Source organism: Rattus norvegicus, chromosome 17 (genome assembly GCF_036323735.1).
Source record: "Rattus norvegicus strain BN/NHsdMcwi chromosome 17, GRCr8, whole genome shotgun sequence".
NCBI classification, from domain to species: Eukaryota; Metazoa; Chordata; class Mammalia; order Rodentia; family Muridae; genus Rattus; species Rattus norvegicus.
Genome location: NC_086035.1, coordinates 3,769,073 through 3,913,251, shown reverse-complemented (window position 1 = coordinate 3,913,251; position 144,179 = coordinate 3,769,073). Strand labels below are relative to the sequence as shown.

At 40.7% G+C, this 144,179-nt stretch overlaps 5 protein-coding genes and 1 pseudogene across 8 annotated transcripts; all 6 read right to left on the bottom strand.

Annotated features, from left to right (window-relative positions):
- Positions 1–1,010: 1,010 nt before the first annotated feature.
- On the bottom strand, positions 1,011–4,044 carry Cts7l2 (cathepsin 7 like 2). Its single transcript, XM_225137.7, has 7 exons — positions 3,919–4,044; positions 3,518–3,640; positions 3,275–3,421; positions 2,866–3,090; positions 2,230–2,392; positions 1,574–1,682; positions 1,011–1,177 (listed from the first exon to the last, which is right to left on the bottom strand). Exons 1-7 carry the CDS (start codon positions 4,042–4,044, stop codon positions 1,078–1,080), a joined length of 993 nt encoding a protein of 330 aa, XP_225137.5. The 3' UTR covers positions 1,011–1,077.
- Positions 4,045–14,519: 10,475 nt separating this feature from the next.
- Positions 14,520–19,101, bottom strand: Ctsll3 (cathepsin L-like 3). The gene is made up of 8 exons (NM_001408676.1): positions 19,043–19,101; positions 17,709–17,845; positions 17,308–17,430; positions 17,065–17,211; positions 16,652–16,876; positions 15,994–16,156; positions 15,312–15,420; positions 14,520–14,863 (listed from the first exon to the last, which is right to left on the bottom strand). Exons 2-8 carry the CDS (start codon positions 17,832–17,834, stop codon positions 14,764–14,766), a joined length of 993 nt encoding a protein of 330 aa, NP_001395605.1. The 5' UTR covers positions 17,835–17,845; positions 19,043–19,101; the 3' UTR covers positions 14,520–14,763.
- A 29,155-nt stretch (positions 19,102–48,256) lies between these two features.
- On the bottom strand, positions 48,257–84,240 carry Testin (testin gene). Of its 2 annotated transcripts, none has more exons than XM_039095434.2 (8): positions 78,136–84,240; positions 57,818–57,954; positions 56,251–56,373; positions 56,014–56,160; positions 55,601–55,825; positions 49,784–49,946; positions 49,043–49,160; positions 48,257–48,626 (listed from the first exon to the last, which is right to left on the bottom strand). In XM_039095434.2, exons 2-8 carry the CDS (start codon positions 57,941–57,943, stop codon positions 48,527–48,529), a joined length of 1,002 nt encoding a protein of 333 aa, XP_038951362.1. In that variant the 5' UTR covers positions 57,944–57,954; positions 78,136–84,240; the 3' UTR covers positions 48,257–48,526.
- Tmx3-ps1 (thioredoxin-related transmembrane protein 3, pseudogene 1) lies at positions 66,920–69,199 on the bottom strand (annotated as a pseudogene).
- A 139-nt stretch (positions 84,241–84,379) lies between the features above and the next one.
- Positions 84,380–104,200, bottom strand: Ctla2a (cytotoxic T lymphocyte-associated protein 2 alpha). 3 transcript variants are annotated; one of them, XM_063276680.1, is made up of 7 exons: positions 104,182–104,200; positions 103,713–103,804; positions 103,220–103,356; positions 102,809–102,931; positions 102,585–102,707; positions 100,396–100,492; positions 84,380–85,045 (listed from the first exon to the last, which is right to left on the bottom strand). In XM_063276680.1, the coding sequence occupies exons 3-7, from the start codon at positions 103,304–103,306 to the stop codon at positions 84,909–84,911; spliced, it is 567 nt and encodes a 188-aa protein (XP_063132750.1). In that variant the 5' UTR covers positions 103,307–103,356; positions 103,713–103,804; positions 104,182–104,200; the 3' UTR covers positions 84,380–84,908. The 3 variants fall into 3 exon arrangements, with proteins under 3 accessions (XP_063132750.1, NP_001102585.1, XP_063132751.1); XM_063276681.1 differs by lacking the exons at positions 84,380–85,045; positions 100,396–100,492 and adding an exon at positions 101,913–102,280; NM_001109115.1 differs by lacking the exons at positions 84,380–85,045; positions 100,396–100,492; positions 104,182–104,200 and adding an exon at positions 101,911–102,280 and having other exon boundaries at positions 103,713–103,796.
- Positions 104,201–106,222: 2,022 nt separating this feature from the next.
- Positions 106,223–108,593, bottom strand: Tpbpa (trophoblast specific protein alpha). Its single transcript, NM_172073.1, has 5 exons — positions 108,531–108,593; positions 107,446–107,556; positions 107,035–107,157; positions 106,793–106,936; positions 106,223–106,484 (listed from the first exon to the last, which is right to left on the bottom strand). Exons 2-5 carry the CDS (start codon positions 107,542–107,544, stop codon positions 106,476–106,478), a joined length of 375 nt encoding a protein of 124 aa, NP_742070.1. The 5' UTR covers positions 107,545–107,556; positions 108,531–108,593; the 3' UTR covers positions 106,223–106,475.
- Between the last annotated feature and the right edge of the window lie 35,586 nt (positions 108,594–144,179).

The following is a 144,179-nucleotide window of genomic DNA, read 5'->3' as shown; positions in this document are numbered from 1 at the left end:
GAAATGCTAGCTGTCAATGTCTCTCTATTTTGTTGTTGTTCAGTATTATTTGAAGTGTTTTAGTGAAAAATTGCTCTAATAGTAAAACAAATGGTAAACAAAGTCATCTTGCTCATGCACTTTCACTGGTCAGGAGAGGGGTTAAAACCCCTTCATTTCATTCCTTTATTTCAGTCGCCAGCCCCTTCCTCACTGTCAGCTTCTTTCAAACCCTCCAAGAATTAATTCAGGCATCACCATGTATACAAACATCTGGAAAGGGCCCATACATATGGAGAGAACTTTTTTATGTTCTGTGTGTATGATGAGACCACATTATATATCTTCTTTGACGTTTCATTCCCCTCTTAGGGAGGAGAGAAATAATCTGAAACTGTAGTGCCCTCTTTCTTCAGACCCAACATTTCTCCTGAAATTCAAGGAAATATACATGGTAATTTCTTTGGAACAGTAAAATGTGTACACAAAATTAATGAATGAGGAGAAGTGATGAGTTTGTTCTGATGTGCTCGAACACAGTGGAAGCAGTTCACAGTGCCATCTCAGTGCCCAGAATGGCAAGGGATTTAAACTTTGAAAGTTTGCATGGATTAAATTTCAAGAGTTTTCATTTTTCATCATTCTTCCTACCATAGTTGATGGTGAGTCCATAAACTTTGGAAAGGACTCCGAGGAAGCCGGAATATTAACCTAAGTCTGAAGGAGCATCCCACCCCTCCCCTAGAACACCACCCCACTGCTCCTTCACTAAGAGAAACCCACTGCAGCAAAGACAGAAGGAGGCACCACCACCAGTCTTTTCAATGTAGGTTTTATAGAAATTCTGTACATCTTGTAAAAAAAAAAAAAAAAAAGAAGAAGAAGAAGAAAACTCAGAAGTCACTGTTACAAAACGGCTTACAGCACAGATTGGCAGGTGCATTTAACTGGAGTAAAATGTCCCAGAATCTACACCGTAGCATGGACCTTCAGCGACTCAGCCGCCATTCCCCACTGAGCAGAGGCCGGTCTGCGAAGGGGAACGTCCTCTGTGCAGGTCACCCGCAGCCCAGTCCTTCCCTCTTCTTGTCCAGCAGCTCACACAGTGGGGTAGATGGCATACGTAGCAATCCCACAGTTGTTGTTCTGGTCTTTGGCCATCTTTATGTAGCCATCCATGCCCCAGTCTTCACCCCAGCTGGAAGAAGGACATGCTCGCCATTAGGAGAAAGAACTGCAGACCCTTCGTTACACTAACCCTTCTTTGCAACACAGAGACAGAGGCTGCCTTAATGGATGGGATAAAAGAAGGCAGAGGGTCAACTATGAGATACCCCGTTGCCACACAACTGGGAATCAAAGGAAAGAGGGGACAGGGCATCTCCACCCACATTTGGCTCACAACTGGAAATGCAGTGGTTCAAATTCCATCTTAAAACTCCCCCCAAACATGTCCGACTCTTTTTGTAGTTACCCTAAAACTTCCGTATTCAAAATATGTGGGATAAATTGCTGAAACCTGTGTCCTAATACCACCTGAAAACCATACTTTCCCCTTAGTGTTTCAGACAAGAGTGCTTTTGACTATTTATACCTGTTCTTGACCAGCCAGTACTTCCCGCCGTCTGATTCTTCACCATAGCCAACCACCAGGACAGCATGATCCATTTCAGTGCTGCTACAGTCTGGCTCATAGTACATGCCTGCAAGGTGACATCCAAGCCAAGTGAGAGGCTCCCATGACCCCACATATCTGCTGTCACATCAGTAATGGAAACATTTCTAATTTCAGGGCCCAGACAGGACTGGTTCTGTGTTAGTAAGCTAGGGACATCAGCTCTTTTTTAACATAACAGAAGTGAAGGTTAGCATATGTCCTCAGGAAAACACATGCTTGGGAAGATGTAAGGAACCCCAACCTGCAGGAATCAAGAGGCTCCCCTGAAAGTGAACTAGAAATTAGAATACCTTTTTAAAATACTTAAGATCCAGCATCTGAACAAAACTCAATAAAATTAAAACACATAAAACCCGATTTTGCTGGTTAAAAAAATGCAATGGATATATGTTCACAGGAGTGTGTTTAATTAATGTTGAGTAAAAATGACTCATGTAAATGTTGCTTCTGTTAAATGTAATACGGACAACTCAAAATATTTACATATTTTATGCACCCAAAAGTCATCAAATTTACAGGCCGTGGTGGGAGCCCAACCATTATGTATGATTACTGGAAGAAGCCATACTTACCGCCACTGTAGAACCTGAAGGATTGGTGATGAGAGTCGATTCCAACTGAGACAGGCCCCACACTGGCCACGGCACTCATAAGGTCATCTTCGCTCAGTGGGACTTTCACAAAGCCTGTAACATTAGCTGCCGAGTACTTAGGATTATACCGGCATAGTCCATCCTTTGAAAGACAAAGATTAAAAAAAAAAAATCGTGGTTATTGCCATCCACCTCCTGGGGAGCACGAGTCACTCAGAACTCCACTCAGCTGACCAACCATCACACAGGTGACTCGGCATTTGCTGCTGAGGATCTCCAAGTGTACATATCTATAAAACGTCACCAAATCTGGCAGGCTGGTAGATTTCAGTGACAGAATCTAGCTCGCTTAGATAGACATTCCTATTAATAACAACTTTCCACAGTGGAGAAATCTGTACTATTTGTGGGACGGTTTGCATAAACTTCATGTGAGCAGAAGCAGGGGCAACTACACGGAAACGACGGAATCAGACCAGCATGTGAAGGCTGCCACTTTGATAGCGGCACTTGGGACTTAGGATGGATTCTACCGCAAACGTGAGTTCTGAGGACTTTGCAATTGTTCTGCTTTCTAAACCTGGCCAGGAAAAACACCTTAGGATTTGTACCTACCTGTGCTTCATATGCATAGGACTCCCCTGTGTCCAGGCCTCTGTTTTCTTTCACATACTGGAAGGCAAACTCCATTAAGCCACCATTACAACCTAGGTTTCCATATGACCAGGAGCAGTCCACTAGGTTCTGTTCACTCAGAGATACCAGTTTGCCCGTTTTCTTGAATATTTGTCCTTCTAAGGAACCAACTGCACTGAAAGCCCAACAAGAGCCACACTGACCCTAAGAAGAAAGAAAAGGCTGTCACCCACAAAAATTAATACAGGTGTTTGATAACAGTGCACATGACCCAATAATTTCACAAGGAGTGAGCTCTATAGAACTCCACTGTCAGCAAGCCAAGGTTGGTATTTCCTTCTTGGCTTCCTGGTGGACAGTGATACCTGGAATGTACCATGTGTCCTACCTGGTTTTTCACAGGAGTCACATAGCCATGCTCTCTCCAATCCAAAGACTTGGGGATATCACCCAGAAAGGGCTCCCGGAAGATGGTTGTCTCCTTGGGTCCCATGCTTTGAAAGCCAGTCATCAATTCCCTGAATTCTGTGTTGGTCTTCAAGAAAAAGTAAACAAATCATTGCAAATGGAGAGATGACTTAAGAGGAACCAGAGAGGATGGACCGTGTTCAGTGATCCCCGTCGCACTCACCAAATCACCAAAGGCATTCATCTCCAAGCTGAAGCCATGCTTCCCCTTCAGATAGTCCTCGTTGTGCAGGTTGATCATCTTCATGTTGTTCTCCCACACTGCTCTCTTCTGTCCTTCTTCGTTCTGCAAGAGATACAGTGTGTGGTCTTTCTACTTCAAGCCCAGCCTTAGTTCCCTCTGTGGACCTGCTGCTACAGCCAACAAGAACCAAGGCTGTCTGTCCATCTCTGGAAGCCATAACCCAGGGCATGTGGCAATGGGGTGGTTTGCTGTCCGTGCTCATAAAGCATGTCATGTAATCAGGCCTTGGAGGAACTGCTTCTGCAGTACAAACTCTCTAAACTTGCCACAGCAAGGACCACTGTCTGCGTGTTGCCCCTGCACATGTCCATGGCACCAACCGTGTTGTATGTTTTCCCATGTTTGGTCTTCCATTCCTCCCATACAGTATCGAAACTGGGGTCATGTGTTGGAGCAGCTGAGATCATCCCCAAGCAAAGGGTGGCCAGGAGGAAAATTGGAGTCATGCTTTCAAACCCTAGAAGTGGAGAAGAAATGAGGTTCTGGTCATGGAAATTCTTCAATAAACTCTTATTTCTACATAAGATGTTATTAAGGTCACTATGATAGAACAGGATTTTTAAACCGTCTTTCAGTGTTTGTTGACATGGCTAAGAATGGCCTTGGCTTATAGCACACCTGCAAAACACATGTCACAAGTCAAACAACAGTGAAGAGTAGTTGTGGAGGGCTCCAGGATTTAGATGGTGTGGGAACTGTGCCTGACGCTCACCACAGGTTCTGGATGTGCCTGTGATTCAGAAACGCAAAGTGACAACTTCTCAAGTATTCATAGTTTGTCCAGGTTTTATCCCATTGATATTCAGGTCTCTTAAGTTAGCCTTAATTTATGTACAATGTGATCCTCCAGTACAAAGAGACCTGCGAGATTTGGTGGGGTGGTCAGAAGACATCTTTTTCTTGGATAGTGAACACCAAGAGCCAGAATATGCCTCAGCTCTTTTTTTTTCCTGAAATCTTTCTGGACTATTCCTCTAGAAAAGTTGGAAGGACATCAGTTGGGAATCTGTCTGCTCCACAACTGGGATGTGCCTTCGGAATCCTACTTTACTGCTTCAATGAGGAGTGCATGGGACTATCTAGAAAGGGCCATGCCAAAATTGTGCCACATGCTATTCCTTGGACACCTGGGGCATGAGACCCAGGGACGGCCCCTGACCATATTTACATGAGAATGATCATCCCTTTTGGCCTCCGGAGTGGCAGCTTATATAAAGGGACAAACTGATACTTCCTGTGCCCATGGGACCAGAGGCAGTCCACTAGGGTCTGCTCACTCAGACAAACCGGTTTGTCTGATTTCACATTATTGATACTTTTTACACACCTGAACTCCTGAACAGTCTGGTGACCTCCTGGCATCCTTACCAAACGGTCTCTGCATCCCCACACCAGTTCTGCTAAGACGGATCTGGTACTCTCACTCCCGAGGGAGCTACAAAGAATCTCTCTAGGGTGCTCTTCCAGTATCAGCTCCAAATGCGTCTTAATAGAGCTACGGGGGCTCACCTGGGATGTCTCCAGCTGTGCAGGTGGCTTCACAGTCTCAGGTCTTCAGAGGTTGCTGAGATCCCAGGCGCTAACCCAGATGCATGTGGATCCAGATTTTATACTCCAAATCTATGGCTCCAGGACAGTGTCCCTGCCCAGTTGCTCCTCCCTGGAATTGGCTTAGGTGGGCAATTGGATTGCACCTCCAGGCTGTGGGGCTTCAGGCGCATACTGACACTGATTCTCACCCTGACCTGGGGCATTGGGTGTAGGCTGCCTTGGTGGGCTGTAGGGAAGGGAGCAGTGGGTCCCGGCTTAGGAAAGTAGAGTGTGTGAGTCTCATGAGAAAGGCTCTTACAGAGGCTTGGCACTTGGCTCGGGATAGAAAATTCTAGCCAACTGTGTGTGGACTTCCAACCCATCCCTGCACTTTCCTTAGAAGTAGCGATTTTTGTTAAAATGATTGCCACTGCTTCCCAGTGAGCAATCACATCCTAGCCCAGTGTTTTCTCTGTAAGTTCCTTCTTAGCTGGGTCTCCTTGAAGGTACAGACTCTGGGCCCATTCTCCCCAGTGTCAGGGAGGAGAACAAATGGGCTTCTCAGAATCTTTAGAGGCAGGCAATCTCCAAACATGGCGGAGACGGTCACAGGCACCCCAGGTTTGGACTGGGGTGGGGGTGCTCTGAGACTACAGGGCACTTGTAACTCATCTTATCCGGATTGTTCCCTCCGGGTCTTCCTTCTCCAGTATCTTCAGCTATAGCAAACACTGTGAGGAATTTGCACAAACCGAGGTGGAGAACAGGAAAAGTGACCGGGATTTTGGAAATCTGAGCTTATAGAATGTTTTCTTAATTGCTGCCTTAGGGTTGACTTTAGGGTGTTACTTTCACCATGGTCAATGGTGGGAGTGAATAGGGTTTGGACACATTTTAGGTGAGGAAAACATGCAAATCTACAATGTGTAGATAGACGCTCTTAAAATTAAAGTAATAAGGGAAATAAACCAAAATGTCCTCAACCTTCATTTTGTAGTAAGATATATTGTAGAAAGCATCTTTTAGGGAAACGTTGGTGTGATCTTTTCTGGACAACCTTTGTCAAGCATGTCCTGTGTTCGTTTATTAAATCAGTTATTGTTTTAATTTATTTATCATCTCATTGATCCTTATGACTCAACTAAAGATATAATATCAGGACTGTGACTTTTTCATTGTGGTACAGTATGCCCAAATGGGAATGACCTTCTAACAATTTCAGGTCTGCACATCAATGTTCTTGGTGCCACACTTACTGTCTTGTATCCCTGCCATAGATCTTCAGAGTTTATTCATCTGTTTTCTAAGCTGAAATTCTGCCTTAAATAATAGTCTTTTCTCTCCCAGACTCTGATCTCTCCCCTTTCCTGTGTGTGAATTCAAAGACTGCTAAGGGCACAGAACTTGTTTCTACCACAGCCCTGTTGAAAGTGAATTGCCGTTTGAGCTAGTAGGACTAGGTATTAGGTACGTTTAGGATCCTCAGTAGACACATAGACATCATATGTCCGTCTCCATGTTTTCTGAGGTTGATTGCTCCTACACATGGAGATTTCATGCTTTGTTTATCTGCTCTGCCCTTCCTGGACTGTCTTTAAACTTGCTTCCGGTCAGTCACACGGCTGCCCCACCATATGACCGACGTATTTCTACCTTCTGCTTTTAATCCTCTTGGGTACACATTCAGAAAGACAGATGATGGGTGTGTAATTCTCTGCTTTCAGTTTCCTCCATGTTTCTGCGGAGCAGGCACCACTATACTTCCCCACCAGTCATGCCCAAGTTTTCTGCTTCCCCTGACACACGGTGCCTCCTCTCTTCTCTCTTTGATGATACTTTCCCCACCTTGTGGAGTGGGGGTTCTAGCGTAGAGTCCTGAGGACCAGTGCTGGAGCCTCTTTTTTTTTAAACTTCAGTGGCTGTTCATTACTCATCACATTCAGAGGCACACCTGTTACAGGCCTTAATCCATCATAGCTGAGCTACTTTATTATTTCATTGAGTTTTAGGTGTTTTTAAACTTACATTTTTTTGTAGTTTTGCTTCATTTACAGACACCCATGTGTACCATGCCAGTCAAGTCAATTGATAAGAGATCAAGTTTTGGTAGTCAGTATGGTCCATTCCTTCCATTAGGTACATTTGGTGGCTGTTGCCTTTAACCCTGGAACTATTTTGACAGCACTCGATGCTGTTTAATTTAAATTTAAATTTTTTTATTTTCTTAAAAAATCCTGATTTAAATTAATTTTCATTCAAAAAGCTTTCGAATATCCAATTGTATAGATGAATTCTTTTATCCTGCTGATATTTTTATTTAATGAGGGGTTTGAAAATTGGTGAAATTCCACCTTGTTTAATAGCACTTTTATGTTGCACCCCCATATCATTGCAAAACACCCCATCAGCTGATGACCCCTATGTTCTGACTTAGGTGGATAAACCCACTTGCTTCTGGGAAAAAAACGATCCATTTCTTGCAGAGCCATGCATCCTAGAGGTGTTACTCTAACCACCCACCCAGCATTTTTTCCCTGAGCTTCCTCTGCAGGGCTGCTCTAAGCTGGCCTGTTAGGGAGCTGGACAGCAGACCTTCATCCCAGAGGGTTTGCCCACACCTGGGAAGAGGGAATGCTACACAGGGAGGAGAGAAGATCCTCAGCAGACACACCCCGCTGTGCTTTCCCACTGGAGCCAGAAGCTCTTGGGAAATCACATTCCAGCATGGCTGTGGATTCCTCTTCAAACCTGAGCTCACACACTGTTTCCCTGCACACCTGCACGTTTGTGTCTGAAGTTCCCCATAGCATTTCAATTTGCTTAAAAGCAAACAGATTATCTCCTGCATTTTACATATCAATCTTCCTTTCTTTCTTTTGACCTTTGTTTTATTTTTGACATTACGATTTAATTATATTTTCTCCTTTCCTTGCCTTCAACCCCCTGCAAACACCCCTCCCTGAACTTCAGTGTCATGGTCTCTTTTTTCATAAATTGTGTTTACATGCATACACCTGTATATTCCAGAAAATCCCAACCAACCTAAATGCTGAGTTATGGAGCTGAGTCCACGAGGATACATCCACAAACGACTCCCACACCTAAGACTCGAGTAACGTTTGGGAAAAGAGGCATGTAGACTATGAGAGCCAGAGGATCAAAGTCATTGCTGTGAGCTTGTTTCCCTTCACAGCACCAGGAGGTAACTCATAAAATCTTACCAAAATAACTGAATAAACCTGGGTCAATGTCACCCATGACTCCTATAACAGGGTGAAAACTATGACAACTGCCTCTACCATGCCAAACTGCTCCAAATTTTTTTTTTTTTTTTTTTTTGGTTCTTTTTTTCGGAGCTGGGGACCGAACCCAGGGCCTTGCGCTTCCTAGGCAAGCGCTCTACCACTGAGCTAAATCCCCAACCCCTCCAAATTTTAAATTACACTAGAAAACCAAGTTTTGAGGACATAGGTAAGGACATTTAAGCAGAAAATCTGAAGGTATCAATATTTCACACCAGTCACTGAAACATCTGTGTGTACAGCATCTGTGAAATGATGCTGGCCCAAATCACATCAGCCTCTTGAGTCTCGGGCTATCCCAATGGACACTTCTTTGTCACATGTATTTATGGTCAACCATCTACTTCTTTTTTTTAAGTTTTATTTATTTTATGTATACAAGTACACTGTAGCTGTCTTCAGACCAGAAGAGGGCATCGGATCCTTTTACAGATGGTTGTGAGCCACCATGTGGTTGCTGGGAATTGAACTCAGGACCTCTGGAAGAGCAGTCAACCATCTACTTCTTTAGGTTAGGGAAGTTTTCTTCCACGATTTTGTTGAAGATGCTTTCTATCTGTTTGAACTGGGAATCTTCACCTTCTTCCATTCCTAGTAGTTTTGGTCTTTTCGTTGTGTCTCAAATTTCCTGGATGTTTTGGGTTAGGAAATTTTTGCCCTTCATATTTTCTTTGACCATTGTGTCAATATCCTCTAAGGTATCTTCTATGCCTGAGATTCTCTCTTCCATCTCTTGTATTCTGTTTGTCATTCTTTCATCTGTAGTTCCTGACCTCTTTCCTAGGTTTTCCATCACCACGGTTGCCTTCATTTGTGATTTTGCTATTGTTTCTATTTTTTGGGGGGTAGGGGTGAGAGGTTGGACTGTTTTCTTCAGTTCCTTCACCTGTTTGATTGTATTTTCCTCTATTTCTTTAAGGGATTAATTTGTTTCCTCTTTAAGGGCTTCTACCTGTTTCCCTGTGTTTTCTTGTATTTCTCTAAGGGATGTATTTATATCCTCCTTAAAGGCCTCTATCATCTGCATGAGGTGGAATTTTAAGTCAGAATCTTGCTCTTCAGATGTGTTAGGGTATTCAGGACTTGCTGTGGTAGGAGAACTGGGTTTTGATGATGCCGAACCACATTGGCTTCTGTTGCTTTTGTTCTTGCACTTGCCTTTTGCCATCTGGTTACCTCTGGTGTTAACTGGTCTAGGTATTTCAGGCTGGAGAGGCCTTCTTGGAGACAGGAGAACTGTGTGACCTGGGTTAGAGCAGGCATCCTGGGGGCAGGCACTACTGTCTCTGGTTAGGGCAGAAGTCCTAAGTTTCTGGTTAGAGCAGTCCTCCTGTGTTTGTGGTTAGGGCAGACCTCCTGGGAGACAAGCTAGCTATAGGGTTTAGGGGGCAGGCAGAGCAGGACAGATCTTAAGTCTGCTGGGCTCTGTGGGGGTTGCAACTAATATGGGTATTGGAATGGGTATCTCACTTTGTCCCTGGTTAGGGTAGACCTCCTGGGAGACAGGCAGGTTGTGGAGTCTGGGGCAGGCATGCCGATTTGATTCGTCTTTTCTTTAGTCCCATGTTCTACTTCTGTTATTTTGGCCTTTTCACCTTTTGGCTCAGTATTTAAGGAGCTGTACCAGTGCACACTAAGTTTTGGGATCCTACACAGAAGTGGGAATCCTTGACATCCATATGTAGGGGGATGGAATTAGAGCCATATCTAATCCTAGTGAATGAAAATCATTTCCAAATACACAAAGAGGTGGATATGGAGCCTGCAAAGCTAAAATCCTAGATGTAAAACCAGATCCAAAACCACCTCCTCAAGATTACCCCTGCTCCTGTGTTTGTTCTAGAATTTTTTTTGTGGAATTATTACACTTCCCATCATTTTAATGCACAGAATCTTTTCTGATCCTTGGGTGCACCCCCCGCCCCCAACTATCCCAAGCACAATCAATTTCTGCTCAATAGCTTCATAAGAAGTTTCTGAAAAATTTTGTCTTGTGCCCAAGTAAGTCATTTACATATGGCATGAGATGACAAGTAGGGGGGACACTGGGAAGATATTCTGTTAGGGCCTTCACTTCTCCCATTGGGAATCTTAATCATGAGTGACAATGACTGTCCTGCTCCATGTGTGACAATGTTAGCTCAGATTCCCTCTGCTCCCTGCAGACTACAATAGGGTGTTCATCATGAGTTCTTTTCCTTTCTTATATCTTGTCATGCACCAATTGAAACATCATTCCAAGATAATTATGTTGAAGTTTAGGCCCAGCTACAGAACAGCGATTTGTTTGAAGAGTGTTTATATGATATTATTTCACCAAAAAGGTGACAAACGTTTTGGTCAAGTTTTCTTCGTCGTCGTCTTCTTCTTCTTCTTCGTCGTCGTCTTCTTCTTCTTCTTCTTCTTCTTCTTCTTCTTCTTCTTCTTCTTCTTCTTCTTCTTCTTCTTCTTCTCCTTCTCCTTCTCCTTCTCCTTCTCCTTCTCCTTCTCCTTCTCCTTCTCCTCCTCCTCCTCCTCCTCCTCCTCCCCCCTCCTCCTCCTCCTCCTCCCCCCTCCCCCCCTCCTCCTCCCCCCTCCCCCTCCCCCTCCTCCTCCTCCTCCTCCTCGTACATTCTGATTGCTGCTTTCTCCCAGAGTCCCTCTCTTTCTCCTTTAAGAGGGTGGGGAGCTCCCTTTTCCCTCGCCCTAGCTCACCAAGTCTCTGCAGGTTTAGGTGCATCGTTTCCCACTGAGGCCAGACAAGGCAGCTCAGTTGGGCAATAGATTCCACAGACAGGCAACAACTTAACAGACAGCCCCTAATCCAATTGTTGGGGGGTACATATGGAGCCTGAGTTGCACATCTGTTACATATGTGCTGTCCCATATGTGCTTTTTGTTTGGTGGCTGAATCTCTGAGAGCCCCCAAGGGTCCAGGTTAGTTGACTCTGTTGGCCTTTCAGTAGAGTTTCTATCCCCTTTAGGGCCTACAATTCTTACCCCCAAGTCTTCTGTAAGACTCCCTGAGCTCCATCCAGTGGTTGGATGTGAGTTTCTTTATGTTTCGTTCAGCTACTGGGTGGAGCCTCTCAGAGGACAGTTATTCTAGGCTCCTGTCTGAAAGCACACCAGAGTGTCATTAACAGTGTCAGTGATTGGTGCTTGCCCATCGGATGGGTCTCAATCTGGGTCAGTTATTGGTTGGCCGTTCCCTCAGTCTCTGCTCCATCTTTGCCCTGCACTTCTTTTAGCAGGACAAACTTTGGGTTGAAAGTTTTGTCGGTGGGTTGGTCTCCTTATCCCTCCACTAGGGGTCCTTGATGGCTACAAGAGGTGGCCTCTTCAGGTTCCATATCCCCACTGCTATGCATCTCACCTAAGGTCACCTGCAATGACTCTTGGGATTTTCCCCTATCCCAGGTCTCTGGAACTTCCTAGAGATTCCCCCTTCTCTGCCCTTAGTCCCCCAACTCCAGCAGCTTCAGATTTCCATTTATTCTTCTAGCTCTCTCTTCTGTTTCTCCCCACATCTGATCCTGATACCCCCACTCCCCTCCCTATACCTTCTGACAATTTCCTGAACAGAACACCAATAGTTCAGGTTCTAGGATCAACGATTACTAAATGGGACTTCATAAAACAAAAAAGCATCTGTAAGGCAAAGGACACTGTCAATAACCCAAAAGGGCAGCTTATGGGAAAAGATCTTCACTAACTCTACATCCCATAGAGGGTTAATATCCAACATATATAAAGAACTCAAGAAGTTAGACTCCAGAAAAGTGAATAACCCAATTAAAAGTTGGGCTAGAGAGCTAAAACAGAATTCTCAACAGAGGAGTCTTGAATGACTGTGAAGCACTTAAAGACATGTTCAGTGTCCTTAGCTATCAGGAAAATGCAACTCAAAATGACCCATCATAGTGGCTAAAATTAGACAAACTCACGGGACAGCACATGGTGGAGAGGATATACAGAAAGGGGAACACACTTCTGTTGCTGGTGGGACTGCAAACTTGTTCTGCCACTCTGGAAATCAATCTGGCAGAAAAACCGGGAATATTTCTACCTGAAGACACAGCTATAGCAAGCTCCTGGGCATATACCCAAGAGATGCTCCATCACACCACGAGGACACATGCTCCATTACATTCATAGGCTGTTTGTAATAGCCAGAAGCCAGAAACAACTCAAATGTCTCTCAACTGAAGAGTTAGTACAGAAAATACAGTTCATTCATACAATGCAATACTACTATTCAGCTATTAAAAACAAGGACATCATGAATTTTTCAGGCTAGAAAATATCATCCTGAGTAAGATAACAAGTGCTATCAAGGCTCATGGTTCTCCTGAACTGTGACAGGGAAGCCTAAAATGTCAGTTTGAGTTCTGACCTAAGATGTTCCTCACACCTACCTGACTCACAGGCCTGGGTTAAACCCCAAATCATCACTCAATCTGTGAGCTACTGCCCTCTCTGACCACATCCTGCATCACACAGCACCTGCACCTTCATGCCCAAGCTCTTCCTCATATAGTCACCATTCTGTCTTTCTCCTCCATGGACAAGGCTAACTGTCACTTCTTCAGGCCCATTGTGCATGCTCATCTGTCTGTCTTTTTTTCTCAGTAGCCCCTGCCTTCCATAGTCCTTCCTCTGACTGGCTGCTTCCTGACTTTAGGTTATCAGGTCCCACATCTTACCAAATGTCTCCTCGTCAGTGGGGTGATAGTATGCCTACACTCAAAACTAAATCTCATATCATACTACCTTACAGCAGTGCACAGCATGCACATCAGTGGTGGCAATCCTTTCTGTAAAGAGTCAGATATTTGATCCTACTCATCTCTGCCCTATGAGGACCTTCACTAAGAACAGGTAGGAATTAAGTTTGTAGGGAGAAACAAAGGATGAGATTTAGGTGATCCAAATCAGCTAGAACAGGATATATTTAATGCCAGAGAGGTGACATTTCAAGTTCTAGTCACATGATGATCAGGGCATATGATACAATCACTCATTGACCAACAGATCTATAATTCAAAGGGATTTGTTTTTGTTTTTGTAGCTAATGACAGGAAAGAGGGAAGAAGGTGTTATTAAGGGGTGAATGGGGGAGTTAACTGCACTCCTTAGAAAACCTGCTTTTGAATCTGCATCGTCTCTTTCTTAATTTTGCAAGCACCAACTGCCTGGATAAGGGATAAACTTCTGCAGTTTGAGACAGCTGGATCACTGCATCTCACACATATTGGTTATCATGCTAGGAGCTTATCAATGGTAACTCTTAAGACAAGTGAAAGTGAACCCGTGTCCCTGCTTCTGAGTTATGAGGCCCTGTAAACTTATGAAGGTGCCGTTTCAGCATGCCAGCATCCTGTGATGGTAGACATAGCTAGAGAGATGGCTTCTACAAGGTGACAGCAGGACACAGGGCTGATACTTCAAAAATGGTGATTAAAGCCCATGCTCCATTCAGTGGAACAACCTAAAGTGCCATCTTGCTACATAATGGCAAATGATTTAAGCTTTGTAAACATATGTGGATTAAAAATTAAGTTCTGGACTGGAGAAATGGCTTAGGAGTTAAGAGCACTGGCTGTTCTTCCAGAGGACCAGGGCTCAATCCCCAGCACCCACGTTGCAGCTCACAGCTGTTTGTAAGCCTAGTTCCAGAGGGCCTGGGACCCTCACACAGACATACTCATCGGTAAAACACCAATGTACATAAAATATTAATAGTAATCCAGGCATGGTAGTGCATGGATTATCCCAGTAATGGGGAAACAGAGGCAGGCCAATCTCTGAGTTCAAGAGAAGTCTGGTCTAGTGAGTGAGTTATACTCAAGGGTACACAGAGAAACCACTTTTCCAAAGGAAAAAAATAACAAAATAAATTCTAAAAATTTTACACATGTTTTGAGACCATGGTTGAGGGTGTGTACCTCAAAAACCTGATGAAGGTTGTCACATCATTGACCTAATGACAAAAAGAATCTAACACCCTTCCGTAGAACATCATCTTCACCTTTTCCAGATCTTCACACTCAATGACACCTATGAGTAAGAGAAGCCACCATACCCCAAACGGAAGGAAGCACCACCAGTATTTTCAATGTAGGTTTTATAGAAATTGTATACATCTTGGAAACAATTGAAATCCAAAAGCCATGGTCACAAAGCTGCTTACAGCCATAGGGTGCCAGTTCAATTTAACTGGAATAAAATGTCCCAGAATTCACACCATACATAGCGTGAAACTTCAGTGGCTTGTCGTCCATGGCCTACAGAGCTGAGGCTGGTCCAGGAAGTGGAAAGCCCTCCTCAGTCCACTCCTTGTTGTTGGGCAGCTCAAACGATAGGGTAAGAAGCATCGGAAGCAATCCCACAGTTGTTGTTCCAGTCTTTGGCCATCTTTATGTAGCCATCCATGCCCCAGTCTCGACCCCAGCTGAAAGAAGGACATACTTGTCATTTAGTGGAAACAACACAGCACGGCCCCTTCATTACACTAACTCTCCTTTGATGTGCATCTTTTTTTTTTTTTTTTTTCGGAGCTGGGGACCGAACCCAGGACCTTGCGCTTGCTAGGCAAGCGCTCTACCACTGAGCTAAATCCCCAACCCCTCTAACTCTCCTTTGAAACACAGTGACAGATGTTGAAATACACAAGGATGCTGAAAAGCCACCCATGTTCGGCTCAGTACTAGGAATGCAGTGGTTCAAGCTCAATCCAAACCCTCTCCAAAACATGTTAGATTCTTATCATGGTTACCACACCCTAAAATATCTGTATTCAAAATATGTGGGTTAAATTGCTAAAACCTGCACCCAAATACTGCCTGGAAACTTCCTTCCCCCTTAGGGTTTCAAGCATGGGTGTTTTTGGCTATTTATACCTGTTCTTGACCAGCCAGTATTTCCTGCCATCTGATTCTTCACCATAGCCAACCACCAGGACAGCATGATTCAGATTAGTGCTGCTACAGTCTGGCTCATAGTACATGCCTGCAAGGTAAAATCCAAGCCAAGTGAGAGGCTTCCATGACCCCACAGTGTCTGCTGTCACCATCAATAGTAGAAATATTTCACTTTCAGGACAAAGGCACACCCCAGACAGGACTGATTTGGTGTTCGTGAGGCTTGGGAATCAGCTCTTTTGTAACATAACGGAAGTAAAAGTTAGCATATATACTCAGGAAAACATGTGCTTGGGAGGATGTAAGAAACTCTAGTTTGCTTATAAAGTATAATGAAACAGCACGAAACACAAAAGATGGGTATCAAGAAACTCCACTGAGACTAAGCTACAGAAATAGATTATTTATTTAAAGTCTTAAAGAGTCAGCAACTTCAGAAAATTCAATAAAATTAGGCCACATAAAACCTGATCTTGCTCATTTAAAAAACTACGGTGGACACATGCTCATAAGATAGTCCTTAATGTCAAGGAGAAACGGCACATGTAAATATTGAATGCACCACCCACAAGTCAAAATATTTACATTAAACGCTGACACATTGACAAGCTGTCCTGGAGGCATAACTCTTCCTTATGATTACTGTAAAGAAAGCACTTACCACCCTTATAGAACTGGAACGACTTGTGCTTAATATCAATTCCAACTGAGATAGGCCCCACAGTAGCCACAGCCTTCATCAGGGCATTTTCACTAGGTGGGATGCTCATGAAGCCCACGACTTTAGCAGCAGAGTATTTAGGATTGTACCTACACGTTCCATTCTTTGAGAGGCAAAAGAAAGAAAAAAGAAAAGGTATTGCCATCCACTTCCTGGGGAACATGAGTCATTCAGAACTCCACTCAGCTGAGCTCTTATCCATCTAAGTGACTCAGCGTTGGCTGCTGAGCATCTTTAAGTGTATGTGTCTATAAAATGTCACTAGACCTGACAAGCTGGTAGATTTCAGTGGCTAATAGAAATTAGCCCATGTGTCTTCAGTCACAGCCCTTAGGTGTTCTTACTGATAAGAAATTTCACAGTGGAGAAACCTGTGTTATTTGTAGAATGGTTTGCCTGTGTTCCACATACACAGAAGCAGGAACAGCTACACAGAAACCATGGAATGGGACAAGCCTGCAAAGAATGTCATTAATGGTGGCACATAGGGTAATGGGATGGATTACATCATGGGAAGATGTGTTCTTAGGACAGGCAGACTGTGTGCACAATTGCTTGTAAAACCTAAGCTGGTGCAAAAGCGTAGGGTTACACTTACCAGGGCTTCATATGGATAGGACACACTGGTGTCCAGGCCTCCATTATCCTTCACATACTGGAAGGCAAAATCTGGCAAGCCACCATCGCAGCCTTTGTTGCCATGTGACCAGGAGCAGTCTACTAGGTTCTGTTCACTCAGAGGGACCAGTTTGCCTGTTTTCCGGAACACTTGTCCTTCTAGGGAACCAACTGCACTAAAAGCCCAACAAGAGCCACAAGGACCCTAGAGAAGAAAGAAAAAACTGTCATCTACAAGATTAATACAGATGTTTGGCAGCAATTCTTATGACCTAATAATTTCACAAGCAGTGAGCTAGCTCTATGGAGCTCCACAGTCAGCAAGTGAGAGATGGCATTTACTTCCCGCCTTCCTGGTGGACAGTGATACCTGGAATGTACCATGTGTCCTACCTGGTTTTTCACGGGAGTCACATAGCCATGCTTTCTCCAATCCACAGTCTTGGGGACATCACCCAGAAAGGGCTCTGGGAAGACCTTCATCATCTTGGTCTTCTGGCCTTGAAAGCCAGTCATCAATTCCCTGAATTCTGTATTTGTCTTCAAGAAAAAGTAAACAAATCATTGCAAATGGAGAGATGACTTAAGAGGAACCAGAGAGGATGGACCATGTTCAGTGATCCCCGCCGCACTCACCAAATCACCAAAGGCATTCATCTCCAAGCTGAAGCCATGCTTCCCCTTCAGATAGTCCTCGTTGTGCAGGTTGATCATCTTCATGTTGTTCTCCCACACTGCTCTCTTCTGTCCTTCTTCGTTCTGCAAGAGATACAGTGTGTGGTCTTTCTACTTCAAGCCCAGCCTTAGTTCCCTCTGTGGACCTGCTGCTACAGCCAACAAGAACCAAGGCTGTCTGTCCATCTCTGGAAGCCATAACCCAGGGCATGTGGCAATGGGGTGGTTTGCTGTCCGTGCTCATAAAGCATGTCATGTAGTCAGGCCTTGGAGGAACTGCTTCTGCAGTACAAACTCTCTAAACTTGCCATAGCAAGGGCCACTGTCTACGTGTTGCCCCTGGACATGTCTGTTGTACCAACCGTGTTGTATGTTTTCCCATGTTTGGTCTTCCATTCCTCCCATACAGTATCGAAACTGGGGTCATGTGTTGGAGCAGCTGAGATCATCCCCAAGCAAAGGGTGGCCAGGAGGAAAATTGGAGTCATGCTTTCAAACCCTAGAAGTGGAGAAGAAATGAGGTTCTGGTGACATTTCTCCCTTAGAAATTCAGGCTACTGCAGTGGAATAAAATTATTTAAATCAATCTAGATTTACTTAGATTTGTTGAAAAGCCTAAGAATGCATTTTTCTATCGCATACATAGGGATTCCTTTAGTGAAAAAAATTAAACAGATAAAGAATGAAGAGCAACTGCCCATGGGCCCAGGATTTGGAGTGTGCGCAGTGTTCCCTTAGCTTACCACAGGGTCTATATGCACCTTTTGCTTCAGAAGATTAAAGCAGCAATTGACTTAAGACATAGGTGGCTCAGGTTTTGTGCCACTGTTGTTGAGGTCTCCTAAGTTAAACGTGACTTATGCACAGTGTGATCAATAGAACATGCAAAGAGTTCTGAAAGATTTAAGGATCACCATTTATCTTTTTCTTGGTCAGTGTATACCAGGAAAGGCTATGACTTTGTTCTTACACTTTTGAAATCTTTCTGGGATTTCCTCTCTAGAGAACCTTAGCAGTGTAACTGTTAGGAGTCTGCCTGCTCCCTAGTTTTTTTTTTTTTTTTTTTTTTTCTTTTTTTCGGAGCTGGGGACCGAACCCAGGGCCTTGCGCTTCCTAGGCAAGCACTCTACCACTGAGCTAAATCCCCAACCCAATCTGCCTGCTCCCTAACTGTGATGGGCCTCCAGAATCCTGCTTCACCGTTTTAATAAGGACAGGTCACAAGGCTAAGTGCCTGGAAGGCAGATCTGTCAGTAAAATGTGGGATCAAAGGACAGACTAGTCCACAATTTCAGGCTTAAATTGTATAGTGTTTTGATGTAACGCTACGCTCCAGATAGGAATATTACAGTAGGCATGCAACATGCTCCATCTTCTGCACCTGTAGATCGGACCTATGAATTATACCTGACGGCCATGTGGATAACAATGATTGCAGCTGTTGTAGGAGCGCTTCTTATGCCCAGGCCTTGACACTCAGTTTACTTTTGGGTACCCTACCCAACTTTGGCCCCCTGAAAATTCTGGTGACTTCCTGGGACCTCCATTCACCATACCCTGCCTGCATCCCTACCACGGGTGTGCTAAGGTTGAGTTGATATTCTCATTCCTGAGGATATTATGCTGCAAGGAGTCTCTCTAGGGTGTTCCTGCAGTGTCAGCTCCAAGTCTCCCTTGATAGAGCTATGAGACTCACCTGGGATCTCCACAGCTGGCCAGGTGGGCTTCACAGGCTCAGGTCTTCACTGATTGCTGGGATCCCAGGCTCTGTCCCAGCTCCATGAGGATCCCGACTTTATATCCCAAACTGTGGCTCCAGGACAGTGTCCCTGCTCCGTTGTCCCTCTCTGCACCTCCAGGCTGTGGGGCTTCAGGCGCATACTGACACTGATTCTCACCCTGACCTGGGGCATTGGGTGTAGGCTGCCTTGGTGGGCTGTAGGGAAGGGAGCAGTGGGTCCCGGCTTAGGAAAGTAGAGTGTGTGAGTCTCATGACATAGCTGAGAAAGGCTCTTACAGAGGCTTGACACTTAGCTCAGGATAGAAAATTCTAGCTAACTATGTGTGGACTTCCAACCCATCCCTGCACTTTCCTTAGAAGTAGCGATTTTTGTTAAAATGATTGCCACTGCTTCCCAGTGAGCAATCACATCCTAGCCCAGTGTTTTCTCTGTAAGTTCCTTCTTAGCTGGGTCTCCTTGAAGGTACAGACTCTGGGCCCATTCTTCCCAGTGTCAGGGAGGAGAACAAATAGGCTTCTCAGAATCTTTAGAGGCAGGCAATCTCCAAACATGGCAGAGGTGGTCACAGGCACCCCAGGTTTGGGCTGAGGTGAGGGTGCTCTGAGACTGCAGGGCACTTGTAACTCATCCAGATTGTTCACTCTGGGTCTTCCTTCTCTAGTATCTTCAGCTATAGCAAACGCTGTGAGGAATTTGCACAAACTGAGGTGGAGAACAGGGAAAGTGACCAGGATTTTGGAATCAGCTTTGATTGGCATTTCTGACCTTACAGAATGTTTTCACAATTGCTGCCTTAGGGTTGACTTTAGGGGTGTTACTTTAACAGTGACTGATGTTGGGAATGAGGTAGGGCTTGCACACATTTTTAGGTGAAGGAAACATATAAATCTACAATGTGTACCTAGTAGATCTTACATTGAACAAATAAGGAAAAATAACCCCAAATTTATTCAACCTTCATTTTTTTTACATAAGGTATACCATATGAAACATATTTTGGGGAAATAGTAGAGTCATCTTTCTTGAACAACCTTTGTTGAGCATGTTGTGAATTCTTTTACTAAGACAGTCATTGCCTTTTTATTTATTATCTCAGTTCTTAATAGATTCAATCAATACCATATACATGTAAAAGTCAGACATGTGACTTCTTCATTGTGGTAACCATACCTAAATGGAAATTCTAACAACTGCAGACCTGTACACCAATTTCCTTAGTGCCATACTCACTGTGTTATAAATGTTCCTCCACCTTTCCCCAACTTTCCCTTCAGACTCCCTAACTCCACTCCAATGTTTGCATGTGGGTCTCATTGTTTGTTTCACTCTGCTGCTGGGTGGAAACTCTCAGAGAACAACTGTGATAGGCTGCTTTTCTGCAAGCATAGTAGAGTATCATTGATAGTGTCAGAGACTGGTGATTGCCCATGGAATGGGTTTCAGTTTCGGTCTGTTATTGGTTGACCATTCTTTTAGTCTTTGTTTTACCTTTGTCCCTGCATTTTTTTTAAGACAGTACAAATTTTGGTTGAAAGTTTTGTGGGTATGTTAGTGTCCTTATTCCTCCACTGGGGGTCCTACCTTGCTACAGGAAGTGGCCACTTCAGATTCCAAATCCCCACTGCTAGGAGTCTCAGCTAAAGTCACCCCCATAGACTCCTGGGAGCTTCCCCCAATCCAGGTCTCTAGCATATTCTAGAGATGCTGCCCCCCTCACTGGCTGCAGATTTCAATTCATTCTCTTGGCCCTCTGGCCCTCTCTCCTGTCTCTCCCCACACCTGATCCTGAACCTCCATTCCCCTCCTCATGCCCTCTCCCACCCAGTTCCCTCCCTCCATCTGATTTCTATGACTATTTTATTCCCCCTTCTAAGCACCTTCTCTTGGGTCTTCCTTCTTGTTTAGCTTGTTTGGGTCCATGGAGTGTCAAGGTCTCTATCATCTTCCTAAGATGAGATTTTAGGTCATAGTATTGTTCTTCAGGTGTATTAGGACATCCAGGGCTTTCTGTAGTAGGATAGCTCGGTTCTTTTTTTGTTTCTTGGATATTTTATGTATTTACATTTCAAATGTTTTCCCCTTTCCTCCGTCCACCTGCTTCTATGAGGATGCTCCCACTCCCACCCACTCACTCCCACCTCAACTCCCTGGCATTCCCCTACAACAAGGAAATGAGCCTTCACAGGACCAAGGGCTGTTCCTCCTATTGATGCTTGACAATGCCATCTTCTTTTACATATGCAGCTGGAGCCATGGATCCCTCCATGGTGGTTTAGTTCCCAGGCGTTCGGGGTGGGGGGTCTGGTTGGTTGATATTGTTGTTCTTCCTATGGGGTTTGAAACCCCTTCAGCACCTTCAGTCTTTTCTATAACTTCTCCACTGGGATCCCTGTGCCCAGTCCAATGGTTAGCTGTAAGCATCGTCATCTGTATCAGTAAGGCCCTAGCAGAACCTTTCAGGAGACAACCATGTCTGGCCCCTGTCAGCAAGCACTTCTTGGCATCAACAATAGTGACCTGGTTTGGTGGCTGCATATGGGATGGATCCCCAGGTGGGGCAGTGTCTGGATGACCTTTCCTTCAGTCTCTGCTCCACTCTTTGTCCCTGTATTTTCTTTCATGAGTTTTTTTGTTCTTCTATGAAGGACTGAAGCATCCACATTTTAGTCTTCCTTCTTCTTGAGCTTCATATTATCTGTGTATTTTTCCTTAGGTATTCCAAGCTTTTGAGCTAATATTCACTTATCAGTGAGTGCATACCATGTGTGTTCTTTTGTGACTGGGTTACCTGACTCAGGAAGATATTTTCTAGTTCTATCTATTTGTCTAAGAATTTCATGAAGTCATTGTTTTTAATAGCTGAGTAGTACTCCATTGTGTAAATGTACCACATCTTCTGTATCCATTCCTCTGTTGAAGGGGATCTGGGTTGTTTCCAGCTTCTGGCTATTATAAATAAGGCTGCTATGAACATAGTGGAGCACGTGTCTTTGTTATATGTTGGGGCATCTTTTGGGTGTATGCCCAGGAGTGGTATAGCTAGGTCCTCAGGTAGTACTATGTCCAATTTTCTGAGGACTCACCAGACTAAATTCCAGAATGGTTGTACCAGCTTACAATCTCACCAACAATGGAGCAGTGTTCCTAATTCTCCACATCCTTGCTAGCATCTGTTGTCACCTGAGTTTTTGATCTTAGCCATTCTGACTGGTATGAGGTGGAATCTCAGGGTTGTTTTGATTTGCATTTCTCCGATGACCAAGGATATTGAACATTTTTTTAGGTGATTCTCAGCCATTTGGTTCTTCAGCTGAGAATTCTTTGTTGTTTGATTCTCTGGAGCCTAACTTCTTGAGTTGTTTATATATATATTTGATATTAGCCCTCTATCAGATGTAGGATTGGTAAAGATCTTTTTCTAATCTTTTGGTTGCTGTTTTGTCCTTATGACAGTGTCCTTTGCCTTACAGAATTTTTTAATTTTATGAAGTCCCATTTGTCAATTCTTGATCTTAGAGCATAAGCCATTGGTGTTTTGTTCAGGAAAATTTCCCCTGTGCCTCTGTGTTCTAGGTTCTTCTCTATTTCTCTTCTATTAGTTTCCATGTATCTCGTTTTATGTGGTGGTCCTTCATCCACTTGGAGTTGATCTTTGTACAAGGTGATAAGAATAGATTGATTTGCATTCTTTTACATGCTGACTTCCAGTTGAACCAGCACCATTTGTTGAAAATGCTATCTTTCTTCCATTGGATGTCAAAGATCTACCTGCCTGTGTCTGTACCATGCAGTTTTTATCACTATTGCTTTGTAATACAGTTTGAGGTCAGAGATGGTGATTCCCACAGATGTTCTTTTATTGTTGAGGCTAGTTTTTGCTATTCTGGGTTTTTTGTTAATCCAAATGAATTTGCAAATTGCTCTTTCTAACTCTATGAAGAATTGAGTTGGAATTTTGATGGGGATTGCATCTGTAGATCGCTTTTGGCAAGACAGCCATTTTTACTATATTAATCCTTCCAATCCATGAATCTTTCCATCTTCTGAGGTTTTCTTTAATTTCTTTCTTCAGAGACTTGAAGTTCTTGTCATACAGATCTTTCACTTGCTTGGTTAGAGTCATTCTGAGGTATTTTGTATTATTTGTGGCTATTGTGAAGGGTGTCATTTCCCTAATTTCTTTCTCAGTCTGTTTATCCTTTGACTATAGGAAGGCTACTGATTTCTTTGAGTTAATTTTATATCTGTCCACTTTGCTGAAGTTGTTTATCAGCTGTAGGAATTCTCTGGTGAAATTTTTGGGGTCTCTTAAATATATTATCATATTATCTGCAAATAGTGATACTTTGACTTCTTCCTTTCCAATTTGTATTTCTTCGACCTCTTTTTGTTGTCCAATTGCTCTGGCTAGAACTTCAAATACTATATTGAATATGTAGGGAGAGAGAGAGCAGCCTTGTCTAGTCCCAGATTTTTAGTGGTATTACTTCAAATTTATCTCCGTTTAGTTTGGTGTTGGCTATTGGTTTGCTGAATATTGCTTTTACTATGTTTAGGTATGGGCCTTGAATTCCTGATCTTTCTAAGACTTTTATCGTGAATGGGTGTTGAATTTGTCAAATGCTTTCTCAGTGTCTAATGAGATGATCATGTGTTTTTTCTTTGAGTTTGTTTATATAGTGGATTACCTTGATGGATTTCTGTATATTGAGTCATCCTCGCATCCCTGGGATGAATCCTAGTTGATCATGGTGAATGATTGTTTTGATGTGTTCTTGAATTCAGTTTGCGGGAATTTTATTGAATATTTTTGCATTGATATTCATGAGAAAAATTGGTCTGAAGTTTTGTTTCTTTGTAGGGTCTTTGTGTGGTTTAAGTGTAAGCATAATCGTAGCTTCAAAGAATGAATTGGGTAGTGTTTTATCTGTTTGTATTTTGTGGAATAGTTTGAAGAGTATTGGTATTAGGTCTTCTATGAAAGTCTGATATAATTCTGCACTAAACCCATATGGTCCTGGATTTTTTTTTTGGTTGGGAGACTTTTAATGAGTGCTTCTATTTCCTTAGGTGTTATAGAATTGTTTAGATGGTTTATCTGATCCTGATTTAACTTTTACACCTGGTATTTGTCTAGAAAATTGCCCATTTCCTACAGATTGTTCAGTTTTGTTGAATATAGGCTTTTGTAGTAGGATCTGATAATTTTTTAATTTCCTCAGTTTCTGTGGTTATATTTCCCTTTTTCATTTATGATTTTGTGTTACTGTCTCTCTGTCCTCTGGTTAGTCTGGCTAACGGTTTATTTATCTTGTTTTTTTTTTTTTTTTTCAACGAACCAGTTTTGTTGATTCTTTGTATAGTTGTTTTTTTTTTTTTTTTCTACTTGGTGGAGTTCAGCTCTGAGTTTGATTATTTCCTGCCATCTACTCCACTTGGGTATATTTGCTTATTTTTGTTCTAGAGCTTTCAGGTGTGCTATCAAGCTGTTAGTGTATATTCTCTCCAGTCTCTTTTTGGAGGCTCTCAGAGTTATGAGTTTTCCTCTTAGCACTGCTTTCATTGTATCCCATAAATTTGGGTATGTTGTGCCTTTTTTTTCATTAAATTTGAAAAAGTCTTTAATTTCTTTCTTTCTTCCTCGACCAAGTTGTCATTGAATTGAGCATTGTTCAGCTTCCATGTGTATGTGGGCTTTCTGTTGTTTTTGTTGTTATTGAAGACCAGCTTTAGTCTATGGTGATCTGATAGGATGCATGGGATTATTTCACTCTTCTTGTATCTCTTGAGGCCTGTTTTATGGCCGATTATATGGTCAATTTTGGAGAAGGTACCATGAGGTGCTGAGAAGAAAGTATATTCTTTTGTTTTAGGATGAAATGTTTTATAGATGTCTGTTAAATCCATTTGGTTAATGACTTCGTTAGTTTTTCTGTGTCTCTGTTTAGTTTCTCTTTCCATGATCTGTCTATAGTGAGTGTGGTGTGTTGAAGTCTCCCACTATTTTTGTGTGAGGTGCAATGTATCCTTTGAGCTTTAGTAAAGTTTCTTTTATGAATGTGGGTGCCTTTGCATTTGGAGCACAGATGTTTAGAATTGAAAGTTCATCTTGGTATATTTTTGGATAGCTCAATTCTAATGGCACCATATTACCCTGGGTTTTGTTGATTGTGTTCTTGCACTGGCCTTTAGCTATTTGGTTGTCTCTGGTGTTGGCTGGCCTGGTAGTTCCTTATGGTAGCAGGCCTCTAGGACTGCAGGTAGAGCTGGTAGTCCCTAATGGCAGCAGGCCTCAGGTTGTCCTGGGTTGCAGTAGACTTTTAGGTTGGTAGGCAGGGTTGTGCCCCTAGGAGTGGAGTACAAATCTGGGATTTCAGATAGAGTTGTGGATATGAATGTAGAGGCAGAGTGTAAGGAGAAGACCTCATGGCTTCTGGGCTTGACAGGGTCCTAGCAGTCAGCAGATTCATGTGTGGGTGTCTCACCTGGTTGTCCTGGGAAGCAGCAGGCCTCTATGGAGGCAGGCTGAGCTGTGGCCAGGAGAGTTAAGTCTAGATCCAGGATTCACTTAATAAATATTTATACTTTGATCAAATCTAAGTTTTCTTCCTATCAACTTTATGTTACATATACAAATCAATAACAAAAATTCCTCATTAACAATGCAGTCCCTCTGTTTTGGGTTAGGGGGAAAAACAACCCCACTTGCTTCTGGGGAAGAATGATCCATTTCCTGTAAAGCCATGCATCCTAGACATGTTACTTTAACCTTTCACCCAGCATTTCTTCCCTGAGCTGCCTCTTCAGGGCTTCTCTAAGCTGGTCTGTTTGGGAGCTGGACAGCAGACCTTTATCCCAGAGGATTTGCCCACACCTGGGAAGAAGGAATGCTACACAGAGAGGAGATGCTCAGCAGGCACACCCTGCTGTGCTTTCCCACTGGAACCAGAAGCTCTTGGGAAATCACATTCCAGCGTGGCTGTGGATTCCTCTTCAAACCTGAGCTCACACCCTGTTTCCCTGCACACCTGCACGTTTGTGTCTGAAGTTCCCCATAGCATTTCAATTTGCCTGAAGAGATTATCTTGTGCCTTTCACACATCAATCTTTCTTTTTACTTTTATTTTTCATATTACAATTTAATTACGTTTCCCCCTTCTCTTCTCTCCTTCAAATCCTCACATATATCTTTCCCCATTCTTCTTCAACTTCATGGTCTCTTTATTTATAAATTATTTTTACATGCATATGTGTATTTGAGCACATATATATATATTCCAGAAAACCCTAACCAATCAAATGGCCAGTTTGTGAAGCCCAGTTGAAATGGCTACATCTACAAACCCCTCATACAGGTAAGATCCAGGAAACATTTGTGAAAGGTGGACAAAAAGATTGCAAGAACCAAAGTATCAAAATTGTTGCGTGAGCTTGAGCTTGCTATGAGATTCTCCTCATAACACCAGAAGCTAACTCATAAAAATCTTACTTTCTCCAAATAACTGAATAAACGTGGATCACTGTCAACCATGACCTTTATAACAAGGAAAAAACACTATGACAACTTCCCCTACAATACACAAAGTGCTTCAAATTGAACATTATACAAAAAAAAATTTACCAAGTTTCAGAAGGTAATTTTTTTTATCTTTATTAACTTGAGTATTTCTTATTTACATTTTGATTGTTATTCCCCTTCCCGGTTTCCGGGCCAACATCCCCCTAATTCCTCCCCCTCCCCTTCTATATGGACTTCCCCTCCCCATTACCACCCTCCCCCCAACAATCACGTTCACTAGGTGTTCAGTCTTGGCAGGACCAAGGGCTTCCCCTTCCACTGGTGCTCTTACTAGGCTATTCATTGCTACCTATGAGGTTGGAGCCCAGGGTCAGTCCATGTATAGTCTTTGGGTGGTGGCTTAGTCCCTGGAAGCTCTGGTTGGTTGCCATGGGGTCTCGAGCCCCTTCAAGCTCTTCCAGTCCTTTCTCTGATTCCTTCAACGGGGGTCCCGTTCTCAGTTCAGTGGTTTGCTGCTGGCATTCGCCTATGTATTTGCTGTATTCTGGCTGTGTCTCTTGGGAGAGATCTACATCCGGCTCCTGTCGGCCTGCACTTCTTTACTTCATCCATCTTGTCTAATTGGATGGCTGTATATGTATGGACCACATGTGGGGCAGGCTCTGAATGTGTGTTCCTTCTGCCTCTGTTCTAAACTTTGCCTCCCTATTCCCTGCCAAGGGTATTCTTGTTCCCCTTTTAAAGAAGGAGTGAAGCATTCACATTTTGGTCATCCTTCTTGAGTTTCATGTGTTCTGTGCATCTAGGGTAATTCAAGCATTTGGGCTAATAGCCACTTATCAGAAGGTAATTTAAGCAAGAGAGTTATTCATATCAGTCACTGAAACACCTGTGCATACAACATCTGTGACACGATGCTGGTCTAGATCACACCTCCATACTTCATTCACAACAAGCCCTCCTATATGTTTCCCCCGATTCCTCTGCTCTGCACTTCCTCTCAAATTCACGACCTCTTCTTTCTTTTTTAATATTATTTTTACACACACACACAGACACCAAACACACATCCTGCTGAATTTTCTTTTTTTTTTTTTTTGGTAGTATTGAACCATGTGAGAAGGTACCCTCATCAAATGGGGCAAGGATTTTTGGAAGCCTTGGTTATTCATCTCCTAGGACCTTGGGGCTCACATTCTACATCCCCTGGTGCCCTCATTCCTCCAGAGTTGAATGTGTAAAACAGATCAGGGCTGGGAGGAAGGACATAAGTGAAGACTGAAAAGGTTGGTTGTGTTTCTGATCTCTGCCTGTTCTGATTTGCATGGAAATTACTTTTTTTATTAAGAGGCAGTATAACACCATCTTCATCTCCATCTCCACCACAGTAACCACTCACACCTGTAAACTGGTTCTCTCAAGGCTGCTTATCTAAATATAAACGCTTTCTGATGTGACGTTCCCAGTTACCAGCATGGGCAGTATTGGCTACTTGCTAGAATACTGCCTTGTTGAACCCTTCCCTGGTCTACACAATCAGATACAGCATGAAACTCAGCAATCTCACTGCTTCTGGGATCTCGTGTGATTCTAACCCACTGTCTGTGAAGGACTGCCTCTGGTTCTGCAAGAATGACAGCTGGGACAGGTGTGAGGGGCTCAGAGCTGTGCCTGCAGCCTCAGGGTGGCTCATGGTGACCACAGCAGCATTCTCCTCTAGCAAAGTTTCCACTGCCAAGATTATTCTAGTTCTCAGAGGTAGGGTCATTTTTTCCTGGAATACCTAGCTCAGATATGTGTGTGCCTAGCTGTCTTCACAGGAAGATCCTAACTTTCCTTAGCATGGACCCTGATGGCATGGTTTCAATCTTGCCTTTGTATGTACTCTGTATATATTACAGTATATCTCTACACATCTGTATTCTATCTATCTATATAGATCTGTATAATCATACAGATTTATATAGATATATATGATTATACATACATCAAATGAATATATATATATATATATATATATATATATATATATATATATATAAAACTTGTGTGGGCACACTGCCCATAACATAAACTTTCTCAAAATGTTGTAGGTAAATGACCTTCACTATAGTATGCATCCATACTGGCCTTTAGATCCAGTACACTTACAGCATGTCACCAGCTGTCCCAGGGTTATTGGTCACATTTAGTATGGATTTCTCTCCTCCGTATTTCCAGAAATAACCCATAATTACCCCTTTCTCTATATGGTTATTTGCTCTATACATATCCTCCAAAATTCATAAATTATGCAGTCTTCTGTGTTTGACTGTTTTTTTCAAGGACAGGCTTTTATTTATTTATTTATTTTTTTTCGGAGCTGGGGATCGAACCCAGGGCCTTGTGCTTCCTAGGTAAGCGCTCTACCACTGAGCTAAATCCCCAGCCCCAGGACAGGCTTTTATAATCCCTCTATTCTGTAGCCAGGGTCAGTACTTCATGTGCATTCATGGCTGAACATATGAACTTTATATGAATACACATTTTGTTTATTCATTGTATAATGGACATATATTTCTTTCTTTCTTAACCGTTTGAATGTTATGAATAAAGATTGCAGAACATCTGTGCATGGGATTTTTGCATTGTCGTACATTGTTTTTTCCCATCTTTTACGTATTGGGGGAAACAAGTATGTTTATCTTTTTGAGGACCTACCCTAGATGAACACGGATTACTGTTTCACTTTACATTTTCAGACATTGATGGAAAGTAGAAAATTGGGGATGATTTTGACCTTTCTGCCTTTTTCTCCCAGGATTTTGTGAAGGATTTACCAATTATAGAAGAATCCCATGTTCTTACTGACGAGGCAGGTCCCAGACAATGTGCTGGGAGATCTTAACTCTGGCTGGGAGTTCCAGTTCTGTATGATGTCTTTATTTGTCTTTTGCTTTGTGCAAAAGCAGAACTCTTCCCTCTTTCCTATAAATATTCTGCCTGTGGTGGAAAGCAGACTTCAGAAATACTACCTTGCTGAAGATTCTGAACTTAGATACTCAAATTACAGAATATTCCAGAGTTCCTTTCTAAAACTCTATGACAGCAATGTCTGCATTGAAAAGAAAGTAAACACCACAAACGAGGAGACATGGGCAGGAACAGTCTCAGGGCACCCATGTGCTGGCTCATCTCCTGCAGTGGGGTTGGAGCATCAGCTCCTCCACTCTCGGCTGTAGAAGACCTAAAGGCTGAACAGCAGATACGACTAGGCCTCAGTTTCATCAGCTAAAAATTATAGATAGAATGCACAGCTCTGTAAGATTGAGTGGAAAACATCACCTTTTGATGTGAGCAGCCACAGCCACCATTTAGTCTTCGAAGTCGATGTATCTTTCAGAATTGGCATTGGACCCAAAGGAAGTGCACAGCAGTACCTGGTGGCTCTGAGAAAATTCGCCTTGGTTATGTTTATTTCCTGTACTTCCTCTGAGTCTGATCTCTGCAACTGTCCTCGACACAATGGGCTGAACTGGGGACTCTCGATAATAGCCTTCCAGAACAATATATTGTGAGAAATAGTTCCTCTCACCAGGAAGGGGTTCTGAGAGCTGTCTTCCACCCACTCCTTGTTTTCCTGGAAGCTGTCTTCTCCAAGGAGTCCTCAAGAACCTCTAGAAATATCTGAGATGGATTGGTGATTATAAGGATTAGTGACTGTAAAACCTATTATCTCAAGGAATTGGCCTGAATCCACAGTGATGCAAATGATGGGTCCTCAATCTTATATCCCAACCTTTAGGGAAATGTCTGGGACAGAGTCTTGTCATCATTCCTTATACAGTGATTCTATACAATGTTTCTTCTAAGGAGGAGGCACCAACAGTTGTTGGGAAGGCAAGTAGCTTAGGAGAAAGGAAACCAGTTGAGTGCAGGAGGAAATAATGGCTCCAGTTCGCATTTCCTGGAACCTTTCTGGAAGGGTCTCCTTCATGGTATTCTCTTAATGAAGTCTTAACATAAACCAAATCCTCTTCATTCCTTATACTTGGTTCACCTGCAGTCAAACAGAATGATGGGGTAAAAACAACACCCCATTTCAACATTGTGTTGGCTTTGTAAGTCTCCCCTCCCCCAGTCAATGTTGCTATTTCTCTCTTTTCGGAGTCCTTGAACAGCAATGTTTACAGGTAGTCACTTCATGTTCCTTGTAGAGATATGCTCGGTAAGGGAAGTCCTATAGTCCCAACAAGCAGCTGAAAAAGCCAGATGCAGATATTTCCATTGGACCAACGGATGGAAGCCGGGGAACCCTGTGGTTGATTTAGGGAAAAGCTGGAAGAAGCTGAGGAGGAGGGCTACCCCATAGGAAGACCAGCAGTCTCAACTAACTGGGCCCCTGTGATTGCTCAGACACTGAGCCACCAACCAGGCAGCATACACCAGAGGATATGAGGTCCCTTACACATGTACAGCAGAGGACTGTCTGGTCTGGCCTCAGTGAGAGAAGAAGCATCTAACCCTTGAGAGACTTGAGGCCCCAGGGAGTAGGGAGGTCCGGTTGGGTGGGGGTGGGGCAGGGTGGGGTGGGGACATATTCTTGGAGATGGGGGAGGAGGACTAGGAGGGAGATAATGACTGAACTGTAAAAAAAGATTAAATAAATAATAATATATAATATAATTATTATTATTAGTAGTAGTATTAGTATTAGTATTATAAAGAAAGAAAAAGAGACAGCACCTCAAAAGTCATTAAACAGGTATTCTGGGTTTCTGTATTTGTTTCAGTGACATTCTAGCTAAGGGTACCTTTGGGCCCTCATCTTGGCTGGCATGTGTTTTGCTGATTCCAGGGTTTCTGCACAAACCGGGGTCTCACAGTCACCCTAGGATTAGCATGATTATTGTTCAGATCTTAAGAAGCCAAATCAGTGCTTCCTGAGCCGCAGGATTCCACGTTGAGGAGGGAATCCTGTTCGTTTACCTATAAGGGGAATGAAATTGGGCCCATTTTATCACCCTGAACAAAAGTCACCTTCTAGTGGACAGAGACTTTGATGTGGAGCCTACAGAACAAAAGTGCTGGAACGAAACTCTGATGATACCCCCTCACACTGTGGCAGGCGTCAGTGTTTTGCATGTTACCATGGTGGAAAACATCCATTTGTATGAGAACACATTTTGTTTATCCCTCCTTTTATGGAGGGCGTGATATCTGTCTCCTGGGTAGTTTTTGTTTGTTAAGAATAGCACTCCTAGAATATGCATGGAAAGCATTTACATTGGCATACATTTTCTTTCCTCTTGGCTATAAGCACTGGGGGAGAGAGGCATGTTTATATTTTGAAGCCCCACTCAAGCCATCTCCAGATGCTATTTCGTTTTACATTTGCAGGCAAGAGGAGAAAGGAAAGGACTTTCTGAATAGGACTTTGTCCCCACAAGTATTAAGGCCAACAATGGACAAATGACATCTCATAACCATGCAGTCTCATGACCCCATTTTAAAAATATGGGCTGGATATGCACAGAGAGTTCTCAAAAGAAGAAATAAAAATTGCTAAGAAATATTTTTGAAAGTATCCTAAATACTTAGCAATTAGAGAAATGCAAATAAAAATTTTTTATGATTTCGTTTAACTCCAGTCAATGGACTGAGATGAAAAAAAAAAAAAAAAAAAAGACAAGCTTGGCATGGGAAAAAGGAGCCAGTATTCATTGCTCCTAGGGGAAAGATTTGTTAGGATAGGCTAAGGCTGGAAGGTGACCTTCTTGGAGGTGGCCCACCATTTTTGCATAATCTCTACCATGGCTGAGCTGGATGCCAAGGTTCCAAAGAGAGTTCATTTCAGGATTGCTTCTTGCAGCTGATATGCCTTCCTGTCAGTATTAAGTTAATAATCCCTAGGCATTATTAACCCACCCTACCGATCAGATTTCCTGTAGATCAACATAAGGATAAACTTTCATGAATTAACCATGTCCAGATGAATTTGATTCTATAGAATTTCTGATTTGATTCAAGTAATTTCAGGAGGAAAGTTTTAAGAGATGATCTTAGCTGCATTGCTAGAAAGATGTAACAAAATTAAAATCAAGACTAGAAAGCGCCCACTCCTCAGAATAGCAAGTAAAGGTTGCATAGTAAGAAATAAAATGAGTTTTCGTAACTACACTAAAAAGAGAAATAGAGTTGGGACAAATTTGTGTTCAAGGGAAAACATTTAGGTACAAGGGTCTAGCCACAGGAGTGCACTGTGATAAGGCTAGGCCATGTGAAAACTGTTGCTTTGAACTTATAATGAGCATACTATAATGAAACAGTGCTTTGAACTTAATGTCAACATCCTTGTGTAACCCACATTTTGTATAACATTTTATCTCTGAGGTATTTTTAAAGAACTTTTTGTCTAAGGAGGTATAAAAGAACAGAGAAAAGAAATAAAGTTGTTGGTTGAATGGTTTGGCTTGGGGAGCTCGGCCCCATCCATCCATCCATCCATCCATCCATCATCTATCCATCTATCCATCCATCCAACCATCCATCCATCTATCCAAATGTGTATGTATATTTGTCTGTACGTACATGTGTAGATATATGTGTGTGTGTGTGTACATATGCATGAGTACTTGTGGAGTGTATGAGACAGGTGGTTGGGTCCAACAAAAATGTGAATGAATGTGATAATGTGTAAATGAGAATCTGAATGAAAATGTAGATGTGTATGTAAATGTATGTGTCTGTACATATTTGCCTGTATAAAGCATCTTAATTCTTTTCCTTTCCTTCTTCTCTGGTTCACAAAGAGTTAACCAGCCAGGCAAATGAAGGACTTCTGGTCAGAGAAGGGAGTGATAGCAATAACATTTTTCACTTAATTCCCCACAGCTAGGCATCAGGTGTTAATCCCCCAAGCCAGTGATTTTTTAAATCATAGAATAAGCAAGAAAGTGTTTGGGAGATTTTAGAAGCCATTAGCAAGCATTCCGTACATTTAGAGAGTAGAAGGCCAGAGATCACAGTCTTTAAAGCTATCTCCACCTTCAACGTTGTGTCCTGCTTCTAACCGTTTCAGACCTGGCTGGCTCCTGGCAAAGATGGGTGCAGCCAGCCTGAAAAATCACTGTGGAGAATTCTTAAAAACCAGAAAGAAGATTCACCATGTGACCTGGCTGTTCCCTGCCTCAGCACATGCCCCAAAGGCTCAATATCCTAATCCACAAATGTTTTCTAAGACATGTTTTGGCCTCTCTATACACAATAGATAGAAAATGGACACGACCTTATTAAATTTTATCTGACTAAGGGATGATGAATGTGTTGTACAATGGAATTATAATCGGCTGTAAATAAAAGTGAAGCTGTGAACTTTGCAAAAGCAAAAGACACACTGCATGAGATCGCCGAGATCCTGAAAACCACGTGCTGTAGCTCTCTCCTAATTGGGCATCTTGGAACTCTGAGGTGTAAACTTGTAACCTGGAGTAACTGGGGGAAAGTGGGAAAATAAAAAGATACATGGTGGAGGAAGAGAGTGCTCTAGAGAGGGGTCTAGTGGAGCATAGGTGCTGTGACGGGGAGGATGATAAAAAATGGACACAGGTAATTTAATTAGGAGGATATGACATAGATTACAATCCTCACGTATGAAATTCTCAACAACCAATCACTGGACCGTATAGCTTCCCAGAGTTTGATAGCACCTGTGGGTTGTTTGTGTGAGGACACGGTGCCTACATATTGAGAGGATGCGGGGTAGGATGCATCCTGGGAAGACAAGCTTGGCGTGGGGGGCGTGGTCTCTGGAGGAGCCCTCCTTGCTTTTCAAATCCTGGAGGGCAGCACACTCAGCACAGCACATGCGCAATGGGGTCCCTGAAGGGTCTTCTAGAAGCTTGCATGTGTTCCTCAGCCACTGGCTGGGCATTGAGCAGCGATCATCAGGACCTTGTTATTCATGTCTTCTTTCTCCTTTGCCTGGGTCCTGTGAGAAACACCAGGATAAGGAGGTTCTGGAGTGCAGGAGGCAACTGTGGGGGAAAATGGCCTTGATTCAACTTCAATTTCCAATTGAGATGTCTAGGTGTATTAACTAAAACCTATCACAAAGCCACCTCCCTCAGATAACTCCTGCTGTATGTGTGTTCCGGAATTCCCTTGTGGGACTATCACAGTCCCCATTGTTTTAACGCATGGGTTCTTTTCTGCTCTGTGGGAATCCCCTAACTCTTCTAAGTATGATCAATGTCTGCTCAGTGATCTTTTAAGTAGTTTCTGAAAATTTCGGTTCTGTGTCCAAATAACTCTTCTAAATATAACTTCTGATGACACGGAAGTGGGGTTTGGGGGAAACATTCCGTTTGGTTCTTCATTTCATGCACAAGGAAGCTGCACTGTAGTGCCAATGAACTGACTCTACCTATGACCCAGCCTGTCCTGGAGCCGCAGGTGCAGACTTTGAGGTGAGGCAAGGAAGGTTATCAGTCAAATTCCTTTTATTCATTATCTTCCGAAGGTACCAGAGGCAGTGTTGTTTCATGGATGGTGCTACTGCAAACATTAACCGAACGTGTTCAAGATAAGCATGGAGACAAATGGGCCTTATCACAGACAGGTCATTTGTTTGAAGAGTGCAAGCTGTTGCTTCACAAAAATACATTTAACACATCAGGTGACAGAGCTGCCACTAACAGTAGCCAATTTTATTGGCAGTGGAGCCAAAAGGAGGAAAGATAACGAAATCCAGGATGACCGTAAAATTAGTAGGCACAGTGGAGGTGGACATTTAATGTCAGCACCCAAGAAGCAGAGACAGGAGCATGTCTGTGACTCCCAGACCTGTCAGGGCTTCATAGTGAGAGACTGTCTCAAAATAAAAATAAATGTAAATAAGTAAAAGACTAATCAAGCAGGAACTCAGCGTTAACTTCTGTAGTGACTCTTGGCGGGGGGGGGGGGGGTGAGCATGCATCCAGCTGAGTTTCGTATCAAACGGAAGGTAGAATCTGATCTGCATTTGGAAGTTATTTTTATATTAAATAGGCAGCAGAGTTCTGCCTGTTTGTATGTCTGTGTGAGGCTTCCAGATCCCCTGGAACTAGAATCACACACAGTTGTTAGCTGCCCTGGACTCTGGGAATTGGCCCAGGATCCCCTGGAAGAGCAACCAATGCTTTTAACCTCCGAACCATCTCTTCAGCCCACATCTGATCTTTTAACCTGTGTTCTGACATAAATAAGGAGTAAAGGGTTCTCTGTTAAGCCACTGTAATGACAGTGTCCACCTTTATAGCGCATCCTCTAAATTCAGAGTAATGGTCTCTTCCCCTAAGCCTGTGTAGTTGACTCCCTGAGATGTCCTTTCTCACCCCTGTGGTGTGTGCTTTTTTCAGGGAGAATGCTCAGTTCTCAGTGCTTTGCAGCGCAGGCATGAGGATCTGACTTCCATTTACAGTACTCAGATAATATCTGGGTGTGGTGCCATAGACCTGTAACGCTGGAGCTGGGAGTGAGAGGAGGGCCTGGCACTTCCTTGCACCAATCTGACCAGCTGGCCTAGCTGTGTTTGCTAGCTCTAGGTCCAGTGAGACACCCTGTCTCAGAAAAGTGGAGAGAAACTGAGGGGGATACTTTGGTCTACACATGTGAGTGTGCACAAATGTGCACATGTACACATATACATGCTCATGCACACATATGCTACATACATGTATGAACATACCTGAGTTTGTATGTGTAGACACACAAAGTGGTACCATATCTTTTCCTTGTCTCCTCACTGACTTCAGCCTCTGGTAGTGGCAAGAATCTGGAAACACCAGCTAGACGTGTCATTGTCCTCTGTTTCTGAGACCCCATGACCTTCAAGTTGGGCCAGTCACTGTACCTTCTGGGCAATTCATGAAATTGAGTAAAACACTGAATGCTTTAGAAGAGGTGACCCTTCGGATGACTGTTAATCTTGACACCATTCGTTGTTAGGTTCACATAACTGACATATAGTCATCGGGAAGTATTAGCAAGGGCACCCACAAATTGATTTCCAGAGTGGTGTACATGTTTTCATTCCCAAGAGCAATGTAGGAGTGTTCCCCTTGCTCTACAACATTGCCAGCATGTGCTGACTCTTGAGTTTTAATCTTAGCCATTCTTATGGGTGTGAGGTAGCATCTCAGAGTTGTTTTGATTTTCATTCCTCCGATGACTAAGGATGTTAAACATTGCTTCAAGTGTTTCTGGGCCATTAGAGATTCTTCTGTTGAGAACTGTTTACCTCTGTACCACATGTTAAGATTTGGTTTGGTGGAGTCTAACTTCTTGAGTTCTTTATACATTTTGGATATTAGCCCTCTGCCAGATGTAGGGTTGGTTCTCAATCTGTAGGCTGTCATTTTGTCCTGTTGATCTATAGAAGCCTGACAACCAGTGTTTGTCATGGTGTTGCTCACAATAGCCCTTATAGAATCAGTCATGGGAGCCATGAACAGGAACAATGATCAGAAAGTGTGCTCTATGTACAACCAGACTTATCCAGCCACAAAGACAAAGGTCACACGTATTCATTCCTGTGTAGAACCTTAACGTGGGAGAAGGGGTTGAATGGAGAAGGAGGGTTACTATATATTTGGAAGGAGGCTAGTGGGTGGTAGGAAGGACAATAAGGAGTAAATAGAGAAGATGGACTTGATCGTGATAAACAGGAATGGCAATGTCACCATGTGCAAGGATGTGATGTTAATTAAAGATGAACACCTGGATCTCGTTTGCCTTCACTGTCTTCATTTATTTCTTCCAACTGCAGAAACACCGCAGACCATCACATTTTCCATAGAGGATGCACACAGTTTCATCTGTGAAATTTAAAAGAGAAAGGTAAAAACAAAACATTTAACCTCTAACCCAGGAGACAGGAATGTAGTTGTATTCTGAAAAACTTAAGGACTCAGTGAGAACAACACAGTTGCAGAGACACTCTTCTGCCTATGGCCGTACTACTCACAGAGCTAAAAATATAGACTGAACCTATTTATCAACTAAGGAATACGTAAAGAAAATGTGTTATATCTACACCATGTAATGGCATTCTTTTTTCTTTAAAAAACAAGATCTGGTCATTACCAGTATCAGCAACAGGCCTGGAGGACCCTGAGTTAAGGCATAGAAAGGCAAATACCACAGAACCACACCTAGGTGTGGAATCTAAAAACTGAGTTTGGGTGTGCAGAGTTGTAGTGGGTACTGGAGGAGGGTAGAAAGTGTCTCATCTCAGATTAGTACCTGGAGACTCGAAACTTAGGGTGGGAAGAATTAAGGAGGAAGAGAAAGAGAAGAGGAAGAGGAAAAGGAGGAGGAGGGGTAGAGGGAAGAGGAGAGGGAGGGGTAGAGGGAGGAGAAGGAAAGAGCAATGGGGATGACAGATATTTGATAAACCCATCCTTTAATGAATAAAATGGGGCGGATGTGTGAAAATGTCCTGTGGGACTGGGGTGTGGATCCCTTGTCTCTAGGGAGGCACTAGCTCGGTATCAGTACAGTGCCCTGTGGTGACCTCTCCTGGCAGCTGTGCTGTGGGAGCTAGAGAGACAGTCACTCACTTCAGTTGTGTGCCAAATGGCCCGTCTACCAGGCTCCAAAACAAAACAAACGGGCACAGATCTGGGAAAAAAAAAATAACAAAGTCTCCTGACAGTGCACAAATTACTGTGGGTAGAACTGTAAGCTAGTTCAGCTAGTAAAGAAGCTAATAGAGAAATAAGTGCAAAAAAGAAAAAAAGAAGAAAAGAAGAAAAAAAAAAAGAAGACTGGACATGCTTGAAGGACTCAAGGCAATTCTCAGCTATTCGCACAGCAGCTGTCATTTCAGTGTTGTTCCCGAAAGCTAAGTTATGGAGCCAGCCCGGCTAAAGAATAGATAAAAGCATGGATGGGATAATTTTAGCCATAAAATAAAATTATGCTATCTGTAGGGAATAGAGATTGTCTTTTTGATACTAGCTTTCATGAACTGTAGTATCAGAAAGATAATCTCCTCCACTTTCCCTCATTCCTCACAAATTTTACACAGACACATAAAAATGTGTCTTTTCCCGTGACCGGAAAGTGGAGGTGAAATTGTCTTAGGCAACAAGGTAGACTACACGAAGAACAAAGAAAATTCTGGGATAGGAGGGCTTGTAGAGAAATGTCTTTTCATGTGTATGCACACAGTACCATATAGATGACACGCAATGAAAATTAACAGCAATGACAAAAACACAGACCAGTTTTTATCCCAAATATGTTAGTGCAACAAAAAACCTAGGTCACAAAGACGGACAGCAACAGGAAAGAATAAATGATACCAAAATATCTTCGGAAAACACGAACAGAGCAGGAATAAATATTACCTACAGTAAAATGTTTGAATGTAAAAGAATGCACAGTCAGAGGATATTGAGTGCTTGAACAAATAATTACTACGATCAAAAAAAATTATAAAGGAACTCACTTCACATGTAAAAACCAATATGAGATCTGGAAGTGAAGGACTAGTGAGCCTCACGTAAATGGAACCCAAACCCAAGCAAGGCAAATTGAGCAAGTATGATGGTTAATCATGGTTGTCAACTTGACTGGATCTGGAGTCAACAAAAGCCACTAGGGACTCCCAGGAGCGGAAGACTCATCCTAAATGGAGATAGCGCCCCTCTGTGGCAATGGAGGTATTAAAAAAGGTGGAGGAAAACTTGACTTTTAACCACCTTGCTTTAGCGCAGTTGTTCTCAAACTGTGGGTCATGACTCCGTTGGGGGTCAAACGATCCTTTCACAGGGGTCCCATATCACGTATCCTGCATATCAGATATTTACATTTCGATTCATAACAGTAGCATAGCTGCAGTCAATTAATAGCAATGAAAATAATTTTGTGATTGAGGGTCACTACAACATAAGGAAATATATCAAAGTGAGGTGGCATTCGGAAACTTGAGAATTGCCTCTTTAGCTCTTGCTGGCAAATTCATCTATCCTGTTGTTGCTGCACACCTTTGCCGGCGTTAGAGTTAGCTTTTCCAGGCGGATCCAAAGCAGACTGAAGACTAGTAGTTCTCTAGAAACCCTCTAAGCTTCTGGTGCCAGATCGTGTTTGCTGAGATTTCTAGCCCAATGGGCTGAGTGACCATTGGCTTCTCATTCTCTCTGGCATGAGACAGCCATTGACAGACTCCTCAGATTGTATCACATAAGCCAACCTAATAAGTTCCCATTTAAATGTATTCATTCTCTCTGTGCTGTTTCTCTAGGAAACCCTGACTAATAAAGCGAGAAAATGAAAAGTAATGAAACAAAATTTGAATACTGATGAAACCACATAAAGCGAAATTGGACAGAGAGCCTACGCTCACCGACTGGAAATATGAATAGTATTAAAATATATTATCTGAAAGAAGCCACAGTTTCAACCAATTTTCCTGAAATTGTTTCAGTTTTCTCAAAACTGAAAAAGGAAGAAAAACAATAACAAAATTCACATGCTACCGTCAAACACCCACCACAGGGAACCCATTCTTGAATGGAAGAATCAAACTGGACCATCACAAGAATCAATATAAAAAATAAAACAGACTTACAATGTGGAAATGGTCTGGACCTGTCATAAGCACACAGGCACACACACGCAACAGGAATGGGACAGGCATTAATCTGTGTGTTTAGATATAATTTAATTTTTTGTTTTTAAATACATATTTTAATTTGTATGTTAGGGGGATGAATACACTCTGGATCGGGGGTATGTTATAATCAATCTAAAACCGGGGCTTGTGTATTTTTTATTTTATTTCTATATTTTTAATGAAAATAGATGTTTTTATATAATATATGCAGATAACAATTTCCCCTCTCTATGCCTCTTGTTTCTCTCCACCTCCTTTCCTATCCAGATATATCCCTTTCCTGTCTTTCATTAGAAAACAAAGCAGCGTGTAAGGAATGTGTATAATATAACATGTAAGATGTACATGAAATATAATATTTAAGATAATATAATACGTTAAAACAAGAGAAAACACAAAATGAAATAAAACAATGTGAAAAGTGCCCAAGGAAAGACACAAGAAACAGACACACATACAGAGACCCACTTGTTCACACACCAAGGAATCCCATAAAAACACAAAACCAGAAGCCATCGTATGTAACATGCAAAGCACCTGTAGGGTTCATTAATTAGGTGATTAATTTAAATTTAAAACACTGAAAAAACTAGCCAGGTGGTGGCGATACAAGCCTTTAATCCCAGCGCTCTGGAGTCAGAGGCAGGTGGATCTCAGTTCGAGGCCAGCCCAGTTTACAGAGTGGGTTTGAAGCCAGTCACAGCTACACAGAGAGACCATCTCAGATATAAAAGCCAAGCCAACCAGCAACAACGACAAAATAAAATATTAAAAACCACTTTAAAAAGATAAAACTGAAAGAAAGAGGGAAGCAGAAAGAGCCCTGACCCCACACGGTGAGACATGGAGCCTCTAAAGATCTGCCGATTTCCTTTTCAGCGGGTGGTCTACTGCTGAGCAAGCAGCCCACTCTTAAGGTCGGCTTGTTTCCCAGTAAGATTCCCTTGGAGAAAACTAAACTTTCATTTGCAAGTGGCCATCCCTGGAGACAACTTCCGGCTTAGGGAGGAAGGCTCATGTCCACTTTTCCTTTCAACGCTAGGATCACGTTCGGTTCGGTGCAGAGTCGTGGAGAGCGTGCTGCTTCAGTCTCTGTCAATTTACATATGTTCTGGTCCTGCTGTGTCTTGCTTCTTCGGTGTGAGAACCATCACTTCTGGTTCTTACAATTGTTTGCTTCCTCTTCTGTGGGATTCCCCTAGCCTTGACCAGGCATCTGATGGAGAGACATCCTGTTCAGGGCTGGTGGTTCCAAGGTCTCTCACTCTCTGCCCATTGTCTGGCTATACGTCTTTGTATTGATCCCCACTTGACCCAGGGGGAAACTTCTTTAAGGATGGTTGAGCAAGGCGTTAATTTTTGGAATAGAAAAATGTCATTAGGGGTCATTTTATTGCTATACGTCTTTAGTAAAACAGTAGTGTTTAGTTACCCCCAGGCCCTTGGGCTATCTCGTCTCAAGTTCTTGGTTACTCAAGCAGAGTTGGGTATGGGTGCCCTTAAGCAAAATTAGATATTGGTTGATTACCCTCACAATGTTTGTGCCACCTTTGCAGTAGCATATCTTGCAAGCAGGACATCGTTGTAGATCAAAGGGTTTGTAGCTGGGTTGGTGTTTACGTGTCTCTTTTGTTAGCATGCAGAGCATTTTCTGGTAACAAGAACATTAGTTTTAGGGGTGAAGGTTCTAGGTAGCACTGGAATCTTAGCACTGGAAGCTTCATTTGGTGACAGGTGGTGTCCAGTTGAGACTCTGTCCCTTAAATTATCTGGCAATTTTATTTAGATCACCTTCATGTATGTATTGTGTATATTTTAGAAAGCTTTTACTGAATTAGGTTTCCATTCTATCCCTCAGAAGACCCTCAATTTCAGCTGTCTCTCAGTCTTATTTTCCTTTCCCTGCTTGACCCTCCCCTTCAGTACTCCACCCCACCCCACTCCCATCTATCCATAACTGTCTATTCCAGTGTTTCTCAACCTACCCAATGCTATCACCCTTTAATACAGCTCCTCACAGTATGGTGTTCCCCAAACCACAAAATTATTTAGTTGCTATTTCCTATATTTTTGCTACTGTTATGAATCATAATATAAATACCTGATATACAGGATATCTGATATGTGACCCCCCAAAGGTATTACGACTCATAATCTGAGAACTGCTGATAATCCTATTCCCCTTTCATGGGGAGATCTATCTATCCCTCCAGCCCCTTACTCTATACCTACCCTGTGTGGTTGTATGGGCTGTAGCTTGGTTATCATTGACTTAACAGTTAATATGTATGTATAAATGTACACACACCATATTTGTCTTTTTGTGGATACTTCACTCAAGATGATTTTTTTCTAGGTCCACCCATTTGCTTGCAAATTTCATGGCATCTTTTTTAAACAGCTGAATAATACTGCATTGCGCAAATGCACCACATTTTCTTTATTAACTCTTCTATTGAGGGACACCTGGGCTGTTTCTAAAGTTTGATATAATGCATAGAGCAGCAATAAACATAGTTGAACAACTGTGACTGTGGTGGGATGAAGCATCCTTTGGTAAGTGACCAAGAGAAGGGTAGCTAGATATTGCGGTAGATAGATTCCCCTCTTTCTGAGGAACCGCCTCATTTATTTCCATAGTGGCTGCATGAGTTTGCACTCCCACCAGCTGTGAATTAGTGTTTCTCTTACCCTACATCCTCACCTGCACGAGCTGCCACTTGTTTGTTTTATTGATCTTAGCTATTCCGACAGATGAACTATCTAAGTAGTTTTGATTTGCATTTCCCTGAAGGATGTTTCACATCTTTTTTCAGTGTTTCTCTGCTATTGGAGTTTCCTCTATTGAGAATCTTCTTTCTAAAAATTTACTTCCTTTTAAAATTGGCTTATTTGCTTTTTGATGTCTAGATTTTGAGTTATTTATATATTTTGGATATTAGTGCTCAATAAGATGTATAGTTAGTAAAAAGAAAAAAAAAACAAACCAATTTTTTTCTCATTCTGTTGCTTTGCCTTAATAAAAGTATCCTTTTCTATGAAGACGTTTCTCAGTTTCATGAGGAACCGTGAATTAGTTGTTGATGTTAGTGTCTGTACTAATGGGGTTCTGTTCGGAGTTCTGTATCAATGAGTTTAAGGATGTTCCCCATTTCCTCCTCTGTCAGGTTTGTTGTATCTGATTTTATGTTGATGTCTTTGACCCATTTGGAGTTGAGTTTTGTGCAGGGTGTTAAGTATGGATCTATTTAGATTCTTCTACAGGTTAACCATCCAGTTTGACTAGCACCATTTGTTTAAGATGTGATGACTTTTTTTTTCCAGTGTGTATTTCTGGATTTTTTATAAAAAAGGTCAGGCGTCCATGGGTATGTGACACATTTCATTGATCAACATACCTCTTTTTGTGCCAATACAGTTTTGTGCCAGAACTACCATAATGTTTTTGCCACTATACTTTCGTAGTACAGTTTGAAGCTGGGAATGGTAATGCGTCCAGTGGCTCTTTTATTATTCAGGGTTTGTTTTAGTTATCCTGTTTAATTGTTTGTTTGTGTTATTTATTTACTTGCATGTGCGTGTTTCCATACAAAGCTGAACACTGTTCTTGCATGATCTGTGAAGAATTGTGTTGGAATTATGATGGGGATCGCAGTGCATCTGAAGATCGCTTTTGGTAGGATGTCCCTTTCTACCATGTCAATCTTACAAATCATGAGCATGCGTGATCTTTCCATCTTCTGATATCTTCTTCATAAGACTTGAAGGTTTTTTTTTAATCATACAAGTATTTCTATTTGCTTTGTTAGGGTTACAAATAATCTACCTTTGAGGCTATTGTGAAAGGTTTTATTTCCTTACTTCTTTCTCACACCATTTTGCAATTTGTATAGAGGAGGGCTACTGATTTTTGTGAGTTGATTTTCCATCTAGCTACTTTCTTGAATGTATTTATCAGGTGTAGGAGTTTTCTGGTTCTATCTCTCTCTCTCTCTCTCTCTCTCTCTCTCTCACACACACACACACACACACACATTATTGTATAGTCTACAAATAAAGACACTTCTTCCTTTCTTCCTTACCAATTTGTATTCCTTTGATTCCCTTCACTTGTCTTATTGCTCTAGCCAAGACTTCAGGTACCATATTGGATAAGGATGGAGAAAGTGAACAACTTTGTCTTGCTCCTGATTTTAGTGGAATTGCTTTGAGTTTCCATTTGAGATAATATGGGTGGTGGGTTCACTGTAAACTTCCCTCTTTTGATGTATTCTTGAATTCAGTTTGTGAGCATTTTGTTGGATATTTTGTCATCTATGGTCATAAGGAAAGCTGCCCTGTAATTCTCTTTCTTTGTTGGGTCTTTATGTGACTTAGGTATCAAGGTCACTGTGGTCTCATAAAATGAATTGGACAATGTTTCTTCTGAGTTGATTTTGTGGAATAATTTAAGAACTATTATTGACTTTGATTTTTCTTTGAAAATGTGGTAGAACTCTGCACTAAAAGTATTGAGCTGCAGGCTTTTATTGACTGCCAGGCTTTTAGTCTTCTACTTTTTTAGTGTTTAAATTGTTAATCTAATATTCATTTAACTTTGGTAATGGTAGATATCAAGAAAAATTTCCATTTCTTTTAGATTTTCCAAATCAGTGGAGTAAAGGCTTTTAAATTCCAATTTTTCTGTATTTTCTCAGTGTCCCTTGTTATGTTCCCCCCTTCATCTCTAATTTTATTAATTTGTATCTTATTTTTATTTTTCAATAGACAGTTCTGACCCATAACTCTTCCTGTCTGAAAGAAATGCAGGGATGGAAATGGATAAAAGCCTGAGGAAAAGAAGGTTCAGCGACAGGTCCAAAGTGGGTTCTAGCTCAAGGGGAGGTCCTAAGACCTGACACCATTACTGAAGCTATGGGGCATTCACAAAAAGGGATCTACCATGACTGCTCTCCAAAAGACCCAAAAAGCAGCTGAAAGAGTCAGATGCAGATATGTGCACTGAACCAATGAACAGAAGCTGCTGACCCCTCTGGTAGAATTAGGGAAACGCTGCAGGAAGTTGAGGAGGAGGGCAAACCTGTAGGAGGACCAGCAGTCTCAATTAACTTGGATCACTGAGACCTCTCAGACACTGGATCATCAACCAGCAGCATACACCAGCTGAGGTGAGGCCTCCAACACATATACAGCAGAGGACTCCCGGGTCTGGGTTCAGTCAGAGAAGATGCACCTAACCCTCAAGAGATTGAAGGGCCCCAGAAGTTTAGAGGTCTGGAGGGGTGGGTGTGGTAGGAACATCCTTGTGGAGACAGGGTTGGGAGGTATGTGGGGGAAGCAGGGAGGAGGTATGGGATCTGGATGCAAAAATAAAAAGAGAGGGAGGGAGGGAGGGAGGGAGGGAGGGAGGGAGGGAGAGAGAGAGAGAGAGACATAGTAGTTGGAAAAGGGTTCTCAGGCTAAAGAAAGAGGAAAGGAGGCCACACGTAACGCTCTCCTGCCACTGTGTCTAGCATCTTCTGTCATCTTCCTGGTGTATTCATCTTTGTTACACCATGAGTTGTTGGTCTTGGTTGAGAGGGGCCACTTAATCTTTAGTTTGGGGAGTATAAGGCAGGAGTATATTTCTCAGAGACTGACTGAAGACACCATCATCTCCAGGGACAAAGAGAGGAACATGTGATCTTTCTCACTTATAAGGAAGACTAATATCATCTTGCAGGAAGAGCTCCTTCCCCACCCCTGAGAACACTAAAGAGTCAAAACCACATTGCACATGCCTCAGTTGTCTAGTGGAGAGTCTCTGAAATCTCCCCTTAACTGGTAGCAAGTGGGTGGTTGATTTCAAGTGGGTGGAAGATCAGGGAATGGAGGGTCCACAAACCTCTTCCTCAAAAGAGCAGTTTTCATTAGGCCAAAGGTCTGCTTTTGTGGACAGCAGCACAGCGTCCACCCATGCTTTCTTTTCCCAGGCCTCCTCAAGAAGAGGCCTGCCCTGAGGTGACCCTAGTTCTCTTCCTCTGGTTAGTCAGGCAGGAGCTTCTCATAGGGGAACTAGTGAGATGGAGTAATAGCTACTCAAATTTTGTCAGCAGTTTTCTCAGTGTGCGCCCGCTAGGTTTTTTGGTGTGACTGGGATGCATATAAGGCTGGGGGCCTCACAAGAGTGGATGGAAATCTGGCGAAAAAGAGAACACAGCTCCCAACACCAAGGGATGCGGGAGAATTGTGAGCTAGAGCTCCAAGGCCACTGTGAAGGTGGATGTGGAGGACATGCTGTGCTCCCTTGTTGGAGAGCTTTCATCACTTGCTTTAGAACCTGTAGAACCTGGACTGTCAGTTTCCACTTGTTTACTTCAGGAGGCTTGCAGAGTAGAAGATAAATCCTTCGCAGCCCTGGCAAAGCCCAGCACATTCTGTCTGGCTGTCCATGACTCCTGATAGCAGGGCTTCTCCTCCTCTGGACCCTGACTCTGAAGCTGGAGGGGTCTGAGAGAGAGAGAGAGAAAGAGAGAGAGAGAGAGAGAGAGAGAGAGAGCGAGAGAGCGCTAAATCTAAGACAAGCCTTGTATTTGACCACCTCACTGGCCTCGACCAAACAGACCCCACCACTGGCCTGTGAGCTGTGCTTGCCTCTCTGACCACACCCCATAGCACTCAGCACTTGCACCTCCATGCCCAAGCTCTGGTCCTGGCACAGTCGTTGTTCTGCTTTTCTCTTTCATGGACAAGGGTCACTGTCACCTCTTCAGGCCCATTGCATATGCTCATCTGTCTTCCTTTCTAAGTCCTCCTTCTGCCTTCCATAGTCCTCCCTCTCTCCCTCTGACTAGCTGCTCCCTGACCTTCAAGTATCAGGTTTTGCATCTCACCACAGGTACCTCCTTGTCGATGCAATGATAATGGGCCCACACTGAAAACTGAATCTTGCATCGGGCTACTGTAGTGTACAACATGTGCACCAGTGGCTAGAAATCCTTCCTTCAAGCCAGATGTTTCACTCTAGCAGGCTACAGATGGTGTCCCTTATCATGAAGGATGCTCAGGTATCGACATGACCCCTTCTTAGAGAGCTAGAACACTCAATCCAAGAACAACATCCTCAGAGTTTCTGTATGGACACGTTGATTTCTTTTCTCCCCTCTGCATCATTTTTATTTAATTTTAATTATTTTTTACTTCCATCTTCCGATAGATGTTCAATTTAGGCTGTCATAATTACGTACACACCTCTTGAACATTGCACTATCCATGCTGGACACAGGTTGAGTGAGTGTCCTTATCCAAAATTAGAGGGCACAAGTATTCTAGTATTCACTTTTTAAAAACTTTTTTCTATTGATTCTTGGTGAATTTCATATCATGCACCCAAATCCCACTTAACTCTCTGCCCCTTCATATATGCCTTCCACACTTGTACCCTCTTCCACAGAAAAACAAACAAACCCAAAAGTAAACAAAGCAAAACAAAAACCATCTTGCTATAGAAGCAGCAATGTGCGTGGGTCACACAGTACACCCTTTTGTACAAACATCTTTACTTGCAAATGTTCATTGCAATGACTCATTGGTCTGGTTTGAAGTCTGGCTTCTGCTGCACTGTCAATACTGGGTCCTCACCAGAACTCCTCTCAGATATCCTGCTATTGCCTTGTGTCCTGGAGATCTTACAGCTTTGGATCTGCAGGACCAACTCCTTCAAGTTCTCTAGTAGTTCATAGATGGGGTAGATGTTGGGGTGGACCTTAATTCCAGAACTTGGGAGGCAGTGGCAAGTGGATTACTTGAGTTCGAGGCCAGACTTGTCTGTAGAGTGAATGCCAGGACTACATAGAGAAACCCTATCTCAAAAAACCAACATCCTTAAAGAAACTTCTGCATCATTCTCTCTCTCTCTCTCTCTCTCTCTCTCTCTCTCTCTCTCTCTCTCTCACACACACACACACACACACACACACACAATTATATCCTCATGTTCAGTTGAGTAGTGAACTAAAAAGGAAGTTCTACTACCGTTGTGAAATTAAGCTTTATTTTGAATATGTAAATTTGTACAGCATTTTAAACTGAAAATTCATTTTTTTTTTATATGAGAGTCTCTCCTACAAAGCTGTTAATGGCACTAATGTTTATGAGTTTAATTCTCATCAGGTGTGGATCCTCAGTGACTCAGCTGTCACTACCCCTGTCCCCTTTGCCCCACAGCAGAGGCTGGTCTGTGGAAGGAGAAAACTGCTCAGTACATTCCAGTCCACTCCTTCCTTGTCACTGTGCAGTAGCTCATACAATGGGGTATGTGGAATATGTAGCAATCCCGCAGTGGTTGCTCCAGTCTTTGGCAAGCTTCATGTAGCCCTTCATGCCCCATTCCTCACCCCAGCTGAAAGAAGAGCATGTTCTCCATTAAATAGAAAGAATGCAGTGCAGCAGCTTCGCCACAATAAATTCACTTAAGCCCCAAGCCGGAAAACACACTTAAAAGAAAGATTCAGAAAAGATAGTGGTTTGTCTCCTGGACACTAATAGTTGAATCATACAGGACTCTGAAAAACACCACAGAGATAGGACAGGATGTCTTTTATCTACATGTAGTACAGAACTAGAATGTGTCAGGATTGACAAATAACTATATTAACTCTTGCTCCAAACCACGACAGCATCATTATGCTATTATCACACACCAGAACTTCTGCATTCAACCTCTACGGGATGTAGATTGTCGGTGTATATATCTGAACACTGTGTACAGTAATTTACTTTTGAATTTTAAATATAAATATACTCTGAAATTTATACCTGTTCTTGACGAGCCAAAAACTGTTGCCATCTGATTCTTCTCCTTCAAAGCCATAGCCGACCACTAGAACAGCATGATTTAGGTGAACCCTTTTACACTGTGGCTCATAATAGATGCCTAAAACATAAAACCAAAACTGAGGTGAGAGGCTCTGGTGACCTCCCCGTGACCATGTCACCAACAGGGAGAGAGGCATTTCTTCAGTTCACTGGAGTGACATACACAAAGGTAAGACTAAACAAGAGTTTTCATTGTTCTCAGGGCTAAGAGTATAAGCTCTCAGATAAATACATCAGACATAAAATTTAGCATAAATCATCTGGTAAAACAGTTGCTTGGTTACACACAAGAAATCTTATTGACTTACTTGTAGGCTAGCCCAAGCAAACCCCACAGAAAACAAAAAATAATGCAATGAAGAAGTCTTTTACAAGAATTATGTACATAAATGAAATATCTGATTAAAATATTAAAGATCAAACAACTGGAGAAAATACAAGTAAATTGTACCACATGGGACATAAGGCTAATTAAAAAATACATTAAGGACTTGGACTCATGGAATTATATTTAAGTGATGTAAAGTAGAAAATAATTGTATAGCATTCGTCATATAGAATATAAAACCCACAAAGAGGAACATTTGCATCAAATACTATATAACAAAGAAATTACAAAATAAATTTGTCATGGCAGTGGTACAATGTTTATGCATAGATTACTAGAAGGAAGACGCTTACCACTACCGTAGAACTGGAAGGAACCATGGCTGGCATCAACTGCAACAGAGATGGGCCCCACTTTAGCCACTGCCTTCATAAGGGCTTCCTCGCTTCCTGGGATTTGCACAAAATCTCTGACATTAGCCGCAGAATTCTCAGCGTGGTACCTGCACTCTCTACCCTTTTAAAGTTAAGGGGAAAGATGTTCATTCATTGCTGTCTACCTCCTGGAGAACAAGAGGCAGGATCACACAACCCAACACGCTGCACATGAGGATCCTCAACTCTGTTCTTCTAAAACATTCCAAGAAGAGACGTTCTACTGGGAGATTTGGAGCTGAAGATTAGTTTACTTGTGTTCAGTGATCCTCATAGGTCTTCCGTCCATGAAAATATTCACAGTGGTTAGATGTGTCCTGGGTGGAGTGGTTTTCCTATTCTCTGGGTTCATAGCAGCAAGAAGGGGTCCCTCAAACAACCATACAAAGGCTGGTACTGTCAGTGACAGCAATGATGGTCGATAGACAGGTTCTACTACCTTAATGGGAATTTCCTTTATTTTTGCTGAAATGCTTTGATATTGACTGTGGGCTTGTAGCACACTGACTTTATTATGTTGAGCTGTGTCCCCTGTATCCATACAGTCTCATGAAGCAACGTTGGATCTTGTTAAATGTATTTAATGAGATGATCCTGTAGTTTTTCTCTTTCAGTGTATGTGGTGAATTATAATTATTAATTTAAATATATCTACAAACCCTGCATGAAGATGGGATGAAGCTGACTTGATTGTGGTATATGATCATCTGGACGTATTCTCGAATTTAGTTAGCCAGGATCGTGCTAAAGATATTTGCTACCAAGTTGATTAGAGAGATTAGCCTATAAACCTCTTTTCTGGTTTAACCTTCATTAGGTTTTGGTATTGGGGTACCACTGGCTTCATTTAATAATCTGGAAATGTTCCTTCCTTTATAGTTTATGGAGAAATTTGAGGCAAATTAGTGTTAGCTTTCTGTGGAAGGAATGGTAAAATTCTATGCTGAATTCATCTGGTCCTGGGCTTCTTTATAGCTAAGAGGTTTTAGTTACAGAATCTATGTCAGTTATATGTTCATATAGATTATTTACTTCATCTTGATTTAATTTTTATAGGTCACATATATCTAGATACCTACCCACTTTTTATATATTTTCCAGTATAGGGGAATATAAAATTTTAATGAATAACCCCTGACCTGTTGAATTTCCCCTATGTCTGTTGTAATTTCCCCACTTTCATTCCTAATTTTAATAATTTTGGTCTTTCATTTTCTCTTTGTTAATTTGGTTAAAGAATTTTCTTACTGACTTTAAGGGATTCATATGGTTCATGGTTAAGAAATAGGTGCCAATTTATCACCCTGCACAAAACTCAAGTCCAAGTGGATCAAAGACCTCAATATAAAACTAAATACACTAAATCTAATAGAAGAGAAACTCATTGGTACAGGAGACAACATCCTGAATAGAACACCCATGGCTCAGGCACTAATATCAACTTAATAAGTGGGACCTCATGAAACTGAAAAATCTCCTTTAACAGGACAAACAACAGCCACATCCATACTGGCAAGCAGGTGGGGCGAGGGGAACACCCCTCCATTGTTGGTGGGAGTGAAAACTTCTATAACCATTCCGAAGAGGAATTTGACAGTTTCTCAGAAAACTGATAGTAGTTCTACCTCCAGACCCATCTATACCACTCCTGGGCAGATGCCCGAAAGATGTTCTACCATCCCAAAAGGACACTTGCTCAGCTATGCTCATAGCAGCTTTATTCACAACTGTTAGTAACTGGAAACAATGTAGGTGGCCCTCAACTGAAGAATGGATAAAGAAAACGTTCATTCACACAATGGAATGCTACTCAGCCATTAAAAACAAGAACATCATGAATTTTACAGGCAAATGGATGGAACTAGAAAGTATCCTGAGTGAGGTCACTCAGACCCCGAAGAACATGTATGCATATTCTCACTAATAAGTGGATAGTAGCCACAAAGTACAGGATAACAGGATAACCACACTACATTTCACAGACCCAAAGAACTCAATGACAAGGAGGGCCAAAGGCTGGCTGAATCTTTCTCAGAGAGGGAAATAAAAAGGATATCAGAGATGGATGGAGAGAGGGATTTGGGTGGGAGAGGGAATGAGGATGGGAGTGGGAAGGGGGATCAGATGTAGGAATAACAGGAGAGAACTCAAATTGGGGGGAGGAGCATCTCTAGGACATGCCAGAGACCTGGGATGGGGGGAGGTCCCAGAATGGTTATGGCGGTCGCTCTAGCTGAAACTCCTAGTAGAGTGAAGGATATGGAGCCTCAAGTGTCCACTTTCTCTTGTCAGGCAGGGATCCCAGTGGAGGGATAAGGACCGCAACTCACCCACAAAACCTCTGATCTATAACATGTTCTGCTTACAAGATGTGCAGGGACAAAGATAGAACAGAGATAGAGGGAATGGACTACCAATGACTGGCCCAAGCTGAGATTCGCCCTATGGACAAGAACCACTCCCTGACACTGTTAGTGATATTCTACTACGCTTGCAGACAGGATCTTAGCATAACTCTCCTCTGAGACACTCTGTCCAACAGCTGAGTGAAACAGATGCAGAGACCCAGAACCAGATATGAGATGGAGCTTAAGGAGTATTGAGTAAGTGTGGGAGGAAAGGTTTGAGGGTCCCAAAAGGGATAGGTCCATAGGAAAACCAGCAGAATCAACTAACATGGATTTTGTGTCCCCAAAGACTGAATCACCAACAAAGGGTGAGCATGGACTGTACCTACGCCACCCTGAACATATGTAGCAGACATGCAACTTCCCCAACAACTGGAGCAGAGCTCTCCCTGAATTTACTGCCTGCCTTTGGATTCTGTTCCCCTAACTGGGCCGCCTGGTCTAGCCTCAGTGAGAGAGGATGTACCTAGTCCTGCAGAGACTGATGTGCTGGGTGTGGGGTGTGGGGTTTGGGGTGATGGGGATTGGGAGGATGATGTGTGGAGGCACGCCATTCTCAGAGGAGAATGGGAGGGACAATGGGAGGAGGAGAGGAAGGGGGGATGGGAAGAGATGGGAGCTGATATTGGGATGTAAAGTGAATAAATAAATTAATTAATTAAAAAGATACTATGTAATCATTAAACTGTGTTTACAGGGAATAAAAGGTTTTGTTAATAGATCATCGGGGGTTGGAGGGGGGGGGACAAGGAAATGTGGGTAGAAAAACATAAGAGAGCAACAATGGAAAAAAGCTCATACCTCTTAAGAAATAGCATTCCTAGACCTTTGAAGTGGAAATGGCTGTTATACAGACCATTTCCCTTTGTTTTTAGTGTGCCAAGGTTCAGGGAGCTCCTAGACACAGGATGTGTTTCTTTCTCAGACAATGCTGTTGGTAACAAACTCAAGCAGAGAGGGTTGTGTTAGTTCACAGCCTGCCTGGTCTGTGGAATAAGCTCATGGCCTACCTTGGCTGCATAGTAAGATGTGATCTCAGAACCGAACCAAACAAAAAGCATTTTAGAAACTGGTGAAGAAAAGAGTAAACATGGAGAGACCCATGGCTCCAGCTGCATTTATAGCAGAGGATGGCCTTGTTGGGCACCAATGGGAGGAGAAGCCCTTGGTCCTGGCAAGGCTGGACACTCCCCCAACCCCCAGTGTAGGGGAATTTCAGGGTGGGTGGTTGGGGAAGGGAACACCCTCATAGAAGAAGATGGAGGGGGATGGGATAGGGGGTTTATGGTTCGGGAAAAGAGCATAACATTTGAAATGTAAATAAAAAATATTCAATAAAAATATTTTTTTAAAAAAGAAGAAACTGGTGAAGTATCTTGTTAAATGCATGGGATTATCAATTACTATCTTGAAGGACAATGGAGGACATTTTTAATAAACTTTACATGAAGAAAAAGTAGAGATGCTAGGGGAGAGTCAAAACTAATGTGGGAAAATGTCTAATTGTGTTTCCAGTGTGTTCCAGAAAACTCACTCTTATGCCCTGTGCTTTGGAAATAATAATGGCCTCCGAGTTTCCTTATCCTAGTTAAAAAAAAGTAATGTTTTCCTCCTATGCTTGTAATCTTCATTTTTTTTACATAATATCACATCTATATCTTTAAGGTTTTAAACCTCTGTTTAATTGGAGTTTATCTTAAATAAAACAGGTCTTTTTTTTTAAGAACAATTTTACATGGAAATTAGATGAATAAATGTGGTCTAGCATCTCTACAGAGAACAGTAATGGGCACACATAGGACCTCAGGAAACTAATAAACCCTTGAATATAGCAACAGAACCACCATCCAAACAAAGAGATATCTTGCAGAATGGTGGTTTTTTTGTTTGTTATTTGTTTGTTTGTTTGTTTTACCAGCTCTATGTCTGACAAATGATTACTATCCAGAACACGCAAAGATTAAAAAACAAAACCAATACAAAAACAAACCAACATCAAGAAAACAAATACCCAATTAAATTTTTTTGGGGGGGGGCAGTTTAGAATTAATCTGAGTTCTCAAAAGAAGGAATTAGATACCCAAGAAATACTTTTTAAGCTGTTCAACATCCTTAACCATCAAGTAAATACAACTTAAAAATTGCTTTGAAGGGGCTGGGGATTTAGCTCAGTGGTAGAGCGCTTGCCTAGGAAGCGCAAGGCCCTGGGTTCAGTCCCCATCTCTGAAAAAAAAGAACAACAACAAAAAAAAATTGCTTTGAAATTTCATCTTACTCTGACCAGAATAGCTAAGATAATAAACAGATGACTAAAATCAGCTGGTATAAGTGTGGATAAAGGGGGATACTTACCGCTGTTGGTGGAAGTTTGGAAATCAGAGTACAATTTCCTCAAAAAGTCAGGGATAGATCAGCTATGATTCAGCTAACAACACTTGTGGGAATATAACCATGGGATCTAGGTCCTAGCACCAGGGTATTTGCTCATCCACGCTCATTGCTACTTTATCCTTAAGGGCCAGAAAACAGAAGCAGCCTAGATGCTTATCAACTAGTAAATGAAGACTTTGTACATATACACAATGGACTATATACAATTATTAAAAATGAAACTATGAAGTTCATAGGTTAGTGGGTGCAACTGGAAATAATTCTGAGTGAGGTAACTCATACCTAGAGAGACAACAATACCAGGTTCCCCCTCATATGTGGTTGCTATCTTAGGCTTAGGTATCATTTCATAAGGAGGCAGTGGTAGTAGTGTACAAAAGATTGTAAAAGAGATAGTGAGCATGGGTAATAAAAATTATGTGTTGAGACATGAGAGGGGTATTGCACATATGAAATCAGAGTTATGATTTTAAACACATGATCTTCACAAGATCCAATCTGCCAAAATATCAACATGGACAGTGGGGAGGATCATGAAGTCCCACCCCTGGTTGTAATGCTATTGGCAGTTGGTAGTTCCTTCAGGAGAAGAGTAAGTTTTCTTTATTGATATGGCCCCAGAGAACTTACTTATGCTTTGGTCAATGGTCGTATACTCATGTATACACATGCAGTATTATGTGAGCTTAGCGGGTTTAATTATAATAAAAAAGGAAAGCAGGAAGATGGGAAGAAAAGGTGTTTTGGGGAGACAGAGGAGGAAACGGAGACAAAGGAATGGTGTAAATTTGGCCACAACATATTATATGTGTGCATGAAGTCCTCTAAGAGTTAAATCAATCAGAAGGTGAGTTTGCAGAGAGCAGGTAGATTGTCTCTGCAGTTGTGCTTTCTAAAGCTTGAGCTGGAATGGCAACAGCACAGGAGCTCTACTTACTTGTCCTCTGTAAGGATAGGATTCCTCAGTTGCAAGGCCGCCATTGTCTTTCACGTATTGGAAGGCATACTGCATGAAGCCACCGCTGCAACCATGGGTAACATTAGATCCCATGCAGTCCAGTAGGTTCTGCTCACTCAGAGGGATCAGTCTTTCTGTTTTCCTGAACATTTGTCCTTCTAGGGACCCAGTTGCACTAAAAGCCCAACTAGAGGCACAATGACCCTAAGGGATGAAGAAAAAGCTGTGAGTCATTACAAGGCTAATAACAGGTATTTGTGGACAATTCACACTTCCGAATATGTTTTATAAAACTGAACTGCATGCTGCTCCATACTCAGAGAAAGCAAAGATAACATTTCTTTCATGGCTCTCTGTGAGTGGTGTAAGTTGGGACTGACACATTACTATACCTGATTCTTCACAGGAGTCACATAGCCAAGTTGTCTCCAATCCACACGTTTTGGGACATAAAGAAACTGATGATCCTGGAATATGTGCGTCTTCTTGATCTTCTGCCTTTGAAAGCCTGTCATCATTTTCACAAATTCTATATTGGTCTTCAAGAAAAGTCAACATATCATTGAAGATATTTATAAAGAACTGAAGAGAGTTACTATGCTGTGTAATTTATGTCACGTTGCACTCACCAAGTCACCAAAGGCATTCATTGCCATGGTGAAGTCATGCCTCCCCTCAAGGTATTCCCAATTATGCAGTTCAATCATTTTAAAATTCTTTTCCCACACAGCTCTCTTCAGTCTTTCTTCATTCTGGAAAAAATACAAGTTGTGATCTTCCCTTCTATTTCAAGACCAACCCGAGTTCACTCACGGACCCACTGGGGAAGAGGAACCATGGCAAAGGATGGCTGCACTCTTCTGAAAGCCATTATCCACATCTGGTAACAATAGAAATTTTTGTCACATAATATACACAGTATGTGTCTTCAGATTAAGCCTTGAACTAGATTCTGGAATTCATGGTATGACCATAATACAAACATACATAATTACACAGTACTATTGTCTGAAGTGGAAACTTCTAGCATCTTCGGAAACTCAATTATGTCAAATGATATTTTGATGGGGCACACAGGTGAAAGGATGTCTTGCTAAAGCATACAAAGGAAAGAATGTTTTCCTGAAGCAGACACAGGTGAAAGGATGTTTTGATGTAGCAGACACATGAAAGGAAACTTGATGAAGGAAGATAAATATGACCCCACAGACAGTGGGAGAGGAGCACTGAGCATTGGTTTGGTTTGCTCTGCCTTGCTATTCTTCTCTACCAAAATTGAGCATTGGTTTGGTTTGCCTTACACAGTGCTGAGCTCAACTTGTGATAATGCTGCCGTTGAGAAATACTCACCCAAGAACTGCTCTTGAAGTCCCTGAGGCAGCTTGCTGCCCCCACAGCCTTACCTCAGCCTGGCTGGATAGTCTTGTGGTTACAGCTGCTGGTTTTTGCCTGGTGTCTGCCTACCTAGAGAGCTGGCCTGTAGCTGCTGAGTCATATTTGGTGTTTGCTACGGGACTGAACTGCTGCCAAAGAACTATTGCTGATTGTTTTCAACTGAGAACCCCTTTTCCCAGATGACTCCAGGTTTGTGTCAAGTTGACAGCTGGAGCTAAGTAGAATATTAGCATAATGTTTCCAAGTTCATCTATGCTGTACTGGGGACCAGTGCTTCACCATCTATTACTAAGTAATACTACACTGTGTGGCTGTATCTCGCTTTATCAGTTGAAGGGTCTTGGATCATTTTACCTTGTTGGTTTTTATGAACAATGTTTCCTCTTAATCCATTTCCTTAAGATTTTTCCTCTCATAGTTTTTTTTTTTTAGTCGTCTTTCTTTTAGTCTCCTCTCCTCTTTCTCTCACATATATACATTTAAATATAGGTTTTATGCATGAGAGAAAACACTGTGTTGGGCTGAGTTTGGCTTATTTTTCTTTACATAATGATTTCTAGTCCCATCCACTTTCCTTCAAATATTATGCTTTCATTTTTCCTTACAGCTGAATAAAATGTAATTGTGTAAAAAAAAAAAAAACTATTGCTGAACAGGACCATTTTCCCCATGTCCTAGTAACTTTTCTCTTCTACTACTTCTGGTGGGTAATGGGCTATAGGAGAGGTGGAACTATTATTAAAAGTAGGTTGCAAAAAATTTATGCCTACAATTGTCTATGGGAATTTTCATGTTACTAACCATGTTGTATGTTTTCCCATGTTTTGTCCTCCATTCATTCCACTCAACATCCAAACTGGGATCTGGTGTTGGAGCAGTTGAGTCAACTTCCAAGCAGAGAATCGCTAGGAAGAGAACAGCAATCATGTCTCATACACCTATGGAAGAAGACATACATACTGATTACATTAATGATTCAGAAAAACTTTCTTATCTGTACCTAGAAATTAATACCCTAATGGTTCAATAAAATGATTTAAACTGCTCTAGAGAATGTAGTGTGGAAAAAGTTAAAGATCTGCTTGTCTTAAAGCAGATGCACAGAGGAATTCTGTTTATCCACTAAAGTGAATAGTAACTGGCTTAGCTCATCACAGGCTGTGGATGCATCCTGCAGTTCAGAAATTTAAAACAAAGGCATAGGATTGGTGCCATTGGTACTGAGGTCACATGAACAAAATATCACTGTACAAAATATAATCCCAAGTAGAGAGAAACACAATGCCAAGAGTTGGGGGTCACGAGATATCATTGTCTTGGCCTAGAGGTATATCAGCTCATTTCCCTTCAGAAATCTTGCTGGAACATTATCAGTAGATAATCAGAGAAAGACAACATGCATTAGTTCCTATTTTCTTTACTTTGGAATGTGTCTGAAAAATCCAGTTCTCTGCCTCAGTGAGTTGTCGTGTTTGAGATCCTGGATGCCAGAGCCGCCACTGCAGTGGAGGTCACAAGAGCCAGTCGATCTCACAGTTCTAGGCACAGTTTTGAAACCACATATATACGAGCAACATGAAATGGGCTGAGCAGGTTATACTTACATACTTATGCAATGTATGTAAGCATAATAATAAACAGGAAGGGTCTATGAATTCGAGAGAAAGTAAGGGGAACATTTGGAGGGAAAGGACATAGGAGAAGAAAAGGGAGGAAAAGAAATTGTATAATTATATTAATTTTTAAAAATGGGGGAATAAGGAATCTCTTTAGAGAGAGAGAAAAGTAACAGTAAGTGGGTGAAAGAGTTGTGGTGATAAGGACATAAAAACGAGGTTGTATTTCCTTGAAAGAGCAGAGTGAAAAGGAAAAAAAGATCATGTTTTAGAAAAGAATGGATTTTGTACAATAAAAGAATTTTTGCTTAGAACTATCTGCTATGAGAGGAATACCAAGAAAGCTTAAAGGCAGGTTGGAAAAGGTCTGAGTAAATGTGGCAGGTGTCACTGAGTCCAAGTGGCAGATGAGACTCAGGGATGACAGAGAATTGATGATTAAAGGTTATTAAATTTCCTAAGGTCAAAGTTCCATGCACCGATACAAAGCTTTTAATTAAATAAATGGAATTCTCTTAAAATATCACTTTGTTAACATTTACAAAAATTTGACTTAGAAATAAAACTGTATATGTAATCAACATAATTACTTGTGATTTTGCCAATTTTGTTAGGCTTTAACTATCTGAGTAAACACTCTTAGCAAAATCAGGATTTATTTAAAATCATTGAGTTTTTTCTCATTACATATATTACATTAATATATTATATATATCACATTAATCTGTGAATGCCTACATTTCTAAACATCCAAGAGCAAAGTATAACCAGGGATATAAGATATTTCTGCTAGCTTTGGCCAATTCGAACACCAAAAAAATTAATACTCCTTATCTACGATTAAATATTCTTTTCTAGAAGACACTCAAAATGAGAAATAGGAACCATCTACTGAAACAATAAGTCAGTTGAGGGTTCACATTCTCTTTTCAAAAGGGACTCTATGCTTAAGTTCAGATAAGTACCTGTGTTCACCAGGCAGAAATCATCCTTAAGCACCATCTACCTCTTTAAACAGAAATCAGCTTTGCCTCTCCCGTTGGTCAACAACTTGCCTGTGCATCATCATACTCTTCATTGATCTTACTATCTTAATTTTTTTTGTTTCCTTGGTCTTTGTTCATTGTGTGAGTGCTGTGAACTTTCGTAACCAGAATAGATTGATGTCACTTGTGGTTCAGAATTTTAAAGTTTGAAGTAAGTACTTAGGTTGTATTTAGCTTAATATTTGAACCAGAAGTACTGAGGTCACCTAAATAATTGTCTACTGAAACAATTAGTCAGTTGAGGATTCACATTCTCTTTTCAAAAGGGACTCTGTGCTTAAGTTCAGTTAAGTACCTGTGCCCACCAGGCAAAAACCTTCCTTACAATTGTTTCTAGCATGACATTTGACCCAAAGTACACAGAAAGGGGAGTCCAGGAGTTTGGGCACACATAATACATCCTTCCAGACTAACGTAGATCGGGAGATACACTGTGTCTTTGAGCTTCCCTGGAATTAAAACTTCCTGGTATAGCCTCCATGAGGAAGGGCAACCAACATTCACTAGTTCTTCTGTCCTATGCTTGGGACAGCACTGGAAACTTTACACTCGCTTTTTAAATATGGAAAAAGTTCACCTGGCCAAGAATCCAGAAGCCAGAAACACCAGTGTAAGTGAGGCACAGGCACAAGACACTCACTCTCAAGAGCACACTCAGAACACTCCAGGAAGGGCCGGGCCAGGGGTGTGGCAAGGGCAACTGACACAAGGAGTAAAAGACACAGTTCTTGTGAACAGGGGATGCCCTGAATTTTCCTTTGATCAGGTCCAGATTTTCTCACTGGGAACTAGTACAGAGTTGAGACCTTGGGGGACCTGTTTATCCTTTAACCGTTTCTTTTCCTAACCTCTCCTGTTCCCCTACACTGGGGCTACAAAGGTTGAAGAGATGTGAAAGAACTGCCTGTTTTCTCAAGAGAATCTGTCCAGGTCTGTCCTCAACTGTAAGTTCCCCATCTACCTTCACTGGCCTAGTGGGCTCACCTGGGATGTCTGCTGCTCCTCAGATGATCTCCTCAGACTTGAGTTTCAGAGAATCTTGGGTTCTACAGATCTGTTTCAGCTGTATCTCCCTTAGACCTTAACATCTGAGTCTTTGCCTGGGGAACCCCACCCCTGAGTCCCGTCCTATTGGGACTGGATGTGTCAGAGAGTAAACTGGCCCTGTAGACCTTGACATTCCAGGAATGTAGTCACAACTGATCCCATCTTGTCATAGAGTGGGGCAATTTGTAGGCTGTTACTGACGGGCAATGTGACTATTCATCCTTGAGACCTTGAGTCCTGACATTGTGTTTGGAGGGTTTATCAAGAAAAAAAAATGTTTCCAGATAATTCTGTGTTTAATTTTAGCCCAGCGCCACTTTTACTTTAGAGAAAGTAGTTTTGATTAAAATATCCTGGAGTGGCTGAGTCATTACACTCTAGTGCAAAGCTCAGCTTGGATCCTGTGTGTGCACAGATGCTTCAGATCATCGACTTCAGCATCGGGTAGGGCACAGATGTCATAAGAGTCGTAACAGAAGACCATCTCCAATCAGGAATGACAAGGAGAAGGTCATCCCAGATGGAAAAGGAACAGATAGGGTACCAGACCCCCTGATGCTGCTTGGCACTCGGAATGTCCCTTTCCTGTCCCCTCACTCAGGAATAATTTCTCCTCCCTCTCTTTATCAATTAAGTCATGAAATATGAATCATTTGCAAACAGTCATGGGTAAATGGAGAAAAGTGAAAGACGTTTGAAAAATGGTTTCCATTTCTTTCTCTGCATTTTATTTTTTTCTTTTTTCCTTTTCCCAATATTCACTCTGGGACTGGAGAGGTGGCTCAGCAGCTAATAGCAATGACTGGTCTTCCAGAGGTTCTGAGTTCAATTCCCAGCAACCTCATGGTGGATCACAACCATCTGTAATGAGATCTGATGCCCTCTTCTGGTGTGTCTGAAGACAGAGACAGTGTGTACTTACATCAAACAAATACATCTAAAAAAATTTCATTTTGAAATTTAATTCTAGAAAACTTATCTTCATGAGCCTTAATATCAGAATTTAAGACAAAGAGAACTGAATATGTTTTAGACAGAAAAAAATGGTAATAGATAAAAGAATGCATGCAAATTTTAGCTTCTACAAGTCAAATCTAATAGTTTGTCATTTTCCTACTATTATAAATATAATTAGATAACTATATTAATATAATTAATATAATTATAATATAATTAATTATATAACTACATAATCATAAGAGAGATTGTTTAATTAGTTCATCGTGTGATTTCATGAGGTTTTTAAGCACATTTTGACTTGCTTGACAACCGGGGAATCAAGGTGCATTTGCATTTATGTGCTAACCTCTGCTTGAAGTTAAACTAATCCCCATCTAGAAGCAGCAATCTGAACTATCACTCTCTTCATGTGGCATAATATTTTTAAGATAAAAGTTCTCATATAATTCACAGAATTACTCAGTTCAGTGGCAGTAGGGACAGTCACACTGATGTGTAAACACCATCGTATGTCTCAAGGGAATTAATTAATGTCCTCATTTCACAGCAATCCCCCACTTTATTCTCTCAAGCCTGCCATCCACCATGTCATACTTGGTTTGCTTGAACATTCACCTCTTTCTAGGGGTTAAGCGTTTGTCTCCTACCACAGCCATGTTGAAATGTAATTGCTCTTATAACATCATAAAAACATAGAAGCATTAAGTGATCAAGTGGGCTCCAAAGCATGTGCCGCTATTTACCCGATGGGTAAGGTTATTAGTGTTCTATTCCATGGCAACAGCATGTTTTCCTCATCTGTTTATTGCTTTGTAACATTTGCTTTTCTTCCTCTGTGTCTTGAGAAGATAGATTTGGTACCTGTCTCCCCCATACTAACCAATGTACACAAAATCGAAAGATATACCAAGAAACTTATACGTGCCACAAAAAACAGTAAAAGAAGCTTAAGTCAGGGAGTAACCCATTACCTGTCTGTATGTCACTGAAACTACTTTACAAAATTGATAGTGGTCAGAGTATCTCAATTCAGACCTCTAAGTGTAAATTCTGACCTTCCGCTTCCTTGTATCATGCCATTTGAGCCTGACAAACCAGTTCAGCAGGAACTACAGCTATCTTATCGCCTTTCATACTTGATTAAAATCTTCCTTCAACAGCCCCCCCCAAGGGGGGGGACAGGTAAGCTCTGATCACCTGGCTTGTCTGCACCAAGATCCTGAAGGACACAACTAAATCCTTCTCAACAAGACTTATTTCAATTTTTATAAGTATGTTCATTCAGTAGCGACAATTCATTTAAAATTACAGCACAGAGTGTTGTACGATGCCATGGAGTCTGCACATTAGAAATGTGTTGGAGAATATAGAAGAAGGAGGAAAAGGAGAAGTAGGAGGAAGAAGAGGAGGAAGAGGAGGAGTTAGAAGAGGGGGTGGAAGAGAGGGAAGAGGAAAGGAGGAAGAGGAGAAGGAAGTGGAGGAGGAGGTGGAAGAGGAGGTGAAAGAGAAAGAAGAGGAGGTGGAAGAAAAGAGGAGGAGGAGGAAGAAGAGGAAGAGGAGGAGGAAGAGAAGGAAGAGGAGAAGGTAGAAGAGGAGGTGGAAGGCGGGGAAGAGGATAAAAGGAAGAGGAGAAGGAGGGAGAAGAGAAGGAGGGGGGTGAAGAAAGAGGAGGAAGAAGAGAAAGAAGAAGAGGAGGAAGAAAAGGAGGAGGAAGAGGAAGAGGAGGAGGAGGTAACAACTGAAAATACAACTTTCATCTGGGTAGAGGTTTCAGCAGAAAGCCCATGCTGCTTTCTAAACAGTGAATGGCCCCATGTTAACAACACAGGAACTGCGTGCTAACTGGGGTGTCAGTGTTTCTTTTTTATCTTGCAGAAAGTTTGACTGTGGTTCTGATTCCTGTGATGTCCTTCAAGAACCATACATGGGATCCTGTCAGTCATGTGGTCTTTCTAGCCTTCCTCCCTGGGGTACAAAGAGTACAGAGGCGTGGAAACATTTTGGAATCAGAATGACGAGGAGGAGCATGGACTTGCTCTGACTCATGTTCACTTAAAATCTCAAAACAACTGCATAGTTATTTATCTAACATAAGTGCATTCTTTCTTTATGGAAAACTCACAATTTCTCATGTGTCAACCCCATGCCTATTTTCTGTTTTCCGCCAATTTCCCAAATCATTTTTATACTCATGTTTTTGATACTTTCATTTCTTATCCACTCTTCTGCCCACCCTGATCCTCCTGTGTCCTGACTCTCTTTCAAATTCATGACTTCTTATTTAGTGTTTGTCATGTGTCCAAAGTGTGTCTCTCTTTCATGCTTTGGGAGTCAGCCAAGGAAAATGAAAGTAGCCTATATCGTCTTCTTTCATTGTCCTGATGGTTCATTTTTACTTTCTGGCACTCTCCATTATATACTTACATCCAAAGATTCAGAGTTAAATCCACAAAGAGAAGAGAAACAGGTGCCAATATCTCATTCTTCTTGTAATAGTATTTCCCTTCAGGTAACTGCAAATTTCATGATTTGATTTTTTTCTTTTATTTATTGGAGAGATTATATATATATATGAAAAGAGAATTCAAATGTGTATATGTAACACATTTGCACTTATCCATTTTATCAGTTGAAGGGCATTTAGTTGTTTCTGTTTCCTAGGTATTGCGAATAGAGTGGTAGTGAGCATGGCAAAGAGAGTGAGAATGTGGAGTAGGATTTTTGAATCCTTTGGGTATAAGCCAAGGACTGGTATATCTGGTTGATATGGTAGATCTATGTACTTTTACCTTTTTGAGACTTCTCCGCACTGATTTTCATTGTGGCTGTACCAGCTTGCACTCCCACCAAGAATGAGTGGGGCTTCCTCTTCCTCTGCATCCTCACCAGCATTCAGTGTCAGCTCTTCTCCCTACCTTATTATCCATTCAGACTGGGGAAAGATGAAATCTTGGAGTTTTCATTTGCATATCTCTGATTGCTAAAGAAGGACGTTGAATGGCATTTTAAAGGGCATTCTTAGCCAGTTTGAATTTCATATTTTGAGAACTCTGGCCTCAATTTCCAGTGGGGCTGTTTGTCTTCCTGATGCTTTGTTTTTTGAGTTCTTTGTGTATTCTAAACATTAATCCTCTTTCAGGTGTTTGACTGGCAAGGCTTCTCTCTGATGCTGTGGGCTTCCTTTCACTTGACTGATCACTGCCTTTGCTATACAGAATCAGTTTAGTTTTCTGAGGTCTTATTTGTTAATGGTTGGCCTTAATTCCTGAGTGGATGGAGTCACATTTACAAAGTCCTTTCTTACATCTTTTTCAATTCCCCAAAGGCCTGCAAGTTTATCATTGGACAAGAAAATCATAAAAGTACTTTAGGAGTTTGGTTTGTCATCAATAAAGGACCTCCAAAGTCTTTACTGTGGGACAATGAAGAGCCTGGAAATCTCCTTTTTCATATTTTATATTTGTATATGAATATAAAACACATAACTTCTTCTATGTTTTCATAACAATTGATCGATTGGAAACTCCCTGGTGAATGTCCATTAGTTTATTCTTCCAGGTGTGACTTATATTCAAAGGCCTTTGCTTTCTGTTTCTTATATTATTTAGTTTTCTTTACTTGTAGTCTTGTTTAACTCTCTTATTTTCTGTCAAGAAACAAACACACTGTGATTCCCTTGCTTAGTGCTATTTGGTGGTAAATACGAGTGTGTTGTTGACAAAAGGCTCCAGATCACAGATCAGCCATTTGATTCACAGCTGTAGAAGTGTTGCAATGTCATCTCCCCTGAGATAGTCATTCCTACTTCATTAGGGGACATTCTGTTCATTAATGGTAGCCACAATTTCTACTCACAGCACGAATAGTTTTTCTGAAGAAGACCATTGATATAGAGCGATCCTGTAGAGTGGGTGTTCATGTGATGTATACAGCTACCTTCATTCAAGATTCACCCAAGCTGACCAAGACCCCACAGCAGCTGACAAGCAATGGGGAAAGGTATAAGGATGCATTGAGCCCAGACACACAGGAAAAAGGTATGTGGATGCCTTTCTGACTTGTGAATCCCTCATTGAGCTGTATAATACATTTCAGTAGACAGAAAGCATTTCTTCTTTCAGTGCTTTTAATTACCTTACTTTAGAAAAGTCAAGGTTTCCAATTGGTGCCACAAGACAAAGCAGCACAGTTCAATACGTTAGTAGAAGCACAGAGCTTCAAGCACGTTTATAGCTTAGTCCAATCTACAAAATTATTATTATTTTGTCTCATTCTTAGGACTCAGACACATTCATCAAAATATACATATTTGTAAAAATAAAATGGCAAATTCAGTTCTGCTACTTAAGTCTTAACATCTCATGCTGGCTTAACAATTTGTACATAAGAATAGCAGTGATTTTCTGATCATCATAAAACACGGATGAAGATATTATTACCTTAAAATCAAAAGCTGCCAAGTCAAAACGTTAGGAACACCATAGGCAATAAAATTGACTAAAGAGAAACACCAGACACGATTGCTTCATCTCTTTAAGAGACATTCACATTCCTTTTCCTCATTTGGCATCTGTTACAGTATTTCTAAACCCCTTGCCAGAAGTTCTTTGAGTGAAGAAGGAAACAAAACCTATATATCTAAAAAATCTCCAATGAGCTTCAAGTGATAGAAGCTACAGGAATATTGATGTGCACAGTGAAGAGGGATTTCAGGACAGAGCTGCTGAGGATGCTGGACTAAACGTGTACGTTCTCTGAAATACTTTTCTTTTAACGTATCTTTAATCTTTGTTTTTTACAGTCCAGTCATTATCCCCTTCCCTGTCTGCCCTGTGACAGCTCCTCATTCCATTCCTCCTCCCCTGTCTCCAAGAGGATGTCCCTCCCCACCCACCAGGCCTCCTCCTCACTCCACACTTAAATGTTGCTTAAGCATTAATGAGCTATGGTTTTGTATTTCAGAAATCAGAACTTTACGCATGAAAGAAAGGCGGAACTGCAACTTCTTGAAGGATTCTGTTTTTGGTATTTAATCCTGGGACTTAAAACTGAATTAGAGGATCAAGATTTTTCTAGATTATGACAAGAGCTGCCTTGATTCTGATGTATCTTCTCCTGAGAAGCAAACAGTATTCAGAATGATGATAACACACTAAAGGGAAAAACATGTGAGCAAATGAATTTTAAATTTTGTTATGGGAGCAACATGACATGCAAATAAAAGTATCCTGAAGAAGAGATAAGTGAAAGGTAAAAGTTTAATACAAAAAAAAATAATAAAACTAGTCATGTACAACCCACTTACACATTTTGTTTTCCCACTAAACAAATTTTAAAAAGTGCAAATAGAATAATAGGTTTGGCATAAAGTTGTTTCACAACAGATAATCAAAACACTTGTTCATAAAGAAACGTGTTGCAGAGTACAGAGAACCACCTTGGCACAAAAGCCAGGTGTATTAAGAGAATCTCTACAGTGTGCTCTGCTGGACAGCACAGGACAGAGGCTGGAGCCAGCATCCCCCGCATAACCTCGTCATTCTTTAAAGGTCATTTACAATATTCTTCTCCCTCTTCATGAGACCATATGCCAACCTCACAATAATGCAATTGAGTATAAGTCTTAATATATCTTTTTCTGTTAAAAACTACTAATAAAATAAAATTACTATGTTGTATAAAAACCTCTTCATTTAAAAACTCAGAATCTTAAACCTGATACACAGAAAAAGTTACTATTTCCTCTTAAGATGTCTAAATTTTAAAGACCTAATTTGTTTATATTAATTTTACCCAAAATATAGGAGAATTGATATAGTAGGTGAAAGTACTATTTTTTTCTCTGCAAAATACACATCTTCCACCTCAATGGTTAGGTTAACATTTTGTCCAAATTTCTTGACTTTGTCAGAGAACATGCACACAGAGGACTGTGCACAGAATGGACACCTGTAAGGTAATCCATTTTATTTTTGGAAAAACTCTTCATTGTGTTGCTCCAAACATCTTCCCACTTATGGGAAAATTATTTTAATTAATGTAGGTGTTATTAGCAAAATACAAAGGATGTGTTCTCTTCTTTAAATAGATCATGAATAAATCTCTAAATTCAATAAACATTCTTCAGTACCTTGAAATCCTATCAATTTTTTTTTATCTGTGAAGTTCCTCTTCTAGACTAATACATCCTTGGGCTCTTGCAGAGTAGGCTCTAGTAATCCTCCTCTGCTTGACTCCTGCTCTATGCTCTCTTCTATCTGTTCCTGGTTTTCCATTTCACTTTTGGACACCTATTGCTCGCTATGTAGCCTGTCACCTGTGTAGATTCTGTAGCCCATGATACTGGTAAGACCCAGGGGCCAGCAGAAGAGAAAATAGCCCGTATATGGAGAGCTGTAGAATGCAAACACAACTGTAGATTTGACATCAAATACTGTTCTTTTCAATCTTTGTAAAATGCTAACACCATCTTTGGGTGGTACTGTATCATCCAAAGTGCTGCTAGTAAACTGGATCATATTTCTGGTATCCTTCATATGTCTATCTAACAGAAAGTACTGTTAGATACTAGAGTTGTACTGAATACTTCAACTTTAAGTATTTCAGTAAAGTATTCAGTACAACTCTAGTTAGGACTGTTGATTCATCCTTTGGCAAGGTGTATAAATAGTTATTTACATCCATATGGCCAAGCCGAAAATCTCACTGGGAGAGGTCTCTGAACGCTCTAATGACTCCCTGAATAGTTGACTTTAACCTGGTATTCTCAAGTGATGTGTTTTTAGCATCAATAACTGTAATGGCTCTAAGCTTTCTCTTGTCTTCAAGCTTATACAAAAGGAAGCCATTCACAGTAAGGTGGTTCTGAAACCTCTCCCTGCTGATCCACATAGACATATCACCATCTTCATAGCATCATAAACAAAATTAGTGTCTTCTTTGAAAATAAGCACAGCAGGCGTCTCTTTCAATGTCACACACCTAGGGGACTACACCTTCGGAGGCAGAAGAAGAGTATGTACATACAATTAATTCTGAAGCAGTATCCGTGTATTTCTCTTTCAAGGGTGATTCTCCACCAGTATAAACAAAAAATATACAGTGCCTCTTCTGTACATGGTCAAACAGTTGATGACTTGGAAGTGGCCAAATCAGAGCCCCAGACAATCTGTAAGCAAGCTCACTTATATCATATTTAGTTAGTAGTAGTCCCCTGTAATTATATGCCAAGTCCCCTTCCTAATAGCATACTTGTTGGATAACCTTGAACTCTAAACTGTGGAGTAATGCTAGAATGAAGAGTAGCATCCACCTTTCCAATGTTAACTAGAGAACCAACGCTTTTCATTTCAAGCTCAACTTCATTCCAAATCTGTTCCAGTTCTTACAATGGCTGCACCAGGGAGCATGAAAGCAACAATCCAAACGCCATCTGGTCAGTTGTCTCTAAATGACTCATGTAGATTTACAAATCTTTTACAGGGCATCTGGCTAAGTAAAATAGTGGCAGCACAGAGTCAGAGGAATGACTGCCCAGCTCTTCCTCTTGAAAGCCCTTGTCTTGAAGCTTGGTTTAGATCCAGAGATGAGCAATGGGAATATAGAGGCAGAAATGCTGGTTCCAGGCTTCCACCTGCCCAGAAAGGGGTGAGAGGATGATCTCAGGAATATTATTTCTAAAGAGTCACAGTGTTTTTCCTTTGCCCCCAGGTACTGGCCTGTGACCAGCATCCTCTTGAACCAGCTCACAATTTTGGTTTCTCGATTGGGCATTTCATTTTCCATGCTGCAAAAGTCCCTTTAAAGGAGCCGAGATGCAAACACCCTCATTAAGTTCGCGCTTTCCATAATCCCCTTTAATTAATTAAAACACTAACTTCTTAATTGAAAATCAAGTCTTGAAATATACTCTGGTCATAATTGGATTGCGTGGGTCTTTACCTATCAGTTTGTGCTCACGCTAGTTTCTGTTTGTGTGTAGCTGTTGATCTGTGGTTTTGTGTAATGCTTTGCCTGTGTCTACAATGATTAGCTTCACAGAGGCTAGAAAATCTGAGGGATGCAGTAATGATTGTATTGCGTCCTTTAAGGCCCTTGGGGTCAGAGAGTAGAAAGAAGGGCTTCACTGTGTACCAGCATCATCAATTCTGTGGACTCGGGTCTTCACAGGACGATTGTGGGGAGATATAAAACCCAAAGAGTCCATGGGCTCACAGAGCATCCATCACAGGATGCAACCTGCTTGTGGGTTATGATAAACTCAGACATCTCCTTTGCAAAGTACACCAAGGAAGTGCTCATGCTATCCCTGGGCTAATTTGTCTGGTTTGTTGGTGTTGGGGCTCCCTGACACATGTAGAGGCATACAGACTCCACAGAAAACTGTTAAAAAAAAAACAGAGACAAAACCCTCCATTAAACCTAAACACTAGACCTAAATCCTTTGCTATCCATGAGTGTTGTTTCAGCTCCCAAGATAGGCTTATAACATGATAAGGTAGAAAACAGAGTCAAACAACATAGGGATGATTTTTGTTTTCAAAAGTTTGGGGCCCACCGTGTGCAAGAGTAAGATGAATTTATTGTGGTGAGTTACTCATTCTGTGTTTATGAGTATGTGTTTGCATCTCTAACCACAATCTAGAGGTTTTGGCCTCTGTACATCTGTTGCTGGTTTTTATCTAGTCTTACTCTATCTCTATTATGGAAACTAGTCCCCAAATACTATTATCTACCATCAGATTTTTCTGAATTGAGACTGCAGTCAAGAATTAATCATACGAAATCCGCAGAGAGAATATGGAGCCTGACATTAAGATTTCTCTCTGTACATTTACAGGTTGTTATGAATATTCTTAAGGGATGGATGTGTATAGGGCTTTATGTGTCTAGGTGGGCAATTATATCTTATCAATTGGATCAGAGGTTATTGTGTTGTGTGTTCTTTCATGTAGCGATTTAAGTTTAAGAGAGTGTGTAGTAGCTAGAGACGCTGGGCCGCCACAGAATTGGGACGTGTGTTTCTGGCAAGATATCTACCAGATATCTTGGGGCACTGTGGTGCTGGATCTAGTGAGGGTAAAAGACAGTATTCAATTTTTCATAATTTTACGACAGATGGTGAGCCAACATGCTAGGCAAGAATTCACTAGTAATCCTAAGAGTTGAGAGAAAGTTTTAATTTGTAAGTAAGAGGAGGACAGTGCTGTGTTGATTCACGTGATATCTCAAACATGGGAATTTAAACAAAGAAACAGAAACAGACCAGGCTGGCAGGCTGTAGGTGCCCTGTTGTGTGATAAGTAGTTACAGCTCAGAGAGTTAGAGATAAAAGCTGCTTTTTAAAGAAAATCTTTCAAGATATTCATATTCCTTCTAACGTGGGCTCCACGGAAAGTTTGGGTTGAAATCCTAGTTAGACAAGCTACTTGTTAATGACAGGTATTATTAAAAGGTGATTTAAGTTTGTTTTTAAGAAGAGAGTACAGAGAGTACCTGAATCATGTAGGAATTTTCACCCACGGTTCAGAACTTAGGGAGAATTAGTCACTGACTCCAAGTAGAGAATTGTGATATTTACAAGTTATTAAGGTTAAATAAAAATCTGTGGCTCCAGGTAGAGAGCTTAACAGATCAATATATTTTGGGCTAAAGTCCTGGCTTAATAAGTTGATTATTGGTATTGGAATTGATAGAAGGTGTTTAGTTTGTTTTATGAATTACCCTGCTAAAGGCCATATGGCTTGTTGATGCCAGCTAGTGAGGGTTTGTGGTTATTTTTGATATTTACCACAACAGGAAGCTCAGATTCTCTTAACGTGGGCTCCACGGGAATTTTGGGTTAATTTCCTGATATGACAGAGTACAAAAGCCTATCAGGCTCATACACTATTGTTTAGCTTGCTTCCTTTTAAAAAATTGTTTAATATTCACAATGGGTGTGACTTTGAGTTTTATGATTATATTATTACTCTGGGAGAGAGTGCAAGATCCAAACTTTTCTCATTACAGACTAAGGATCACAGTATTCTGGGGAAAAGGTTTTGTTTTTGTGTTTTTAAAAAGTGTGATTAGGCTCTGGAAACCTCACAGAGTCATACCGATCAGACTTGAGAGAGAGAGAGAGAGAGAGAGAGAGAGAGAGAGAGAGAGAGAGAGAGAGACAACCTGAAAAACTAGATTCAAGAGAATCAAACAAAAAGATATCTCGATTCTAAACTTTTGTCTTGAGAGTTGTATTTTGCAGAGTGTGCCTACTTGGATTCCTGGTCTCAAGGACTTTCAGCTGGGTCCAGGCAGGACACATCTGGCTACAACATTTTCTTCATTCTTCCTACCCCCTACCCCCAAGGATACCTCAATGCCCATGTACAGCTTGAAGAAGTTGTAGAAGAGTCATCGCCCCAATTCCCTGGACTTTTGGGAGGCTGAAAGTGGTTATTCTAAAGTTGTTTTTATGAAAAATATAGAAATGGTTGTAATTTAACAGGGAGGAATTAGCTAGATTGAGTTGTACAGTCATAATCCCATTTGGTAACTAAGCCACAATCATATATTTGCTTTGATATAGAATTTATTTGTCAAAAAAGTTTAAAAGTACAAAGTTTAGAACCAGTCCTTCTATTGATGCCATTATAAACTTCTGAGTTGATTACACATGTGAGTTATGGGCCAAATAACAAATTTATGGCTCTGAGTTTGTGAGAGTACTTTCAAGATAATATTTAAGATATAAAAACAACAGTCCAGATTACTTTATATAGATAGATGTTTTTCAAAAACATCAGAAATTCACAAAATATGAGATTTAAAGTTATTTATCTTTTGTTGAGACATATCCTAACAGTTCCCCTTTGGTGGATTTAATGAAGAAATTGAACATCTCTACCTCCAGGTGAGGCAATACTTTGTGACTAGGCAGCCACTGGGCAGAAACTGCCTGTTTCATCTGCAGACTAATACTGCCCAAAAGGGACACCTTATGCAGAATAGTTGACTGATAATTTTGCCAAGCCAGAATTATCAACTCTTCAAGATTTCTGCATTTCATGAGTCTGTCAGTTGATTTTGGGCCAGAAGACTGAAGACTTGTGCTCACACGTTGATAACAGAGGATTGTGCTTGTGGAGATTTGTCCTTTTCTTCCTCTTCTTCCTCCTCCTCTTCCTCTTTTGTGGGAGGGTCAAGCCCACAGTTGGCAGTGCCATATCTTGTCTTAGTAAAAACAGGAGCCATGACAGACATCATCCCCAATCTGAGAGGAGGTATTTTGGTAGTATTTATTTTCCTTGTAGGTGCCCTGAACACTGACCATGTTGGGTTTAGAACTGATAAAAGTGAAGTAGCATGGTTTGGCATAGGCAAGGGTGCCCAAGAAGATAGTGACGTTGGATTGTTAGCCATTGGTGAGGGTGACAGAAATAACCTGGTTTCAATATGTGCTTGACTTTGAAATTGGTTTTGGTCATTTCACATCCAGAAAAGTTTTAAAGTTAACAAATTCCTCATACCATATTCAGTCATGCAATGCTCTCGAAACTTGAGTTTGAGACCCACATTTATCTTTGGAGAAAATGATAGTGTTGTGCCAGGGAAATGTTAGTGATCCTCCAAAAAAACGGACAGGAGCTGATCTGATGCAACTCACAGCAGGGTCTTTATTCTATTTGAGCTAGCTCACCCCCCTCCAAAATGCACTGCCATTACATTGTGGTGGGGGAGCTCTGAATCTGGGCAAGGCTTTATAGTAAGCAGCAAGCAGGGAGTACACATGCAAGTATCTAATTGGAAAGCTACCATGGCCTTTAACATAGTTGGCTGGTGCTGGGAGTCATATCATAAACTTACTTTCTGTTCTCCTCTGCATTGGTGGTTGTTAAGCAGGGGGTGAGCTTGTAACTTGGGGTGCAGGTTTGTTGGGGGAATAACCTGGAGATACTGGTCTTGTTGAGGGTGTAACCTGGAAACCCTGGTCTTTTTGGAGATTAGCCTAAAGACTGGAGCTAGGCTCATGTTTTGTTGGCGGACAACCTAAACTTATGTTAGGTACCAGCCTGTTAGTTTGCCGGAGTTCAAACTTAGGTTTGGTTCTCTAAAATGGAGTCTGAACTTAGAAGATTTGGCATCTCAACAGACTGGTGGTTGCTTCTTTGACAGACAGTGAAGGAGCATAAGGCAGAGTACAGCATCAGTGGCAGACACCCATGTGCAGAGCAAGGACTCTTGGACATCTCCCAAATGTGTGCAGTGATGAAGGGCTTGTAAGTGCTTTTCATCTTTCTCCAAATTAATTTCTTCTTACTTTGAAACTTATCGTTGATTTCTGCTTTGGTTTTGATTATTTTTTCATGTCTATTGGTTCTTGTTCAGTTTGTTCTTACTTTTCTAAGCCTTTGAAATACATCATTAACATATTTAATAGCTTTCTGACATGACTATTTTCATTGCATTTGGAGGTTTACATGCATTGTATTTCCATTATTATTTAATTCAATGGATATTTTCCTTGTTAATTTCCTCACTGACTTATACTATCCAAAGGTCTGTTGTTCTGGCTCCCTTGCTGTACATATTTTCTGCAGTTTCTTTTGTTATTTATTTCAAATTTTATTCCATTGTGATCTGACAAAATAAATGGAGCGATCTCAATTTTTCTGAGTTTGTTGATATTTGCTTTGTGTCCCCTTATGTGACTTGCTTTGTGTCCCCTTATGTGATTCATTTTAGAGAAGCTTTCATTGGCTCCTAAGTAGAACATGTATTCTGAATTGTTTGGATTGAACAATCGGTTCACCTATTTTATTTAAACATCTATTAAGTTCATTTAGTCTATGATGTATTTAGGGTCAACTATTTCTATGATTAGTCTTTTGTCTAGATGACATATCTGTTGGTAAAAGTTGGGTATTGAAGTCATCAGTATTATGTTTGACTTTTGTATCTTAATGACTAATGGGGTGTGTGTGTGTGTGTGTGTGTGTGTGTGTGTGTGTGTGTGTGTGTGAATTTATACATACACATGACCTATATCAATAACCATGTTCCTTAATAAAGTTCTCCTGCTGTATTTTAATGAGAATCATGAACTAATGATTTTCCCTATAATGGCAGCTCACCTATCTCTTTTCTTTCTTTTTTCTGTGGATAGTTAACTTTGCCAAATGCTGATATTGTTACTTACTGACAGGCCTTGAAGCATGAGATTCCATGGCATTAGAAATCATGGTCTCCTAGTTCTGGTGACCTAGTTATACTATGTGTAATGCAAATAATGGAGATTAGATGAGATGATGAGGTGGAGAGTTTATAAAATTCAGCTTTCACGTCTGAGGTTTGCAGCATGATGTGTGACTTGTCCCGAGGAGGATGAAGAAATGTCTGTTGTATGTGAGGGGTCTTACACTCTCAAGTCTGGATGGTTAACTCATGAGTCATAGAGACTCAGACGGAGGGGTTAGTTACAGGAGCATGGGTCACTCAAAGGCAGATGCATCACTGCAAAGACCATCCTAGCATGTGTGGAGACTCATGACAGCTGGTTCCCTGGGGACCTCTAGATTATTTAGATATAAAGAAATTGCAAGTTCCCAAAGCATTTGAGTCACTTTTTCGATTCCCACTCCCAGGGTTATAAAAGCTATGAACAACTCTGGTTGTAAGATTAAACTACAATGATCTGGTCTCAATTTCAAAGAGTATTGCGATTGCAGTTGAACTGCAAGATCTGCACACAGTGAACCTCTGGCTGATGTTGGGAATAAAGATGGCTACTCCATTAGAGAGAATAGGATTTCATGTCTACCACCAAGGTGGAGGCAAAGATCTATGACCTTAGGTGACATCAGATCATGCAAATGCTTTTATTTCAGATTCTATTTTGTTCTGTGGAAGGTTTTTTTTTCCCCTATAAGTTCACATGGTTGGTGCTGCCTGTGCCCTGGACTGCCCACTACATGATCCTACTTGTCCTTAGGGGTTGAAGATGTGGTGCAGAATCAAAGGCACGGAATCCGGGAGCATGTGAGAATGCTGCTGCAAGCTCCTTTGGGGGTGCCCTTTATACCCTCCGTCTGTGCCCCATTGGTTCCAAGCAAGCATCTCTTCCCAGCAGCAATTCCTGATTGGCTGACATTCTCTGAGTCAGCAGTCCTTCTCTCTCAGGCAAATTCAATTGCTTACAGTTCAATAAATATTGATTGTGAATTGCAATCAAACCTGCCTCTTCAGGGTGAGCATGCTTGAGCCTGTGCTTTTAGAAAAGGTCCCAAGAAGTGAAAAAGCACTGGGATATCTGAAACTAGAAATTACAAGTCTTCAGAGACAAGTCATAGGTCTTCCGTCCATAAAAATGTTCATGGAGAAATCTATCCTGCATGGAATATTCATATTCATATTCATATTCTTGATGTTTACAGAGACAATAGATCCATGGAAACCATATTCATATGATAACCAGACAGACTAGTACATGACAGCATTGATGATTTACAGAGGTTCCACCAGTGAAGTGTGAATCCTGATTTTAGTGGAAGTGCTATGAGTGTTTCTTCACTCATGAAGTTGACTATGGGCTCATTGTATGTTGCTTTTGTTATAAAGACTTATGATTCCTGCCTTCCCAGATTCTCCAGGATCTTTATTACCATATATAATGCAATGTTGGGTTTTGTCCAAGGTATTTTCTGTATCTAATGAAATGATCACATGTCTTCTGTCTTTGATCCTATTTAAGAAGATTACATTTGTTGATTTAGATATGCTAAATCCATTTTGCATTTCTGGAAGACAGTTGATTTGGTAGTGGTAGATAATCATTTGGATGTCCTACAGAACTCAGTTTGCCAAGATTTTATTGAGAATTCTTGAGTCTATGCTGATCAGCGACATTAGCCAATAATCTGGGTTTTTTTTTTGGGGGGGGAGCTCTTTGTCTGCTTTTAGTATCAGAGTAATATTGACGTCATAAAATAATTTGAAAATGTTCCTTTGCATTTTATGGAGTGATTTAAGGAGTATTTGAATTAGTTCTGTTTATAAGAACTGATAGAATTCTGCACTAAATCTGTCTGACACTGGGCTCTTTAGTTAGGGGACTTTAAAATACCACCTCTTTATCTGTTATTGGAATTTTTAAATTCCTTCCTTCATCCTAGTTTAATATTGATGGGTCATATGAATCTAGAAACACAATTTCTTTTACATTTTCTGAATCAGTGGAATATAAAAATTTTAATATATCTCTATGATTCTCTATTTACCCAGTGTTTATTATATCTCCTTATCTATATGTAGTTTTATTAATTTGGATAATCTCTCACTTTTAAAACTTAGTTTGATTAAAAGATTTTCAATGTAGTTAATCTTTTCACATACCCGCTCTTTCTTGAAGCCTAAACAATAAGAAAGTACAAGGAGATAAAGATGCAAATGGGCAAGAAAAAGAAAAGGCTCTGTTACTTTCAAATGTTATAAATCTATATACAAAGGACTCCATCAGATGCTGACTTAGTATTCAGAGGGTCCTGGGGTAAGCCCTCTGTACTACTACAATCTTCTCACAAAATGTAGGACCAGGACAAAAAGAGCACTAAGTGTCATCAATTACTTCTTTTCTGATGAAGTCATTCTCAACTCCTTCAGATCTCTCTCTCTCTCTCTCTCTCTCTCTCTCTCTCTTTCACACACACACACACACACACACACACACACACACACACACACACACACACACGAGACAGAGAGAGAGAGAGAAATAGAAGTTTTTTGTATTTCAATAAATTTATACCATGTATGTAGCAGTAGCACTAAGTAAATTTATTGAGTTGTTTTAAAGGAACATAAAAAGTTGTTGGAAAGGATAGAGGAGGAATTGAAAGGGAAAATGTGCATAAATTTGATATATAGTTATCAAATTTAGTTATAAGCATACATGCCTTGAAATTCTCAATAAAACAATTTAATTAAAAATGTGAAGGGAAAAGCTGGAAGAAGCTGAGGAGGAGGACAACCTTCTAGGAAGTCTTGCAGTCTCAACTAACCTGGACCCCTGAGATTGCTCAGACACTGAGCCACCAACCAGGCAGCATACACCAGTGGATATGAGGTCCCCAATACATATACAGAAGAGGACTGCCAGGTCTTGACTCCGTGAAAGAAGATGCACCTAACCCTCGAGAGACTTGAGGCCTCAGGGAGTGAGGAGGTCTGGTGGGATGGGGGTGAGGGGTTGTGGGGGTGGGAACATCCTCTTGGAGATGGGGTTGGGGGAGGGGGTATGACATGTGGTACAGTCAGAGGGAGGACTGGGAGGGAGATAAAGACTGGACTGTAAAAAGTTTAAAGAATAAAAGTAAGAGAGAGAGAGAGAAAGTGAGTTTAACGCAATCATCTCTGTAATTGTTCTGCTTTCTATAACCTGAGCTAGGATATAGGAGTTCTGTATTGTACACACCTGTTCTTCAAATGGATAGGACTCCTCAGTAGCCAGGCCTTCATTGTTCTTCACATACTGGAATGCATACTGCATGAAGCCACCATTACACCCTTGGTTGTCACGATGCAGGGAGCAGTCCACTAGGTTTTGCTCACTCAGAGGGACCAGCTCACCTATTTCCCTGAACATTTGTCTTCCTAAGGAACAAGTTGTACTAAAAGCCCAACTACAGCCACAGTGACCCTAAAGAAGAAAGAAAAAGCTGTTATCTACAAAACTAATAGCACAGAGAGTTGAGAATTTATAGACTAAAATTCCTTAGAAAGCAGCGAGCTGCATCCTGCTGCATAGACAGTGAGAGCAAGTGTGACATTTCCTTCTTGAATTCCTTGTGGGTGGTGGAACTCAGGAAAGCCCCACTGTCATACCTGGTCCTTTACAGGAGTCACATAGCCTTGTTCTTTCCAATCTACAGTCTGAGGGATATCATGCAAAAGATACTTACTGAATGCTTTCAACCTCTTGAGTCCCTGGATTTGAAAGCCAGTCATCTCTTCCCTGAATTCTAAATTTGTCTGGAAAGAAGTTTTAAAAAATCATTGAGAAGCAAGAACTAATTATAAGGAACTGAAGCGAAGCATCACCTTCAAGTCACACATGCCATACTCACAAAGTCGCCAAAGGCATTCATTCTCATGGTGAAGTTGTGTGTCCCCTTAAGGTATTCCCAGTTGTGCAGTCTAATAATTTTCATATTTTTCCCACACCATTCTCCTCGTTTTTTCTTCATCCTAAGATACATACTCTCTGTGGTCTTTCTTTTTACTGTATGACCCACCCAAGTTCACTCAGTGGATCTGCTGCCACAAGTGAAGAGAGACCTTGTCCAAGGATGACTATGCTTCCAAAACCACTATCCATCCTCAGCAACAAGAGGGATGCTTGCCGGAGTGCTCATAATGAATGTCACCAGGTTAAACCTTGGGAAGAGCTTGCTTCCAGAATCTCCACTCGAACCATATGCTCTTGTGTTGGTTGGGTTTACGTTGTTTGTTTTTGTCTACTTGGTACAAGCTGGAGTCATTTGAGAAGAGGGGATCTCATTTGAGAAAATGCCCACATAAGATTGATCCATAGGTAAACCATTGGGGAATTTTCTTAATTAGTGATTGACTAGGTTGTGGAAGGGCTTAGCTCATTGTGGGCAGTATGTTCTCTGAGCAAAGTGGTCCTGAGGTATATAAGAAGACCAACTGAACAAGGCAGAAGGAACAAGCCAGAAAGCAGCTTTACTTCAGTTCCTGCCATGGCTTCCCACCATGACTTATCTTCAAGATGAACTACAACCATAAGCTCAAACAAATTTTTTCCTCCCAAGTTTCTTTTGGTAGTTATATTTATCACAGCAATAGAAGCCTAACTAAGAGAGCTCCAAAAAGCAAGGTCCATTCTCTCTGGGGTTCATCTAGAAGTTTTATGTTACCAACCGTTCTGTATGTCTTACTGTATTTTGTCTTCCATTCATGCTATTCAAAATCTAAACTGAGATCAAGTTCATGAGCAGTTGAGGCCACTCCCATACAAACAGTAGCCAGCAATAAGATAGGAGTCCTGCTTCAAAAACTAGAGAAGGGAAGAAATGAGACACTTAATTACATTGGTGCTTCAATAAACATACCATTTTTCTAGTCTAGAAATCAGGGCATCATGGTTAAATAAAATTATTTTAACTATTATTATAGGTGTTTATGAAAATGCCAAGGAAAAGGCTTAAATCAGACACAGAGAGGAATTTTTTTTTATTCATTAAAATGAAAAGCAACTGGCCAGGCCTCAGGAACTGGACTGTGTACATTGTGAACTTATCTCATCCCAGAGTGGGTGTGCCTTGTGGTAAAGAACTTTAAAGTGAAAACTGAAGACCTAAGACAAGTTGCCCCAGGTTTTATATCATTGGTACATGAAGAAAACGTCACTAGTGCAGAATATAACCTAAGTGCAAAGATTTCCCTAGGTATAAGGGCCATGAGACATCCTTTCCTTGGTCGGTATCAGCTAGAGATGGGCTATGTCTGACTCTTTCATTCAGAAGCCTTTCTGGAACAACTCATCTAGACAGTCTGGAAAGGACAATGGCTACCAGTCTTCTTGTCTACACCTGGGAATGTGACTTAAACAATTAACTCATTGTCTCAAGAAGAAAGGATCTTATACCCAAGACACTAGACTTCAGTGCCAGCAGTACAGGAGAGGCACAATAGCAGACCACTTCCAAGTTTCTAGGCTCACATTTTGCAAGACCTTCATTAAGCAGTCCAGATAATTACTAACTAGGAGCATGCCACTTGCCAAGTTTGCCCAGACCAGATAAGTCCAGAAGATTGACCTTGTGGTTATGTGCACAAAGGATTGTCCCTGTTGGTGTTGAAGTAGGTGTAGAAAGAAAACAGCAATTACTTTTTGTTCCTGGGCCCAGAATTGTACTTAAAGTGACCCTGTATAACCCTAATCCTCTGAGAGGTGTTGTTACCTTCTGAAATGCCCTACCCATAATCCCTGGTTTTCTATACCAGAACTTCTAATTACATGAGGTACATGCCCAGGGTACCCCTCCAGTGTCAATTTAAACAGCCCTTGTAGGGCTGAGGGGCTGATACAAGATGGCACCCTACATTGCAAATGAACTCCACAACTCAGGTCTTCAGGGGCCACTGGGTTGCTGTCATCTATCTAAGCTGCACAAGAACCCAAGCATTAAATCCCAAGTCTATATATAGCTCTGTGTCACAATGTCTGCCTACTTGCAATTGGCCGTGTAGGCAACTGGCCTTGATCTCCAGCCCACTGGCACATCCGCACTCACTGATGCTGAATCCCACCCAATCCCATGAGTTTTGGTGTGAGCTGTTATGACAGCATGGAGAGGGGAGCAGGTATACCTTCTAAAGAGAAGCAGAGAGATGGGTCTAGATGCGTTAGATAAGTAAAGGCAGAGTGCTAGCCAGTTAGGGCTGGAAACAAGAAGGTTCTAGCTAACCCTGTGTGGATTTTTTGTCCTAGCATGCTTTTCTTAAAGCAAGAAGTTTTAAATTAAAATAATCTAGTGTTGCCTTGTGAATAACTATACTTTAGTCCTGTGCTTTCTCTTTGATTCATAGTTAAGGTGAGAGCACATTGGAGTACAGATCCCGGGATGCATTCTATCATAGTAACATTTACAAAAATGGGCTTACAAAAACAAAACAAACATCTTATTGCAGTGATTCTCAACCTTCCTAGTCCTATGACCTGATGCTTTAAGGTATATACTTCCTTATGTTGAGTGTGACACATAGCTATAAAATTATTTTTGTTTCTAACCCATAACTGTAATTTTGCTATTCTCATGAATTATAATGTAAATATATGGCATACAAAATATTTGATGTATGGACGACCCCTGTGAACAAAGTTTTTGACCCCCAAAGGGGTCATGATCCACAGATCAATAACCAGTGTCTTATTGAGACAATTACTTGTGATTTTGATAAATTTGTTAGGTTTTAACTATTTGGATAAATAACCTTACCCAAAACAAGATTTATGTAAAAATGGCTGAGTGTTTTTTTTCATCAATATTTCTCTAGATATAGCAGAATTTACAGCCAATGCTTTTAAAGCTGTCATTCTTGGTGTGAAACTTTAAAGTTTAGGGACCTACACCAACAACAGGTAGGACCTGACCCACCATTGAGATGATAGAGCTGTTGGAAAATAAAACTAAGGATCCAGATGGGTCTTCTTGATTCATGAAGGGCAGCCCATTAGGAGTCCCAGTTGACTTTAAAACTAAATCAAGGAGTTAATCTGTAGCCACTTACATGCTTTTGAACACCCAACAGCAAATTGTAACTAAACCTATAAGACAAGTCTACCAGCTTCAGACAAATTAAATGGAGAGTCTTTCAGACACCAAAATAAGTAGATAGGGAGATAGACAGATAGATATAGATAGATAAAGCTTGTCTACAATTAAATAATTTTCCAGAATACACTCAAAGTAAGAAACAATACTCACCAACTAGAAAGATATTTCAGTTGAGGATTCACACACTCTCTTCAAAAGGGGCTTTTTCAGATTAAATACCTGTGTTCTACAGACACAGCCTTAAGCCCTTCCTGTTTCCCTAAATAGCTAATCAACTTTGTCTCTTTCAGCATTCAGAAAACTGTTCCTGCAGTATCAAACCACACGCTGGAGCTTGTTGTCTTTATTTTGCTCTTTTTCCTTCCGTCTGTGTTCAGTGTGAGAGCACAGTGAAATTAGGCCATCAAATAGAGGCCTAATTGTGGCTCAGAAGATTAAAGCTTCAACTAATAATTTAGGATATAGTTAGCTTAAGATAAAACAAATACCAGTGAGGTCACCCACACAAACATTTTTCTAGTTTAATGTCTGATCCTAAGTTCCGAAAAAGAGTGTCCAAAGATTTGGCCTGTTTGGTGCGCTCTTCCTGCATAACACGTGGCAGGAAATGGTCTGTGTCCTGGAGCTTCTATTCTGGAATGAACTTTGACTCAGATGTCCTTCTACAGAACCCGGAAAGGACTGCATCTAATAGTCCCACACTTTTCTGTCCCACGTTTGAAGCTGTTTCTCCAAACTACCACCCGATTCTAAAATACAAAGCAGAGTCACATGGGCAAGGCATTGGAAACCCAAAACACCAGTGTCTATGAGGCGTAAGAACAGGCTACTCTCACGACCAAGTTCTCAACACTCGAGTTAAGGCCACACCAGGGCGATAGCACAGGTAATTCCCCTCTGGACATGCTAGATGAGACCAGAGCATGTTTATTGATAATATATGCAATGATACCATTTGGCACAGGAACTGAAGGACATAGTACTGACGAGATACCCAGAATGTCTCCGTGGACGCGCCCAGACTTTTTCTCACTGGGTCCCGACACAGAACTGGGTCCCCGAGGGGTTCAATTATCTTTTAACCTCCTTTAACTCTTACCCTTGCTCCAATCCATCAGGGCTGTGGATGTCGGAGACATGCCATTCTGGAGGGAATCTGCCTAGGGGTCTTTCCAGTGTCTTCCTCTGGCGCGAATTTTTAATCTCCCTTCATGGGCTTAGTGGTCTCACCTGTGATGTGGACTGCTCCTCGGGCGAGCTCCACAGACCTAGGTTTTCAGAGGTCTTTGAAGTCCCAGGATGTCTTTATTACATAGTCGTCAGACACTAAATCCCTAGTTTCTGGGGGAAGCCCCAGCCCCTAATCCTCTTCTTGTGCTTCCCGGTGTTCATGAGTAGGCTGGGATTCCAGGCCCTGGAACTCTAGGCATGTACTGATCTTAGTCCATGCTGCCCTTAGGGTGAGGCTGTGGGCTTCCACAGACACTGCTAATCACCATTAGCAGGGTGGTCTTGTCAGGGGAGGTAGCAAACCAGACATAAAGTTCTGACATTATATTTATTGAATGGCTCAAGAAGAAACAGTTTTCAGGCGACTTTGTGTTGAATTTTAGCCCAACTCTTGTTTTCATATTAGAAAGAGTGGTTTTGCTTAACATGTCTTGGAGTGCACTGAGACACTATATTCTACTCCAGCATTTCAGGTTTCACCCACAGCTCAGCTGAGCTCAGGGATACTGGGCCTGGCCAGAAAACAGAATGGAGTGAAAGGATTGAATCCAAAACAACAGACCAAGAGGGATGTGAAAGTGGGAACTTGTAGCCTAAATTTCAGCATCAGCAATAACCAACTCGATCTTGTTTAAAGAAAAATAGACACTGAACTTCTGACCTATACGATGCTCTGAAAGTTTTGTTGGGATCTGGATTGTGATGGAATTGAATGCTTTAAACTGCTTTTTGCAGAATTGTCGTTTCCAGAATATAAACACTAAAAACTGGAGAGCATGAAAAGTCCCTCTGTCTTCTATATTCCTCAGTCTCTTTCTCTAGACATCTGCTCTATGTCTTTGACCTGGATTTCACTTCTTTTATTTCCCTAACAAAAGATTTGCTCTCACCGCCGCGATTCACAGTTCCTGTATTCTCCTTCCATGTGTTTAAAAAAGGTCATAGTCTCTGCTAGAGTGATCCAGTTTCTTTACTTTATCTTCAGTTCAGAAATATTTCTTTCTTTTCCTCAGCTTGTAAGGCTTTCTCTTGAATTTTCTAATTGGCTTGTTGAGGTTTTTCAATTCTATTTTCATTTCACCTACAGTTTTCTTCAATACCTCTTTTTTTTTTAACTAAGATCAATTTTCAATTTCTGAATTGTCTTTTTCATTTCATTCAGTCACACATTTCTGTTTTCTTGTGCATCACTTGAACATTTATTTCTATCTTTTACATGTCTTCTTTAAACACCTTGAATTCCTTTATCATGCTTATGGTTACTCTTCTAAATTCTTTTTTTTTTTTTTTGGTTCTTTTTTTCGGAGCTGGGGACCGAACCCAGGGCCTTGCGCTTCCTAGGTAAGCGCTCTACCACTGAGCTAAATCCCCAGCCCCTTTCTAAATTCTTCAAGATGTGTTTCTTCTTGGTAATTTTCATTGAAGAGCACTGCACAAAACTGGTGGTATTTAAGGGAGGCCTCTGGTACTGTTCATGCTTTTGTGATGTCGCCTTACAGTCTTCCTTTTTTTTGTGGGTCTGACATGAGATTCTAGACCTCAGGCTGAGCCAGTACAGGAGTTGTGTGAACAGAACTAGGCCTAGAAGTGTGGAGATGGCACCAATGGGCAAGGTTCTATAGAACATACCCAGCAAATCTTCTGTGTGAGCTTCTTATTGGATGATGAATATGCGATGATGTTGGTGGGCAAGATTCAGACAGCTCACCCGGCAGATACTCTGAATGAACTGCATGTTATGAGCAATGTCTGGGTGCATGGAGATTGCACCAGCAGGCTGGGTAAGTGACCCTGCAATAACAATACAAGAACTGCATGAGAAAATAGGTCATCAGAAATGGAGTGTCACAGAAAGTCTGACCATGCTTCTCTCACACACTGTTCTTCAAGCAGCTATAGGTAAAGTTTTGTCTCTTGTGTCTTCTTTCTATTTAAACTCAACCTCAGTAAGATGTAAATGACATACAGTGGTAAGGAGCCATGCAGAAACATGCTGATAATAATGGAGCAAAATGGCCTTGGTAGCCGTCTAAAATCTTTATTACTCAAAACAATTGCTAATCTAAGATAAAAGCGTTGCTTATAAAACACTCAAACATTTCTCTTTATTAGCTTCATGTAATCTCTCCTGGAGTCTTTCATTTCCCCAAATCTTCAAGGAACTGAAGATTACTTACTGAATATGGTCATCATAAAATACTTTATGGAGTTTGGGTATGTGACCAGTAAAATCCCTTCCAAGTCTTTCAGCTTTCAAATCCTGAATTGTCTTTATCGTTTCATTCAGCTACATATTTCTGTTTTCTTTTATATCTCGTGAGTATTTATTTCTAGCTCTAAACTCATCAAGCTAGTTGCTTTTACATGTCTTCCTTAAACACCTTGGATTCCTCTATAATCCTCCTTCCAAGTCTTTAGTGTGGTACCCTAAAAACAGTTTTCCTCATTTTTTTATTGGGAGACCATGTGCTTTCTTCTGTTTTTTTTTTAAAATATTCATATTTATATATTTTTTTTAGAATAAATAGCCATTGGAAAATCCATGATGTGTGTCATAGAGGTTATTCTACCCTGTGTGACACAAGTAGGCTTTCACTGACAACAGGCATTGGTTCTATACCACACACACACACACACACACACACACACACACACACGTAGTATCATTAGACTTTATTGGTAGAGTTTAGACTTTATCAGTAAAACTTTATGGCTTCCTTGTAGTCTGTGAAATAAAAAGTTCCCTTTCCATGCTCTTTGTTCTGAAAACATTAATATGGGTGACTATGACAATGATGTTGACTAATAGCCCCAGAGAACAGATAGTCATGGTTGATGACTCAGGTACAATAATCATATGATGTGTTTGCTCTGAAGAAATTACACCTCACACTTCATCGGAGGACTCTCTGCTTATCAGGGCTATACACTATTTCCAGGAAGAACCTTAGTGGCTCTTCTAAGGAGCTCACAACCAGTGATCTTGTATGCTGACCATTTATGGAGTAGGCCTGGGCATTTCGTGGTTCTGTGTAGAAAGAATATCCTGTGTACTGTTTGGATGCATCACCTGTCAATTAAAAAGACTACGATCTATGGCTTAGGCAAGAAATAGGAGGTGGGACATCCAGGAAGCAGAAAGAATTCTGGGATAGAGCCAAGCATGGGAAGATGTGAGGAGACAGACACATGGTACCTGCGCACAGGTAACCATCCACATGGCAGAATATAGGTTAAAATAAATGGGATTTTTAAAGTTATATCTAGTCAGAAAAAAGTCTATGTATATGACCAAGATATTTATAAATATATTTTGAGTATGTGCTTTATTTCTTGGATCATGGGGCTGGGAGGAAGAACCATACCCAACTTCTACATCTCCAGTATCAGCGAACTGAATTAAATCCTACAGCAGCCAGCAATGAAAGAAACAAAATATAAAAAAGAAGCCTCGGGTTGGGGATTTAGCTCAGTGGTAGAGCGCTTGCCTAGGAAGCGCAAGGCCCTGGGTTAGGTCCCCAGCTCCGGAAAAAAAGAACCAAAAAAAAAAAAAAAAAAAAAAGCCTCAATCACTGAAGAAAAACAAATGCATTCTTAAAAGAAGGTTAGCACATCAATGGGGGTGTTTGTCCTGAAGTAATAACTGACAGAAAAACAGGAAGGGAAAAAACAATAAAATCTAAAACCTCAAATCCAGAAGGAACGTAAAGGCAGGGATTTGTGATCTAGATACCGTATACTATTTCATGTGATATCAGTAATAGTCAAATCTTCCGAATGTACATGAAGATAGAGTATAGGCTAAGATTTTCTGAACAGAACCACAATAGCACAGGAAATAATCCCAATCATCAGGAAATAGATTACAAATTAATTTACTAGGTACACATAAGGTACCACCCTTGGATCACAAAGATTCAAGAAATGTAAATAATGATGACTAATGTGAATGAATCAATGAAAAGTTTCAAACAAAGCAGAATCAGAGAAACAGACTCAGCCTGGTTATACATCCTCATTCATTTGCAGTCCCTTCCCCTTAACCCTTCCCAAAAGGCTTGTCTCCCCCCGACCTCCCAGTTACTCTTACCTTTCCATTGTTAGGACATGATTCTTCTCTTCTATTTACCAGTTTTTTAAAAAAAAGACTCTTCTCTATTAATTTATGAAAACCTAAGTCATGCCCAAACATGTCTAACTACAACAGAGATCCTCTAGGCTGGACACTTCCACATTTTCCTGATGCACTTCAATCAGGAGAAACTCACATTACATTCATTCACTCATAGCTTTGAAAATATAACTCAGAAGTCTATACTTTGATCAGAATGGGCTTGAAAGACAGGAAGAAAAAAGTAACAATAGCTATACTCTGAATATCTTTCTCACCAATTTCTTAAATCATTATCCTTCTTACATCTTTGATGTTGGATGGCATCATGCTGTTGTGAATAGTGATACCATCCTGTTCCTTAGCTTCAGGGAGCACTGAGGTTAGTACAATGACCTGCCTTGTCAGTATCTGCTCATATTTTATGTTGCAACTTTTGCATGTTGAAGCACAGTACACTTTAGTACAAACATATTTCTACTATGAATTTGTTGTAGTTTAATTATGGATTTCTGCCAATCTTATATCATTGTGCATGCATGTTCTTATCAATAGAGTGCCTTTCAGGAGTTGTCTTGAAATGTCTAGTTTTACGTCAGCTTGACACATGATAGAGTCATCTTAGATAATGTTAGCCTTAAGGTAGGGCTGTAGACAAGCCTATAGGGTATTTTCTTACTAGTGTCTCAATGGACTGTGATTCAGAATACATAAGCTAAATAAACTCTTTCCTCCTCAAGTTGATTTTGGTTCATAGTGTTTTATCATGGCAATAGTAACCCAACTAAGGCAATACCATACACAGGATTTTACAGAGTATGCTCTAAAATGGTAGGTAATTATGGCTGGTAAGCATGCCTTTATAGATTGATCTATACTCTATCCTTACGTCTTTCTTTAGCCTATAATATTACATAGTAGGTTCACAAAAGTGTGCTGCAGTAAGAGGAAAAAGGTGGAGATTTTTTCAACAATTATTCTATTCAGATTTTATTGTTTTAAAAAAGGACATGGAAATATTGTTTTATTCCAGAAACTATATTAAATTGTAATATCTTTTCAATTCTGGTGACCTTACAACCAAGATCACATTCTCACTTTTCAATGGGGAGTTTATATAAAATGACTCAAGGAAAATGGAAAAAAGGTGACTTCATGTCACATACTGCCTTTGAATGAAGGACACTTTCACATTTTCCTGATGCACCTCAATCAGTAGATTCCTGTCTTATGCTCCTTCACTCATAGCTTTGAGAACATAACCCAGAAGCCTAAACTCTCATCAGAATAGGCTTGAGACACAGACAGAAAAATGAAAAAGGACAAGTCACACTTTTTTGTGTGATTCAGAAATGCAAAGCCACTTGTGAGCTGCAGCTCTGGGAGCCACTGTGACAAGGTGTGGGGACTCTGGAAAGTAGAGGGATAATTACTCTTCCTGCCTCTTAGTATGGCTTATGAAGGGACTGCTTTCCAGAGAAGTAATCCAGCCTCCAGGAGGGATGATTCCTTAGACAGGTCATTGACCTGCCCAGTTGAATATTAGGGTCTAACCACACCAGAGGTCCTCTAGGCTGGAACTGAAGGAAATAATTTTCCTTTAGTGGGTTTTGACTACTCCAGTAACAATACCTATTCTCTCAGTATCTTTCTCATCAAATTTTCTATTCATTTCTCTTCCTATGCCTTTAATGTATAGCTACTCCATTGGATTTTGTCCACAAATTAGTATAGAGTTGCACAAATGGTATTTTCCAAGCAAAATGTATGACTGTGTGCCTTGCCCAGATTCTGCCCATTGCAAAGGTATCCCTTCACCAATACTTTCAGCATTGTCCTGACGAAGGGCTCTAGTACTCTAGATGTATCCTTCTGGGTGTCTCCTGCTTAGTGTGAAGACCATCAGTTCCATGCTCTGACCTTCTTTTTCTCACTCAATCTGTTCCTAACGCACATTTCATGAGTCCATAAATGCATATTTGAGATAGAAAGACATTGTCACAGATGTAGGAACAATTTCTTTATGTAAGTTACTTATTCCCTCAGGACCTGCTCAAGTCTAACCATGTATACCACAGTTGTCTGATGAAAAATTAGATCTGTGAGTGTTTAATTTCTCGACTTAGTGAATCAAATGAATGTCAACTCATAAAGTGTTGCTCAGATCATACGGTAACTTGGTGTTCCATTGCCTAATACTCAATTTCCATTAAGGCCAAATCACAACCCATAGTTGTTTTTCAGAGGAGAGAAACTGTCTACAGATGATCTCAGGACTTTTCTCTAAACTCTTAAGGGTCTCTCCTGAAATTCACTTATGGGGCCTTCCATAGATTCCAGTCAGCATTCTTTTTTTACAACTGAAACCTGAAGTCCAATCAAGTATTCTGCATTGCATGAATTGAGTGACAGAACAGTCTACACAGAAGCCTAGACTTATTGAAGACCCTTACTGTGTCCTGGCTTCGATCATAGCTAGAAGCTTTAAGGGTCATGTGCTATCTAGGTTAGAGTGAGAAATCTGCTACTTTCAAAATCCAAACAGACCTTAATTGCAAAATGGCTTTTGGCAACGGGAGACCAAGTGTAAAGAGAATCCGATCTGTCCTTTTCACACCAGCAACTTGTGCCTTTATAAACCTAGCTAAACTCATTTTCTACCACCTTCTGTAGAGCTGGATTTGTAGGTTGACATTGATTAAATTTGGTTTCATCAAGCAATGATTTAAACTTTAGTTGGGTATAGTTGTTTGTGCTGGCACCTGTGGTCTTGTAGAGTCTGTATAATGTCTGAATAAGCTCTCCTGGAGCTCAATGGAGGCTCAGAAGAGGGGATTTATTCCAATGGGTCAGCCTTCAAGGTTACTTGGTCTTTTTCTTTGCATCTTTTAATATCTTGCTTGGTTCTGCACGTTTGGTGTCTTGATTAATATGTGTTTTTGGAGAATTTATTTTCTGGTCCTGTCTCTTAGTACTCTATCTGCTTCTTGTACCTTGACAAGTACCTTCTTCTTTAGTTTGGGGACATTTTCTGCCATAATGTTGTTGAAAACAACTTCTGTGTTTTTGGCTTGGGTTTCTCTTCCTTGTTCTGTTCCTATTACTCACACATTTGTTTTTTTTTTTTTTCATAGTTACCACTGTCTTAGTCAGGGTTTGTATTCATGTACAAAACATCACAAACAAGAATCAAGTTGGAGAGGAAAAGGGTTTATTGAGCAGTTTTATCACATCACATTGTGTATAGGACACCACTGTTCCTGGGTGCATTGCAAAAGCTATGTATCCTCTAGCTTTGTACAATAACAAGTACTAAAGACAGTCAGGGTACTTTGTAAGGCCTGAAAAAAAAATAATTCCAGGGCTGCTTGATTAAAACAGGCTTTATTTAGAACTGGCCAGCCAGTTGTCTTTCCCAAGGTCAGATTTTCAGAAAGTAGCCTCTCACTGGCTTTGGATATCTCTTTTAGGAGGAAGGGTTAGGGTTGATAAAAACAAAACAAAGCAAAAACAAAAATAAAATACAATAAACAAACAAACAACAATAAAATCATTTTTTGAGATAATTAGTTGTCAGCACCAGGACAAGAGAGTAGAGGGACTCAGGACTCAAGGCTCCATGTGGGGTAAATAAGTGTGATACTTGGCTTTTAGAAAGGATGCAATAAAAAGAAGCACAAGGATATGTCATGTGGAAGGGGAGTGATCAAGGCATCTGGAAAGACTCATTTCTGGAAGGCAAAAGGACAATCATATGTCCCAGATTCAGGAGTTTAGCAAGGCAAAGGGACAGGCATACATCATGGGGCCACAAGTTCAGCATAGACTGAAAAACATGGTTTGCAGAATACATTAGGTTTAGGAAACAGAAACATTTTTTAAGGTATGGAAGGTCCCTGTTTTGGTTTCACAACTTCTTTGGTGCATGTCTGGTAATATCACTTCCGTGTTACATTGGAGGACCTTTTGGGGTGCATGGAAATTGTGATTTTTTTTACACATTAATAAGGAAAGTTAGATTAATGTTTGGTAATGCCTATTCTCCTGTCCATAGTTGAGCATGTGCAGGGAGCACTACCAATTTCTTGCACTGTTCAGTTTGAGGTCATTCTTTGTTAAAGCATCTAGTTATTTTTTATTTTTTTGTACTTAGTTATGAGCTAGATTTATGCATGGACTATGATTGTTAATATTTATCTATTTCAATAATTATTGTTACCAAGTATTGGTGCTGCATTTTATTATGTAAACAATAAAAACTGTACGCACTGGGAAAAATTAATTTTTTCCTTATTTCCCCTGAGAAATGAAGACAGTTGGGGCAGGATGAGACAATTTGAATTATTATTCCAAACACTTATGTAAAGAATGTAAAGGAAGAAGCTACAACCAGACGGTATGAAGAGCGTCAGAAATCTTGAAACACTCACTCCGAAGTGGACAGTCCCCATCAAATCCCTCCCCTCAGGGATCAGGGAAACCTTCAAAAAAGGAGGCAGATAGATATAGCCAGAGGAAACCAAGAAAACCAAACCCTCCAACCTGACCAAAGCTCATATGAACTCACAGAGACTGGGCCTGCATGGTCTGCCCCATTCCAGGCCTTTGCACATGTTATGGCTTCCAGTGTAGTGTTTTTATGGAATCCCTGAGTGTGCATAAGTGGATCTCTGCTTCTTGTATCTTCTATTGAGTGGTTTCCTTCTTTTTGTTTGTCCTGTCCAACTTCAACGTGGTACTTTTTGTTTTATATATTATATCATTATTATATTATTCTCTTAGAAGCATGCTTGTTTTCTAATGAGAGAAGGAAAGGGAGTAGATCTGAAAGGGAGGGGAAGTGGGAAGGAACTGGGAGGTAAGGAGGGAGGGGAAATGAATGTCAGTATATATTATGTGAGAAAAATCGATCTTCAATAAAAGGGAAGCAGAGAAAACATATTTTACCTTGTGAAGTAGTCTATCAGGCTGTATGCATGCATTTTTCCACACTAGGTCCAGTTCTGTCAGTAGAATATCTATTCTAATTTATGCTTGGGTTCTACTTGTTCAAGTTTTTTTCTTCTCAATTTGTCAGTCTCAGCGATACAATAAACTGATTTCTAAACTCAAAGAAGAAAGTGAATGTGGAAGAGATTAAGGCTTTGGTGCCCAAAGCAAGTATCTGGAATGTTTGTTAGTCTATGGACTGGCTGGTTTTGTGTATCAACTTGACACAAGCTGGAGTTATCACAAAGAAAGGAAATGCCTCCATGAGACTCAGCTGTAAGGCATTTTCTCAGTTAGTGATAAGGGTGGGAGGTCCCACTGTGGGTGGTGCCAACCCTGGGCTCTTAGTCCTGGGTTCTATAGGAAAGCAGGTAAGCAAGTCAGTAAGCAGCACCCCTCCATGGTCTCTCTGCATCAGCTCCTACCTCCAAGTTTAAGCCTTGTGTGAGTTCCTGTCCTAACTTCCTTTGGTGATGAACAGCAATGTGGAGGTGTAAGCTGAATAAACCTTTTCCTCCCAACTTGCTTCTTGGTCGTGTTGTTTCGTGTAGGAATATAAACCCTGACTAAGACAGTCTACATGTGACTAACTGCTGCTCAGGGGTCTAGGGATGGAAACTGAGCAGGATGAGGTTTGGGTATTACATGGCTGTTTTTGTACCTGGGACTTGAAATGTTATAGCGCTCACTAAGTGCTTTAGGGCACAGTTTGCCCAGGATTTGTATCAGTGGAACTGAGGCCATGGAAAGAAAACCTTTCCAGTGCTTCTTATCAAATACGAAACATAGTCTAAGGGAATTTCGAGTCTTGTGAGATGTAAGACGTCTCTCTTTTCTTTATTGAATATTTTTTATTTACATTTCAAATGTTATTCCCTTTCCCGGTTTCCCATCCATGTAAGACACTTTTTTAAAAAAATATTTTTATTAGATATATTTCTTTACTTACATTTCAAAGGTTATTCCCCTTTCCGGTTTCCTGTCCATAGCCCCCATCCCTTCCCCTCCCCTTCTCCCATATAGGTGTTCCCCCTATACATCCCCCTTATTGCCTCCCCCATATTCCCCTGCACTGGGAGTCCAACCTTGGCAGGACCAAGGGCTTCCCCTTCCCCTGATGCCCTGAAAAGGCTTTATCACCATGTACAAAGCTTAAGTCCAAGTGGATCAAGGACTTCCACAAAAAACCAGATACTCTCAAAGTAATAGAAGAAAAAGTGGAGAAGGGTCTCGAACACATGGGCACTGGGGAAAATTTCCTGAACAAAACACCAATGGCTTATGCTCTAAGATCAAGATTCGACAAATGGGACCTCATAAAACTGCAAAGCTTTTGTAAAGCAAAAGACACTGTCATTAGGACAAAACTGCAACCAACATATTGGGAAAAGATCTTTACCAATCCTACATCTGATAGAAGACATCTTTTTTTTTTTTTTTTTTTTTTTTTTTTTTTTTTTTTTTTTTTTTGGTTCTTTTTTCGGAGCTGGGGACTGAACCCAGGGCCCTGCGCTTCCTAGGTAAGCGCTCTACCACTGAGCTAAATCCCCAGCCAGAAGACATCTTTTTAACTGCCCAGTAAACAGCCAAAATTTTGCTATGACTCATGAATAATTGCCAATAAAATAGTTAGAAATAATATTTATTATCATTTAATTGTTTATATTTTACATTGCAAATGACTAATTTATATAAACAATTGATAACATTAATTAAAATAAATGATAATTATAAATTTAATAAAAGTCATATAAAAGGCAGGTTTTGAATGCAGTTCAAATCACATGATAATTAGGAGGTTCATTGTCAAATATTCATTTTTTCCTGAAGGCCCCATAATAGGGCAAAGATTCCTCAGAGTAGAGGAGTTGTGTAAAGATGATTGTAGGAACTTGCTCTAAGTTCTCAAAGCCCTCTGCTGGAGATCACTTATTGGTCCTGCCACAGACTCCGACAACTTTTTAAGGAGGTAAGAGATTGACTGGGTTTGTCTAAACAAAACTTCAAGGGTGGCTTAGTTACAGTCTTAAAGTTTTCATGACCCTGTGAACTAGTAACAAATGATGAAAATTAAATCTGATAATTGCTCCTAGTATATATGCACGTAGGCATTCTCTGTTACTACCTTTTATTTAATTTATGACTAAATTTATGTGAACACATGCTCTGAGAGTCATACAAGTACTAAGAACAAAGGGCAGAGATAAGGCCCCCTCCCCTTTTATCTCCACACTCCAACTTACAGCTGTGTACTTCCTGCAGGCTGCCTTCTCTAGCCTCCTGCTGTGTCACTTTGAGGTGCTAACCTGAGCCTGCAGCTTCCAGTCTTAGAGCACTCAGTCTGTGTGAGAATGAAATACCTTGGCAAGTGGCTTGTGGTGGAATTTCTGGGTGCAGATAAAGTGAGATATTAAAAATGAACTCCTCATCATTCCTGTCTGCCACTGAGGACTCAGGTCTAACCAAATATCTTGGGTTAAATAGCTCAAATGACAGAACATCCTACAAATCCTATAGTAAACACCCATTTTGTCTGCTTGCATTCAAAATGAATAGCTTTAAGGTTCAGGAGCTACATAGGTTAGTGTAACTCATTCAAGTGAGGAATGTGCTGCTTTCAAAGTCTAAACAGACCACTGAGCACTGTGAGTCTCAGTCATTAAGAATCCTGCATAGAGGGAGACAAATAACCCTATTAAAAATGGGTTTCAGGGCTAAACAAAGAATTCACAGCTGAGGAATGCCAAATGGCTGAGAAACACCTAAAGAAATGTTCAACATCTTTAGTCATAAGGGAAATGCAAATCAAAACAACCCTGTGATTTCACCTCACACCAGTGAGAATGGCTAATATCAAAAACTCAGGTGACAGCAAATGCTGGCAAGGATGTGGAGAAAGAGGAACACTCCTCCATTGTTGGTGGGGATGCAGACTGGTACAACCATTCTGGAAATCAGTCTGGAGGTTCCTCAGAAAATTGGACATTGAACTGCCTGAGGATCCAGCTATACCTCTCTTGGGCAGATACCCAACCCAACATATAAAAAAGACACGTGCTCCACTATGTTCATCGCAGCCTTATTTATAATAGCCAGAAGCTGGAAAGAACCCAGATGCCCTTGAACAGAGGAATGGGTACAGAAAATGTGGTACATCTACACAATGGAATATTACTCAGCTATCAAAAACAATGACTTTATGAAATTCATAGGCAAATGGATGGAACTGGAAAATATCGTCCTGAGTGAGGTAACCCAATCACAGAAAGACACACATGGTATGTACTCATTGATAAGTGGCTATTAGTCCAAATGCTTTAATTACCCTAGATTCACAGAACACATGAAACTCTAGAAGGATGACCAAAATCCGAATGCCTCACTCCTTCTTTAAGAGGGGAACAAGAATACCCTTGGGAGGAAATAGGGAGGCAAAGTTTAGAACAGAGGCAGAAGGAACACACATTCAGAGCCTGCCCCACATGTGGCCATACATATACAGCCACCAAACTAGATAAGATGGATGAAGCAAAGAAGTGCAGGCTGACAGGAACCGGATGTAGATCTCTCCTAAGAGACACAGCCAGAATATGGCAAATACATAGGCAAATGCCAGCAGCAAACCACTGAACTGAGAATGGGACCCCCGTTGAAGGAATCAGAGAAAGGACTGAAAGAGTTTGAAGGGGCTTGAGACCCCATATGAACAATAATGCCAACCAACCAGAGCTTCCCGGGACTAAGCCACTACCCAAAGACTATACATGGACTGACCCTGGTCTCCAACCTCATAGGTAGCAATGAATAGCCTAGTAATACCACCAGTGGAAGGGGAAGCCCTTGATTCTGCCAAGACTGAACCCCCAGTGAACGTGATTTTTGGGGGGAGGGCGGTAATGGGGGTAGGATGGGGAGGGGAACACCCATAGAGAAGGGGAGGGGGAAGGGTTAGGGTGATGTTGGCCTGGAAACCGGGAAAGGGAATAACAATTGAAATGTAAATAAGAAACACCCAAGTTAATAAATATGAAAAAAAAAAGAATCCTGTGTAGGCACAAGTAAGCAATCATAATTGGACTCAATGGGCCACACACTCAGAAGACTAGAAGAGAGATATGTTAGGGAAAAACAGTGAGAGTGGGAAGTCAGACAGTTTAACGAGTGAGGACATGACTAAATATGTTATATACAGAAAACTGTCAATGAATAAAGATTTAAAATCTGAATCGTATTCTACATGTCCATTACAAACTTACAGAGATAGTAGTCACAAAGTACCCAACGACAGTGATAGCAACCAAGCCCATTTAACCAATGAAGTAAAGTTCTTCTTTAACAAAAACATCAAGGCCACTAAGAAAAAAGTATGCAAGAAACTTGATGGAAGGAACTCCTGTTCATCAATTGGCATAATTTGTTCAAATGACCAGATTACTAAAAACAACTAGAAGTTTAGCAAAGTTCTTCTTAAAATTCTAGTGACAGTCTTCTGAAATCTTCAAATCTCAATTCTAAATTTTACTTGGAAGCATAAAACACACTAATCCAAAAATATCTTAGACAGAATAATGATAAAGCATCACAATAACTGGTGTCACATTATATTACAGAGCCACAATGACAACATCAGCATGTATCAGACCAGATGTCATATGAACTTAATGAATATAATTCAAGACCCAGAAATAAACACACACAACTCAAGTCCTCTAATGTTTAATAATGTTAAAAGCATGCATTATAAATCTGACAACCTCTTCAACAACTGGTGTTGGGAAAGTTGAATATCTACATTTAAATGATAGAAACATTCTATAGATCTCACTCTGAACACACAATCAAGTGTTAGGTCAATAGAAGCAAAGACCTGTAATGTAATGTAATAGCCAAGACTTTAAATGACTGCAGAACAATACAAGGAAAACACCTCAAGATCAAGCAGACTAGAAGTATCTGAAAGGGATGACAACACAGGATATCATTGAAGAAAAGGCCACAATTGATGGCAAAAACTAATGAGCCAAGAAATAAATCGACAGACTGAAGATATAGCATACAGGATGAGAAAATATTCTGCGAGCAATTCTAAGATAGGAGAGTAATACTCTAGAATGTGTTAACTTCAGGAGGTAAGCCTCTAGTCAGCTGCTAAAAATACCGACTACTTTCCACCTTGTGGGGGCAGCAAAAGCAAGAGCTACAGCCTGTAATGTTTTGGGAGTTTATTGGAAAATCCTGACCAAGAAGCCCAACAAGGATGCCTCAACCTGGTGTTGAGGGTTTTGTTAGATTATCTTGGCTCTTGGAGGGAACACTCAGTTTAGATGGGGAAATTTGTGCTTAAACTGTATATATTTATAAACCAACTTATTTGTATCATAGTTATTTTAGTTGACATTTAACCTCTTTTGACTTGTTCAGATATCCTTCCTGTTACTTTATTTCCCTCCTTCTCTATTTATCTCCCTCTTTCCCCCTAATTTGATCCCTCTGCTTTTTTATTTCCCCCCTCGGATACTAGCATGAAAATATTGATCTCTCTTCTACTAGTCTCCTCTTTATTACCCCTGACCCTCCAAACCTTAACCAACAATGTTGTCTTCATTTTTTCCTGGTCTCTACTCTAGGTTGTTTAAATACATCTGAAGGTTTAGAGCGATAACCCTTTGATAATAGAGAAAATACAATAATCTATATTTCTGTGTCTGGGTTACCTCAGTTAATATGATGTTTTCTAGTTCCATCTATTTACTTGCAAAGTTCAAGGTTATATATATATATATATATATATATATATATATATATATATATATATTAAAATCGAACATTATGAAGTCACCATGCACTTCAGACAAAAGGCCCCAAGGCTCCTAACCTGAAACTGACCACAGTGCCACTTCTCTGAGCACTAGCTTTCATGGCACCAGAAGGGAACATACAAATTTCCAAATAAGGAAGCAACAAACAGGCTTATTCTCTGTGATAAGCCATAATATGACAGCATGGCAAGATAACCCTAAGGGTGCAGTAGTAGCACATATATATTGGGGATCCCCAGCTGCTCCCTAATTGAACCTAAGATCCATTCAAGGAAAAGAAAACCATGCCTGGTACTGAACATTTAGTCAACTACCCAAGGCTAGCAAAGTCATGGATATTGCAGAAGACTCTACAATCACAATTCACTAAATCATTACTAGCTATATTTTAATAATTATCCTATACCAACATATCTAAACAGTCCTATAAGTGTATTTCTTTATCCCTCATCAAGGGAACTTTTCTTTGCGAAAGACAGGGACTACTACAGGAAACTGCAATCAATGTGCAGAGTTTCAAATCCCAGTCCCAGCTGTTACAACTACAAAACAACACCTGCTCTTAAGGATCGGAGATAATTGCAGAACAGGGGTTTGTAAGAAGGTAAGAAGCAGAGGAACAGGGAGTTTTCCATGAGACCCTGTCTTCTAGAAGCCAATACAGAGGTCAATGCTAGCAGCAAACCACCGAACTGAGAACAGGATTCCCTTGGGGGGGGGGAGTTAAAGGAAGTATTGAAAGAATTGAAGGAGCTTTCAACCCCATAAAAACAATGCCAACCAACCAGAGCTTCCAGGGACTAAACCACTACCAAAAGAATATACATGGACTGACCCAGGGCTCCAACTGCATGTGGGGCCACCACTGGAAGGGGAAGCCCTTGGTCCTGTCACGGCTGAACCCCTAGTGCAGGGGAATATGGGGTGACAGTAAGGGGGATGTATAGGGGGAATACCTGTATGGGGAGGGGGAGGGGATTGGGGGCTTATGGACAGGAAACCGGAAAGGGGAATAATATTTGAAATGTAAGTAAAGAAATATATCTAATAAAAAATTTAAAAAAGTCAAATGTTATATTCATGAAGTCTCACCAACATGGCTACCAAAACATGAGCTGAACAGGCATGACACTAGTAGACATGCCAAAGTAAACACAGAAAAGACAGTGAAGATTCAACCCCTCACGAAGTATTACAGCAACTAATAAATGCTGAGAGCAGAAAAAAATAAGTCTTTCCCAAGGAAAAGCACACCAACTGCTAATTTAATTAGAAATGGTGAGCCTTGAAAACAAACATATAAGTAACACTATACAGACTGAGCAAGTTGTACATATGTATTTATAAATACACATAAGTTGTTGCATATGACAGCAATAATGAACATTATGATAAGTTGCAAAGAGCCGGGGAGTATATGGGAAAATTTGGAGGAAGGAAAGGGCAGAGAGAAATGGTATAATTACATTATACCATATATCTTTAAAAATAGCCAATGAACTAATGAGTTTGTGTTTACTGCTACACTGTTCACAGCAGCTAAGACATGGAGCAGTCTAGACCCTCACTGGATGGTGAATGAATAAAGAAAATGCAATACATTTACTCAGTAGATTTTTGTTCAGACTTAAAAAAGGACATCATGACATTTTTAGGAAACCCATGGAGGATTGTGCTCAGAAAATAAAACCAGAGTATGTTATGTTGGACTTGGATTTAAGTGTGTGTGTGTGTGTGTGTGTGTGTGTGTGTGTGTGTGTGTCAGGGTGGCATAGGTAAGTCATTGAATGAGAAAGGGGACACTGATATAGAAGAGGGGTGTCATTAGTTTAGGAGACCAAGAAAAGGATTTATGGATGGTAGATACACTTACCCTTTAGGCCATACAAGTAAGAATAGTTTATCAAAAACCCATGGTAGGACAGAGGGCTGCATAGTAGCTATAGTCCAGCCTAAAGTACAAGGTATTATGCCAAGATTGAGAGAATGATTTCCATTTTTGGAGATGTATTGTTTCATGTAATTTTGGCATGCAACTGGCGCCACGAGGAAAGAAAAGTCGACTGACCTGTATGCACCTTTGAAAAGTTAGCAAGAGCAGTTGTGCTTATAATTCAGCTATGTATTCTTTGCCAGGAATGTGTATTCCGTATAAAGGAGAGAAATCCTTGATAACATTCCATTACAGAGAGGAACTATAAGAAAGTACAGGTGCTACTCACTGTTGTGCTTTGAATGTGAAACACGCCCCACAGACTCGCTTGTCCTTAGAAGTGACGAGGCAGGAGAGCATGGAAGAGTAAGATTCCAGAGATTAATCTAGGAAAGGTAGCAGGAGAGGGATGACTGGATACTTCTAGTCTACCTTCTAATGCACCTACAAGAACTTGGCTATTTCTCTTTCAATAAATATTCTGTTTTCTTGTAACTATCCATGTGTCTTTGTAAGGGTCACTGTTGAGACTTAAGATTCTGGAAACTAGAGTGATTGCCACTTAGACTCCAATATTTGCCTCTAACAATGAGAGAATTGGGTTGGATTGATTGTGACATCTTTAGGGTGTTCTGGAAAACTACACCTGAGGGAAAAGAATTCCTAGTATCCGCACATAGAAGGAGATGAATTTAAGTCCAAAAGTGCTAAGTTTTACCCTAAAGTATCTGAAAATCAAGCAGTGTGTTTGTGAAGAACTGGTTCTACAGGTATGAAAAATCCAAATTTGCTAAGTCATGGATTCAGAGAGACACTGAGGTTGGGCACTCATTCTCAGGTCAGAGCACCTGCAAGCCAACTCTGGCAGGCCTCTCATTGAACTGATCAGGTGATCTCTAACTTGCAATGGAGTTCACAGGAGGTAGTGAGGCCTCAACTGTGGATATCCAGCAAAGAAAGCTAAACATATGTAAAAAGTCAGCCTAAGAGAGAGTCTATATGGTCTTCAGGGATCATAGCTTAGACACTCAGCTGTCTGAATCAGCCATGGTATTTAGTATATAGTCATTTTCCTTATGAGTTATTGTCTTGTCTTGGACTTGCAATTCCTTGCTATGTACCCATAGTTCCATTTTGAAATGGAAATTCATACTCCATGCATTTGTCTGTTGGAAGTCTATAACGTGGTATTGTTTAATTTTGCAGGTAGTCACAGTTAATGGTCTAAGAAAAAGATCGAGCTTAGGAGGTTTGAACACTTCTGGGAATATGATGACTTTTGAGGTATGTACGAAACAATTTGCAGCAAGAGACATCCATGCACTGTTTTGCATGACTGGGCTCTGTTGGGTTGTGAAAGGGTCACTTAAGCATAGACTACACTCTGGTGATCACAGACCTCATCCTGTAGGAGGATCTTGTGTGGTCACAGTACCTAGTACAGGGCACTGATGTGTCCATATAAAATGAGATTCATGGCTGAGGAACAGGGCAGTGGGGCAGTGGGGCAGTAGGTGACGTCTCTGCACTGAGTTCCTTTCCCGTTCCCATTTATATTTTGTGAATTCATGGGGATTAACAATTGGGAATCCCTGAAAATTCAGTATAGACTTTCAAATCATTGTCAAAAGTAGGCTCTCAAACCCTGGAAACAAGCTCTACCAAAGATGGAAACCTGACTCCCTAATGAGAGCCATGCACTCTTTCTCTTAGAACACCATGCAGCAGACAGTTACACCTTCAAGCAGAACTATGTGTTTATACACATAAAAACTTACTGAAACAAGACCAGAGAGAAACAGAACACTAATTTAAAATTTAGCTTTAATATTAAGACCCCATGCTATATATTCATTTCATTAAAATAAAAATTAAAGATCCTCGTGAGAATCACTTTAAGAACTTCAGAGCGTGAACTGAAAAAATATTGGCAATGTTTTATTAGTATGAGTGTGCCTCAGAGTTCACACCACAGTGTTGATCCTACATGAGTTCAATGTTGCGCTATACACAGCCAATGCTGGACAACTGTGATGGGCTACCTCCTGCTGTTGAACCTCTCCGACATCATCCTCTCACATCGGGAGGCAGAAGATTCCCAAGGTAATGGCAGAGTGCTTGCTTCACTCTTAGGCTATTCTGATGTTACAATCAAGCCACGACTCTTACTCTGGCTGGGATAAAAGCACACATCACATTAATTAAAATGGCTGCAGTACAGTGGCTTCGTCACACAACACCCATCCTGGAACATTTTACCTTCATGTTCACCATATTTAATGGCAAACTACAGTACATCAATCAGGGAGAAAAGGTTGTCAGCCGTAATATAATAAAAACTCTGCCCACATTTCAAAGAGCTGAACACTTAGTCAAACAGTGAACTGCATATTGTTTCGCAGCTAATGCAAGTGAGAACTTCAGTTCCTTCTTGACTTCCTGTGAGCAGTTGAGGTTGGGGATGTTACTCTGTCATACCTGATCCCTCTCAGGTGTCAGAGAGCTGTTCTTTCCCAAATCCTCAGGTATGGGCAAATCATGAGTCGTTTTTCCTCTACACATTAAGCTTCCACAGCAATTCCTCCTGAATTCTTCTGTAGTCTTCATTAAAAAAAAAAAGTGAATAATACATTGAAAACCAAGAGACTAGCTGCAAGGAAACAAAGTAAAGAAACAGAATTAACAATCAATATCTCACTCACCAAGTCACTAAATTGATTTAGGCCCATGTAGAAGCTGGTCTTGCCCTGCTTATAGTCTGCATTGTGCGCCTCAATTGTCTTCTTACTCTCCTCCCACACTGCTCTTCTGTGTCGTTCTTCATCCTGGAAATGAATACAACAGATAGCATTTCTTATCTTAACAGCCATACTCAAGCCCAGGAAATGGTGTGTAGTGACAGAGCAGCCATGGAATGTTATCTCATGACATTGCCACCAGCCATTCTCCCCACCCAGGGGTCATCAAAGCTCCCCACTTTGAGTTCATAATGTGTGTCTTTAGGCAAGTCCTTAGTGATGGCTTTCCTTTATGGCCACATTTATGCCCACAGACTCCCAACAGTACGAGCCCTTCTTTCTGAGACCCCTCTGGACTGTGCCCATGTTACTAACCGGGCTGTAGGTTTTTCCAAATTTCTTCTTCCATTCCTCCCACTCGGTATCCAAACTTGGATCAGGAGATGGAGCAGCTGAGGCCATTCCCAAGCAGAGGACGGGCAGGGAGTCAGCACTAATTGGGACCTCAAAACCTAGAGAACGAGTAGTTGTCCAATACTGTGGTCAGCCCCAAAAGATATACACAAGTAATGTCATACACACTGACTAGGCTCTGTTTAGCAATATATATGTATGTGAGAACAATAATGAAAAAAGAGAACAGAACCTAAAACGTGTGAAGAAGGGTATTTCTGAGGATGTGAGGGAGAAAAGGGAAGAGAGAGAAGATGTATTACTATTATCATAAAAAAGAGACAGATGAGCAAGAAAACAAAGGAAAAACAAAACAAAAAATAGAACCTAAGAAGCAGGAGAAGTCTCAGGAACCACAGCAGAGCTATGAGGAAGTTTGTGGAGAATCAGTTAGCAGGGTGGAGGGCCTGTGTACCTTGCTTGTCTCTGCTCCCACTTGAAGTGCTGCAGCTTCTGTTCACAGATGGAAACCAGAAGTACGCGTTGTCCAGGGCCTCCTAAGAGCAACTGACAAAGGAGGGTGGTGGTGCCGAGCGTAAGCAGAGTAGCCTGTGGCTCCGCCCTTTCCTGCTTGGAGCACTGGCTAGTTCTTTCCTGAAACCTCAGCCCAGCCCACAGAGCAGAGGTCACAAAACCAGTTTTACTAGTGAGTTAAGTATTACAGACAGGAAAACATCTGGGGACTAAGGCAGACCCCAGGCACAAGCTGAACTACACAGGATGTGGCTTTTCTGAGAACCCCAAAACTGATGGGATGTTTTGTTTTCTATAGCTAACAATTGTTAGAGAACAAAATTATGGCAGGATGAAGTCACACAGCTAGTGTGTCTCACAGTCCTACCTCAGATTCTGCGTCTGTAGGGAGAGCATCCAGCAGTGTGTACCTGTTTTTGTCTGTCTGGCTTGAAACACAGCCTGGGACAGACAGAAGCATCTTCAGAGAGGATGAAATAACCACTCATAAACAGAGTAGTCTGAAACACTTATCACTCCACCTGGACATCAGTGTCTCAGCTCAGGACTTCACAGTGTTTAGGGGAAGTACTAGAGTTGCCCAAACCAAACACCACGTGCCTGATGCATGCAAAACTATGTGGCCTGCAGGGCTTGATGGGACAGTTACAGGGTTTGACTGTACATGAGGAAATTGCTGTGTAGACTTCTCTATTACTCTGACAAGCACAGATGCATGTATGATGACAAAGCAGATTTAACAAAAGCCAGAGAAGACTACAGTTGCTTTGGCTGAGAAGATACAGAGGATATAAGTTTCTATATGTGGTCAGAAGAGTGTTTCGATTTTGATCTATCACATGAAAGGGTAAATTGGAAGATGCATGGCCATTTTCCTGGGATGTTCTCCAGAGTTTTCACAGAATTCTTGTCTGTTTGATAATTGAGATTTGAATCTCTCTAGACATTTGTTACAGATGGGATTGGATGGATAGATGAATACTTTCCTAAAAAAATGCACATGCTCCCCCAAGTCAAAGTGGATAAAAATCTAAGCAGAGAATTGATACACACAGTGGCAGCACAGTTTAATTCTACATTACAATTAAAACGAAAGAAATCCCTTCATGTACGTGGTCAAGGTATAGTCGTCATTGGAAAAAACTTTCTGCTACATTCTTTAATCCACATTCTCCGAACTGACCATGGACTTGGACACCAAGCAATTCTCAACAGATGTATAAAAGAAGGGGGAGGGGAGACGGGATAGGGGTTTATAGACAGGGAAACCTGGAAAGGGGATAACATTTGAAATGTAAATAAAAAAATATCCAATTAAAAAACAGAAAAAAGGGGCTGGGGATTTAGCTCAGTGGTAGAGCGCTTACCTAGGAACCGCAAGGCCCTGGGTTCAGTCCCCAGCTCCAAAAAAAAAAAAAAAAAAAAAAAAAAAAAACAGAAAAAAGAATTCTGCTATGTTTCATAAATATTTGATAATAATTTAATTATAGATACAATTCATTATTCTCGCATTAATGATTGTGTATTTATTAGAATACATCATAAAGTGCTGGCAACTCAGAAATGCTGTGAGAAAAATGTTTTTCCCCCAGGGAAGAACTCAACGATTAGTTATTTGATAACAAAAGTCAGATCTGAAAACATGTATAAATTACCACTACACAGACCATAGCACGTTGCTTTTATGTTCTTTGGAATACATGAAACAACAATTAATTTAAAAAAGAGGCAGTGAATTGGGAGGAAGGAGAGGTGTATAGGAGGGGTTGTGGAGAGGAAAGGAAATAGGCATATGACGTAATTAGAATCTCATAAAATGAAGTAGAAAGAGGTTCACTGCATAGGCGCAGTGAAGTCTGTTGTTGTAAAATATAAAAAACAAAAAAGGTAAGGTTGTCTTTTACCCCGCTAGGTCCGGCACCTCAGTGCCCCAAGATATCTTGGCTAGATATCTTGGCGGAAACACGTCCCAGCCTCGCACTTTCCTACACTCAAACCCTCACATAAAAGAACACACAACACAATAACCTTTGATCCAAATGGTAACAGAATAAGGAGCCATCACTTTGCACTGAATGCAAACACTTTTTACTTATGTGAATTAAAATCACTGAATTCCAGTAACTTTCAAATAGACTTTCAGACCATTGCCAAGGGAGTATTCCTAAAACCCTGGAAACAAAAATATAATCAAGAATGGAATACTTATTCTATATTGAAAAATTACCACTTGCCCTTCTCCAAACACCACCACACAATAAATTACGGCTTCACACAGAACTATGTGTTAATCACCTAAAAATTTACCTCCACAAAACCAGAAAGAAACCAGAACATTGCCTTTTAAATAAAGATTTATTTTAAAGACATAGACTTGTATGTTATTTTTCAAAGTTAAATTTAAAATTTATTCTGACAGTCATTAATGTAAATGAGTTGAGAGCATGGGTTAAGGTATCAGTAAGGTTTTATTAGTGTGAACATGCTTTGGAGTTCATATCATAGTATGGATCTTAAGGGACTTGAGTGTAGGATCATGTCAGGGACTGGCTACTGAGTTGGGGAGGCCCCTGCTGTTTTTGCTTCCCCTTCCCCAGTTCAGATCTTCTTTTTCACCATCAGGCAGTTCACATGTTGGGGCTGACCTTAGACAATGGCACAGTGGCTGTTTTACTCCTTTCCTAATTTTATTCTGCTGTTCATGTTACTCTAGCTGGAAGGAAAGTACATGTTGCATTAATTAGAAAAAAAATGTATCACAGTGGCTTTATCAGAGTAGCTCCCCTGGAATGTCTGCCCTTCAAGGGCACAATTCATGTTTAAAACTCAGCAAGCAGTACATGTACCATTGAACAGGAAAGAAAGGTAGTCACCTACAACCACATACCAACCCCAGCCACAGTTCACAGAGCGGAACACTCTGTGACTGCATGTTGTCCCTCAGTTGACATAAATTAGGACTTCAAGTCCTTCTTGGCTTCTCTGTGAGTAACTGAGGGTGACAATGGGACACTGTCATACCTGTTCCTGTATAGGAATCTCATCTCCGCTCTCCACCAAATCCTCAAATTCGGGGACATCGCCAAGTGACTGTGCTTGGTTTTCATCCTCTCCAGACATTGAGTGTGAAATGCTAGTCATTATTTTCATGAAATCTTCATCAGTCTTCATGGGAAAAGCAAATGAGATGTTGAAAAACAACAGACTAACTGTGAAGATCTGAGGTGAAGAGATGAGAGTTAAGCTGCCCAAGTCACACTTACCAGCTCACTGAGGGCACTCATTTCTATGTCGAGCTCCTCCTCCTCCTGGTCACTTTTGCTATTGTACAGTTTGACAGTCTTCATAAACTCATCCCACACTGCTTTTCTGAATCCTTCTTTACCCTAGAAATGAACATAAGTGGCAGTATTTCCTTCAGATTACACTCAAGCTGACCGAGTATATTTGCATGGGGAGGGAATATCAGCACACAATAGCTAGCTATTCTCTGCACTCTGCATTTTAGAAATATCAGCCACCTTCATAGTAGACAACTTTAAGAAACTCCTTGGTTGACCCCTAAGACCTCTTTAATGCCTATATACTCCTAAGAGCAAGCACTATTCTCTTTTGAGATCCCTTTAGACAGTTCCCATGTGAGCAACCAGCCTGTCAATTTCCTCAGAGTTTACCTTCTGCTCTTGCAATTCAGCATACAAAGTGGTATCAGGGAGTATGGCAGCTGAGGCCACTCCCAGGCACAGGATGACTAGAAAGACTGTAGGAGTCATATCTTCAAGTACCTAGAGGAAAAAAGGGAGAAATCTCTGTCTAAATATTTCAAAGCTACTATTTTTTTAACTGCAAAATTAAGGTATCTAATGGTGGATCAAGACTGTTTGAACTAGTCCAAGTATTTATCTAAACGATGTGGAACATGATAAGGATGTGGTTTACTTGAAGAAAATATATTGAGGGATTTGTCAGTAGCTGCTCATGGCTCTAGGGATGGAAATAGTTAAGTAGTGTGGGCTTCTGTTTTCAGATGTTCATATACTTCATGATTCTACAAGCTGATGCTGTAACTGAGGATTTAAGGCAAAGCTGGCCTAGGCTTGTATGGACTAATGAAACTTCAAGATCTGAAGGACATTGAACAACCTCTTCCTGCCAATTACACAGCAGAATCTACCCTATGTCTTGGACCCTCCCCTTTTGAGTGGTAACAGTCTAGTCTGCCCTTCTTGGAGAACCTAGGAATGACAGCATCTGCTGATCCCTCTGACCCACCACTGTCACTGTGATTCTTGAGTTTCCACTCACTGTCACAGAGAGCAAGGGGTTCACAAGGTCATGCAGTCAGGTAAAAAGGAGACCACTCCCAGGATTCTTAGCTCAAGACTTTCTGGGTCTTCTGTTTCTCTCCTCCAAAAGACGCCAAGTCGGGAGCATGCTGCCTGATATCCCTTCTGCACAGAGGATTTAAATTGTGTTGATATGGAAAAAGTGATTCTAACTGGGGAGTACTGGGTGTGGCTGCCATTGTTCGGGGGACCAACTGGCACTCCCTGTGACAAGGCTTAGACTTGCACTCACAGGGCTCTAGTTGCATGCCTGAGTGGCCTGATTGGCTCTGGATCTTCCATTCATTCTTTTGTGCTTCTCTACACCAAGGATCCTGATGGTGACATTTTTCTCATTCTGCCTTATTCTCCAGGGAGTTTCTCCAGGGCACTCCTCTGGTTTCCAATCTGCTTTGGTGGAGCCAGGGCCTTACCTGAGATGTTTAATGTTGTGTTGTGCACTCCAGTGATTCAGCTCTTCAGAGGTCTCTGGAGATCCAGAATCTAGCTGAGCTGCACACCATTCAGTCTTTAAATCCCTAATTTCTGGCTACTAAGCACCACCCATAAGTCCTAATGTCTTTATGATTGGTTGTGTTGATGATACCGTTGGGCCCCAGGCTCTAGGACTCCAGGCATTTATGAAATCGAAGGGTGACATGTGAGTTGTTGCAGTGAACTATGAGGTTGATTTGCAAGAGTCCACTTTAGAGAAAGGTTGGAAATGAACTTTGAGGTCCTTGCTTTATACAGTACCCTGATGCTTGCTTTGTGGGTTGTTTAAGAAAAAGTGGTTCCAGGTAATTTTGGGTGGTTTTTCATTCCAACTATGGTTTTGACTTGGAATAAGAAACACCCATAGCAGTATGAGTCAGCATCTTCAAGTCTAATGTCTCTTGGTGGAAATACAGACCCTAGGATACTTCCCCAGTATTTGGGTTGGACACATATACAGCAGAGGACTGCCTGGTCTGGCCTCAGCAGGAGAGGATGTACCAACCCTGGAGAGACTTGAGGCCCCAGGGGGAGGTCTGGTGAGGCAGTGGTAGGGTAGTAGGGACATCCTCTTGGAAACTGGTGGTTGGGAGGAATGGGATGGGAAATGGTCAGGGACAGACCAGGTAGGGGATGAAGACTGGACTATAAAAAAGGAATAAAGAATAATCATAGTAATAAATAAGGAGAATAATTAGGGTAATTCTGTCTTGAAACAAAGAATAGATAGTCAAGGGCAAATCCTTACAGACGACAGGAAATGAAAGGGCTTGATGAAGGACTCCTAAGACACTTCCACTGCTGATTCTTCCTCCTATTTCCTGGTTCAGAGATACTTTATCTTCTTAAGCCTTTAGTGATTGATTTGTAATATATGAATCATTTACTAAAAGGCTTTGCTGATAAGTCGATAAGGGAAAATGAAAAAAATGGAAATTTCTTCAGTTGCTATTTCTGGGTTTTGCCTTATGGAGATTCCATGTTCATCTTGAGGTTTAAGTTTGGACACTTCTTAACCATCAATGTTAAAATGTAAAACAAGGAGACTGTAAGAGTGTTCCAGATAGAAGAAAACACAGGTAGGTAACCATAACCACTAACTACTACAATCCAAGATTTGCAAACAGGAGAACATGACCCATCAAATCAACTAAGTAGGGTTCTCAGATACTGAAGTAGCAACCAGAGCTTGGGGCCTTCTGTGTATAAGTTATGGCTGTTAGCTCGGTGTTAAAAACTGTGAAAAGTGGGAGCAAGTGTATCTCTGACTCATTTGACTGCTTTGGGGACATTTTCCCTCCTATTTTTTTTTTTGTTCATCCTTGATATGAAGACTTCTGACTTGTGTTGCTGTGCTTTGTCCTGTCTGGTTGCTATCTGTTGGAGGCCTGATCTTTTCTGAAGGGAAATGGAGGAGAAATGGTTCTGGGATAGAGGGAAGGGGAGAAAAGCTGGGAGGAATGAGGAGAAGGATAACTGTGGTTGGGATCTATTGTGTAAGAATAGAATCTATTTTCTATTTTAAAAAGGCTCAGAAATGTTTCAAATCATTGTGATTTTTCTCAATAGCATAACATACACACACACACACATACACACACACACACGCGTGCGCACACACACACACACCTTACATTCGTTGTAGAAATCCTTTTCAGGAAAAACAACTACCTGGCCACTTCTACAATGTTTGAATTCTCTCAGAACTTAATCATATTTTACATATTTCATACATATCATACATATCATAATTTACAGATTGTTCTAATTGAGACTTCTTTGAATACCGCCCAGAAGGGCTGTGACACATGCATTGAATGAAAGTTCCTATTTTACAAATTGTATGTAAGGGGCTCATTGGAAGTAGTCCATTAAAGGCCCATTAAAACATGTAAACAGTGAGCTTGCAAGATAAACCTTACAAGGTATATGCATTTTCCACAAAGGCTAGTGGCCTGAAGTTAAGTGACTCAATGGTGGAAGAAAACCACCCACTCCTGTGTGCTGTCCTCTAACCTCCACATACATGCCTTTCCCCAAATTCAAAATACATGCATGCACACACACAAACACACACATTATGTATATGTGTATGTGTATAATGCACATATGGAGGAAATACATCACTAAATGTTGAATTTGAGCATTCAAAAGCCATGTACTCATTTCTAGTGTGCTCTCTGCTAGTTCTCAGTCCCTGCTCCAGCAGTCATGTCTGCCGCCGTCTGCCATGATGTTTCCCTTATTGTGAACCTTAATCCATTGGAATCATACGCCAAGATAAACCGTTCCTTCTATAAGTGGTCTTGGTCATGGTGTTTTATCAACAGAATAGTAACAGATGTACATAGAAACACCATTTTTTCCTATATACTATTTCATGAACATTTAATACACAATTTTTTCTGTATACTATTTCATGAAAATTTGATTGCTCTGCATGTAAGTGGAAGAAAAAAGATATAATGTCCATCTTCCCTACTCTATCAAATATGTACAAAGTCTAAATTTGATCCAAAGAATTTGTAATGCAAGAAAAAATAATGATGAATGCTTAAGCTTGAGAGAGTAAGATACTACTGTTGTAAGTCATTGGAATACTATGCTTATACAAAATCTGTTAAATTATACTTATATCATCTTAATTAAGGTCTCTAAGTCTAGTTTGAAGCTTGTCTGTGTAAGTATTTGTATCATCCTGTTCCAGCCAATAATTCTATTAAGTCAGTTTAGCACAAACCTCTGTTCTTAGCATCTGCTAATCCTTACTATGTGATCAAGAGACTTTTTCTCCACCTATGCCTTAGGTTATGTCTCCTCACATGGCCAACAGCAAGATTCCTGTAGGTCTGTTTAGTCTACTCCCTGCAATAAAATTTACACAACCATCTGTACGTGACATCAAGCACCTTCTCCTCTTGCTGTAGGACTCCATACAAATGACTTCTGTAGCAATACAGCCTACTCTTGAATATAGTTTGCATAGATATTTTAAATAAGTAATTATTCAATTCATATATACATATTTTAATAAGAAATTATGACCTAATTTCTCTTAAACAGTAGTTCACTACACTTCTTTTGCCTGTAAGTCACTAGAGAACCAGGCACTTTAATAAAAAAGACCATGTTCTAGGTGACCCTGAATCCTCAATTCCTACATCTTGAAGAGTTGTAGTCTACCTCTGGCTCCTCATGATCCAAGAATTGAGTTTGAAAAGGAAATGATATTGTTAGATGGAAGGTTGACAGTGAAGACACTAAAACTCAACATATTTCTGAGGCCAGCAGGACCAATGCTCTGTGCTTTTTCTGTGGACAGGAGGACAAGAGCCTATTGTACTTGATAGAGCACTAGTGACAGATCAAAGAAATGATTACAAATAAGCTAAGTATATCAAATTATTGAGTTTATTTGGATTGATTTCTTAAGCTTGGATGAAGGGCTATTTGTCAGAAAATGAGTAACTCTAAGTAGCCATATCATCCAAAAGTCCCACAGCATCTGAGGTGGTAACCTAAAGAACTGCATCCCTGGAACTTCCTCCAAAACTTGGTGAATGAGAGATATTTAGTAGGTTCAGAAAACTTCTGAAACTTACAAGATTCACAAGGCCCATCCCCAGGGTTTTAAAAGCCATAATCACCTCAAGTTACAAGTTCATTCTATAATTTCCTAAAATAAATGAAGGCGATATTGAGGTATTCTAATACTGGAAAATATGGAGTCCCAACAGGCCAAATCTAGTCACCAAATTGGGATTCTAGTAATGGAACTGGCCTGCATTCAGTTGAGATGTTGGCTAACTGTGTCCCATTGAAATCCATAAATAGTTCAGGGTGTTGCCAACACAGTGATTTACTCTCCACAAACTGACAGCAGGGTCCCATTGCTGAGGGTAACACCCACATAACTTGTTGAACATGGAGAAGTCAAACTGATGTCTACATGGAGCCTTCACTTCCACTTTCTAGTATTTTTGTTGATGGAAGGTATTCTGTAGGCTACCAAAAAGAAACACAGAAAGACCTCCCTACCATCTGTTCTGTTTGCAAAATATGCTAGGGTGATGGTGGCACAGAATTTGAGGGAGTAACCAACCAATGTCCCACTCCATGTTATGAAACCCATATCCAACACTGCTTGGAAGACCAAGAACAAGAGGTTAGATAGCCCAGAGACCTAGAGTAAAACCAAAAATTACTGGTCTAAAAAAATCTATCAATAAAATGACCCCTAATAATGTTCTGTTATCCTCATAGACCAGTACATTATTCAGTCATCACCAGGGAAGCTTCCTATTGCGTCAGCTAGGAATTGATGCAGTTCCATGACTAGATATCACACTCAGAGAATCCTCGGAAAGAAAACCCAGGTCTAAATGGGATGTCTCTATCAAATCCTCCCCCCTCAGAGCTCTGGGAACCCCAAAGATGAAAAGGTAAAAAGAGTGCACGATCGAGGAAAAATAGATAGACCAGGAGAACAAGTCACTCTGAATGAACTAAGCAAGGCTCGTATGACTTCATAGACACTGACATGGCAAGTACAGGGCCCACGTGGGCATGCACTAGGTCTTACGAGCACTTGTTGTAGCTCTCAGTTTACTATTTCTATGGGACTTCTCAGTGTATGAATGAGTGAGTCTCTGATTCTTATGCCTGCTCTTGGGGCTCCTTTCCTTCTGTTGAGTTGCCTTGTTCAGCCTCAATGCGATAACCTTTGTTTATTTTGTTTTAATTGTGTTTTGCTGCTATCTCTTAAAACCCTGTTGAAATAGAGTATATCTGCAGGGGAGATGAGGACAATGGGAAACTTGGAGAAGTAGAGGGAGAGGAAACTATCATCAGGATGTATTGTATGAGGAAAGAATCTACTTTCAATAAGGGAAAAACAGTAAATTACAAACTAGAAAACAAAGCTCAACGTGATTTTTTTTACTGTGACTTTCATTTTTTTGGGAGTTGTTTTACTTTCAAAGCTATTATCATTAAAACTTCAAGGTGTTATTATTTTAATGTCACATTTGTCCGAATCTTGATTGTATGAAGATATGATGCTTAAATGTATGTGCTTTAATGTATCTTTTCCTTTTTACAGCTACTGTAAATAATGAATTAAATTATATATAGGTTATATGAAAATAAATGACACTGTTTATAAAGCTCTTGGACACTTTGTGCTTCTGTTTCAAACATACAAACACAAGTATAATTCTTATCCATGAAGTTTGATGTATCATGTCGTGGATTGTTTAACATTCACATGGCAGTGACAAAAAAGGTGTTCAATTGTATTTAGAACCACTCAAAAGAAGAGGAATCATGCCTGATACTGGAAGTCTAGTCATCTTCTTGGGGCTGGTATGGTCATGGTCCTTAGAAAACAACCATTAAAGGCTAGGCTCACAACCAAAGACCAACATAATTCCTCACTATATTTCAAATCTTACCCTTATACCCACAAATAAGTGCAGCTACCAACCTCACCAAAGAAGTCTCTCTTTCCAGCAAATGGTGACTATCACAGACAACCATAACTGGACACAAGGCAGAGATCAACAGACTGTTGTAAGCCCAGCCCCAAAAGATACATCTGCATCAATGCTTCTGCACCTATAATCCAGGCAACCCTACAGAAGAGAAGACAGAAAGTTTAAAACGTCCAGACTACAAGGAGGTCTATTGTGAACCAGTCTCCCCTAGAGATTGCTGGATGAGCAAGAGCAGAAAAATAGCAATACCAATGGAATTGTTAATGTAGAAGGGAAAATTTTCACAGAGTCTCATTATAGATGAAGATCTACAGGCAACTAATGACTGCTTGGAGAATGAGAATTAACCCATCCTAGGAATGAGTCCTCTTATAGTTTGTTCAATGTAAAGTGATCAGCCTTGAAACCATACACACACTAACAACAGAAAATGACTCAGCTGCATATGTATATATGTGTGTGTGTATGTATGTATGTATGTATGTATGTATGTATGTATGTATTCCCAGAGAGTGGCACTATAAGAAGGTGTAGCCCTGTTGGAGTAGGTGTGGACTTGTTGGAGTAGGTGTGGCATGCCTGTGGGCATGGGCTTTAAGATCCTCCTCCTGGCTGCCTGGAAGCCAGTACCTGATAACAGCCTTCAGACGAAGATGTAGAACCCTCAGCAACCCCTACACCATGCCTGCCTGGACACTGCCATACATGTTCCTGCCTTGATGATAATGGATTGAACCTCTGAACCTGTGAGCCAGCCCCAATTAAATGTTGTCCTTTTTGTTTTGTTTTGTTTTTTTCATCTTTATCAACTTGAGTATTTTTAATTTACATTTCAATTTTTATTCTCTTTCCCAGTTTCTGGGCCAAGATCCCCCTAAGCCTTCCCCCTCCCCTTCTCTATGGGTGATCCCCTCCCCATCCTCCCCCCATTACAACCCTCCCCGCAACAATCACGTTCACTGGGGGTTCAGTCTTGGAAGGACCAAGGGCTTCCCCTTCCACTGCTGGTCTTACTAGGCTATTCATTGCTACCTATGAGGTTGGAGCCCAGGGTCAGTCCATGTATAGTCTTTGGGTAGTGGCTTAGTCCCTGGAAGCTCTGGTTGCTTGACATTGTTGTACTTTTGGGGTCTCGAGCCCCTTCAAGCTCTTCCAGTTCTTTCTCTGATTCCTTCAACGGGGGACCTATTCTCAGTTCAGTGGTTTGCTGCTGGCATTCGCCTCTGTATTTGCTGTATTCTGGCTGTGTCTCTCAGGAGAGATCTACATCCGGCTCCTGTCGGTCTGCACTTCTTTGCTTCATCCATCTTGTCTAATTGGGTGGCTGTATATGTATGGGCCACATGTGGGGCAGGCTCTGAATGGGTGTTCCTTCAGTCTCTGTTTTAATCTTTGCCTCTCCCTTCCCTGCCAAGGGTATTCTTTTTCCTCATTTAAAGAAGGAGTGAAGCATTCACATTTTGATCGTCCGTCTTGAGTTTCGTTTGTTCTATGCATCTAGGGTAATTCAAGCATTTGGGCTAATAGCCACTTATCAATGAGTGCATACCATGTGTGCTTTTCTGTGACTGGGTTACCTCACTCAGGATGATATTTTCCAGTTCTATCAATTTGCCTATGAATTTCATAAAGTCATTGTGATAGCTAAGTAATATTCCATTGTGTAAATGTACCACATTTTCTGTATCCATTCCTCTGTTCAAGGGCATCTGGGTTCTTTCCAGCTTCTGGCTATTATAAATAAGGCTGCTATAAACATAGTGGAGCACATGTCTTTTTTATATTTTGGGGCATCTTTTGGGTATATGCCCAAGAGAGGTATAGCTGGATCCTCAGGTAGTTCAATGTCCAATGTTCTGAGGAACCTGCAGACTGAGTTCCAGAATGGTTGTACCAGTCTGCAATCTCACCAACAAGGGAGGAGTGTTCCTCTTTCTCCACATCCTTGCCAGCATTTGCTGTCACCTGAGTTTTTGATCTTAGCCATTCTCACTGGTGTGAGGTGAAATCACAGGGTTGTTTTGATTTGCACTTCACTTATGACTAAAGATGTTGAACATTTCTTTAGGTGTTTCTCAGCCATTCAGCATTCCTCAGTTGTGAAATCTTTGTTTAGCTCTGAACCCCATTTTTTTCTAATAAATATTGAACATTTATTTGGTGCTAGGTTCAGAGCCAAACCTGATGCTCCCATTATAACTTTTTTTTTTATTAACTTGAGTATTTCTAATATACATTTCGAGTGTTATTCCCTTTCCCGGTTTCCGGGCAAACATCCCCCTTCCCCCCCTCCCCTTCCTTATGGGTGTTCCCCTCCCCCTCCCCCCATTGCCGCCCTCCCCCCAACAGTCTAGTTCACTGGTGGTTCAGTCTTAGCAGGACCCATGGCTTCCCCTTCCACTGGTGCTCTTACTAGGATATTCATTGCTACCTATGAGGTCAGAGTCCAAGGTCAGTCCATGTATAGTCTTTAGGTAGTGGTTTAGTCCCTGGAAGCTCTGGTTGCTTGTGAACCCCATTTTTTAATAGGGTTATTTGTCTCCCTGTGGTCTAACTTCTTGAGTTCTTCGTATATTTTGGATATAAGCCCTCTATCTGTTGTAGGATTGGTAAAGATCTTTTCCCAATCTGTTGGTTGCCATTTTGTCCTAACAATAGTGTCCTTTGCCTTACAGAAGCTTTGCAGTTTTATGAGATCCCATTTGTCAATTCTTGATCATAGAGCATAAGCCATTGGTGTTTTTTTCAGGAAATTTTCTCCAGTGCCCATGTGTTTGAGATGCTCCCCCACTTTTTCTTCTAGTAGTTTGAGTGAATCTGGTTTGATGTGGGGGTCCTTGATCCACTTGAACTTAAGCTTTGTACAGGGTGATAAGCATGGATCGATCTGCATTCTTCTACCTGCTGACCTCCAGTTGAACCAGCACCATTTGCTGAAAATGCTATCTTTTTTCCATTGGATGGTTTTGGCTCCTTTGTCAAAAATCAAGTGCCCATAGGTGTGTGGGTTCATTTCTGGGTCTTCAATTCTATTCCATTGGTCTATCTGGCTGTCTCTGTACCAATGCCATGCAGTTTTTATCACTATTGCTCTGTAATACTGCTTGAGTTCAGGGATAGTGATTCCCCCTGAAGTCCATTTATTGTTGAGGATAGTTTTAGCTATCCTGGGTTTTTTGTTATTCCAGATGAATTTGCAAATTGTTCTGTCGAACTCTTTGAAGAATTGAATTGGTATTTTGATGGGGATTGCATTGAATCTGTAGATTGCTTTTGGTAAAATGGCCATTTTTACTATATTAATCCTGTCAAACCATGAGCATGGAAGATCTTTCCATCTTCTGAGATCTTCTTCAATTTCTTCTTCAGAGGCTTGAAGTTCTTATCATACAGATATTTCACTTGCTTGGTTAAAGTCACACTGAGGTACTTTATATAATTTGAGACTATTATGAAGGATGTCATTTCCCTAATTTCTTTCTCGGCTTTTTCTCTTTTGTGTAGAAGAAGGCTACTGATTTATTTGAGTTAATTTTATAGCCAGCCACTATGCTGAAGGGGTTTATCAGCTTTAGTAGTTCTCTGGTGGAACGTTAGGCATCATTTAAATATACTATCATATCATCTGCAAATAGTGATTATTTTGACCTCTTCTTTTCCAATCTGTATCTCCTTGATCTCCTTTTGTTATCTGATTGCTCTGGCTAGAACTTCAAGAACTATACTGAATAATTAGGGAGAGAGTGGGCAGCCTTGTCTAGTCTCTGATTTTAGTGGGATTGCTTCAAGTTTCTCTCCATTTAGATTAATGTTAGCTACTGGTTTGCTGTATATGGCTTTTACTATGTTTAGGTATGGGCCTTAAATTCCTATTCTTTCCAGGACTTTTATCATGAAAGGGGGTTGAATTTTGTCAAATGCTTTCTCAGCATCTAATGAAGTGATCATGTGGTTTTTATCTTTCAGTTTGTTTATATAATGGGTTATGTTGATGGTTTTCCGTATATTAAACCATCCCTGCTTGCCTGGGATGAAGCCTACTTGATCATGGTGGATGATTGTTTTGATGTGCTCTTGGATTCGGTTTGCCAGAATTTTTTTGAGTATGTTTGCGTTGATATTCATAAGGGAAATTGGTCTGAAGTTCTCTTTCTTTGTTGGGTCTTTGTGTGGTTTAGGTATAAGAGTAATTGTGGTTTCATAGAAGGAATTCGGTAGCGCTCCATTTGTTTCAATTTTGTGGAATAGTTTGGATAGTATTGGTATGAGGTCTTCTATGAAGGTCTGATAGAATTCTGTACTGAACCCATCTGGACCTGGGCTCCTTTTGGTTGGGAGACCTTTAATGATGCTTCTATTTCTTTAGGAGTTATGGGGTTGTTTAACTGGTTTATCTGTTCCTGATTTAACTTCGGTACCTGGTATCTGTCTAGGAAATTGTCTATTTCCTACAGATTTTCAAGTTTCATTGAATATGGGCTGTTATAGTAGGATCTGATGATTATTGAATTTCCTCTGATTCTGTAGTTATGTCTCCCTTTTCATTTCTGATTTTGTTAATTTGGACACACTCTCTGTGTCCTCTCATTAATCTGGCTAAGGGTTCATCTATCTTGTTGATTTTTCTCAAAGAACCAACTTTTGGTTCTGTTGATTCTTTGTATAGTCCTTTTTGTTTCTACTTGGTTGATTTCAGCTCTGAGTTTGATTATTTCCTGCCTTCTACTTTTCCTGGGTGCATTTGCTTCCTTTTGTTCTAGGTCTCTTCGGTGTGCTGTCAAGCTGCTGATATATGCTTTCTCTTGTTTCTTTCTGCAGGTACTAGAGAGCTATGAGTTTTCCTCTTAGCACAGCATTCATTGTGTCTCATAAGTTTGGGTATATTGTACCTTCATTTTCATTAAATTCTAAGAAGTCTTTAATTTCTTTCTTTATTTCTTCCTTGACTAGCTTATCATTGAGTAGAGCATTGTTCAACTTCCATGTATATGTGGGCATTCTTCCTTTATTTTTGTTGAAGACCAGCTTTAGCCCATGGTGGTCTGATAGGGTGCATGGGATTATTTCTATCTTTTTGTATCTGTTGAGGTCTGTTTTATGACCAATATATGATCAGTTTTGGAGAAAGTACCATGAGGTACTGAGAAGAATGTATATCCTTTTGTTTTAGGATGGAATGTTCTATAAATATCTGTTAAATCCATTTGGTTCACAACTTCTGTTAGTTTCTCTTTGTCCCTGTTTAATTTCTGTTTTTATGATCTGTCCATTGATGAGAGTTGGGTGTTGAAATCTTCTACTATTATTGTGTGAGGTGCAATGTGTGTTTTGAGCTTTAATAAAGTTTCTTTTATTTATGTAGTTTCCCTTGTATTTGGAGCATAGATATTTAGGATTGAGAGTTCATCTTGGTGGATTTTTCCTTTGATGAATATGAAGTGTCCTTCCTTATGTTTTTTGATAACTTTCAGTTGAAAATTGATTTTATTCGATATTAGAATGGCTACTCCAGGTTGCTTCTTCACAGCATTTGCTTGGAAAGCTATTTCCCAGCCTTTCACTCTGAGGTAGTGTTTGTCTTTGTCTCTGAGGTGTGTTTCCTGTAGGCAGCAGAATGCAGGGTCCTCATTGTGTATCCAGTTTTTTAATCTTTGTCTTTTTATTGGGGAGTTGAGACCATTGATTTTGAAAGATATTAAAGAATAGTGTTTGTTGCTTCCTGTTATATTTGTATTTGGATGTGAGATTGTTTGTGTGCTTTTCTTCTGTTTGTTTTGTTGCCAAGACGATTAGTTTCTTGCTTTTTCTAGGGTGTAGCTTTCCTCCTTATGTTGAGCTTTACCATTTATTATCCTTTGTAGCACTGGATTTGTAGAAAGAAATTGTGTAAATTTGGTTTTGTCATGGAATATCTTGGTTTCTCCATCTATGTTAATTGAGAGTTTTGCTGGATACAGTAACCTGGGCTGGCATTTGTGTTCTCTTAGGGTCTCTATGACATCTCTCCAGGATCTTCTGGGTTTCATAGTCTCTGGTGAGAAGTCCAGTGTGATTCTGTTAGGTCTGTCTTTATATGTTACTTGAGCTTTTTCCCTTACTGCTCTTAATATTCTTTCTTTGTTTTGTGCCTTTGGTGTTTTGACTATTATGTGACGGGAGGAGTTTCTTTTCTGGTTCAATCTATTTGGAGTTCTGTAGGCTTCTTGTATGTTTATGGGCATCTCTTTCTTTAGGTTAGGGAAGTTTTCTTCTATGGTTTTTTTGAAGATATTTACTGGTCCTTTGAGCTGGGAGTCTTCACTCTCTTCTATACCTATTATCCTTAGGTTTGATCTTCTCATTGAGTCCTGGATTTCCTGTATGTTTTGGACCAGTAGCTTTTTCCGCTTTACATTATCTTTGACAGTTGAGTCGATGATTTCTATGGAATCTTCTGCTCCTGAGATTCTTTCTTTTATCTCTTGTATTCTGTTGGTGATGCTTGTATCTACAGCTCCTTGTCTCTTCCTTGGTTTTCTATATCCGGGGTTGTCTCCCATTGTGCTTTCTTTATTGCTTCTATTTCCATTTTAACTCCTTCAACTGTTTGATTGTGGTTTCCTGGAATTCTTTCAGGGATTTTTGTGATTCCTCTCTATAGGCTTCTACTTGTTTATTTATGTTTTCCTCCGTTTCTCTAAGGGAGTTCTTTATGTCTTTCTTGAAGTCCTCCATCATCATGATCAAATGTGATTTTAAATCTAGATCTTGCATTTCTGGTGTGTTTGGATATTCAGTGTTTGCTTTAGTGGGAGAATTGGGCTCCGATGATGCCATGTAGTCTTGGTTTATGTTGCTTGGGTTCCTGCACTTGCCTCTAACCATCAGGTTGTCTCTGGTGTTACCTTGTTCTGCTATTTCTGACAGTGGCTAGACTGTCCTATAGGTCTGTGTGTCAGGAGTGCTGTAGATCTGTTTTCCTGTTTTCTTTCAGCCAGTTATGGCAACAGAGTTTTCTCTTTTTGGGTGTGTAGTCTTTCTGTCTACTGGTCTTCACTGTTCCTGTGGGCCTGTGTCCTGATTCCACCAGGCAGGTCGCTTGGAGCAGAAAAGTTGGTCTTACCTGTGGTCCTGCAGCTGAAGTGGCTCCTGGGGGGCTTCTTTTGAGCTCTCCATGAGGGCTGCAACCAGGAGGGCCTGCACTGCCTTTTTCCTTGGCCCCTGTGCACCAGGGTCCCAGATGGCGTTAGTTGTTTTCCTCTGGAGTCAGAAATGTGGGCAGAGTGTAGTCTCCTCTGGCTTCCCACGCATGTCTGCCCCTCTGAATGTTTAGCTCTCTCTCCATGGGATTTGGGTGCAGGGAGCTTTTGATCGGGTCCCTTCAGATACAAGTGGTGTCTGGACCGCAGGGGACCTGCCGCTTGCATGCTCCTATCTTCTGGTTCCCAGAGACCCTATACAGTTTCCTCTTGGGCCAGGGATGTGGGGGTGGGCAGTATTGGTGGTCTCTCCCACTCTGGAGTCTCAGGAGTACCCTGTCCGGGCAGTGAGCTTTCTCTCCCAAGGGGTTTGGGAGCAGGGAACTGTGGGCTGGGATCCAAATGTTGTCCTTTATAAGACTTGGCTTGGTTATGGTGTCTGTTCACAGCAGTAAAACGGTAACTAAGGCAGGTGGTGATTTTCACAGAGTTAATCTTAGCAATCCGTGAGCATGGGGAGTCTTTGCATCTCTCATAGTCTTCATTTAGTTTCCTCAGTATCTCAGAGATTTCCTTTCCTTATTGCTTATGCTTGTTTTATTATGTTTGTTTGTTTCTGAACTCACTCTGAATTGCAGGATTAAAGCCTCTTTCTCAGTTTGCTTCCATTATTATAAAGGCAGGTTTCTGATCTGAGTTTGTTCATTTTGCTTCCTGCAGATATTTGTCATCCAGGAGTTTTCTGGTGAAGATATTCTGCAAATACAGAAATGTTAATCCTTGGTTTTTCTTTTGTATCCGCCCCGTTTTGTCAATCTCTCATCATATATGTTGGGTAAGACTTCAAACACCATACTGAATAGGAGTGAAGACAGTGGGAATCTTTGTAACAGGGATGATACCAGTTTTTCTGTATATCTAGGTTTGTGTACACACACACACACACACACACACACACACACACACACATATATATATATATATATATATGTATGTATTCTCATCATTCTATTCTCTTTGGGTCTTTATCACAAAGGAATGTTGGGTTTTGTCAAAGTCGTTTTCTATGTCAATTGAGATGAGAATGCCATTCCAGTCTTTGAACACACTTATGGATTTTGTCAAAGGCATTTTCTTTCTTTCTTTTTTTTTTATTTATTAACTTGAGTATTTCTTATATACATTTCGAGTGTTATTCCCTTTCCAGGTTTCCGGGCAAACATCCCCCTAATCCCTCCCCCTCCCCTTCTTTATGGGTGTTCCCCTCCCCATCCTCCCCCCATTGCCGCCCTCCCCCCAACAATCTAGTTCACTGGGGGTTGTCAAAGGCATTTTCTATCTCAATTCTAGTCTTTGAACACATTTGTGTTGCTAACTATATTTATTTATTTATGTGTGTATTTTTTAACAACTCCTGCATCACTGGAACAAAGTCAACTTAATCATGATTAATGTTCATCTTGATATGGTCTTGAATTCATTTTGTAATTATTTTACTGAGAAATTCTGTGTATCTTCATCAGAGATGTTGGTCTACAATTTGTGTGTGTGTGTGTGTGTGTGTGTGTGTGTGTGTTTGGTTGGTTTCATTATTTTTATGATACTGTCATATTCCTTTATAGAATATTTGAACACATTCTTCCCCTGTATATTTCATGGAATAATTTTATTTTAGTTATATTTTTATTTATTCTCTGAGAATTTTATACATATACATGTATAAATTTTTTTAATTATTCAGTCCACATTCCCCTAGTCCAGTTCTTTTTAGGACCCCAACACATCCTCCCTCTTCACAGTTTTATGTCTTTTTAAACATTGGTACCCTGGTGACTTTCCCTCCTCAAATCTCATTGACTCCTCCTTGAATGTTTTCTTAGGCAATATGAAGAACCTGGAAGCATTGAGTACGTGACTAACTCTATGTGCCATGTTATCTCTGAGGTTACCATCCCTTCAGCCTTCTCTACTACCAGCCCAACGGAGGAGCCAGAGCTAATAGATCATAAGAGAATGGTGAGACTCTTGAAATTTTAACCACCCTTCTACATGGTTAAAATCCATTTGTCACAACTCTGTGAATATAGGTACACCAGCTAAATTTTACAACAACACTCATGAGCTCCCACACTCCAGTGAATGAGAAAGTAGCATCACTGAGCAGGATAAAATAACAAAAACTCTGATCTCTTGCTCACCATGAAGCAACGTCTATATGATGACCTTGTCACACTGTATCTCAACTCAGATACCATTCCTGTAGCTCCTCATATATGACTAGGCTTACAGTCTATTCCTCACATCTCTTTCTCATCCTTGAATGTAAAAGCTCTTTATTTTGCTGTCTTTCAAATGTAGACATACAGTCTTCAACTCCAAAAGACCACCACCAAACTCCACCCTATACAGAATTGCATCTCCTGTGAGTTAGGAGGAGAAACTGGTCAGAATACAAAAGCAGCATTGGTTTGGATACTGACAGAGAACACTAATCTGCAAGGTTCTGTACAATACCACCTGCCACTTAGACTTTCCATGACGCATGAGCCTGGACCCTGAGGGGAAGAACTCTGTGAAGAATCTTATCAATAGGGAAAGGTATAGCCAATAGGAAAAGAAGCCCTGTGGTAAGAACACACCTGTCCTATTGAATCAGAACAGCCCAGGCATGCTTGGACAGAGATAAGGAGTTGCTGAGCCTTCTCTCAGAGCTATCATCTGCCTATACAATTTCTTTCTTTGTTTTTCTCTCTGTCTCTCTCTCTCTGTCTCTCTCTCTCTCTGTCTCTCTCTTTCTCTTTTTTCATTCTCACTTTCTCTCTCTCTCTTTTTCTTTCTTTCTTTGTACTGAATCAATACTTTTATTTAATATGCAGGTCATCGATTTTGCCAGTTACCACTAAATTGTCATTTATTGAAGTTATTTTCTTCCATTTTGATTATTTTACTTATTTACATTTCAAGTGTTATCTACCTTCCCAGTCCCCCTTTCTCAAGCATCCACCCCATCCCCCTCCCCTTTGCCCCTAAGTGGGTGCTCCTCCACCACCCCCATTCCCACCTCACCCTTCTAGCATACCCCTTCTCTGGGGCATCACGTTTCCACAGGATCAAGTGAATCCTCTCCCATTGAGGCAAGACAAGGCCAATATGTAGCAGGGGCCATAGACTAGCCCATATATGCTCTTTGGTTGGTGACTTTGTCTCTGGGAGCTCTGGGTGGCCAGGTTAGGTGATACTGTTGTTGTTCCTATGGGGTTGCAATATTCTTCAGCTCATTCAATCCTTCCCTTAACTCTTCCATAGGGGTCCTGGAGCTCAGTCCAATGGTTGGCTGTATCTATAGCTGCCTCAGGCAGGTACTGGTAGAGCCTTTCAGAGGACAGCCATGCCAGGCTCCTGTCTGTAAGCATAACATGGAATCAGTGATAATGTCAGAGATTTGGTGTCTGCAGATGGAGTGGATCCCAATTTGGTGTTGTCTTTGGGTGGCTCCATTTTTGTCCTGGCATTTCCTTTAGACAGGAACAATTCTGGGTCAAAGCTTTTGGCCCCATCCCTCAACTGGGGGCTATGCCTACCAGATTCTGGTAGGTGGTCTCTTCAGATTCTATCACCCCACTGTTGGGCATTTCCTGCCTATACATTTTCACATATATGTTCTGCTCTTCTTCCTGCATACCACCATCACCCATCAATGAATACCCAGGCAGTGAATAAATCACTCACTAGGTATATACCCCAAAGTATACTTCTTTTTATGATAAGCCAGATGGAATATTCATCACACTCTAAAACTAAATAGGTGCTTAATAGCACTGAGATATCATTGAGGCTCCAAATCCCTGGCTAGGCAAGAAACATTTCTATAAGACTGAAGAAGCTATTTCTGACATCAAGGGGTTCTACTGTAGGGTATGCTTCTTCAGGTGATGGAGGTTTCCATATGAAAAAAATCTACAATTTCTTATTTTTTTTTTAATTTCGGTTTTCTGTCTTCTTACCATGAGCACTGGTGTGAGTCCTTTCACAGAGGCTCCAAATGAAACCTTAGGCCCATAGATACCTGCATTGTCTTTGGGAGACCCTGAGCTCAGGCTCTAGGGTGGTGTGGTAGAGGCCGGAGATGAAAACTTGTGAGATAAGGAATGTGTGTTTTTTTATCATCTAAAAACAGTTTATTTTTAAAAGGCTTGTTGGTAGGCATATAAATTTACCATTTTAAAAATATTTAAGCAAATTTGCATATGAATGAGATGGATGTGTGTGTTTACATATTAGAATTAACTGGGGCTTTTGATGCAGTGCCTCAGTGTGACAGGATGGTTGTGGCCAAGCCTGATGATCTGCGGTTGATTTCAGGACCCACATGGTGGAAGGGGAAAACCAGCTCTCGCAAATTGATTTGACTTTTACACGCATGCCGTGGATGGAGGCATGACTAATACACACATGTGAGCACATACTCATATGCACAATAAATATAAAATTTACTTTGAAAAAAGGCTGAATATTTGATACTTTATGATGTAGACCATCTTCAACATTCTGCCCTAATGTCAAGCCATGAATCAAGCAAGAAGGTTTTTGTTTTGTTCTTTTGGTTTCTTTTTTGTTTTCCCATGAAACTAAAGACCACTACTCAAACAGAAGATTTAAAAATAAATATTCTAGTACAGCCAATTTGAAACCCCCTAACAGAACACTTCCTTGTTGAGGTAGTGGACTAGATGGAAATTGTTTTGCTTTCTGTAATTAAACCATACTTTCATCAGCTAAGAACCATGTTCACATGCAGTGACAGCCTTGATGCTCATGAGACAAACAGCTCTACCCTGAGCACAGGTGTGTTCCTTCCTGCAACATTCACACATCCTTTGCTAGTACTGTATGCACCATTTGAATAGCACGCAGTGTGTTCAGGAGTGAACAAAATTCAGTATACGTGAACTCTGTCAGAAACATGTGGTGTTCTTTCATGCGTCACTGTTTCGTATTGTTTAGGTCATGTTACAGCCAGAAGACCTTAATGTTGAGAAATTTCTCATGTGATGAGTCATGACCCAAAATTCAAGAACAAAAGCATTGGAGAGAAATTACATAGCCAAGACTGCTTGTTAATAGGAAGCTGAAGGACAGAATTACTAACAATGACAATGATGATGATAATAATAATAATGATTATAGTAATAACAATAATAGACTTTATCCCAGTGAAACACAGAGAACAAGCTTCAGAAATCCAGAGTGGAAGGGTACAAGAGGAAAAACAGTTGCACAAACTAAAGCAAGTAGAACCCAGGGTGTCCTTTGGTAGGGAGAAACGAATGTGGGCCACTTCCACAAGTAAACCACAGACAACCACTTAGTTCTGTGGGAGTGTGTGTAAGAAAGCTCTGAACACACTGTGAACTATGTACAGAAGAGAGTGCAGAATGCTTGCCCCACAAGATGGCCTTCTAAAAAGAATTGCATAAAGTACGATAAGTGGATGCCTTTGCTTTTTTTATTGGGTTTTTTTTTATTTGCATTCCAAATGTTATTCCTTCTCCTGGTTTCCTATTCATAAGCCCTCTATCCCCTTCCCCTCCTCTATAAGGGTGTTCCCCCATATCCACCCTCTCTTACCATGCCCCTCCTGACATTTCCCTGCACTGGGGGTCCAACGTTAGCAGGATCAAGGGCTTTCCCTTCCACTGGTGCCCCAATAAGGCTATTCTCTGCTACACATGCAGTTGGAGCCCTGGGTCAGACCATGTATAGTCTTTCGGTAGTGGTTTAGTCCCTGGAAGCTCTGGTTGGTTGGCATTGTTGTTCTAATGGGGTTACAAGCCCCTTCAGCTCTTTCTATCTTTCCTCTAATTCCTCCAAAGGGGGTCCCATTCTTAGTTCAGTGGTTTGCTGCTAGCGTTCACTTCTGTATTTGACATGCTCTGGTTGTTTCTCTCAGGAGAGATCTTTATCTGGTCCCTTTCAGGATTCACTTCTTAGCTTCATCAACTTATATAGTTTTGGTGGCTGTATATATACATGGGCCACATGTGGGGCAGGCTGTGAATGGCCATTCCTTCAGTCTCTGCTCTGTTTCTTCTTTTAAGAAGGAGTGGAAGCATCCGTATTTTGGTCATCCTTCTTCTTGAGTTTCCTGTGGTCTGTGGACTGCATCTTGGGTAATTTGAGCTTTTGCGCTAATATTCACTTATCAGTGAGTGCATACCATGTGTGTTTTTCTGTGATTGTGTTACCTCACTTAGGATAATACTTTCCAGTTCATTCCATTGGCCTATGAATTTCATGAAGTCATAGTTTTTGACTGCTGAGTAGTAATCCATTGTGTAGATGTACACAGTTTTTGAATCCATTCCTCTGTTGGGCATCTGGGTTCTTTCCAGCTTCTGGCTATTATACATAAGGCTGCTATAAACATAGGGGAGCATGTGTCTTTGTTGTATGTTTGAGCATCTTTGGATTTATGCCCAGGAGAAGTATATCTAAGGAGGTAATGGAATGTCCAATTTTCTGAGGAACCTCCAGACTGATTTCCAGAATGGTTGTACCAGTCTGCAGTCCTACCAGCAATGGAGGAGTGCTCCTCTTTCTCCACATCCTCACCAGCATCTGCTGTCACCTGAGTTTTTGCTCTTAGTCATTCTGACTGGTGTGAGGTGAAATTTCAGCATTCTTTTGATTTGCATTTTGCTGATGACTAAGGATGTTGAACATTTCTTTGGCTGCTTCTCGGCCATTCGATATTCCTCAGCTGAGAATTTTTTGTTTAGCTCTGTACCCCACTTTTTAATAGGGTAATTTGGCTCCCTGGAGTCTAACTTCTTGAGTTCTTTGTATATTTTGGATCTTAGCCTTGTATTGAATGTAGGATTGGTAAAGATCTTTCCCCAATCTGTTGGTTGCCATTTTGTCATAAGGGCAGTGTCCTTGGCTTTACAGAAGCTTTGCAGTTTTATGAGGTTCCATTTGTTGATTCTTGATCTTATAGCATAAGCCATTGGTGCTTTGTTCAGGAAATTTTCCCCAATGCCTATGTGATTGAGACTCTTTCCCACTTTTTTTTATTAGTTTGAGTGTATCTGGTTTGATGTGGAGGTCCTTGATCCACTTGGACTTAATCTTTGTACAGGGTGATAAGAATGGATCGATCTGCATTCTTCTACATGCTGACCTCCAGCTGAACCAGCACCATTTATTGAAAATGCTATTTTTCTTCCATTGGATAGTTTTAGCTCCTTTGTCAAAGATCAAGTGACCATAGGTGTGTGGGTTCATTTTTGGCTCTTCAATTATGTTCCACTGATCTATCTGCCTGTCTCTGTACCAATAACATACAATTTTTATGACTATTGCTCTGTAATACTGCTTGAGGTCAGGGATGGTGATTTCCTCAGAAGTTCTTTTATTGTTGAGGATAGTTTTTGGTATCCTGCATTTCTTGTTATTACAAATGAATTTGCAAATTCCTTTTTCCATCTCTATAAAGAATTGAGTAGGAATTTTGATGGGGATTGCATTGACTCTGTAGATTGCTTTTGGCAAAATGTCCATTTTTACTGTATTAATCCTGCCAATCCACGAGCATGGGAGATCTTTCCATCTTCTGAGATCTTCCTCAATTTCTTTCTTCAGAGACTTGAAGTTCTTGTCATACAGATCTTTCACTTGCTTGGTTAAAGTCATGCCAAGATATTTTATCTTACTTGGGACTATTGTGAAGGGTGTCATTTCCGTAATTTCTTTCTCAGCTTGTTTATCCTTTGAGTAGAGGAAGGCTACTGATTTGTTTGAGTTAATTTTATACCCTGACACTTTGCTGAAGTTGTTTATCAGGTTAAATAGTTCTCTGGTGGAATATTTGGGGTCACAGGTATACTATCATATCATTTGCAAATAGTGTTATTTTGACTTCTTTCCTTCCAATTTGTATCCCTTTGACCTCCTTTTGTTGTCTGATTGCTAGGTTAGAATTTCGAGTACTGTATTGAACAAGTAGGGAGAGAGTGGGCAGCCTTGTCTAGTCCCTGATTTTAGTGGGATTGCTTCAAGTTTCTCTCCATTTAGTTTGATGTTAGCTACTTGTTTGCTGTAAATTGCTTTTACTATGTTTAGATATGGGCCTTGAAATCCTGATCTTTCCAGGACTTTTATCATGAAGAGTTGTTGCATTTTGTCAAATGCTTTCTCATCATCTAATGAAATGATCATGTGGATTTTATCTTTGAGTTTGTTTATATAATGGATTACATTGATGGATTTCTGTATATTAAATCATCCCTTTATTCCTGAGATGAAGCCTACTTGATCATGATGGATGAACATTTTGATGTGTTCTTGGATTCGGTTTGAAAAAAATTTATTGAGTATTTTTGTGTCAATATTCATGAGGGAAATTGGTCTGACATTCTCTTTCTTTGTTGGGTCTTTGTGTGGTTTGGGTATAAGAGCAATTGTGGCTTCAAAGAAGAAATTTGGTAGTGCTCTGTCTGTTTCTATTTTGTGGAATAGTTTAGACAGTATTGGTATGAGGTCTCTGAAGGTCTGATTGAATTCTGCACTAAACCCATCTGGTCCTGGGCTCTTTTTGTTTGGGAGACTTTTAATATCTGCTTTTATTACTTTAGGAGTTATGGGGTTGTTTAGATGGTTTATTTATTCCTGATTTAACTTTGGTACCTAGTATCTGTTTAGAAAATCATCCAATTTCAGTTTTGTTGAATATAGGCTTTTGTAGTAGGATTTGATGATTCTTTGAATTTCCTCAGATTCTGCTGTTATGTCTCCCTTTTCATTTCTGATTTTGTTAATTTGGACACACTCTCTGTGTCCTCTGGCTAGTCTGGCTAAGGGTTTATCTATCTTGTTGATTTTCTCAAAGAACCACCTCCTGGTTTTGTTGATTCTTTGTACAGTCCTTTTTGTTTCTACTTTGTTGATTTCAGTCATGAGTTTGATTATTTCCTGCCTTCTACTCCTCTCGGGTGTATTCCTTTTTGTTCTGGAGCTTTTAGGTGTGCTGTCAAGCTGCTGTCATATTCTCTCTGTTTCTTTTTGCAGGCACTCAGAGCTGTGAGTTTTCTTCTTTGCACTGCTTTCATTGTGTCCCATAAGTTTGGGTATACTGTATCTTTATTTTCATTAAATTCCACGAAATCTTTAATTTCTTTCTTTATTTCTCCCTTGACCAAGTTGTTTTTGAGTAGAGCATTGTTCATCTTCCATGTATATGTGGGTGTTCTGTCATTATTTTTGCTATTGAAGACCAGTCTTAGTCCGTGATGATTTGATAGGATGTGTGGGATTATTTCTATCTTCCTGTATCTGTTGAGACCTGTTTTGTGACTGATTATATGGTCAATATTGGAGAAGGTACCATGAGGTGCTGAGAAGAATGTATATCCTTTTGTTTTAGGATGGAATGTTCTATAAATACCTGTTAAATCCATTTGTTTCACAACTTCTGTTAGTTTCTCTACGTCTCTGTTTAATTTCTGTTTTTATGATCTGTCCATTGATGAGAGTGCGGTGTTGAAATCTCCTACTATTATTGTGTGAGGTGCAATGTGTGATTTGAGCTTTCATTAGGTTTCTCTTATGAATGTAGGTGCCCTTGCATTTGGAGCATAGATATTCAGGATTCAGAGTTCATCTTGGTGGATTTTTCCTTTGATGAATATGAAGTGTCCTTCCTTTTGTTTTTTGATGACTTTTGCTTGAAAGTCAATTTTATTCAATATTAGAATGACAACTCCAGCTTGTTTCTTCAGAACATTTTCTTAGATAGTTGTTTTCCAGCCTTTTACTCTGAGGTAGTGTCTGTTTTTGTCCTGAGGTGTGTTTCCTGTGTGCAGCCAAATGCTTGGTCCTCTTTACATATCCAGTCTTTTGTCTATGTCTTTTGATTGGGGAGTTGAGTCCACTGATGTTGAGAATTATTAAGGAACAGTGATTGTTCCTTCCTGTTATTTTTTTTTTTTGTTAGTGGTGGAATTATGTTTGTGTGTCTCTCTTTTGTTTCCACTGTGAGGAGATTACACTCTTGTTTTTTGTACAGCATAGTTAATCTCCTTGTGCTGGAGTTTTCCATCTTTGTAGTGCTGGATTTGTAGAAAGATATTGTGTAAATTTGGTTTTGTTATGGAATATCTTGGTTTCTCCATCTATGTTAATTGAGAGTTTTGCAGGATACAGTAACCTGGGCTGGCATTTGTGTTCTCTTAGGGTCTGTATGACATCTGTCCAGGATCTTCTGGCTTTCATAGTCTCTGGCGAAAAGTCTGGTGTGATTCTTATAGATCTGCCTTTATATGTCACTTGACTCTTTTCCCTTATTGCTTTTAATATTCTTTCTTTGTTTTGTGCATTTGATGTTTTAACTATTATGTGATAGGAGGAGTTTGTTTTCTGGTCCAACCTATTTGGAGGTCTGTAGGCTTCTTTTATGTTTATGGGCATTTCTTCCTTTAGGTTAAGGAAGTTTTCTTCTATGATTTTGTTGAAGATATTTACTGGCCCTTTAAATTGGAAGTCTTTACTTTCTTCTATACTTATTATTCTTATGTTTGATCTTCTCATTCTGTCCTGGATTTCCTGGACGTTTTGGGTTGGGAGCTGTCCCCGCCAGTGGGGACCCAGTTCTTCAGGGTCCTGAAGGGGCGCTACCCTTGGACTTAATGGGGGGCGAGAGAAGGAGACCAAGCAAAGTTCTGTTGTCAAGGTCTCGTTTATTGAGAGAAATGTACAGCATTTAAAGCTCTGAGGCAGGAATAGAAGCGGGAACTGAAGCGTAGGGTGGGGGAGTTTGGGAAGTGCCCAAGGATATAAGGTGAATCACTACACTACAAGATATCCTCCTATAACAAAGAGGTAACAGTCTTCCGGGGACACGTTCTTTGAAAAGGTCGAACCCTTCTCAGGAATCTGCTCAGGGACATCCGGTGTTTTGCTCAGGCTGAAACATCCTGTCATTGCTCCCAGGGTCTTCCTGGGAGAGGCTTTAGTTCAACAATCTCATGTCTGTATGGCAGTCATTTCAAGGTTGAACCTCTGTGGCCATGCAGCCCAGAGTCACGTAGCCACCTTGAGCTATGCAGTCACAAAACGGCCAGGCCCAAATCCAATATGGCTCACTACAGGGAGCTTTTTGCATTTTACATTATCTTTGACAGTTGTGTCAACGTTTTCGCTGGTATTTTCTGTCACTGAGATTCTCTGTTTTATCTCTTGTATTCTGTTGGTGATGCTTGTGTCTATGACTCCTGATCTCTTTCCTAAGTTTTCTATCTCCAGTGTTGTCTTTGTGCTTTCTTTACTATTTCTATTTCTATCTTTAAGTCCTGGATAGTTTTGTTCAATTCCACCTGTTTAGTTGTGTTTTCCTGTAATTCTTTAAGGGATTTTTGTATTTCCTCTTCAAGGGCTTCTATTAGTTTATCCGTGTTGTCCTGTATTTGTTTAAGGGAATTATTTATATCTTTCTTAAAGTCCTTAAAATCCAAATCATGCTTTTCTGGTGTGTTTGGATATCCAGTATTTGCTTGGGTGGGAGAACTGGGCTCTGATGATGCCACATATTCTTGGTTTATGTTGTTTAGGTTCCTGCACTCGCCTCTCACCATCAGGTTGTCTCTGGTGTTAGCTTGTCTTGCTGTCTCTGGCAGTGGTTTGGCCCTCCTTTAATTCTGTGTGTCAGAATGACTTAGACTTGTTTTCTTTCAGCCAGATCTGGGTACAGAGAGCTGTGGGACTGGGTTTGCTTCAAGTTCAGACAGAAACTGGAAGTGTCTTGTCCCAGACTGTTCCTGCATTTGTTGGTCCTGAGGTCATGAGGCAGGTCAATTGGAGCAGAAGTGTTGGTCTTACCTCTGCTCCTATGTGTGTTGGCACTCCTAGTGACTGGCTCTCAGCTCTGGGTTCAGGCAGAGACCAGAAAGGTCCTGCTCCTGACTGCTCCTAGGTTCCTGTACCCAGAGGGCACAGAGGGCACTAGTCAGGTTCCTCTTGGACCGGAATGTGAGCAGAGGTAGTTGCCTACTCTGAGCTCTCTGGATTGTCCTCACTTCTGAGAGTCCAGCTCTCTTCCCCATGGGATTTGGGTACAGAGAGCTGTAGGTGTTCAGCTCTGGGTGCACCCAAAACATGCCTTAAATGGCAAGGGACAAGTTTTTGAAGATAGTGAGAAACTAGGTCTCCGAATTTGGCATCCTGCCAAGGATATCTCTACTCGAAATCCCTTCCTCCAAATGTAGCTCCCATAATTGTTGGGGACCGGGACCGGACTGCTGGAGTAGGCAAAGCTAAAGTCCTGCCCTGAGCAGATTCCTGAGAAGGGCTTGACCTTTTCAAAGAAAGAACAGGTTCCCGGAAGACTGTTGCCTCAGTGTCTAAGGAGAATATCTTGCGGTTTAGAGATTCACCTTATGTCCTTAGGCAATTCACAGTACTCCCCCCACCCTAAGCTTCAGTTCCTGCTTCAATTCCTGCTTCAGAGCTTTAAATGCTGTACACTCCTCTCAATAAACAGTCCTTGACAAGGACACTTCTTGGTCTCGCTCCTCTTTCTCGCCCATTCTCCCACAGGTGTGGGTCCCCCTCGATCCCCACGAATAACTGGGTCCCCGCTGGTGGGGGCACATGATGAAGTCCTTCATTTGAACCCTGTGATAATATCTAGTGCCTAGGCCTACAACGAAACTCCAAGGTGTCTGCTATCCCATCCCAGGGCAGGGCTACCACCTTGCCTCCCATTTCTCAGTCCACAGCTAATTCAGGTTAGGGGCAATGGTCACATACTCACCATAATGAGACATGGGAGCTCAGGGCTGGCATTCCTCTGAGGCACTTAGCAACAGAGTTCAAAGCACATCACACCAACCTTTTAAGCCTGTTCATCGATGAAGCTGAAAGGCAGCAGGCAACAAAGCATCTGGAAGAACCCTCCTCTTCCCTTGATTGGAGTCTTCCTGGAGGCCATGATTGGCCAGTGAATCTTGAGTGATGTAACATCTCCCTTAGGGGTAGACTGTGCTGAAAGCACACATCAGCATAAGGTTTCCTGGCTCAGCATTCTAGTTCAGGAGGTGACCCTTTCCAGAGCTGCAAGATTTGTGTTTCAGTATCCCATATGCCTGACCTCCAATAGCCGACCTTTCTGTCTTCCATCACTAAGGAGGAATCCACCCCCTCCTTGTCCTCATCCTCCTCTTCCTCCTGCTGCTTCTCATCTTCCTGTATTATTTCTTTTCCTTCTTTTCCTCTTCCTTCTCATCTTCTTGCTCTCCTTCTTTTTCTTCTTCTTCTTTACCCCCCTCCACTTATTCTTTTCTACCTCCTCCTTCTTATCCTCCTCCTCCTCCTTTCATATTAAACCTCATTGAATCAGCGTGGATAGCTTTTACTATTCATTATTCACTTCGGAGCAGTGGGAAGCATATGCTCCATTGGGTGAATGTTTCCAAGGACATTAATAATTAAAGAGAGATTTTAGGATACAAAATATATTTGTTTCTGTGATTTCACAGTCACCAGCAAACTGCAGCTAATATTAATCTTCTAAATAATGTAAGTGTCTGAAATGACTGAAGGAATACCCATGACTCAGATAGTATGCAAAAACAAAGAGGGATTATTATGCAAAAACAAAGAGTGCATATTATGCAGAAACAATCATCATTCATGTGTCCACCATTGTTTGAAATAGCAACCCCTGACAAAGGTATGAAATACCTTTTATAGCAACCAGGGATACACTCTAGAGTAATCATACATGTCATTAGTGTGTGCTAGTGGGTCACAGTTTGTCAGTGGTTTGCATGCCCATGTCATAGACTTCTAACCATATGATGAAATAGGCCTGCCCACTGCAGATGACCTATTCTGAGTTAAGATTTTTCCCATTTTTTTTGTGGTACTCCCAGGTTGGTCTCTAGGGGTGGGGGTTATGATCTTGTTCTGGATTTTATGGTCCGTTCCTAGAGCTGGTGTCTCATGACTTACCTTCTGGGACTTATGGTCTATTCCTGAATCAGGTACTTTATAGCTGTTTTAAAAATCAGTCCTGGTCTTCCAAGTGGAGGCAAAAGAGGTCCTTAGATGGAGATATATGGGATTTATCATTATCTTTCATTATAATTCTCCAGAAATGGGGTTTATCTTGTTCTTTCAATATGAGACTCTAGACAACCCTGGAAGAAAAGCAGGAAGTGGATGCCAATCACAGTGGAGCACTATTGGTAGCCAGCACATCTTCCTCAGTGGGAGGTGAAAACACATATCTGCATTAGTAAAGGTTTTCCAGATGAACAGAACCCAAAGCATGGCTCTCTCTATGTATGGATGAAGTGGATATAGAAACATCTCTTATATAGAGTGTTGTCCAATGACTAAAAGAATGACTGTGTACCAATGGCAAGTTGAAGAATACAGAAGTGCATGTATGTCTCAGCTGGTCCTCAGCACAGACCAGAATTCCAAAGTAGTAGACTCTACTGCTAGAAAAATAAAGTGATCTCCCTTGCCAGAGTAAGGCAAGGAGAAATTGAGAGTTACCATCTTCAATATCCTTTATATATGTAGGCCACCAGAAGCTGTGGCCTAGATAAAATGTTTTTCCTGTCAACCCAAAGCTCCAGAATAAAGAACGTTTTTCTCATGTTAAATATTCCAAATAATAAAAAAGCCCTGATGATGTCCACCTGTTTCAGTTTTAGGTAATTAGCTACAGTAATTTGGCATGAAGTGCATCTTACCTAGTCCTCAATGCTCCCTGTCTGAAGGCTATGATCTGTGGAGAAGACTCCAATTTTTATACTTTATTTTTATTTTATGTTTATGTGTGTTTCCCTTGCACTTGCTTGCATGCAGTACCTGAAGTAGTCAGAAGAGGGCAGTAGATACCTTAGGATTTCAGTTACAGTAGCTGGTTTAATGCCCATGGTTTCTGGGAATGCATCCTGTGTCATATGTAACAATATTCAATGTCTGTAACTAATGTCTGTGTATTTACTATATTTTTATTTAAAATTGATTTTTATACATTTGACTTAAAATACATTACTTTCTGTAACCTTTATCTTTTTACATTTCTCTCATATATACGTCCAATTATGACAAATGAGGTGGGAGGTTTAGTAAAAGCATGTTAACCTAGTGTGCTACCTTCCTTTTCTTAACTATATGTGAAATATTTATTTACAAACTTGAATATACAAGTAAAGTGCTAGATGCTCAGAAATCTATGCCCATTTACCTAGCTAGCCTACCTTTCTCTTGAGCTCATCAAAACCCAGGCGGGCACTTTGCTCTCTTTTCTCAAATCCCGTTTCATCTGTGTCCTGCTACTTCTTACTCCTTTGTCTCCAGGATTCTATTCTTTGCCAAGAGAATAGAGTTCAAAGAGATCGCCCAGCAGGAGAGCTCTCAGATGTCTAATTGTTATAAAAGAAGGATCTCTCTCCCCTACTACACCCTTGGAAGGCTGAAGCAGATCAGTTCATGGTGGTGGTGGTGGCGGTGGTGGGATCCAAGTTAAGTCAGTAAGGAGCCAGGAACTTTTCAACTTTAAAGAGGAGCACCTCAACAACATGCAGCTGACTTCACTTCAAGTCATCCAGAAAAGTCCACAAGACCCCTCCCATGCAATTTGCCTTAAAATAGGAAGAAACTTTCCATCCTTTAGCATTCTCTTCTATTGAGGCTTTGGCTCTCAGAGGTACATCCACACTACATCTTCTCAGGACACACCTAGCTGCATCTGAAAAGGCAATATCTTTCTAAGCTTGGATATTTACTACCAATCAGGTTCTCAATGAACCATCATCAAATATCCTTCAACAATTTAGCCCCTTACTTCTCCCCTCCCTATCCTAAATTCTTTACCACCAATTTCTTCCTTGTTGTGTATGTGTGACTATGAACACTCAAATATATAAGCAAAACTTGGTGACTGAATTTTTATTGGTTGTGTGTATATGGTTGAAGGGCTGACCATGTTGCATTGATTAGGCAAATAGGGAATAGCCTGGTGTTAATTCTCCTACTTGAGATTTTCACTCTTTAATAAGCAATAGAACTTGGGGAGCACAAAGCATCTATAGATCACTGGAAAATAAGAAACAGGCCTCTCCTCTGTGAAGGAGATAAAGTACGTGCATTGAATCCCAGAGCTCCAAATGGAAAATTTTATTTACCTGGTAAGCTCTGTGCTATTTTTGGGGGCAGACCACCCCTACCTTTGATATAGGTGGATGTCCCCCCAAATTCCCCAGAATAATTATCCCAGACTTTATCCCTTCATAATTGTTACTTAACACTGTAGGAAATGTGGCATTTTATGCCCTGCAGACCTCTTTGTTCTTCACCAGAGAAAAATATTTGAATGCAAATCTTTAAGCTAGAGAATCTATTCCCCCAGTAACATGGTTTTTGCAGGAGTCTCTGTATAGGTACTTCTTAGGCTTTATTGTGTGGCTGGATTTGGACTGATTGGATTGGTACTTGCCTGGAAACATTTTCCAAATTGTCCTATATTTTAAGTATGCTGGCAATGAATCATCTAGTATTTGACTTTCTGAAGTCTAATCAATGTTGAGAAACACAATCTACATGAAGTTTTCATTCTCTTCTGTTAGCATGCTTCTCTTTCCTACCTACAGGGATCCATCAAGCCAATCCAGACCCCCACAATCTGAGAACACTTTGTACAAGAAATATGATGTAGAATAGAAAACAGGGAGTAGAAAAATATCTTCAAAACTTAGAGCATTAAACTTTCTATCAGATTTTCCATCTTTTATTCCCAGTATATAAGTCGACCCTGATTAAAAGCAGGAAAGCCTTTTTATAGCCAACTTCAAGGGCTAGTTACCTAGTAAGTGATCACAAAAGCAGATTCTTTTTAGGTATTAATTTAGTTAACTATCACCCAATCCTCAGAACATAATATGGACAGTAAAAATCATTTATGATGTCGACATCACAAAATTATAGAGGAAGAACAAGTTAAAAATGTTGAATTTTAACTTGGAATCAAATTTAACATTGTGATTTATTAGTAAACAGTAGAAAGTGTGTAGTCTTCTAGGCTATCACAAACATGTTTGATTTGTCTCCTCTGTATGTGACAGGGTCTCATTTAGAACTCCAGCTGATATTGATTCTCTAAGCATGCTAAAATGTCTAATGGATATTGAATCAGTAAGAAATAGCAGTATATATTTATCCCATGCATTTATCCCATTATGTAATAGGGAGCAGATGTTTATTGTGCTCTCATAGTCCACATAATGCTTCTCTATAGTCAACTTTAGTGCTCTCACAAGACATACCCTGGTGAGTAATAGAACAGAATCAAGGATACTTGAGTCAACACAGGAAAGCTTGTCTCAGAAGCATTTTTATAAAAGTCTGTAGGTGCAAGCGCTCTAGAATTAATATTCTTTCCCAGGGAGTAATCACTCATTCAGCTCTGGCTAGTGTCAAAGAAGAGCCCACCTAGAACAGATTTCACACTCCATATATACTGTCATCCTTAAGTCTCTTTTAGGTTCTGGTCCCAGGCTCTACTTTGAACAATTTAAATAGGGACATGAGACTGCAAGTATGGCCGTTGTGGGAGATGGAGATTTACAGACCAAATCCATCTTCTAGGCTATAATCTATGGTCTTAAATATAGACTTAAAAGATGTACCAATGCCACAGTTCTTCCACATTCAAAAGACTGAGAACACAAACACAGAAAACATCCAGAAAAATGTCACCTAACAGCACTCTGGTTACTGTTCATATAGGAACAGCTTTGCTGAGCTATTCTAACCTGAGAAGAAAGCTGAGCCTGCTGGTTCAGAGGAAGAACGCAGATGCTCCCAGCAGCCAGAAGAGGGCAACCTTGACATTGGAATATGGTATCTGGTTGACTAACATGATTTTTGTGAATTCAACCTGTGTCATCTGTAAAAGTACCCAATGTTCATAATGGCTAAGGCATCTGTGTATGTGGTATTTTTTATTTAAAATTCATTTTATACATTTGAATTAAAACACATTACATCACTTTCTGTAATATTTATCCTTTAAAAATGTATCTAGTGTTCATCTCCAGTAATACACATGAGGCAGAAGGTGTGCAAAAGAAAACCGAACTAGTTCAATGAAGTAACTTTACTTTCTAAACTAAATGCAAAATATCTATTTACAGGCTTGATTCTACCACTAACCTGATAGCTGCTCAGAAATCCCCTTCTGTCTATGCTCTTTCACCCAGCTAGTGTTTACCTTTCTCTTGAGCTCCTTCAAACCGAAGGGCTGCTTTGCACTTTTTCAAATCCTGTTCCTTCTGTGTATTACATGGAGCTTAGGCCATGAAGCTATTTCTTTAGCCTCTTCTTCCATGAAGCTCTTTTCAGCCAAGACACACACAGACAAACAGGGAGAGAGAGAGAGAGAGAGAGAGAGAGAGAGAGAGAGAGAGAGAGAGAGAGAGAGAGAGAAAGAGAGAGGACCTAGTAAAAGAGCTCTCAAAGATTAAATTGCTATATAAAGAAGTGTCTAGCTCCTCTTATACCCTTGGTGGGCTGAACCATGTTGCTATCTTGGTGGGGTAGTCCAATCCAAGTCAGTATGGGCTGAACTATTTCATCTTTAGTGTGGGGAAGCTCAAGGACATCCAGCTGGTTTCATCTCAAGTCATGCAGCAAAGACCACAGGACCTGTTTCAAGCAATTTGTGGACCGAACTGGGAAGAAGTGAACTACAGCTTGGAGATTCTGACAATTTAGGCAAAAGCTTTGTGCCACAGGCAGCTTTTACATATGCTGATGGAGGGCACCAAGAGACCTAGTTCAGAATGTAGTTCGAGGTGATGAAATGGTTAACATAATTGATTTTATTTACTGTCATTAAAAACATTTTCTGGGGTTGGGGATTTAGCTCAGTGGTAGAGCGCTTGCCTAGGAAGCGCAAGGCCCTGGGTTCGGTCCCCAGCTCCGAAAAAAAAGAACCAAAAAAAAAAAAAAAACCATTTTCTTTTCCTGTAAAGTGTAGGGAAGAGGAATTGGCCCCACCTCCTCATTATCCCACCTAGAAGGACTTGGATTTCTTGCATGTATATATGACTGTCCGGGGTCTCAAAGGAAAATCATGCCAGAATCTTAAAGCAATGCTCAAGAACAAATTCACATGCTTCCTTTCACAGAAAGGAAGTCTTTAGCCCCACCTTCAATTGTAATGTGAGCTCCCAATCTCAGAATGCAATACAGCTGCTTCATGTTGATTATTCAGCACATTGCCTGCCATAAAAAGAGAAAAGAAGGATTCCAGGAAACACCAACAGGAAACTGATTTCCCTTACTACCTGCTCTGCCTCTTAAATCTCAGCTCTGTGACTTCCTGCTTGACCATTTTTACCCTCCTTAGATGAAACAGTGAAGAATCACTGCACAGAATTGGTGCCAATGTTTAGTACCATCAGTGCACCCAAGGACTGGAGAGAAGGCAAGGGCCTGGTCATTGATTCACTGTACATTTGGGCTCACTCTCTAAGTAAGCATCTGAAGAATCAAGCCTATATCCTAAACCATCCCTTTTATAGGGCCCAGGAGAATTAAAATGGTTTTTGAAATTTCTCACATTCCAGAAGAATTGGAATCATATTTCATAATTTATCAATCTTTTGGAAAGATAGAAGTACATCCCCATCTCTTGAGAACCTTTCTAGAGGGGAAGATCTGTGGTCAATAGAATGATAAGGGAAGGCTACTTTTAGAAACCCTTGTGGTGGGGGAATTCAACTGTCACACCTCATTGTTATATTGAGGGGCCTAGCCTACGGACGGAGGACCATGTGATTCAGGGCCATGTAATGTGAAACTTCTCAAATACATATATATTTCACTTCTTCAATTCTCTGTCTATTATGACTGGTCAGATGTCAAGCAGTTAAGATCTCTTGCTACTCTTCGAGAAGGCTAAGCTTTGATTTCAAGCATTTATATGGTGGCTAACAACTATAAGTAACTCCAGTTAGAGAAGATCTGATTGCCTCTTTGTCTTCTATGGGCATGCGACATGCATGTGGTAAACAAATACACACATAGGCAGAACACTCATACACATTAAAAAATGAAATAAAAATACAAAAATATAAAAAAGCATTATAAAACCTAATTAAAAATGGGATATAAACCCAGGTAAAGAGATCTAAAAAATGAAAAAAAAACAGTGAAATATTATTTTGAAGTTCCTAGAAGAAAAAGAACATATACATATATGAAATCTCAAAGAATAATTAAAAATATAAAAAATTTTAATTTTAAAATATGAAAAACTGTTCAACATCATTTACCATCAAGGAAATTCATATTAATACTACATTGAAGTTTCATCTTAATCCTTTCAGACTGACTAAAATTAAACAACTGCTGGTATTGGTAGATCAAAAGGGGAAACAGCTATTTACTTTTGGTAAGCATGCAAACTGTTACACCCATTGAGAGCATCGGTTTAAACCTCTCTCAAAAAGCTATGAATACGCTCATGGATTGGCAGGATTAACATAGTAAAAATGGCCATTTTTACCAAAAGCGATCTACAGATTCAATGCAATCCCCATCAAAATACCAATCCAATTCTTCAGAGAGTTAGACAGAACAATTTGTAAATTCATCTGGAATAACAAAAAACCCAGGATAGCTAAAAGTATCCTCAACAATAAAAGGACTTCAGGGGGAATCACTATCCCTGAACTCAAGCAGTATTACAGAGCAATAGTGGTAAAAACTGCATGGTATTGGTACAGAGACAGACAGATAGACCAGTGGAATAGAATTGAATACCCAGAAATGAACCCACACACCTATGGTCACTTGATTTTTGACAAAGGAGCCAAAACCATCCAATGGAAAAAAAATAGCATTTTCAGCAAATGGTGCTGGTTCAACTGGAGGTCAGCATGTAGAAGAATGCAGATCGATCCATGCTTATCACCCTGTACAAAGCTTAAGTCCAAGTGGATCAAGGACCCCCACATCAAACCAGATTCACTCAAACTAATAGCAGAAAAAGTGGGGGAGCATCTCGAACACCTGGGCACTCGAGAAAATTTCCTGAACAAAACACCAATGGCTTATGCTCTAAGATCAAGAATCGACAAATGGGATCTCATAAAACTGTAAAGCTACTGGAAGGAAAAGGACACTGTTGTTTGGACAAAACAGCAACCAACATATTGGGAAAAGTTCTTTACCAATCCTACAACAGATAGAGGCCTTATATCCAAAATATACAAAAACCTCACAAAGTTAGACTGCACAGAGACAAATAACCCTATTAAAAATGGGGTTCAGAGGTAAACAAAGAATTCACAGCTGAGGAATGCCGAGTGGCTGAGAAACACCTAAAGAAATGTTCAACATCTTTAGTCATAAGGGAAATGCAAATCAAAACAACCCTGAGATTTCACCTCACACCAGTGAGAATGGCTAAGATCAAAAACTCAGGTGACAGCATATGCTGGGGAGGATGTGGAGAAAGAGGAACACTCCTCCATTGTTGGTGGGATTGCAGACTAGTACAACCATTCTGGAAATCAGTCTGGAGGTTCCTCAGAAAATTGGACATTGAACTACTTGAGGACCCAGCTATACCTCTCTTGGGCATATACCCAAAAGATGCCCCAACATAAAAAAAGACACGTGCTCCACTATGTTCATACCAGCCTTATTTATAATAGCCAGAAGCTGGAAAGAACCCAGATGCCCTTCAACAGAGGAATGGATACAGAAAATATGGTACATCTACACAACAGAATATTACTCAGCTATCAAAGACAATGACTTTATGAAATTCATAGGCAAATGGATGGAACTGGAAATTATCATCCTGAGTGAGGTAACCCAATCACAGAAAAACACACATGGTATGCACTCATTGATAAGTGGCTATTAGCCCAAATGCTTTAATTACCCTAGATGCACAGAATATATGAAACTCAAGACAATGATCAAAATGCGAATGCTTCACTCCTTCTTTAAAAGGGGAACAAGAATATCCTTGGCAGGGAATAGGGAGGCAAAGTTTAAAACAGAGGCAGAAGGAGCACCCATTCAGAGCCTGCCCCACATGTGGCCCATACATATACAGCCACCAAACTAGGTAAGATGGATGAAGAAAAGAAGTGCAGGGTGACAGGAACCGGATGTAGATCTCTCCTGAGAGACACAACCAGAATACAGCAAATACATAGGCGAATGCCAGCAGCAAACCACTGAACTTAGACCGCGACACCCGTTGAAGGAATCAGAGAAAGGACTGAAAGAGCTTGAAGGGGCTTGAGACCCCATATGAACAACAATGCCAACCAACCAGAGCTTCCAGGGACCAAGCCACTACCCAAAGACTATACATGGACTGACCCTGGACTCTGACCTCATAGGTAGCAATGAATATCCTAGTAAGAGCATCAGTGGAAGGGGAAGCCCTTGGTCCTGCTAAGACTGAACCCCCAGTGAACGTGATTGTTGGGGGGAGGGCGATAACTGGGGTAGGATTGGGAGGGGAACAGCCATATAGAAAGGGAGGGGGAGGAGTTAGGGTGATTTTCGCCCGGAAACCGGGAAAGGGAATAACATTCGAAATGTAAATAAGAAATACTCAAATTAATAAAGATAAAAAAACAAAACAAAAAAACCCATCTCTAATTATAAAAAAAAATCTTTTAATTACACATTCATTTATTCAACAAAGACAACCACCTGGACCCTATTTTAGGATCGAGGATCCACACCTGACCTGTAGAGCTCATATATTTCAGTCAGTGTATGAGCTCCTAGATTTCAGTCTGGTACAAATAAAAATGATTAATAAAAACAAGCTATGAATAGATATACCACATGATCCAGCTATGTAACTCTT

Excerpts from the sequence above, each read along its gene's own strand:
- Cts7l2 (XM_225137.7), bottom strand. The coding sequence starts at position 4,044 with ATGACTCCAATTTTCCTCCTGGCCACCCTTTGCTTGGGGATGATCTCA. Across the intron at positions 3,641-3,918 it reads ATGGGAAAACATACAACACG|AACGAAGAAGGACAGAAGAG; the intron begins GTTGGTGCCATG and ends TATCTCTTGCAG. Across the intron at positions 1,178-1,573 it reads TACTGGCTGGTCAAGAACAG|CTGGGGTGAAGACTGGGGCA; the intron begins GTATAAATAGTC and ends TCCTTCTTCCAG.
- Ctsll3 (NM_001408676.1), bottom strand. The coding sequence starts at position 17,834 with ATGACTCCAATTTTCCTCCTGGCCACCCTTTGCTTGGGGATGATCTCA. Across the intron at positions 17,431-17,708 it reads ATGGGAAAACATACAACACG|AACGAAGAAGGACAGAAGAG; the intron begins GTTGGTACAACA and ends TATCTCTTGCAG. Across the intron at positions 14,864-15,311 it reads TACTGGCTGGTCAAGAACAG|CTGGGGTCGAGACTGGGGCA; the intron begins GTATAAATAGCC and ends TCCTTCTTTCAG.
- Testin (XM_039095434.2), bottom strand. The coding sequence starts at position 57,943 with ATGATTGCTGTTCTCTTCCTAGCGATTCTCTGCTTGGAAGTTGACTCA. Across the intron at positions 56,374-57,817 it reads ATGGGAAAACATACAACATG|AATGAAGAAAGACTGAAGAG; the intron begins GTTAGTAACATG and ends TATTTTTTCCAG. Across the intron at positions 55,826-56,013 it reads TGACTCCTGTGAAGAATCAG|GGTCATTGTGCCTCTAGTTG; the intron begins GTATAGTAATGT and ends TTCATCCCTTAG.
- Ctla2a (XM_063276680.1), bottom strand. The coding sequence starts at position 103,306 with ATGGCCTCAGCTGCTCCATCTCCTGATCCAAGTTTGGATACCGAGTGG. Across the intron at positions 102,932-103,219 it reads TTGGAAAAACCTACAGCCCG|GATGAAGAACGACACAGAAG; the intron begins GTTAGTAACATG and ends ATTCATTTCCAG. Across the intron at positions 100,493-102,584 it reads TGACACCTGAGAGGGATCAG|ATTAATCTCTGGAATCTTAC; the intron begins GTATGACAGAGT and ends TACCTTTCCTAG.
- Tpbpa (NM_172073.1), bottom strand. The coding sequence starts at position 107,544 with ATGACTCCTACAGTCTTTCTAGTCATCCTGTGCCTGGGAGTGGCCTCA. Across the intron at positions 107,158-107,445 it reads CTGAATTGCAAGAGCAGAAG|GGTAAAGAAGGATTCAGAAA; the intron begins GTAAACTCTGAG and ends GTTCATTTCTAG. Across the intron at positions 106,937-107,034 it reads TGAGTGCCCTCAGTGAGCTG|ACTGATGAAGATTTCATGAA; the intron begins GTAAGTGTGACT and ends TTTCCCATGAAG.